A 131916-nucleotide genomic window follows, 5' to 3' on the forward strand; every position below is an offset into this window, starting at 1 on the left:
CTCCACCTCCGTGGGGATCCTTCCGTGCAGGTCACTGTTACTAGCCCATTGTACACGGTAGGATATTGAGGCTCCGGCAACTTTCGTGACTTCCGAGGTCACATAGCCATGAAATGGCTAAGCTGGGCTTCAAACTCAGGCAGAAGATTCCAGAACCAGCACACAGCCACCAGGCAGCCAGCCTCCACCTGACAGTTGGAGAGGCTGGACCTGGGCCTCCAAGTGCCCTCAGACCTCTGACCCCCCGCTGTGCTCTCTTCCCTTCCTTCCTCTTCCTATCACTTCTTCCTGAAGTCTCTGCTTCCCTCTGTCTCTGTCTCCCTGTCTCTGTCTCTCCCTGTCTCTGTCTCTCCCTGTCTCTGTCTCCCTGTTTCCCTGTTTCTGTCTCCCTGTGCCTCTGTCCCTGTCTTTCTGTCTCTGTCCATCTCTGTCTCCCTCTCCCTCTGTCTCCCTCTGTCTCTGTCTCCCTCTGTCTCTGTCTTCCTCTGTCTCTGTCTCTCTGTCTCTATCTCTGTCTCCCTCTCCCTCTGTCTCCCTCTGTCTCTGTCTCCCTCTCCCTCTGTCTCTGTCTCTCTCTGTCTCTGTCTCCCTCTGTCTCTGTCTCTCTGTCTCCCTCTGTCTCTGTCTCTCTCTGTCTCCCTCTCCCTCTGTCTCTGTCTCCCTCTGTCTCTGTCTCCCTCTGTCTCTGTCTCCCTCTGTCTCTGTCTCCCTCTGTCTCTGTCTCCCTCTGTCTGGGTGTTTATTGGGAGGCCCCTGAGCACATGGCCTCGGTCCCTTTCCGGGACATCTGCAGGGTCCCGTCCCCCATGCACACACGCTGGGACACCCTCGGAGCCCCCTGCTTACTGCATACCCTCATGTCCTCAACCTTCAGGGGCTCCCCTGGGTGGTGTGATTTGGCCTCGAGCTGAGTTGGAGAAGAAAAGTCTTTGGAGCTGCTTTTATTCCATTTTGGCAGCTTCCATGAACTGGGCCTCTTGCCTCTGAGCGCGTCTCCCAGGCATCTCGACAAGACCCCGCGGTGGTGTGGGCCCTGCCAACCTTTGTCTCATGACTGAGGTTTGCGGGGGGAAGAAGGGACCGTGGAGGACTTGGGCTCATTTAGAGAGGAGAGGCTTCTCCTGTCTCTGTCTATCTCTTTTAACCTCACTTTTATCCACAGCCCTTGGCAGAGATTTCCACGAAATGAAGCCTCAGGCTAATGCCATCAACATGGGGAGGGGGCTGCTTCTGCCAAGCCCATCCTCACGGGGGGCTTCCGCACAGAGCCAGGTTCACGCCAGTCCTGCCACAGGGGGAGGGCCCTTGGGGCAGCGTCAGCTCATCCCAGTGCCAGCGGAGCCCCTGCCTGGCAACCTTGTGGCTCACTCAGGCTGTGTGGGCACCGTGGGGTGGTGTGCGGCATGGCTCTGTGTCCCTGAGGCAGCACCTGTCCTCGAGGTTCCACACCTTGTGGGGGTGGGAACGTGACAGGCAGGTTTGCTGTGGAGCAGGGAGGTGGGGGGGCTCAGGGAGAAGAGAGCCATCTGGGGACCCCAATGACGGTGGGATCTGGGAGTGGGGAAGCTCTCCAGGAATGGGATAGTAGCAGGGGTGAGAGCCGAGGTGGTACTACCAGGGTTGAGGACGGCGCCCCTGCAGCCTGGGTCTGGCTGGGCCCTGGCACCCCTGCTGAGCAGGTGACCTCTAGAGCATGGCGGGAAAGGCGTCCTCGCCGGCTGTCCACAGGGGAGGGACGATGGCGCTCAGCTCCCTGCAGCAGGGAGAGATGGGCCGGTCAACCTCGGGAGCTCTGCATGGGGCTGGTGGGGAAGCCTAGTCCCTCCTCAACCCCGACCCTGAGGCCTGTGGATGCCCAGGCCCAGCCGCCTCTTCCTCCCGGGCAAGCCCTCCCTGCCTGGACGCACCCCTAGGAGGGAGCTCCTGGGCTGAAGAGGCTCCCCCGGCTGGTGTCTGCAATGACAGTGGGGACTCGGCGAGTAAATCTCGGCACAGCCACACCAGAGACAGCAGCAGCTGCAGCACTTGCAGAGGGTCTGCGTGCACCCCCTAACCCAGCCTGTGTGCACCCCCTGGGCATGCGTGTCCCCCATGCCATGCTGGGCCTTCATGCACCACCCGCCACCCAGCCTGCGTGCACGCCCTGGGCTAGCATGCTCTCTCACCCCACGCCAGGTCCCCCCACCCCACACCGGGCCTTCATGCATTCATGCACCCCCCCACCCAGCCTGCGTGTACCCCTGGGCTTGCATGCCCTCTCACCCCACGCCAGGTACCCCCACCCCACACCAAGCCTGCGTGCACCCCCCCACCACCGTCCACCACCCAGCCTGCGTTCACCCCCCCCGGGCTTGCATGCCCCCCACCCCACACCAGGCCTGCATGCGTCCCCTGGGCCTGCGCGCAACCCCCCCACCACCCAGCCTGCGTTCACCCCCCGGGCTTGCATGCCCCCCACCCCACACCAGGCCTGCGAGCGTCCCCTGGGCCTGAGTGCACCCAGAGGCTGTGTGGTATGTGCTGTGGGCAATTCCCTTTAAAGCATCAACAATTACATGCGAGTTTGAATGAAAACTGCTCTGAAGGCTTCGGAGAAACCTGCTGAGTGAGGCTGTTTGGGAGCGGGGGCAGGAGGAGTCAGTAGGTTTGGTTTTATTCCGCACTTTTCTTGATGGTGGGAATGTTAAACTAGCTGTGAGGGCTGCTCTTATTTAGAAATTTTGGAAAGCAAATCTCAGGAGAGGAGGTACAGATCCCAGGTCGGGAGAAATCCAGCTGCCCCTCCACGCCCCCTTCCAAGTCACCCTGGGTTTGCCAGAGCCTCCCCCAGGCTGGCCAGCAGGTGGGCAGGCGTGGCCAGGAACCCAGCCCACGCGGGTGGTAAATGCCCCTTCTCCGGGAGGACGTCACAAGGGCACTGCGGATCCCTCACTCAACTCTTATTTGCTGCACATGTCAAAGCTGTTTAAAAAGAAAGCGCTCGGGACTTTCCCCCGAGTCTGCAGTCAGGGTTGGCCTCCAGCCTAGGTGTGATCTGAAGTTCTGTGACGCAGACCCACAAACCCAGGCTGCCCAGAACGCATTCACCCAGGAACTTGGGCGTGGAGTGAGAGGCGAGCCCCCGTCCCCGCACTCCGGGGCGCACGCCAGTCACTGCCCAGCCCCCAGGCCTCTTAGAGGAACTCAGCACACACAGTCACATGGAGCCCCCCACGCGGGCCTGGGCCCCGCCCCCACCTGTGCCTTTTGCAGCTGCCAGGCTGGGAGGATCCATCCCATCTCCCGCTGAGGGAGGGACAGAGAGGAAGGAGCCCGACGGGAGAGACTGTGGGGTGAAAGGCGGTGGAAAGGTGGAGAAATCCAGCACTCTGAAGGGCAGCTGGGGAGCCTGGAGAAGGACATGTGTGAATTTTAGAACTGCTCATTGTTCCAAGCCGTGACCTTGAAGAAGGCAGGGGCCTCTCTGACCTCTGTGTCCCCGTTGCTGAGGACAGGGTGGGACACGAGAGGCTGGGGGGGTGGCCTCTGCCTCTGAGCCAGTTCTCAGCTCTTTTCTTCCCTCTGAATTCATGTGTTTTCTCAGCCATGAGGGACCCACGGAAACCAGGGCTCGGGAAGCCAGGGATGGCTTTGAGTTTGAGAGAAGCAACTTGCCCGGGTCACATACTGGAGACGGTCAGGCCCAGCCCCACGCCCTGTGCATGTCTGGCTGAGCTTCCTAAGGAGCAGTGGCCACATCCACACTGCACCAGACCCTGCCACAGCCAATCCTGACTGAACAGCCAGTCTGCTTGTCAGTGTAGGTGACCAGCTAGGTCAGTCTGGGTTCCCCAGAGAAACAGAACCAGTAGGATCCATGTCCACCTCTCTCTGTCTTTATGAATCAATCTATTGATTCTATCTATTCATCCATCCATCTATGTATATCCATCTATCTATCTATCTATCTATCTATCTATCTATCTATCTATCTATCTATCCATCCATCCATCTATCCAGCTAGCTAGCTATCCATCCATTTTCTTCCTTTCTTTCTTTTTCTTCCTTTCTTTTCCTTCCTTCCTTCCTTCCTTCCTTCCTTCCTTCTTTCCTCCCTCCCTCCCCCTCTCTTTCTATTCTTTCTTTCTCTCTCTCTTTCTTTTTCTTTCTTTCTTTCTTTCTTCCTTTCTTTCTTCTTTCTTTTTCTTTCTTTCCTCTCTCTCTCTCTCTCTCTCTCTCTCTCTCTCTTCCTTTCTGTCTATCTATCAAGAATAAGAGAGACTGGTTATAATGAATTGGCTCACATGATTGTGGAGACTGGCAATTGCAGGGCAGGCCACCTGGCTGGAAGTCCAGGGAAGCTGATGCCGCCATCTGAGTCCGAATTCCACAGGGCAGCAGGCTGGAAATTCAGCACGGCTTCCACGTTGCCATCTTGAGGAGGAGAATCCCCTTTTCTTCCAGAAACCTCAGTCTTTGCTCTCAACGCCTCAGTTGCTGGAACGAGGCTCACCCCCATGGTGGAGGGTCACTTGCCTAACTCAAAATCTGCTAAGTGTTCATCCTGCCAGAAACCACCTGCACGGCAGCATTGAGGCAGGTGTGTGGCCAATAGCTGGCCACCGTGGTGCAGCCGAGTGGACACATAAGTGACCATCACCCTCGTGGCAATGGGGGAGGGGGTCTCTCAAGTTCCACAGCAAAGAGATTCCAAGGGCCTTATTATTCCCAAGAATTAGGACAGATTTTCTGTCCAATTTGGCAAGGAGGCCCAAGATCCAGCATCGTTAGCTTCAGACAGGGTGGGAACCCAAAGCAGACGCAGCACCTGCCCTGGTGCACACAGTTCAGCAGAGGTCAGCTCACCCCCGGACTGTCCGCACGAGTGTTGGGGCACGATGGGGGCACATCTCATGTTGTGCTTCTTGGCCATGAGGGACCCAAGGAAACTGGGGCTTAGAAAGCCAAAGATGGCTTTGAGTTTGAGGGGAGAAGCAACTCGCTGCTTACCTGGTTTGGTGGGTGGTCAGGGAGGACTTCCTGGAGGAAGGAACACATAAAATGAGGCCCAAATGATGGAAAGGAGCTTTGAGCAGGGGAATTCCTACCAGGCTGTCCCCAGACCTGCTGGCTGCCTGGGACTCAGGTGCCGTCTGGGGTACAGTGTGTTCAGGGCAAGCCAGCGGTGGAGCTGATTCTGGGGGTGACCATGGCTTTGCCCTGGGCTAACCCAACAGGGGTGTGAACTGGAGCCCCACACTCAAAACCCAACTCACAAGGTGGACATTTACATTTCACTCATTCAGAGACCCGGGTCAGTCCATTCTTACCAAGCCCCCACTGCGTGCTGGGTCCAGCGTGAGACAGCTGTGGGGTGCGTGGACAGAGAGGCCTTGCCCTCGAGGGGCTCCCCTTCTCGTGAGAGGAAGTCACTGTCTCCAGGTGACAAATGCCGCCAGCGAAGATGTGTGCTCAGGGCGGTCAGAGGGAAGTGGTCCCTGGGGATTGGGGACGGCCCTGGGAGAGGCAGCTCCTCAGCTGGACCTGGACAGATGGAGGCGCTTAAACCCCAAGGTGGGAGGGGACAGAGGAGTGCCAGCTGGGGCCACGGGACCGGACCCACCTTCCTGGAGCACAGGGCTGAGTGAGGTGAGGCATGTCTGGGCCACGGAACAGGGATGACATCCTTCATGCACACACACCCACACACATCCCTCATGTGACACACCCACACCCACAAATGTCCCTCATAAGACACACACACATCCCTCATAAGACACACATACACACACACATCCCTCACATCACACACACACACACATGCCTCACGTGATACACACACACCCACACATGTCCCTCACGTGACACACACACACGTCCCTCACATGACACACACATCCCTCCCGTGACACACACACACACATCCACACACGTCCCCCATGTGACACACACCCCTCACCTGACACACACATCCACACACGTCCCTCATGTGACACACACACACCCCTCACCTGACACACACATCCCTCACGTGACACACACACACATATCCACACACGTCCCTCACGTGACACACACACACTCTGCGGGTGGCTGCTCACCCGCCCTGACATGGTGACTGTCTGTCCAGTGAGAACCGGCTGCAGGAGGGTTTGGTGCAGTGTGGATGTGGTCACTGCTCCTCAGGAAGCTCAGCCGGACACGTTCAGGGCCGGGGCTGGGCCCGGCTTTGTTTCCAGCATGTGACCTGGGCAAGCTGCCGCTCCTCTCGGGGCCTCGTTTTTCTCCTCTGTGGAACAGGGACGTCAGAGCCAGCGTGGCGCACTGAGCCCCAGAGCACTGCTCCACAAAGGCACACTCCAGTGATACCCGCTTGGTCAAGCTCAGACCCAGGCAGAGAGGTGGCTGAGCCTGGCAGGGCCGCAGGTCCCACCCGCCCCTGGGTCTGGCAGCTCTGCAGAAGGGCCTCTTTCAGGAAAGCAATCCACACACAATTCACGGTTGCAGCCTGCACGTCCTGGGCTGCTGTGGGCTCCGGAACGATGAATGAGGACACCTTGAATTCCCCCTGCTTCCAGGATGTCACGTCTGTGTTCCTGAGATGAAGTGTGGAAACTGACTTCGGTAACTTCATGCTTAGATTCATGGCGGAATCAGCTGCTGAGAGCGAGTTTGCCTCTTAGGTGAGCTCAGGGCTGCTAGGAAGCTTTTCGCACCATGGGCCTCAGGGGCACAGGTTCCAGGCCACGAGCTCACAGGCGTTAGCAGAAATAAGGGTTCCTGGCTGGGCGCAGTGGCTCGCGCCTGTGATCCTAGCACTTTGAGAGGCCAACACAGGAGGATTGCGTGAACCCAGGAGTTAGAGACCAGCCTGGGGAACATAGCAAGACCCAGTATCTAATTTTTTTTTGAGATGAGATCTCACTCTGTTGCCCAAGCTAGAGTGCAGTGGTGCGATCTCGGTTCACCCCAACCTCCACCTCTTGGGCTCAAGCGATCCTCCCACCTCAGCCTCCCAAGTAGCTGGTACTACAGGCACACCACCATACCTGGCCAATTTTTGTATATTTTGTAGAGACTGGGTTTTGCCATGTTGCCTAAGCTGGTCTTGAACTCCTGGGCTCAGGAGATCTGCCCGCCTCAGCCTCCCAAAGTGTTGGGATTACAGGCGTGCGCCACTGCATCTAGCTCCAGTATCTAATTATAAAAAAAGAAAAAGAAAGAAAATAAACAAGGGTTTCTGGTAAATTCTTCCTGGAGACATCTGGTGCCAGTCACACAGCCTCCGTGCTGGTCACTCAGGCTGTGCACAGCCCAGCCCTCAGGGCGGCCAGGGAGGCAGTACATACCCCAGCCCTCAGGGCGGCCAGGGAGGCAGTACATACCCCAGCCCTCAGGGCGGCCAGGGAGGCAGTACATACCCCAGCCCTCAGGGCGGCCAGGGAGGCAGTACATACCCCAGCCCTCAGGGCGGCCAGGGAGGCAGTACATACCCCAGCCTGCAGGGGAGCCAGAGAGGCAGCGTGCACGGCTCTGCCCAGACAGCTCTTGGAGCATCTGGTGGGGCCAAGTGTTCTGGGGACATATGCTCCGGAAAGATCTGCTTCAGTCAGACTTTCACACAGGACAGCTGGGGTTGACCCCGGCCGGCACAGCCAGCAACGCCTGAGGACTGTGAGGCCAGAGGGCAGAGGCAGGGATTCTCCCAACAGAAAATCAGGCGTGACATCAATCTCCAAAGCTGTTCCTGAGTCTGGGCCCCAAGCCTGCTGTAAGTGGGGAACGCTGGTGTCTTCCTTCAAGGTCCTCAGAGCAGACCCTGGGACGGGGTTTGGGGCACAGGGTTTATGCGGGAGGTGATTCCAGCAAGCAGGGTGCACGGTGGGGAGGTGAGACCGGAGGGAGGAGAGGGGTAGCATGAGTGAGTGGCAGGTGGCCGGTCCTTGGAGGCCCGGCTGTTCCCTCCTTTCTTGCTTGTGGTTCTCAAGAATAACTGGAATATGCTGGATGTGCAAGCCCCTGAGATAAAAAGGAGCATGTGGAGCAGCTGGGGCTCTGCTCCAGCCCCTCCTAGAGCAGAGTGTCCTAGAACACTGCAGCCCAGTAAGTCACGTTTCCTGGGTGTAAGATCAGAGTGGGCCGCTTTGGGGCTTCTCAGCTGTGGTGCAGCGTGGGCACAGGCAGACAAGGCCCGGGGAAGGGAAGGTGACAGAGAGCGAGTTAGGGAGCCAGTGACCACTTGGGGAACCAGAGCTCAGATCCAGAGGGACCCCCTGGGTGTTGAGAACCCTGGGAATCAGTGTGCCAACTCCTGCCTCTCTTGGTGGGAGTCTCTCCGGGGCGAGTGAACTCCTAATACTTAGCCAGCCCCGCACACCACAAACTCACAACCAGAGATGTCCTTGGGTGGGGGGCGCGGGCACCGAGAAGGCCTGTGGGGTGCTTGGGTGGGGACCCCGTCTCTGCTGCAGGTGTCTGCAGTTCTGCTGCCAGGCTCTCTTTCAGCACCAAGGAGAGCAGCTGAGGGGCTGCTGTGGCCCTGGGGGCCCATGTGCTCTCTGGACCTGCAGCCGGCCCTATTCTGGGGTCTGTGCCTATTCCCCGAAGCACGGATCCCAGGCAGGCAGTGGGCTGGCCTGGCCTGGGTCTGTAAATCACTCTGAAGGCAGTGTTTTACGCCACTTGCCTGCCAAGGCAGAGAGTGCTGCGGCCACGGAGGCGACAGCTTCCCGGGCGGTGACTGACGTGGGGAGGCTTTACTGATTCATTCTGGGCGCGAATAACCAATTTCCTACAAAGCTACCAGGGTTTGTGAATCAGGGTTCCCAATAAGAATGAACACATCAAATCCATCTTCTGGGGCCTTTCATGGGACTCTCTCAGATCCGTGGTGTGTCATGGGGTTTATCGCGTGGCAGGCACTGGAGTGAGCTTGCTTAGAGACCGGTGCCCGGCTCTCTGGAGCTGGGAAGCAGAACCTGCTGCAGTGCTCACACCTGTGAGGCCACCACGCAGCCACCAGGCTGTCTCCAGACCCCAGCCCAGGCAGCTCCAACACTCGCCAAACCCTTCAAACTCCAGCCCTCTCCTGGCATATCTTGGTGGGTGCTGGACAAGCCCCATTTTGGGTGGCGTATCTTGGTGGGTGCTGGACAAGCTGAATCCCTGTGACTCTGAGTCCGTGTGACCACTAATAGGAGAGAAACATGTGGATGGCCACTGCCAGCCATAAAATCCCCGTGAGAATTACTCAGCCTGTGGGAAAATGGCCAGTAGTGGGGGACATCTGAGGGCAGGACAAGGCTCCAAGTCGGGAATATTTGCCACATAATTGAGTGCTGGTGAGGTGCGAACAGGGCTAGGAGCTGAGCCCCCACCACAGTACCTGCCCACCCCTGGCCTGTGCAGGAGCTATGGCTGGTGGTCCCAGATCTCTGTCTAGGCATCAGGCACAGGACCCACCCTGGCCCTAAGCTCCTCCCCCTGCAGCCCCTGGAGCTGCCTCCCAGGAGAGGCCCAGTGCCAGGGCAGCCTGGAGGCTGCAGCGTCCCCTGTCCACCTGGCTTCCCTCTTAACCGCTCTGTTTCAGGAAACCCTCGCTCATAGGAAGACCTCCCTGCAGAGCTCTCAGCTCCCCAGGGCTTCCAAATGAGGTTTCTTTTAATAAAACCTTGGTGACCAGACAGGAGGCCGAGAGGTATCCGTGTGAGGTGGAGAGGGTCAGAGTCTATGGTGGAAGTGAGGGCTCAGGCGGCCAGCCCTGAAGCTGCAGCTCTGCCTCTGGGAGTGCAGTGGTCCCGACCTCACAGGCTCAGCCTTAGCCTCAGGGGGGTGTTCCAAGTCGGCCTGGAGTCCCCTCCCCAGCACTTCACCAGTGAGCTCCTGCCACCCGGGGTGCACTGGGGAGAGGCCAGCTCCTCCCACAAGCTGCCCAGCACCCACAGCCAATGTCTGCCCAGCGGGGCAAGGGCACGAGGGGGCAGGCACACCATCTGCCCCGAGGCCTGGAACCGGGAGCCCAGAGGTGAGCCCTGGGTGGGCAGCCCTTCCCCTTTGCTCGCTTTCTTTTCCAGCCAGCCTGAACTGAACGGGGCGTGCGCTGCCGGCTGAAATTTGAGGGCCTGGCCTGGGGGGGTCTGGGGAGACATCCTCTGCTTTGCCAGGAGGAACTGGGTCAGGACAGGGCTGGCACAGACCCTGGAGATGCGTGGACCCTTCTCTCGACAGGAACTGGCACCAAAGATTTAGGGGGGACCCTAATACAGGGGAGAGGGTCCCTGGCTGAACAAGCCAGGAAGCGGCAAGTGAAGACAAGCCAAAAACCGTGTTTCGGAACAAGGCGGACCCAGGCCTGCGGCACTGCGAGTCCCGATGTTTTGGGCCTGCACCCACATTTGGGTATGTGGGAGTGTGGCCATGCACAAGAGAGTCAGAAGGCAGTGGAAGCTGTGTTGGGTGTAAAATACTGCACATGTGACACACATGTACACAGATGCACACAGACACGTGCACACAAGCACATGCATACACAAACAGAAACGTGTGTATACACATTCTCACACCCATATGCATATGCCTGTGAACACATGCACAGACAGGCGTGCACGCTTGCAGGTCCAGTGCAAACCCCCTTGCACAAACACACACACGTACACACAAACCCCAAAGCAAAGCTGGCCCCTGGGAAGCACTTTTTGGGAAAACAAAGCAAAGGTATCAGCAGCTGCAGCCTGGTGAGTCTTGGAGCACACCGCACCTCCCCCAGTTTCATGCCACTGACGATGGGGTTTGGGTATCAGCACGGTGACTGGTTGGGGTCTGTGTTTGCAAACACTGTGCCAAGCACTGCTGGACACAGCGCATGTGCCACAGAACTCTGGCCCCAGAGCCAGCAGGCAGCGGGCGTGAGGACTCCAATCAGAGAGAGGGGCTGCGGGAGAGGGAGGATCCGGGCTGGCTGTGGCAGCCGTGGGAGAGGCGGCCACATGGCTCCATTAGCAGCCATCTCCGAGCTGGAGCCAGAGATGACTAAGGGAGTGTGGAGGGATGGGATGCGGCCCAGGAGAGCCTCACCCAGCCTCCTCTGGCAGGGCCTGCCCTAGTAATGCCCGGTGAATAATTTAGCAGAGGCCAACCCAGACAGGAAGTGAGTAGGGTGGGCTTCAGGCCAGGCAAAGGGCAGGCAGGACATAGGTAGGTGGAGGGGCTGCCTCTGTTTGATGGATCTCGGGAGACCCATGGAAACCGGGACCTGGGGGCCCAGGGACTTGCTGAGGGTCCCCCATTGAAAGGAGGGGCCTGCTGGCCCCCGCGCCCTCACGTTTCCCTGCATGCACTGACCCTGCCTCCTGACCCTGTGGGTGCCCTGCCTGGCACTCCCAGGCCCCCGTGGGGCTGAATGTGGTGGCCGCACGTGCAGGGGTGACATCTCCCCACCCAGAAGCTCAGGGCAGGACCCTCATTCTGCTTCCCTGAGCAGCAGCCCGGGGTGTCAGCAAAGTGTGGGGCATGGACCCCGTCCCCTCTTCCCCTGCATGCTGGGGTTCCCATGTCCCCAAGTGCATTGCACACTGGCAGCCAGACCCACGTGGCTGTCTTTCCTGCACTGCGTGCATCAGAGCTCTGGGCTGTGACCACTCTGAAGGTGGCTGTCCTTCGATACTGAAGACTCCTGAAGAGGCTGCCCTACCCACTTCTGACCTGCTGTCCCATCCTTTACCCCCCAAGGGCATTTCTCAAACTCAAGTGCACACAGAACCCCGAGGCACGCGTGTTCGAGGCCCCCGCTGGGATCTAGGTTCTTCTGCAGGACTGGCGGCATTCAGCATCTGAAGCAAGGTCCGGTGCAGGAGGGCAGCCCACAGCCCTGCCGCTCAGAAAAGCTGGGGAAGCTCCCTGTGGGTGTTGGGAAGCTGGGCAGAGAGGCCATACGGGGGCTGGGGGGAAGCGCTGGGGGAGGTGAGCGGGAACTACAGGGAAAGCCCAACCCCGCTTTGGCCCCCACTGTCACTGTTGGAAGGGGCTCGGGCAGACACGAGGAGGGCTCTGTGTTATGACCTTGGTGCATCCTGGGGCCCTCAGAGGAAGCCCACGGAGGCACCTGCACCAGCCCCAGGCCCCCACCAGAGCTGAGCCCCAGTGAAAGTGGCTCCATCACAGGGGCCATGCACATGGCGGAGTGAGACACACCCCAGGAGGAACAGCACCCAGCATGGGCACAATGTGTGTGCGTGTGTCCACATGTGTGCGTGTGTGCTTGTGTGTCTGCCTGCATGTGCATGCATGTGCGTGTATGTGCTTTTGCATACACGTCTGTGTATGTGTGCATGTCTGCATGTGCGTGTGTGGTGTGTGTGTCGTGTTGCAGGAGTGGTGTGCATGTGTGTGTGCGTTCGTGGTTGTGTGTGTGTGTTGTGTTGGAGGAGTGGTGTGCATGCGTGTGTGTTCACAGTTGTGTGCCTGTGTGTTTGTGGTTGTGTGTGTTGTTGGAGGAGTGGTGTGCATGTGTGCGTGTGTGTTTGCATGTGTGTGCGTGTTGTGTTGGAGGAGTGGTGTGCATGTGTGTGTATGTGAGCGTGTGTGTTCCCACGTGTGTGTGCATGTGTTGTGTGTGTGCGCTGTGTTGGAGGAGTGGTGTGCATGTGTGCGTGTGTGTTCGCATGTGTGTGCGTGTGTGTGTGTGTTGGAGGAGTGGTGTGCATGTGTGTGTGTGTGTGTTCACACGTGTGTTGTGTGTGTGCACGCTGTGTTGGAGGAGTGGTGTGCATTTGTGTGTGTGCTCGTGGTTGTGTGCATGTGTGTGCGTGTGAGTGCTGTGTTGCAGGAGTGGTGTGCATGTGTACATGTGTTTTCATGGTTGTGTGCATGTGTGTGTGTCATATTGGAGGACTGGTGTGCATGTATGTGTTCGCGGTTGTGTGTGCGTGTGTATGTGTCGTGTTGGAGGGGTGATGTGGGTGTATGTGTGTGTTGGAGGACTGGTGTGCATATGTGCGTGTGTGTTCATGGTTGTGTGCGTGTGTGTTCGCGGTTGTGTGTGTGTGTTGGAGAACTGGTGTGCGTGTGTGTGTTCGCGGTTGTGTGTGTGTGTGTGTGTGTGTGTGTGTGTGCTGTGTTGGAGAAATGGTGTTTGTTTCTAAACAGAGCTCTGCCGTGGCAGTAAAGACTGGGAATGCCTGGGGGGTTACTTCATTCTTCCCTGGCCACAGCTTCTCTATCTGCCTCCCAGGTCTGGCCCCGGCTTATTGAGGAGATGCGCTCAGGGCTCCTACAAGATCAGCAACACCCCCACCTCTGGAGCCAGGGACCACCATGTCCCCAGGCACTCTTCAGATGCGGGCCTCCAACTCTGCCCACTGTGGCCCTGCAGAGAGAGAGCTGGGAGGGCTGACTTCAGGGCTGGGTGGCAGCGAGGCACGTTCCGGTGCAGTCCTCAGGCCAGTTGGCAGCTGGGCAGCCCAGCTGCTGCAGACAGCCCCCATGCCTGCCCAGGGCCGGGCATGGACCCCATGGCAGTGGCCTCCCCCATGTGAGCAGTCCACAGGCAGCCTGGAGCACAGCCCCTCTCTCTGCTGAGGCTGGGTTCGGACACCCCCAATCGCTCTCAGCTGTGTGCTTGGGGCTCACCTTGGCCTCCTGGTGTCCCAGTTTCCTCACTAGGATACGGGAGCCCTGGCCTCCAGGAGGACTCAGAGAATAGACAGATGGGGCCACTGCCCCCCGGTGGCCCACATTCTAGCGGGAGGCGCCCAGGAGGAGCAGGTGGAAGTGATGTCTGGGTTTCATCAGAGAGGATGGGAATGATGGAAGAGGGCCACTGGGCACCTGCACAGTGAGGAGCAGCTATGGACACACAGGGCTCGAGGCAGATGGGACGGTGGTGCTCCCCAGGGGGAAGGGACACTGGTCCTCGCCACGAGGAAGGGGCATGGATCCTCCTCAGGGGGCAGGGGATGTGGTCACCCATTGGGGCTGGGAAGAGTGAGCCTTCAGGGTGCACATGGCGGTGAGTGTGTGCATGAGTGTGTGAGTGTGTGCCCGCCCTTCAGCCGTGTTCTCAAAACTGTGGATTTGCTCAACCCCGAGAGAAGGCTGGGCCACACCCTAAAATCGAGCTTCCCTCTTGAGGTGCCCCTGTGATCCACTCAGCCTCCTGGGCTCAGGGTGCCTTCTCCACCCTTAACCAGAACCAGGCCTATCCAATGCACTCCCTTTCAGGTCACGGGGCCCACACAGCCTAGAATCCATCCTTCAGATGCCTGTGGTCCTCTGGACTAAGCGGCAGCCTTGCTCTCCAACCCCTTCCATGGTGGCGTTATCTGGGACAGCTGTGTTAATCGCCCTCCGGTCCCACAGGTCCTAGTAGGAGTTTCATGGGCAGAAAATGGCCCCGTTCCTGGTGGGATTGGCTATCAGAGCCCCAGGGTACCCAAAACCCCCCAACAGCAGTGGAGACGGGATGGGGGGATCCAGAAAGAAGCAAGACCTCCGCTTCCTAAGCTCCCTCCCCTCCCCTCCCCTCAGCTGGTCCAGGCTGGACATCTGTGAGACAGGCAGTGGCCGCCATATTACTCTCACCCCATGGGTGGCATGTAGGGGCACCTTTGGGGTTGGGGTAAGGCATGACTTCACCTCCAAGATCAGGGGTCCTGCAGGATCCAGGGTCAGAATGATTCTGCCCTGTCCCCCGACCTGGGGATTCCTTCCGGTGGGAGCCGTCCACCTGGTCTCCTGCCCAGCCTCCCCGTAGTTGCACCAGCTGGGAGCCAGAGGTCCTGGGGGTCCCTACAGTTCCGTATCCAGGTACAAACTGGGAGGGGGCTTTGGGGTGGAAGACATCAGCGTAGGGGTCAAAAGGAGAACAGTCACAACTTGGACTTCTGATGCGTTGCCAAACTGCTCTGCAGGTGAGCCATGCTCACCCCCCCCGTCCCCAGCGATGTGAGTGCACCCTTACAGTGCAAACCCCAGTTTGCAGTCTAATGTTTTCAAACGCCGTCACTGAGCGCCTTGGCATTTCTCTCATCACTGATGCCAGCGAGCTGTTTCTCTCGTGCTCTGTGCCGTTCTTTCCCAGCACCTCGCGGCCCATGTGCTCTCCACAGGACATTCATCTTCTCGTTGATTTTAAAGAGTCCTTTATATACTGCAAGTATTAACTCTTTTTTAAAAGATCATTTTTAACTTTTCATTTTGAAGTAATTACAGGATTTTAACAAGTTGCAAGAACAGTAGAAAAGTTCCTGTGTACTCTTCATCCAACATCCCCAAAAGTTAGGTTTGAGGCCGAGTGCGGTGGCTCACGCACACTCATCCCAGCACTTTGGGAGGCCGAGGTGGGTGGATCACCTGAGGTCAGGAGTTCGAGACCAGCCTGGTCAACATGGCGAAACCCCGTTTCTATGAAAAACACAAAAATTTCCCCAAATGTGGTGGCAGGCGCCTGTAGTCCCAGCTACTTGGGAGGCTGAGGCAGGAGAATCACTTGAACCTAAAAGGCGGAGGCTGCAGTGAGCCGAGATGGCGCCACTGCACTCCAGCCTGGGTGGCAGAGCGAAACTCCGTCTCAAAAAAAAAAAAAAGTTAGCTTTGAGGATAGTGATCAATTGTAGAATGATCAGAATCAGGGAATGGCACTGATACAACAGGATCACCCAGCAGACCCCTCATGCACACCCTGCTGACCGTCCCACTCACACCTGCTGACCATCACATTCACCCCTGCTGACCGTCCCACTCACCCCTGCTGACCGTCACACTCACCCCTGCTGACCGTCCCACTCACCCCTGCTGACCGTCCCACTCACCACTGCTGACCGTCACACTCACCCCTGCTGACTGTCACACTCACCCCTGCTGACCATCCCACTCACCCCTGCTGACTGTCACACTCACCCCTGCTGACCATCCCACTCACCACCCTTTCCTAGTCCAGGGTCCCATGTTGTGTTTAGTCCTTGTGGCTGGCCCCTTAGTCTCTCAATCTGGGACAAATTCTCAGTCTTTGTTTTTTCATGACATTGACAGTTTTAAAGAATATTGTCAGTTATTTTGTGGACTATCCCTTAATTTGGATTCACTCTAGATTTCCTCGTAATTAAATTCCACTTATACAGCGGGGCACAGTGGCTCACATCTGTAATCCCAACACTCTGGGAGGCCAAGGTGGGAGAATCACTTGAGGCCAGAAGTTAAGACTGGGCAATATAGCTAGACCCCATCTCTACAAAATAAACAGTAAAACAACAAGAACAACAACAACAAAAAAACAAGCCAGATGTAGTGGTGCATGCCTGTAGTCCCAGCCACGGAAGCTGTAGTGAGCTGTGATCGCACCACTGTACTCTAGCCTGGGCAACACAGTGAGACCCTATCTCTTAAAAAAAAGAAAGAAAAAGAAAAGAAAAAGAAAAAAAATCAGCCGGGCACGGTGGCTCAAGCCTGTAATCCCAGCACTTTGGGAGGCTGAGACGGGCGGATCACAAGGTCAGGAGATTGAGAACATCCTGGCTAACACGGTGAAACCCCGTCTCTACTAAAAAAATACAAAAAACTAGCCGGGCGAGGTGGCGGGCGCCTGTGGTCCCAGCTACTCCGGAGGCTGAGGCAGGAGAATGGTGTAAACCCGGGAGGCGGAGCTTGCAGTGAGCTGAGATCCGGCCACTGCACTCCAGCCTGGGCGACAGAGCCAGACTCAGTCTCAAAAAAAAAAAAAAAAAAAAAAGAAAAAGAAAAAAAAATCAAGCTGTACAATTTTGGCAAGAATATCCCAAAAGCAATGCTGATGGAGTTTCCTGGTGTCCATCTGCCTGTTGCTGGTGATGCTGACTTTAGCCCGGGGTTTGGTGGTGTCTCCTCCCTGTTGACTTTGATGACGGTTCCCACCAGGACTCTGTGGCTGAGTTGGAATTCTATGGTAAGGAAAAGCTGTCTCTCCCCAAAGCCTATTTTATATTTACGTCAGTACGGACTTGTGGATTATTCTCTGGGTTATATTTAACACCTCATCAATATCTTCCCTTACATTGTTCAGATTTGCCCACTGGACTCCTCACCATGGAATCCGATGTCATGCGGGTGTGTCCGGCCGGTGTTGGCTGCAAGTGTTTTCTCCTGACTCACACCCAGGAGAGCTGCAGCCTCCACCGGGTGAGGCAGCCTTGGAAAAGGAGGTGGGTGCTGTCCTGCTGTGGAGGGGCTGGTGGGAGGTGGGTTCTGCAGGATTAGTCCAGGGAGATGCAGCTTTGGAGGAGCTGCTCACCCGGGGATCCCTGAGGCCGCCCGCACCTGAGAGGCTGCCCCACACACCAGCCTCAGCGTCGGGAGGGGCCACCCCACACGCCAGCCTCAGCGTCGGGAGAGGCCGCCCCACACGCCAGCCTCAGCGTCCCCCACGCCAGCTTCAGCGTCGGGAGAGGCCGCCCCACACACCAGCCTCAGTGTCAGGCTATGAGCCCCACACTCCAGCCTCAGTGTCGGAAGAGGCCGCCCCAGATGCGGGTCTCAGCCTCAGGCTATGAGCCCCGTTTCTGCCACTGGGCTCCTCCTACGTGTGTGTCAGCATCAGATGCAAAGAAAGGAGACGTATCCTGGTGGGGGGACCCAGAGTCTCCGTTGCCCCCACAGGTCAGTCTCTGGGTGCCTCCCTTGGTGCTGAGAGCAGGGAGGCCTGGGAGCCATCCCAAGCCTGTCTCAGTTCACGCATCCCTGCCTGGCAGGACCCAGAGAGAGCTGGGTGGGTGGGGCAGCCACTCCCAGCAGTTCCAAGAGGATCTGGAGGAAACATGACTTACTGCAAGGAGACGGCCGGCTAGCGGTGGAGCCTCGGGCGCCCTCAGGGGAGAGGCTTCCGGGGGCAGCTGCCACCCTTCTGTGATGCCGGCCTCCTTCCCGCCATGCAGCATGCCCACGGCTCCCAGACGGTGGAGCCGCCGCTGGTTCACACTCTAGGGAGTTTTCCCGGCAAGGGATCCCTCCAGCCAGGGCACGCAGCAGAGTGCCCTTATGACGTGCTCGGGGATAGAGCCACCGCTCCCAAGCGTCCCTGCCCAGAAAGGCAGGTGGGATGTTGGCCGTAGACACAACAACCAACGCTTGCTGTCGTGGGGCCTGTTGGACAGAGGGACAATGGAGGCCAGAGAGGCAAAGGCGACTTGTCCAAAATCACCCAGCCAGGGCCACTGGCCACCTGCTCAGCACTGCAGCTCGTAGTGCCAGGGACCTGCAGACACTCACTCACACTCATGGAGCCAGGAGGGCCAGTCCATGAGCACAGGGCACCTCAGAGTCCCGGGTGGGCATTCTCCGGCGTCCTTCTTCTGAAGCCCCTGAAAAGTCGCTGAGAAAGACAGAGGGTGACAAGAAGAGGACAGGTGTGAAACGCTGCACAGCTGGATTCCAGGTGCCAGCAGGACCCAGAGACCACGGCGCTCCCTTCTCCCTACTAACTGGACACTCCGAGAGGAGTTCTAGACGTGGCAAGAAAAAACAAGTCCGGGTCACTTCTTTCCCAGAATTGAGAAAAATGACCGCATTTGTCAGCAAAGCATGCACCAGGCGAGCCCTGCCTTGCTGTTTAATTCATCCCAATGCTCCTTCCGGCAGGGCCCTTAGAGGATGCTGCTCAGGAGGCAAAGCTCAGGACCCTGTACCAGGAGGCCCCGCCCCGGACCCGACAGAGGCAGAGCTCAGAACCCCGCACCAGGAGGCCCCGCCCCGGACCCGACAGAGGCAGAGCTCAGGACCCTGCACCAGGAGGCCCCGCCCCGGACCCGACAGAGGCAGAGCTCAGGACCCCGCACCAGGAGACCCCGCCCCGGAGCCCGGATCACTCCAGGAATCACAGCTTTCCGGAGGAGCACCTTGCTACTGAGCCTTTGGGGTCCTGCGTGGGCCAGTTCTTCTGCTCAGGGACCTGCAGTGACCTTGTGCTGGGTCATGTTCTTCTTGGCACAATGGGCACTTCCTGGGCAGGTGGTCCTGGCCCCTGGGAGCTCGGGGATAGAAACACAGAAGAGATGTGGTCGGTGTATCTCTTGGATGACTCCACTTAGCGTAGTGTCCCCTGCGTCCAGCTTCCACCAGAGCGTGCCTTGGTGAGATAGTTGCCAGCATGGAGGCGGCAAGATCAGCCTGGGCCACTGCCAGCCTTGGCTCAGCTGACAGCTGCTGCATGACTTTTGGCATGGCCTGTGGTTCCCCTCGGCCTCCCCATCTGTTGAGCAAGAAGTGGATCTGGGCCAGAGACAAGCTGGCAGCCGTGGCTGGGCAGCACCCACAGGCGTGTGCATCTTAGGGCCGTGTGGTGCTGTTGCAAGTTCGCCGTACGCTGCTGAGGGGGATGGAAGATGGTTCGGCCGCTCTGGAAAACCGTCCTGCAGGTTGTTAAGCTAGACACGCTCCTACCAGAGACTCAGCCATTCCACTCCCAGGAATTCTTTCCAGAGGGATGAAAACGTGTTCACACAAGGACTTACGCATGAATGTCCACAGCAGTTTTATTTGTGATAGCAAAAACCTGGGGGAGAAAACCAAAATGTCTACCAACAAGTGATTGGATGAAGAAATTGTGGTGCATCCATACAACTCAGAAATAAAAAGGAGTGGAATTTTGAAACACATGACAACATGGAACGTGAAAATAATTATGCTGCATGCAAGAAGGAGTATATACATGTGACTTCATTCATACAAAATTCTGCAAAAGGCAGTTGCCTATAGTGACGTCGGCGGTTCCTGGGGACGGGGTGGGAGGACGCAGGGCAGGAGGACATGCTCTGGGTGACGAGGTTCACCCTGGACCATGGGGAGGGTTTCGAGGGTGTGCACATAGGTCGAAGCTTTCCAGATTGCCACTTTCACACGTGTAGTTGATTGTGTCAAATAACCCTGAGTAGAGCTGGTCAAGATGTTTGAAAGTATATTCAAAACTGGGAAATTGAACATGATGACCCCAATTGCACATTTCTGTTGGAAAATGAGAAGCTCTGGTAACACTAGGCCTGTATTCAGGTGTGGTTTGGGAGTGGGGTGTGGCTTTTGTGGGCTGGGCGTGGCAGAGTTGGGCTGGGCATGGATGGGCGTGGCGTGGCTGGGCTGGGTTGGGTGTGGTTGGTCGTGGCTGTGTTGGGCTGGGTGTGGCTTTTGTGGGCTGGGCATGGCTAGGCTGGGCTGGGTTGGGTGTTGTTGGTCGTGGCTGTGTTGGGCTCGGTGTGGCTGGGCTGGGCTGGGTTGGGTGTGGTTGGTCGTGGCTGTGTTGGGCTGGGCGTGGCTGGGCTGGGCTGGGTTGGGTGTGGTTGGTCGTGGCTGTGTTGGGCTGGGCGTGGCTGGGCTGGGCTGGGCATGGCTAGGCTGGGTTGGGTTGGGTGTGGTTGGTCGTGGCTGTGTTGGGCTGGGCGTGGCTGGGCTGGGCTGGGCATGGCTAGGCTGGGTTGGGTTGGGTGTGGTTGGTCGTGGCTGTGTTAGGCTGGGCGTGGCTGGGCTGGGCTGGGCATGGCTAGGCTGGGTTGGGTTGGGTGTGGTTGGCCATGGCTGTGCTGGGCTGGGTGTGGCTGGGCTGGACATGGCTGCACTCAGCTGTGCTGGGCTCGGCTCCTGCTCTCTGCACAGGCCTCAGCACTCCTCACCGTCCACTCACTCTGCCGTCCAGCATCATTGCTGGTTTCGTCACCTCTGCAGATTGTGTCCCTTACGCCTGGCCAGCTGCTGCCATCGGGGGTGGCTGCCTGGTGCCTGCACAAGTTTGAGTTTGATGGACTTAAATTAATTTCACACTTTTAGTAACGGAAACTTTGGCCAATCTCTGTTTTCCTACAGAAGCTTCAGGCATGAAAAGCATATGGTGTCTACGGCGCTATCAGCCCTCCCAGCCCTGCACACTCCCTCCCTCCTCCCTGGGTGGCCAAGAGGCAGCTCAAGGGTTTGCACATCAGGGTGGCGCTGGGTGTCCTTCCCCTCCCTCGCCCTGGCAGTTCCAGGCCCTATGCCAGGACCACACGCCTCCCCCACAGGTCCTCTCACGGCACTGGTGCCCCCAAGCACACAATCCCTTCTCCCCAATCCCAGGCTCCTCTGTCATGGGATGGGCGTGAATTCTTGGAGGCCGAGGGTGTGGCCTGCCCAGGGCCACTGGGAAAATGCAGGGTGAACTGTGGCCCTGGGTGACTCTCGTGAGCCCCTCCTCCACCCCCACAGCCCCTGAAGAGTGGGACAGGCTCAGGATCGCGTCCTGGAGTGAATCGTGCTCCTGAAATGGGGACTGTGGTGCAGTCACATCATCCCTTCGCACGGCGGCCAGCAGGACACCTTCAGGGCACTTCTGGGAAACATCCTCAGGCCTGACCACGCCTGGACAGTGATGCTGTGCACCAGGAGCGCTTCCCAGAGCGGGAGCAGGCGCTTGCTGGCTGGAGCTCCCCCTCTGTGTCTGACGCCTCGTGCCCCGAATGTTCAGGGTTCCGGTGCTCAGCAAGAACCTGTCCAGACGCGCTGGGGAGAGGCACTCCCACAGATCATCGGGGGCCAGCTGGACCATGGCATGTGCCAGACACTGCAGCCCAGCAGTGGTGCACGCTCCTCCAGGGCACACAGAGCAGTGACCAAGGCCGACCACACTGGGTCCCAGCACAGGTCTCAGTAGATCTTGAAAGACTCAAGTCGTGCAGAGAACAAAGTGAAAATAAATCTCAAGATTTGTTGAGACTTGTGTTCCTTGACTATCCTAGAATTAGAGTGAAAGGAGAACCCAATACAGAAAGATAATAGAACATCCTGATACATTAAGCAACTCACTTCTAAATAACTCGTGAGTGGCTGGGCATGGTGGCTCATGCCTGTAATCCCAGCACTTTGGGAGGCCGAGGCAGGTAGATCACTTGAGGCCAGGAGCCTGAGACCAGCCTGGCCAACATGGTGAAATCCTGTCTCTACTGAAAATACAAAAATTCGCTGGTCATGGTGGCCCACACCTATAATCCCAGCTACTCAGGAGGCTGAGGCACAAGAATCATTTGAACCCAGGAGGTGGAGGTTACAGTGAGCCAAGATCACAACACTGCACTCCAGCTGGGGTGACAGAGCGAGACTCCATCTCAAAAAAACGAAAAGAGCTCATGAGTTATTTAGAAGTTGTTAATTAAACAACATATCAACAGAGGAGGTGACCTGGTGTTTTTAAAATGTAACTTTCGTTGTCATTCAGGTAGGGTGAGGCCCACAGATCAGGAGACAACCACCATCGAAAAGACGATTTGTCACCTGTTCCAAGAGGACAGAGCTGGCAGCACTGCCATGGTGAAGGGGCACAGGGAAGCACCAGGGTGGGCCAGGAGGCAGAGGGAGCGAGGAACGTGGTGTGGGAAGGACCAGGCCAGGGGGTGGACAGGTGGAGAACTGGCCGGTTGCATTAATGCCAGCTGGTCTGGGTGTAGCTCCTGGCCCTGGGGTGATTAGGGTAGAGGGACATTGGCCCAGAGTGTGGCCCAGTTAGGGAGCAGTTGGAGGGTGGGCTCTGGATTCCTTGATTTGCTTATGCAAGGAGCTCTTGCTGGGGAGCCCTAGGAAGGGGAGCCCCTCCTGGGTCACCCAAATGTCAAAGCATGGAAACATAGGGTTAATGCAGAGGTAATTAGACAGTATTTTGAATTCAATGGAAATTAAAACAACATATCAACGTTTGTGAGATGCAAATTGAGTAGTGTTTAGGATACATTTTACAGCAGTAATTGCTGAAATGATAAAAAAGGAAGAGATCACAAAGCACTCTAAGCCAAGAGCCAGCAAGCTGCAGCCCACCGGCCACGTCTGGCCCCTTCCTGCAGCCCACCGGTCACGTCTGGCCCCTTCCTGCGGCCCACCGGCCACGTCTGGCCCCTTCCTGCGGCCCACCGGCCACGTCTGGCCCCTTCCTGCGGCCCACCGGCCACGTCTGGCCCCTTCCTGCGGCCCACCGGCCACGTCTGGCCCCTGCCCACTGTTGAAAATAAAGTTATGCTGGAGAACGACTTGGTACTTACGTGTTTTCTGTCGCTGCTTTCATGCTACAACAGCAGTTGAGTGGTTGTGACACACACCACATGACTCACAAAACCAAACATATTTACTCTCCAGCCCTTTACAGAAAACGCATGCCAACTATGATGGGAGCTTTCACCTGGAGAAACGAGTAAGGGAAAAATACATACACAACGCAGGCAGAAAGCAGAAGGTGATAAAGATCAGGGTGGAAATCAACTGAACAAAAAACAAAAACAGAAAATAGAGGAAATAAATGAAACCAAAGCTGATTCTTTGAAAAGATCAATACAATTGATAAGTTTCTGGATGGACTGACCCCAAAACAAAGAGGAGACACTCATTACAAACTTGGAAGCTAAAAAGGACATCACCACAGACCCTACACCCTCTGCCTTCCCTGGCTCTCCCCATTCCGGGGCTCTGCCCCCTCTCTTCCCCCACTCTCCCCCTTCCGAGGTTCCGCCCCCTCTCTTCCCCCACTCTCCCCCTTCCGAGGTTCCGCCCCCTCTCTTCCCCCACTCTCCCCCTTCCGAGGTTCCGCCCCCTCTCTTCCCCCACTCTCCCCCTTCCAGGGTTCCGCCCCCTCTCTTCCCCCACTCTCCCCCTTCCAGGGTTCCGCCCCCTCTCTTCCCCCACTCTCCCCCTTCCGAGGTTCCGCCCCCTCTCTTCCCCCACTCTCCCCCTTCCAGGGTTCCGCCCCTCTCTTCCCCCACTCTCCCCCTTCCAGGGTTCCGCCCCTCTCTTCCCCCACTCTCCCCCTTCTGAGGTTCCGCCCCCTCTCTTCCCCCACTCTCCCCCTTCCAGGGTTCCGCCCCCTCTCTTCCCCCACTCTCCCCCTTCCGAGGTTCCGCCCCCTCTCTTCCCCCACTCTCCCCCTTCCAGGGTTCCGCCCCTCTCTTCCCCCACTCTCCCCCTTCCAGGGTTCCGCCCCCTCTCTTCCCCCACTCTCCCCCTTCCAGGGTTCCGCCCCCTCTCTTCCCCCACTCTCCCCCTTCCAGGGTTCCGCCCCTCTCTTCCCCCACTCTCCCCCTTCTGAGGTTCTGCCCCCTCTCTTCCCCCACTCTCCCCCTTCCAGGGTTCCGCCCCCTCTCTTCCCCCACTCTCCCCCTTCCAGGGTTCCGCCCCCTCTCTTCCCCCACTCTCCCCCTTCCAGGGTTCCGCCCCTCTCTTCCCCCACTCTCCCCCTTCTGAGGTTCTGCCCCCTCTCTTCCCCCACTCTCCCCCTTCCGTGGTTCCACCCCTCTCTTCCCCCACTCTCCCCCTTCCGGGGTTCCACCCCTCTCTTCCCCGGCTCTCCCCTTTCCGGGGTCCCCCCTCCTCCCTTCCCCGGCTCTCCCCTTTCTGGGGCTCCCCCTCCTCTCTTCCCTTTCCGGGGTCCCCCCTCCCTTCCCCGGCTCTCCCCCTTCTGGGGCTCTGCCCCCTTCTTACCTGTAGGACTCCTTTTCCCAGGTTGGGGTTTCTATCTGCGTTTTAGCTGCTTGTGTTGCCATGTGGATGTGAGAGTGGGGCTTGCCTTCCAGAAAAAGCCACGAGGAGGAAACCAGAAACCCCACGGCAGGTCACTCCTCCAAGTTCCGCCTCCGCCCTGCAGTCTCCTTACTTTGCAGGTCCTCCGTAGTTTGCGTCTCGTCCGGAGCTTGGTCACAGTTAGTGGAGGGCTAGGCTAAGCCATAGCAGGCTCGTGGATAAAACGCCACCTCCCTGGCTCTTTCCCAGGATTTCCTGGCAGAGACCACATTTATAAGCCATGCAGTGTAGTCACCTGCTGTGTGCCAGGCAGCAAGCGCCATTAGCCTGGGAGATGGTGAACAGCTCCTGGGGGCACCAGCCAGCACCATCACCATTTGGCAGGGGAGGCTGCAGCCATCTCCTTGTCAGGTGAATGAGCCCATGTTGATGCAACACCTTCCTCTTCTGTGCCAATCCTGGGCTGATGTCCTCAGACACAGGCAGCAGTGGAAGTGGCCACCAGCCCACCACGGCCTAGGGAGAAGGGGGAAGGGTCTGACCGGGGGAGCCTCAAGACTGTGTCACTTGCCCTCATCCCACAAGAGGCACCTGCTATGGCACCTCCAGCTGGGGCAGAAGGCCTGGAGCCCATGCCTGGACCCCGCCCAGGACTCTCGAGCTAGTCCAGTGGCCTTGGCCACAAGTCCTGCTCAGGCCCACGTTTCCCCAGTGCCTTGCCCAGCTCCGGAGGGAAGTGATTGATGGCAGAGCCGATGAGCTCAGAGCCGGTGGTGGGCAGTCTGGCTGGATGGCGGTGACTCAGGGGGGTGGAGGGGCTCACCACACCCCGCAGCTGCTGGCCCCCCGCCCCCCGCTCCCCACCCCGGCCTGCAGTAACTGGCAGGAAGGGGCAGGAGGTGGATGGGCCGTGACAGCTTAATGGCTTTGGTTAAAGCATCCTCTGATCGTGCCGGTGCTGGGAGAGGTTCTGAGCTCGGGCCGCACTGCAGGCCCTCTGGATGCTGCCTCCAGGCTGCCACCGAGCTGGGAGGGAGGTGCGTGGGCTCCTTTCCAGCAGGCCATGCGGTCAGGGGCACCTCCTGCCGCAGCACCTGCCCAGCCCTCTGGGGACCAGAGTGAGCAAATGCTGGTGCTGGACCCCCAACCACCACCAGAGGCAACAACAGTTGGCCAGACCCAGGCCCCACCTTGCCTGTTCATGAGACGCCCCATCCCTTGGAGCCTCCAGGATCCAGGGCAAGTGTGGAGGCAGGTGAGACCCAACGCCAGCATTTGCTTCAACCAAAAAACTGCGGCAGAGCCACTGGGGAGAGCTTTTTCAGGTGGTGCACAGTCAGCACTCAGGACTGTGGCTGGTGCCCCTGGCGGACTCAGCCCTGTGGGGATTGGCCCCCAGATGTGCCAGAGCTTGGTCACCCTGCCCTGAGGAGTTGTTTGGGCCCAGCACGCGTTCCAGCTTCTGGGATGCACAGTAAGTGCCCAGGCCTAGGCTGTGGGACGACCATGCTCGCTGCTCACAGCACCTGTGGGTCAGAGACTCCGACAGGCCACTTGGGATGGCCCAGGCCTCCTCCCCAAGGTCTGCGGCCTCCTCGGGAAAGCCTCGGGGCTGGAACCCGGATCCTCTGGAGTCTCCTACAGACGATGCCGCCGTCCGCGGGACTTGCAGCTGGGACCTGGGGCTGGGCCTCTCCTTCAGCCCCACATGTGACATGGGTGGGCTTCCTGAGGCCAGCATTCGAGAGAGAGGGTGGAAGTCAAGGCACGGAGCCACCTGGCATCCCTTCCGACAGTCACAAGGCCCTCAGATTCCAGAAGAGGGGACACAGACCTCTTCATGGGAGCACCTCGGTCATGTTGGAGAAGAGCCTGGGGCTGGCAGACCCATGGGACATCTCCAGTCACTCGTGTGGCCACCCAGCAAGGCCCAGAGTCATGCACAGCCCACCCATGCATCCCCCCTGCCAGGACCTGCCCCATAGCGTTGGAGCCCTCTCTGCTGCAGGGGAGGGAGCCAAGCCCCAGAACAGCCCGTGTTCTGCTGCAGTCCGGTCAGTCGGGGCGTCCCCGTCCCATTCAGTGTCCCAGGTCTGCATTCAGCAAGGGTTGGATGTTCCACCAACCCTGACCCCCAGGAGCAGACACCTGTGGGAGCAGGTGCACCCCGCCTCCACGCACACACAGACAACTGCAAGGTTTGCCTGAGAGACAAGATTTGGCTCAGGAATCACTGCTCAGAACCTGAAGGCGCAGAAAGTACACGCACTCCTAGCAGAGCCGACCTACTGCTACGCCCTCCCAGCCAGTGCCCCAGGTCAGAGCCTGCCCCTTCCCCCAACCCTTCTGCCTCACCCACACCCCTGTAGCTTTGGGGGCCCACAGAAACCACTCCAGTGACCTCTCTGTGCAGGCAGGCCTGTGGTGTGCTGCTGAGCTCAACCCTCTATGAACTTGGCTGGCCCTTGCCAGGTGCAGCTCAGCCCTGCATCTGCTGGCCCTGCCTACCACCTGCCCACCGGGACCGGGAATCTTCCAGTAGCCTCTCTAGGGAAGGTGCACTTTCCTCTAGCATCCTCTCTCTGACTGATGGAGAGGGAGCTGGGTGAAAGGCAGGGCCTTGGCCAGAGCGGGCCTGATGGGTGGGATGGGGCTGGGGGTGGAGGAAGTTGGGGGAGGAAGTGTCTCTGGAGGTCCAAGGCCTCAGCTGGCCCTGCCCCCTGTAAACAGCCCTGTTTTTTAAAAGGCCTCCTTACCCAGCTTCAGGGATTTAAAGGGCACCCCCTTCCCCTGGCCATTCCTGGGGACTCCCTGACCATCCACAATATTGTACTAGTATCTAAAGCAGCCAGCAAGTCCTATCTGTCTGGGGAAGGTGAGAGTTTTAGGGGGCTCAGGACCTGCTGAGCCGGGGGTGGGGGGGCAGGGGGCGTGGTATGAGACCTCACAGCGGCTTCCTGAAGCTCAGTGGTGCACGGGGCAGAGCCCACAGGGGAGCCCTCGTTACTCAAGGCCTCCAGGCCATACCAAATGCCCAGGAGCTGCTGGTGGAGACCACAGGGGCATGTGAGCAACGCATTTGTCACGACCAGCTGCTCCCCGTGTCACTCTAAGACCACAGAAACAACGGGGCCGGGCAACCCAGAGAAATGCAAACTCTTCCTCATTCAGAAATTGCAAAGAAAGTTCTCCTTCCGGAAGGGCCCTCCCCACACCTGTATCTGCAATTTAAAAAACACAAACAGAGGCTCCTGCCTCATGCCAAGGTTCATTAGTAACGAAGAGAGCACTTTCAGGCAACGCCTTTATTTAAATATGATGATTAACCTGTTTGGTTTTAATGCAAATGGAAGACATCATCTGAAATTCCGGAAGGAGGAAAAGATGCTGCTGGAGGTGGGAGGAAGGGAGAGGGAGGCAGGAAGGGAGGGAGGAAGAACCGAAGCTGGTGAAATTCCTGCCATCGAGAAACCCGCTGGATGGAGAAAAAGCATGAAAATAGCAAATGGCCGTGAGGCCAAATGGACCACATTCCAGGCGAGGCGGGGGCAGTGTTTAGCTCTGTCTGCTCTCCGGGGACCCACACCCTGACCCCGGGCTGGGGAGCGCTGGGCTGGGGGCCAGCGAAGCACTCTGGCTGGACGGCGGGCCCAGTTTTAACGATGCTATTTCATTAGCAGTTTTACTCAGCTGCTGGCAGGGCCCCAGCACGGCTGCCTCTGTGGCTAGAGGGGTGCAGGGGGTGCTGGGCTGCAGGCTAGGCAGTGCCCATTTCCACAGAGCCAGTGCCCCCGCACAGCCACATGCAGCAGCTTCCTTGCTACCCCACAGGACCTCCCTGGGGACTCCGCACCCGCAGGGCACACACTGTCCCCCTCCTGGCCCTGCCCACGGGGCTGCTGCAGAGGCTGGCTGCCCGCTCTGCTCCCTGAGGAACTCGGAATCCCAAACTGGGAGATGGGGCCGGGAGCGGGGGTATAACATCTGCACCAGCTGCGAAGATGGAAGCTCCTGTGCACGAATGGCTGACCCAGAGCGTGGCCCTCACACACGTGAGCCACGCCCCGTGAAGGCTGCCCGGAAACCTCTTTGCCACGTCGCTGTCCTGGGCGAGTCTGGAGCTGCACCCCAGCCAGAATCCTGTGTGTTTGCACACTGAGGACAGCGAGGGTCGGCTGTGTGTCCACCACTGTCTGCGCCAATTTTAGATAATTTGGTTTCCTCTTTAAATAGCGTTTAAGGGAACAAGCAAACTGTCACCTCCTGAAACAAGTTTCCAATAATTTCAAGTGGGTCTTGTCTGTCTAGTGTGCTCCGGAATGATCCTTGCCCATATCGCAGATTAAATGCTCATGTGCTGTCTGTCACTTGGCCCCCAAATACAGGGCCTACCTTCCAACCTTCAAACCAAGGCGGCAGTGCCTTCGTGTGAGCCCACTTCGTTTTATTGCCTCTTGCCTAGAAAATTATCGCAGGGGTGCACACACTGCATCTCACATGAACAGCCATCTGAGGCTGGGCTAATAGAATGTCTCATAAACCTTGAAAAGATGTTTCAAGAACATCTCCTCCTCTTGTGGCCATTCACAGCCGAGTTCCAGAATTCTCAGGCCAGCAGGGAGACGGTGTCTGTTGGGACACTGCAGAGGGACCCCTTGTTGAGGTGGTGGTTCCAGTCCTGCCTTGGGGACCCAGCCCTGCCCTGTTCCGTCCCTCTGTGTTTCGGATGAAGCTGGCCAGCTGCAGTGAACGGTCCAGGGTCGGGCATGTGACCCGTGAGGCAGGTGAGTCCGTTCCTGGAAGTGGGGAGCAGGCTCCGTTCTTTCTGGGGGGCTTGGAGTCTTGCTGCTACTGTCCTGGCACTGGGAGAGGCTGGCCTGCGAGGACAAGGCAACCTGGGTGGGACCCAGGGGAGAAATCAGGCCATGGCAACACCTTTCTAATCTTAAGTCCTTGACCAGCTACTGTGCCCTGGAGACCTGTCGGTCTTGGGGTTCCATGTGGGGCAGCATGGCCATGCAGGGAACCCTCCGGAGGCTCCCACCAGACAGCTGAAAAGGCATAACACTGGGACCCAGGGCCATTCCACCACGGTCCTGACCAGTCCTCAAAACCCTCAAGGTCATGAAAAACGAGGCGAGTCTGAGAAAGCCACAGCCTCGAGGAGCCCACAGAGACGTGAGGTGTAAATGGTACCTGGGGTCCTGGACAGGGTCCTGGGACAGGAGGGCGTCAGGGAAGCACAGTGTCCGGCTCCTCGCCGTGGACAACGCTGGCACTCTGGCCGTGACAGATATCCCTGAGATGTGAAATGTTCTCATCCCGGGGGGCTGGGCGTGGGCGTGTGGTGCTTTCTGAACTATCTGTGCAACTGTCTTGTAAATCTAAAACAATTCTTTTATTTATTTATTTTTTTCAGACAGAGTTTTGCTCTTGTAACCCAGGCTGGAGTGTGGTGGCGCCATCTCGGCTCACTGCAACCTCTGCCTCCCGGGTTCAAGAGATTCTCCAGCTTCAACCTCCCGAGTAGCTGGAATTACAGGTGCCCGCCACCACACCTGGCTAATTTTTGTATTTTTAGTAGAGACAGGGTTTCACCGTGTTGGCCAGGATTGTCTCAAACTCCTGACCTCAAGTGATCTGCCTGCCTCGGCCTCCCAAAGTGCTGGGATTACAGACGTGAGCCACCATGCCCCACCTAAAACAATTCTTTTAAAAAAGCATTTTAAAAAGAGGAAAATAAAACACAATTTGAACATTCATTGAGGAAAATAATGTTTTTTCAGAAACGAACAGGACTTTGATTTACTTGTTCACACTCTGGTCAGAACCCTGGAAGGAGATGAGGAAGCAGGTTTGACAGGCACGCGGCCGCCACACCTGGGTTCCACGGTTTTATTAGAGAGGCACAGAGCAGCTGGTGTCAAGAATGAAGTTTCAGAGTGGAAAACGCCCTGCCCAGCCCCGGGGTTTCCCTGGCCTGCTGGCTGAGTGGACGCTGGTGTTTTTGCGCGGGCAGCAAGGGTTCAGAATCCCCATGTAAGACCCCACAGCCATGATGAAGTTGAGCTTTTTAAAAGTCAGAGGCTCCTGGCAGCTGCTGGGTGGGAGTGGCCCGAGGGAGGATGTGTGTGACGTCAGGGACACCCCCAACCCTGGCTTTCAGCAGTAATGCTGACGAGGCTGGGTGCAGAGATGGGATTGGGAGAAACCAAAGCCTTGAACCGCGGACGGACTTGGTGGGGGAGATGCTGAGCAACAAGGATCTGCCCACAGTGGGGGCAATGTTCCCATCCCGTAGGGGACGGCTGTCCCTCTTCTGCCCCACCGGGTGCAGAAGAGCCACAGGGGACAGGCAGAGAGGAAATGCAGAGACTGGGGACTTGGGGGGTGACATCCCCCACCCCAAGGCATTAAGAGGTCTCTCCAGGTAAACAGAAGCTGGAAGGAGCATGAACCCCCAGGGGGGACAGGCCTGCTGGCGTGAGGGGCCACAGGCCAGCGAGGGGCCCGGGATGCCGGTGCAGCCCCAGTGCCAGGAGCTCCTGTCGTAGGTCCCAGGCCAGCTCCTTTCTCTGTGTGAAGGGAGCCTGGAAATTCCAGAAAGATCTAACAGGATCAGCAGAAACCCAGGATGGAAATGCTTTGGGGACTGCCCTCTGTCCACCCTGCTGGAAGAATGTCCTGGGCCGTGGCTGGCAAGCAACACTGCCCACAGGCCCTGGCAGAGGAGGGAGGTGCAGAGCACTCTGCACCCTCCAAGGCTAAATTCAGAGGCGGCTGCTGAGATTTCTCGAGTTCATCTCCCAAGCACAGCCCTCAGAGTCAGATGGCGGGGGCTCAGGGTCAGCATCCTACAGACCACCAGAATCATCAGGACCCCAGCTGGGGCAAATAGAATAGATTTGGGCAGAAGGGGCACCAGTCTGAGCCGCCCCCGGCTTCCAGCAGTGTCCCTCTATTGTGCTGAATGTGCCTCCGCCAGGCTTCTAGCAGGACCTAAAGGGAGAGGCTGCTGGCTGAGCTCCATCCAGGACTCCTTGCCATGGCCCCTGCACGTAGGGAGCCACAGGGCTGCCCCGCTGTCACTCACTGGCCATCTGGACTGTCTGTCCATTCGTCAGGTCTCCATGGGGTGCCGGTGCTAGGCCAGGTCCTGTCTGGGTGTGGGGACATGATGATGAGCAAGAAGGCAGGGTCCCCACTCATGGGCCACTGTCCAGCGGGAGAGGCCAGCTTGAATCAGACAATCAGCCACTAACAGAACGTGCAACATGATAAGTTCTTAGAATATGACAGAGAGGCTGAGCTTAACCAGAGGGCTTCCTGGAAGAGGTGACATTTTAGCTGAGACTGGAGGATGACTGGAGATTGTCTGGGAGGGAAGAGCATGGCATGGATGTTGCTGTGATTAAAACGTACATGGTACGGGGATGGGAGAGGCAGGAGGCTGGAGATCTGGAGATGAGTCTGGTCGGTTTCTAAGAGCGGGAGAGAGCTATCAAGGGGCTCCATGCTAGAGGGGACTGGATTGGAGGGGCTGGCTGGGAAGGAAGTAGGGATGCTGCAGGACATAGGGACTATCGTGCTGTTACTGTCATATAAGGTGATGGCTTGAACCTGGGAAGGGTGACAGAGATGGGGAAGGAAGAACACCAAAGATAATTGGGAGATCAACGAATAAGATCAGTACCAGACACTTCTCACCTGAGTTCCCTATTGTATCAGTCAGCTACAGCTGTGTAACAAACAGCCACAGTCAGCTGCAGACAGTAGACAACATTTCTTTCTGAGTCCCATGTCACCAGACACTTCTCACCTGAGTTCCCTATTGTATCAGTCAGCTACAGCTGTGTAACAAACAGCCACAGTCAGCTGCAGACAGTAGACAACATTTCTTTCTGAGTCCCATGTCACCAGACACTTCTCACCTGAGTTCCCTATTGTATCAGTCAGCTACAGCTATGTAACAAACAGCCACAGTCAGCTGCAGACAGTAGACAACATTTCTTTCTGAGTCCCATATCCACGGGCTGATCCAGCTGGTTCTGGCTGTGGGCAAGGGTCCGCTCTGCTCGCTGTTTCTTGTCCTCCCGGGACCAGCAGGCCACCCAGGGCCAGTTCCTGTCATGGCAAGGACAGAAGTGTGAGAACACAGCCTGACTGCCCATGAGCAATTCAAGCCTTCACTTGTGCCACGTTCACCAAGATCCCATTGGCCAATGGAAGTTACAGGATGAAGCTCAAGCCCAGGAGGTGGAAGAAGGCTCTTCCTGCCTTGCGGTCCCCTGCGAGGCTGTGGGAACACGCTGCTGCCGTGAGGAGGGGAGAACCGTGGCTGAGAGTCCACCCGGGAGTGTGCTCTCATTTCCCAGGTGATTCAGTGACTCTGTGGAGAGGAAAATGCAACAAAACTTATACTGCAGGTAAAAGGAAGACTTTCACAAAGGTGGAGCCCTTGACAGGGAATCATTCTGGGGGAAATGTCCATTAAGGTGAAAGTATCCTTTTCAAAGCCCCCCTTTCCCTGGGCGTGTCAAATGCCAGTGCAAACCTAGACCAAACGCACCGAGAAATGCTGGCGAGATCAATAGTTCACGTGAGAAAATGGGCAGGTTGAGTGGCCGTCCAACTAAGAGGCCCCGGAAGGACCACCGCCTCCCTGAAGGAGCGCAGGAAGGAGAACCAGCTCCCGAATTCCCGGCCTGAGGAGCAGAGCACAGGCAGAGCAGCCCGCAGACGCCCTCCTTCCAGCTCCTGCCCTGGCAGGCCGGCAGCCGTCCGCAGACCAGCCAGCCAGCGTCATTACAGTAATCTGCCACGGCGATGCTGCACATAAAAAGATTGCTTTCCCGGAAAACTGCTGACACGCGGGTCTGGGAGGGAGCGCGCCTGAGAGAGACGAGAGATGGGCCTCCTGGATCCATACGATGCATGATGGCTCCAGCTTTAATCAATTTTCAACCCTTGAAACTAAAATAGTTGTGATTTATGAAATTCTGCAAGTCAGATCTCTCTGTTGCCCGTGTGCTGTGAGCAGTGAAGAAGCACGCTCCCCTCAACAGCACCTCCAGGCACAAAGGGCCTCAGGCAGCCTTGTTGGAGATCCTCCCAGGAACACCCACCTTACCCCAGGCCCGTCGCGTGCTGACCTCCAAACGCAACATGAGCAAACACAGGCACACGGCGTCTCCCGAAGGAATCATCACACCTGCACCCCCCATATCGAGGGGACACTGTCTCTGTGCTTTTTAAATTTTTTAATTAAAATCTTTGATACATAATCGATGTACACATTTTCAGGGTGCGTGTGATAATTTAATACAGTCATGTAATTTGTAAAGGTTCAATCCGTGTAACTGGGATATCCATCACCTTAAGTATTTGTCCTATTTAGAATGATTTTCTCCTAGTTGTTTTGAAACAGCTGATGTAATTATAGTCGCCCTAGTGATCTGTCAAACATTGGGTCCTCTCTCTTCTATCAAACGGGGTGTTTGCCCTCAGGAATCAGCCTCTCTTCATCTCCCCTCCCCCTCCCCGTCCCAGCCTCTGGTAAGCATCTCTCTACTCTCTGCTGCAGCAAGACCCACTTTTTTTCACTCTCGTGTGTGAGTTAAGAGTGTCTGATATTTGTCCTTGTGTGCCTGGCTTATTTCACTTAACATAATGGCCTCCAGTTCCATCCGTGTTGCTGCAAATAACAGGATTTTATTCTCTTTTTTTGTGGCTGAGTAATACTCTCTGGGTATCACTTTTGTTTGTCCAGCAGGTCCTCAGCAAGACCTGGAGTCTGTACTCTGGGGTCAGCAGTGGTTGAAGCTGGCCCCTGGCCTCAGGAAGTCATGTTCCAGTGGACGAAGAGGTGACTGATGGAGGAAAAACAGTCCTCCCCACTGACAGGAGACTCACAAGTTTGTATTAGGGGAGTTCCTTGGAAATATACAGGAAATATGCACTTCTATCCATTTTCTTTTTTTTTTTTTTGAAATGGAGTCTGGCTCTGTTGCCCAGGCTGGAGGGCAGTGGTGCCATCTCCGCTCACTGCAAGCTCCGCCACCTCCTGGGTTCACACCATTCTCCTGCCTCAGCCTCCCTAGAAGCTGGGACTACAGGCGCCTGCCACCAGGCCCAGCTAATTTTTTTGTATTTTCAGTAGAGACGGGGTTTCACGGTGTTCACCAGGATGGTCTTGATCTCCTGACCTCGTGATCCGCCCACCTTGGCCTCCCAAAGTGCTGGGATTGCAGGTGTGAGCCACCACGCCCGGCCTCTATCCATTTTCAAATCACATAATTATATTCCATCTGTGATCTCTACTCACTCAACCAAGGATTGAAATGAGCTATTTGAAGTGCAGATGAGAAGCCTTATGTCACCACATACCTAAATCTACTGACAGCTTAATAACTGGAATGGATATAGATCATTTTATGGCCCTGAAATGAGTGAGGCCTTTCCAAGCATCACAAAGGAAAAGATTGATAAATTTGACTACATGAAAATTAAAACCGTCTGTATGGGTAGAGATACCATAAACCAAAATTAAAAGCAAATGGCACACTAAGAGAACGTATTTTCAATAGACATTACAGTCAAAGAGTTAATTGTGTTCTCATAAAGCAATACAGTTTTTAAAGGACAAGCCCACCCCTAGAAAAATGGGCAAAAGATGTGAACAGGCATATCTGCCAATTACACTCTAACCAATAAACTTATGATAAATGCCTGACCTCTCTTGAATCAAATAAATGCAATGAAAGCATCCATGATATTCAGTTTATCTTCTGTCAAACAGGCAAATACCGTTTTAAATTGTAAAACCAATTCTGGCCTAAGAACTGGGAAAATACCTGCTAGCAGAAATAAATGGGCACGTCTTCTTGGGGATGGGGATGGGGGCAATGGTGCATTCTGGAACAACGTACCCAAATCCCAATAAAACTCATTAAAATGTGTCCTGGCCGGGCGCGGTGGCTCAAGCCTGTAATCCCAGCACTTTGGGAGGCCGAGACGGGCGGAACACGAGGTCAGGAGATCGAGACCATCCTGGCTAACAAGGTGAAACCCCGTCTCTACTAAAAAATACAAAAAATTAGCCGGGTGAGGTGGCAGGCGCCTGTAGTCCCAGCTACTCGGGATGCTGAGGCAGGAGAATGGCATAAACCCGGGAGATGGAGCTTGCAGTGAGCCAAGATCTGACCACTGCACTCCAGCCTGGGTGACAGAGAGAGACTCCGTCTCAAAAAAAAAAAAAAAAAAAAAAAAAAAAAGTGTCCTAAGAGGATGAGTCTGTGCAAAGATTTGCATAAATGGAAGAACAGTCATTATAATACCAAAAGCCGGAAACGATCTTAGAAGGTAAATAAATCATGGTAGAAAGGCACGCAGTCACTGAAAGTGTTGTCGAATATTCATTGGCATGTTATTCATCGACATGGAACAGTATCTAGGTTAGGCCAACACGTAGAATAAAAGAGAGTTGCAGAAATGGTGAACATCACGTGTGTGCTGTTCCATAAGAAAGAAGGTGAAGAATTAAACAAGTAGGTGACGAAGGGCATGCGAGTCCTCGTTCTCCCCAAAACCACTCTCAGGGGAACTGAGGGACCATGTGAACTTTCTTGCTGCCAATCAGAAGAGATTACTAGAGAAGCGGGTCGGCTTCTTATCTAACAAGCCCACTCGCCACCTTCCATCCCCACTCATTTTGTCCCACGGACCGCTCTCCATTGAGTGATTTCGAAGCATCCTGCGGGAGGGGTGTCCCGGGACTCACAGGCAGGCGCAGAACCCCGGGAAGGCTGCACACACTCCCAGTGGCCACCAGACCCAGCGAGCCCTGGGTGCAGTGGAGGCAGAGGCAGCATGGTGGCAGGGGCAGCTGCCATCGCCATTTTGGTTTTTTTTTTTGCAGCTAAAACTGATTTGTTAAAAAGGTCATGTGAGTGACAGAGAGGTGCAGGAGCATGGTCGGCCTTGCTCAGCCACCTTTTTTTTTTTTTTTTTGAGACGGAGTCTCGCTCTGTCGCCCAGGTTGGAGTGCAGTGGCCGGATCTCAGCTCACTGCAAGTTCTGCCCCCCGGTTCACGCCATTCTCCTGCCTCAGCCTCCCTAGAAGCTGGGACTACAGGCGCCCGCCACCTCGCCTGCCTAATTTTTTGTATTTTTAGTAGAGACGGGGTTTCACCGTGTTAGCCGGGATGGTCTCGATCTCCTGACCTCATGATCCGCCCGCCTTGGCCTCCCAAAGTGCTGGGATTACAGGCGTGAGCCACCGCGCCCAGCCGTCAGCCAGCTTTTAGACGTGGATGAAGACTGTGTGTGCGGCAGCTGCTGGCGTCTGCCTGCGTTTGAGTGCGAGCTCTACACTCACTGGCAATGGGGCCCAGGCAGCCACGGCTCCTCATTGTTTTATCCTAATCTTGAATGTGGGAAATGGTAGTGTCTGGTGTGAGATTCATACAAGTTATCATAGGGTCACCACTCACAAAGGAAGTGTCCGATAAACGTGCGTGGCCATTGTTAACTTTGTTATTGTTACTGCGTACGTCCAAGCAGACACGGCTTCTTTCCAAGAGCATTTGGCCTGGAGGGAGATTATGAACATCCAGCTGAGGCATGTGCACGCCCTGGACCACCGAGTCCATCAGAAGCACACGTCGTTCCCAAAATGTGTGTGCTAGAAAGTTGACAGCGCCGGCCGGGCGCGGTGGCTCAAGCCTGTAATCCCAGCACTTTGGGAGGCTGAGACGGGCGGATCACGAGGTCAGGAGATCGAGACCATCCTGGCTAACACGGTGAAACCCCGTCTCTACTAAGAAATACAAAAACTAGCCGGGCGAGGTGGCGGGCGCCTGTAGTCCCAGCTACTCGGGAGGCTGAGGCAGGAGAATGGCGTAAACCCGGGAGGCGGAGCTTGCAGTGAGCTGAGATCCGGCCACTGCACTCCAGCCTGGGCTACAGAGCGAGACTCTGTCTCAAAAAAAAAAAAAAAAAGAAAGTTGACAGCACCCTGGTCATAATTATCTCAAGCTGAAAGCAACCCAGATGCCTGCCAACCATTTTGTGTGGGTAAATACACTGTGGGATCTGCCACGCGTATGGCCCTGTGGGAGAGCAGCCTCAGCCGAGCTCAACAACCTGGACGCATCTCGCAACCTGACGTCTCATGAGAGAGCCCAGCACGCATGACGCGAACTGAGTGACTCTGCCCAGCAGCAGCACAGAACAGGCCAAACTGGCAAATGGCGTGGCGGGTCCTCAAAAATCCAAAGTAGAATCACCTTGGGATCCAGCAGTGCCGCTTCCGGAAACCGGGTATGTGCCCCCAAAGAACCGAAAGCTGGGTCTGCACTTGTACACCTGTGTTCCTAGTAACCTTGGTCACAGTCGCCCAAAGGTAGAAGCCACCCAAGTGCCCCTCAGTGGATGAATGACTAAACAAAATGTGGTCTATTCATACAACGGAATATTACTCAGCCTTAAAAAAGAAGGGACTGCTAACACTGGCTACGACATGCACGGTCCTGGAGGACACTGTGCTGAGTGAAATAAGCAGACACAGAAAGACAGGTCCTGCATGCCTCCACTCGTACGAGGTTCCTAGAGTGGCCACACATAGAGACAGAACGTAGAGTGGGGGTACGAGTGGCAGGGAGTTGTTGTTTCGTGGGGACAGAGCTTTCGTTTGGGACGATGAAAGTTCAGGTGTTGGGCGGTGGTGCCAGTCACATGTACCTGTTTCTGTGTGTTGTCTGTGTATGTTTCTGCGTGTTGTTCGTGTACATGTTTCTGCATGTTGTTGTCTGTGTACATGTTGTTTTTGCGTGCTGTCTGTGTACATGTTGTTTCTGTGTGTTGTTGTCTGTGTACATGTTTCTGTGTATTGTTTGTGTACCTGTTTCTGTGTGTTGTCTGTGTACGTTTCTGCATGTTGTTCATGTACGTGTTTCTGCGTGTTGTTGTCTGTGTACATGTTGTTTTTGCGTGCTGTCTGTGTACATGTTGTTTCTGTGTGTTGCTGTCTGTGCACCTGTTTCTGCGTGTTGTTGTCTGTGTACATGTTGTTTCTGTGTGTTGTTGTCTGTGTACGTGTTTCTGTGTGTTGTTTGTGTACATGTTTCTGTGTGTTGTCTGTGTATGTTTCTGCGTGTTATTTGTGTACACGTTTCCGTGTGTTGCTGTCTGTGTACATGTTGTTTCTGTGTGTTGCTGTCTGTGTACATATTTCTGTGTGTTGTTGTCTGTGTACATGTTTCTGCGTGTTGTTTGTGTAGGCCATGAATCCACATCACGCCAGTGTGTTTGTAATGTTCATGCTGCACGTGATTGTCAAATAAGCCAGCGTGGTGCGTGTTTATGATCTTTCACTCGACCACATGTTGAGCGGTGTGCCGGCTCAGGTCACTGTCACATCATGGGAGCTGCAGAGTAGAAACTGACCAGCCGACCTGGCACGTTGCCCGGGGCTGGGCTTGGATCTCTTGGGGATCGTGGTGGGCAAGAGTGAGGAGGGGTCCCCATTCTGAAAGGCATGAACAATGCTTTCATTTGTCCCTTACCCCCAAGATTCCAGTTGTTCAGGGAGTCCCCCTTCTCCTGCCCTCCTGGGTTAGGGGGTCCTGGCCTTTGAGGGGTAAGGGGCAAAGTGATGAGTAGAATCTAAAAATGCTGGTCATGGTTTCAAGTGGTGTAAGGCTCTTCATTCACTTCGGGTAACCAGTGCCCCCATCCTTCAGGGGCTGTGGGATTAGAAGCAACTTTTATTCCAGCCTCTTGACTTATTCTTATTTTCTAAGCCTCTATAATGAACTTGTGTTGGTTTTTTAAAAAGAAAGAAAATATTTCCGGCCAGGCGCAGTGGCTCAAGCCTGTAATCCCAGCACTTTGGGAGGCTGAGGCAGGCGGATCACCTGAGGTCAGGAGTTCGAGACCAGCTTGGCCAACATGGCGAAACCCCGTCTCTACTAAAAATACAAAAGTTAGCCGGGTGCGGTGGCACACGTCTGTACTCCCCATGCATTTGGTGGTGATGTGAGGCCCAGCTGGACTTCCTGCATGCAGGACTGATTAGAGGCACCTGGGCCTCCCCCACCAGTGTGCTGGAGGCCTCCTCCTACCTGTGCACCTGGAGCTTGTGGGTAGACACTGAAGTTGAGCTTCCCTGCACCTTAGTGTTCTGGGATCCAAATCTATCTACCCAGCTGCTCCACCTGCTCAGGGTGCCCATCAAGGGCCGTGGCTCATCAGAGACCTCCCTGTTCCTCCTGAGATGCCGGTTTCTCAGGACTCCCGGCAGGCGCCCGCGGACATCCACAGAGCTGCAGATGCCAGCTCTGTGTCCCGGGGTCGCTGGGTGCCTGGGCTCAGCAGGGGCGAGGCTGCCCTCTCATGGCCAGGAGAGGCACTGCCTGGGAGGCCAGTGGGAAGGACCCGGGGACTTCACAGGTCCACAGCCGCAGGGAGGAGTGGACCCCACGCAGGGATTAGGCTGTTGGGGCCTCTGTGCCTCCCGGAACCCCACGCATTTGGTGGTGATGTGAGGCCCAGTTGGACTTTCTGCACGCGGAACTGATCAGAGTTACGAGAAAGACTTTTTAAAAATAGACCCTGAGATGTCAGCTTCGGCAGCTGCACCTTCCAGTGGAAGAACAGGCTCCTTCCCTCAAGCGTGACTGGAAACTGCTTAAAAAGAAGTGCCCTGATTCAACGGTTCCCGGTTACACCAAGTTACAGAGACACGGTCCCTGGAGCGGGGTCCGCTGGAGTCTTTCCCTCCCATGGGCCAACGCGGTGGCTGCAGACCCCAGCTAGCCCCGAGGGACCCAAGTGTGGCCGTGGTCAGCTGCAGCTTTGCTGGAGGCCCTCCCTGCTCTCATGAGACCCCGAGGGTGTTGGCTCTCTGGCCCCGAGACTGACAAATGGCCAGGTGGGCCTGCAGGAGACCCCCTCCTTCCCTCATGGGCAGCAGGAACCAGGTGGGCCCCATAGTGCCTGGGGCGGCTTACGCAGCAGTTACAGAGACCTGGATCCGGATGAGCGCTTCCTTTTATTCCTTCCTATGTTGTCCAAAATATAATATGCCTATGCACAGAAAAATGCCCCCAGCATATGCGGAAGTCACCAGCACATACCGGGATGACCCCAGGACACAGCGGGCGGTGAGGTCAGTGGGGTCCCCTGTCCCAAGGCCAACTAGGGGCCAGCCTTGCCTGGGGCCAAGACATCACTGAGCAATGAAGGTGTGAGCCGGGGGCACCTGTGACTCTGCGTGTCGCTCCAGAGCCCCGCTCAGGCACTGGAAGGGGCTCCAGGAAAGGTCAATGTGGGCACCTGGTGGGGTAACACCCACAGTGGCCCAGACCTGCTTCCTTGAAATCCACGTGGTTGTGATGAAATAAAAGCCACTGGCACCTCCTTGGGGTCTCACAGTCTCACGTGACAACCAGGAAAGAAGCCAGAAGGGAGTGGGTCAGGCCATTCCGGGCACACAGCCGGACAGCAGACCCTGAGGACACTTGTCCCCGCCTGGGAGTCCTCCTCCCTCCTGCTCTCGGATGTGACTCAGCAACTTCAGGGCTCTGCAGCTCTGGGAAGGCCCCAAATCAGCCTGCCAGGCTCATTGTGAGACAGGAGGAGGAAGGGGCGGCGGCTCCTAGCCGACACTACCCCAGGCGGCTTCCTGTTCGCGCCCCACTGGGCCCTCTCTCCTGCACGGCCAGCCCCGAGGGCCTCCCAGGGTTCGTCTGTTCCTCCCCCAGAGACCAGAACACTGGAGGGACCCATGGGCCCATTTTACAGATGGTACAGGGCAGAGACTCAAGGCCAGGCCTAGGCCCGGCCTCACGCCTGACCCCCACCTGCTCCCAGCCCGAGGTCACAACCCCAACCCCCTCCACACCCGTAGGTCATGCCTTGGAGAACTGCTCCACCCACACAGAAGACGGGAGATTTTGTCTAAGAGAAGAATTATGGCTTTTCAAATATTTCCACTCTGGTTCCCCATAACAGTTCACTGTAAAACCCCGGTGGCCCCACATGACCTGCCGTTTCCTGAGCAAGGAGGTCCCGGGTCTGAGTAATTTTGAGATCACAAGGTCCCAGGATGTGGCATTTGACACGGACAGGAGCAGCCAGCAACCCCAGAGCCCAGCCCCTCCCCGGGGCTCTGAGGGGAGGAATTCCCTCCCCCAGGTAGATGCACCCAGGTGGAGGTGTCAGGTCAGCCACACAGACTGACCTTTCTGCCCAAGGCCCCTGACTCACCGGGGCTGGAGGACCACCAGGGACCTCCCTGCAGGCTCCACCCTGTGTAGGCTGACTATGGGGCCAGAGACAGAGGAAGCTTCCGAGCTGGGCCCCACTACCCAACAGCCCAAAGCAGCCCCCAGTTCTGCACGGGGAGCAGCGCCCCCTCCTTTTCCCTGGCTGGTGAGCAGAGCTTCCTTCCACAAAGAAGGGGGTCAGTGGAGACAGCCCACTCTATCCCCAAAATACTGGGCCAGTCGGGGGATGGTCCACTCTGTCTCTGAAATGCCAGACCAGGCTGTTTATCTGGAGGGTTTCTTCAGTGCGAGATGAGAGGCCTCCAGGCCCCATCCTAGGAACCACGGCTAGACTGTCCCTGCCTCAGAAGAGTGACATGGACACCCACACACATAGCCACCCCCACAGAGACACACACACCAACAGACCTGTGCACGCTCATGCCCACTCACACGCCACACCCCCTCCCCTGCTGGGCAGCAGATAATGGAGCTGCGGAGTGGTATGGCTGCAAGCCGCCCTTTCTGAGCTTCTGCTAGGAATATACATATATATATATATATATTTTTTTTTTTTTTTTTTTTTTTTTTTGAGACGGAGTTTCGCTCTTGTTGCCTGAGCTGGAGGGTACTGGCATGATCTCGGTTCACCGAAACCTTTGCCTCCCGGGTTCAAGTGATTCTCCCACTTCAGCCTCTGAGTAGCTGGGATTACAGGCATGCATCAGCATGCCTGGCTAATTTTGTATTTTTAGTGGAGATGTGGTTTCTCCATGTTGGTCAGGCTGGTCTCAAATTCCCAACCTCAGGTGATCCGCCCACCTCGGCCTCCCAACATGCTGGGATTATAGGCATGAGGCATGGCGCCCAGCCAATACTATTTTTATTTAAATCCAATAGAGCCAAAATATTATCACTTGGATAATCAATATAAAGACTTATTATTTTGGGGGATGGAGTCTCACTCTGTCACCCAGGCGGGGGTACAGTGGCACAATCTCGGCTCACTGCAACCTCCACCTCCCAGGTTCAAGCGATTCTCCTGCCTCAACTTCCCAAGTAGCTGGAATTGCAGGCACGCGCCACCCCATGCCCAGCTAATTTTTGTATTTTTAGTAGAGATGGGGTTTCGCCATGTTGGCCAGGCTGGTTTCGAACTCCTGACCTCAGGTGCTCCACCCACCACCTCGGCCTCCCAGAGTGCTGGGATTACAGGCGAGACCCACCATGCCCAGCCTAAAGAATTATTAAAGAGCGATTTTACTCTCCTTTTTTTCTACTAAGTCTTTAAAATCTGGTGTTTGTTTTATTTTTAGAGCCCATCTCGATCAGACATTAAATTTTTATCAGAAATCCTTGATTGTATTTAGATTTAATAAAGTGTAGAGTAAAAAAGCATATTGTCACCCAAACTGTTTCAAACAAGCTTAAAAGGTTTTAAAAATGGAGATGGGTGTTGGCTTTAAAATTTTAACTTTAAGACAATAGAATAAAACCCTCTGTGCCAAATTCCCCACAGAGTCATGGCATTGGGGTTTCAAAGGCCTCATCGCCGGCCCCCACCTGCAGGCAGCCCTCCTGGGTTGATAGCCAGGAGATGAGTGTTATCAGTGTCTGTGGGAGAAGCAGGGGCTCTGAGGTTGGGCTAGTGAAGGATCAGGTGGGCACCACACACCGAGGGCACAGAGCCTGGGAAGCCCCACCGTGCGAGGGGCGGACCTGACTGAGCCCAGGCGCCCAGGCCCTTGTGGGCACAGAGTCTGCTCCCCAGGAGGCTGTTGGCACTCGGGGGGTGGGGGCTCTGCTCGACCTAGACCTCTCTTCTGGACAGACAGCAGTGCCACGCCCCTCCCGAGCCCCACACCCCTGCGCAAGCCCTGCCTGCTGCGTGGAGGACGCATGTGAAAGCCGGCATCGCCTGGGGCTGGGGGGAGAACACTCAAGTGCGAGAGGCAGACCCTGTGCCCCCACCCCTCCCACGGCTCCCCCGCCCCACCCACGCCTCCCCCGCCCCTCCCACGCCTGCCCCGCCCCGCCCCCGCCCCTCCCCCACCCTCCCACGCCTCCCCCCTCCCCCACCCTCCCACGCCTCCCCCCTCCCCCGCCCCTCCCCCGCCTCCCCCACACCTCCCCCGCCTCCCCCACACCTCCCCCGCCCCTCCCCCGCCTCCGCTACCCTGGGGTTGTGGCCTAGCAGGTCCTGTGCACCCCGATCCCCACCGGCCAGCCTGCCATCACCCACACGGTCCGCTTCCCCCACCCAATGCCCTCTACTGTCCTCTGGCATTTCTCTGTGTGTGTCCAGCTCCTTCCTGCCACGGTGCCCTTGCCCGGCCGCTCGCCATGTCCCGCCCTCCCTCGACTGGACAGGGCCTGCTCACCCTCAGATCTCAGCTCAGAGTCGTGTTCCCAGGAAGCCCCTGGCCCTGCCGAGGTTAGGGCCTGTGACAGCCAAATGCTCCCGAACACACACCATGATGGCTGTGACCACACCTGTGTGGCTGTGCCTCTGTGGCTGTCTTACTCGCGGTATCTGTGGCATCGGGAAGGACCCTATCTGGCTCCACCGCGTCCCAGGGCTACGATGAAGTCAAAGCTCCAGAAACCAGAAGAAAGAATGAATCCACAGACAGGAAACTGCGACAAAAGCTTTGAGTGCCCTGCTCCCGAGCACGGCCGAGACGTGGAGCTCACTCCAGCCTGGACAACTCAGGGCAGCCGTGACCCAGGGGCTGGAGGCAGGAAGAGGCGCCGGTCTGGCTCTGGGCAGGTCTGGGGTCCGCGGCACACATGTCCCAACTCCGGGACTCCTTGGGGATGAGGGGGGCTGTCTTGCTGGGTGCCACCTCGGTCTATGGGGAAAGCATGGATTGTAGGCCAGCAGACACTACAGTGACCAGGAGCTCAGGGGAGCAGTCCCGGCAGCCAGGCTGGCCTCTGGGGAGGGACCTGGAGCCAGGACCCTGAGAGTGGGGAGGACAGCGGGGCTGAGGTGAAGGGAAAGCTGGGGGCAGCAGACACCGCGGGGGCAAAGGCCAGCATTGGGGGAGACCACGCATGGGAGGAGGTCCTCAGAGCGGGAACGCCCTCCAGGCAGGTTGGATGGTGGCCCCCATGACAACCATGTCCTAATTCCCCAAGTCTGTGACTGTCACCTTACTTGGCAAAGGAGTTCAGAACCTTGGAATGGGAGGGGAGCCTGGATTATCCAGGTGAGCCCAGTGTAATCACCAGGGCCACCTAGGAAGGAGGCAGGAGGGTCGGAGGCAGAGGAGGGGAGTAGAGGTCCGAGGCTGCGAGGAAGGGCTTGAGCCAAGGAAATGCAGGTGGGAAAGACAGGGACATGGATTTTCCCTTAAATCCTCCAGTAGGAGCTCATTCCTGTTGACTCCTGGTGCCCCAGTTCAGTCCTCTGCCTCCAGAACTGGAAGGTGACCTGTGAGCTGTCGGCCCTTCACTGGGGCTATTACTGCAGTCCCTGAAACTCACCCGGCCTTCGACAAAAGGAGTGCAGGTCTCACTCTGAGGCCCCAGGAGCCGCGGGAGGCTCCCAGCAGGAAAGGACATGGTCTCCTGCACGTTTCTAACTTAGGAGCCACGGTGGGAGTCCGGCCTGGAGCCAGCCCTGGCCCACTGCTCGCGCTGCTCTGGGCTCTCTATAGCTTAGTCTCCCTGCTCCTCACAGCCCTGGCGTCCCCTGCTTTACAGGTGAACAAGCTGAGGCCCAGTGCTGCCTGGGTGCTGGCGCTTGCAATGGCCCAACTGGTCAGACTGGGGCCACATGGGTGCCAGGCAGGCCGGTGCTGCCTCCTGTGCAGTCACCTCCCACGGACGCCACTCGGTCACCAGGGAGGCAGCCTCAGTGGTGCCTGCCGTGTGATGCTCACAAGCCTTGGAGGTGACTGTGGCTCCAGGGCCTATGGCAGGCCCGTCAGCCCCAGCAGGCGGGCAGAGCAGCCTGACCTGATTGAGCTGGGACCTCCAAGGCCGCAGATGCACACACCGTCCTCCACAGCCATCAGGCTGGCTGCCCGGGGTGCTTTTGGTTCCATCAGTGAAGTTTTCTGTGGTTCACTCAGAGAGGAGCTGGGCATGGCTTCCAAATTGTGTCTCCTTTGGAGCACTTCGGAGACTTCCCGGGGCCTGTGGAGCCTGAGGTGTGTGCTGGCATGCGTGGCACAGGCCTGGGACTCCCAGCAGCGGCAGAGGAACCTGGAGGGGTCAGGTGCCCTCCACCCACAGACAGGAGGTGTGCGTGAAGAGGAGGGTGGGACAAAGGAGGAGATGCATTTTCTGCTTTAATGATTTAATGGGTATTTAAACTTCCCTTGGTATTTGCCTGGCTTCTGGGTGCTCTGAAAAGTTTCCCTAAAGGGGCTGGGGGAGGGGAGCTGGCGCCATGAAGGCATGAGTCAGGTGGGTGAGGCTGTGCTTGCTGGAAGGAGTCCACATGCCTTCTGAACACACAGCTTACAGCCTGCACCTGTCCCAAAGGCCATGCTTCCCTGTGACAATGACTGGTTCCTGCCCACGTTGGGAAAGCCTTGGACAGCTTTCATGGCCCCCAGAGAACCAGGAGAATCGTGCCTGTCAGAGTTCCCAGGAGTCAGCGCTTCTCCTGCAGGCTGAGACCAGCCCAGGAAACTTCACTCTCAAACCACCGCCCCGGGGCAGAAACTTCCCTGGCTGCCTGCCCTGGTAATTTTCCAGGGTTGAAATTTTCCTCTCCAGGGGCAGGAAGGACCTTCAGCCACTGACAGCTCAACCAGAAACGTCTCTACCCGACCAGAAGTCACAACCGCTCAGAGCATGACTTCACTCAGCCTCAGGGGAGGGGCCGTGGCAGCCGTGGTCGGGGCCCCTCCCACCGGCCGATCGGGGGTGTGTCTGGCCACACCCCGCCAGCAGCCGTGAGGGACAGGACGTTCTGGGGAGGCCGAGGACTCAGGACCCTGGCCAGAGGGGTAGGGGCTGCAGGAGGCCACCCGCTCCCCGCTGACCTTGGCAGGAGCACCTGGGAAGCTGTGATGAGCCTGCCCGGGTCTCGTCTCGGCCCTGAGGTCGCAGGACTCCAGCCACTGTGGAGATGCGTGGGAGTGTGGCTTCCCCTGAAATGAAACCAGACCCAAACCAAGACAAAAACTGCCCACGCTGATCCTATATTCCTGCTCTTCCTTGAGGGCAAGGGGCAGGATTTGACTTCCCCCGGGGCAGTGGGGCACACGTGGCCGCTTGGGCGCGTGGAAAGTGGCTGGAAGGGCTGTGTGCCACCTCTGGTAGAGACCCCTGGGACCCAGTGTGCAGTGCACCCTGGCCCTGGGAGCAACACCTGCAGCCTCCAGGTGGTGCCCGCGGAGCCCGTGCACCGACGAGGGACCGGGGCCCTGGCTGCAGTGGGGCCTGATCTGTCTGTGTTGACGGACACACCTCAGAGCCAGGATGAGGCCCAGAACCAGGAACCCAGCCTGTCTCCTAAGCAGCTTCCAGGTACTTCCGTATTTAGATATTTTTAGGGGAAGCTCTTTATTATCCAAAGATGTCATCATCAAAAAAGGGAAACGACCATCCGACCGCACTTCTGCCAGTTTTACCGAAAGAGCAGACTGTGCCGGAACTCGGTGCTTAAAAGGACAGAGCAAACCCCTAATCTAGTCAGAGAGGAAGGGCACGCCCGTCCCACCCGAGGGAGGAACAAGGACTGTCCACTCAGTGAGTCTTTGCAAGGAGCGCCGGGGTCCGGGGAACAACAGCAGCCTGTGCGCCCGAGAGTCACCCGAGTCCCCGCAGTGACCAGACCAGGCAGGTGAGCGCGTGCCGAGGCACAGGCTCCGGGTTCAGGCACACAGAGGCCCCAGCCTTTGCTTTCCTCCCCACAAAGGACGGCAAAAAACAGGTGAATCCAAGGCCCAGGGATGAACCCGGTTTTTCCACTCACAGTGACGCCCCGGGATGTGGAGGAGGAAGCAGCACGAGGCTGTAGCCAGGCGGCCTGGGCCTCCGCACGCTGAGTCAAGCAGGGCCACTGCACGAGGATGGGCAAGTGGGCGTAGGCCAGAGGCAGCTCTCCCCTGTCCTCCGTGCGGCCAAGGAGTGTGTCCCTTCATCATCACAGTCACATCACACCAAGCCCCACGAAATTCCAACCCTGGCATTCCTTAGCTTGTAAGATAATGCTGCATAAACCAAGACAAAACAGCACACAGCCAAGGGGGCCAGGAGGGTGGCGGGCACCGTGCTGCAGGCTGAGTGAGCTGCCGTGCCAGGCGACCACTGGGCCCAGCCCTGCTGAGGGTGTGTTCAGCCTGGGAGAGCCATGCCAAGCAGCGGAGAGGGGAGTGGCCCCCAGCCTCAGCAGGGCGTGTGCCCGCACTGCCAGGGGCACCTGGGCCCGGACATGGGTTGTGGCGCGGGACGTCGGAAGAGACAAGAAAGACAGGGCTCCATGAAGTGGAGCAGCCTCGGGCTCCCCAGGAAGTCTCACCCACCAGAGGCAGGTGGAGATTGATTTGGCCGGACCCCATGTCCTACAGACCCGGCAGCCCCTTGTGGGCATCTCAGCTGGAACGGGGCATGAGTAAGGGCACGGTGGAGCTATGCTAGGGTCCCACAGGGGCTGCTTGGTTCAGAGTGAGAAGCCGACGGAAGATAGAGTGAGTGGCACTGTGAACGACAGGGCAGCCCATTCTTTCCCTGGAGCCCCCTCTGGGTGCCTTTCCCTTCACAGCACCTTCCCTCCAGTTCCAGACACCTCAGGGCCCACCAAGGCCTCACACTGGACGTGCAAGTCCTTGGGGATCCCAAACTGGCCCTGCAGTGCCTGGGGTGGGTCTGTGGGCCTAGGGAAGGGGGCGGAGGGGTGTGCACCACAGTGGTTCTGCTCATATGTGTCTTACTTACTGGGGTTCTGGGTCACGGTTCAGTCCCACTGCCTTCAGAGCTAGGAAGCTGAGGCTCTGAGGAGAAAAACCAGAGGAAGGGCAGGGACAGGTGCCCTCGAGGTGCTACCTGGCAAGGGTCTTCCTGAGCAGTCCTGCCCTGTGGTGCCACTGGTCCCACCTGCTGTGCCTGCTCCCAGACCCAGCTGGCCTTCCCCACCTCAGTCCCAACACAGGGCAGGAGGCGCCCCCGCACTCTTGTCTCACCCACTGGACCACCCGGGGTGCAGCCTCCCAGGCTGCCTGTGGGGTTGGCAGGACCCGGGGCTCCCTCCTGACATTGAGCATGTGTTGGCCCCTGGACTGACCTCCCACACAGAGGGGCACCAGGGAGAGGTCAGTAGCCTCTCCTCAAGCTCCCTGGGCATTCCTGGAAGCCCCAGGGCACAAGCAATGTGCCAACATCCCGTCCCCCTCCTGCTCTTCCAGCTCACTCTCACTTTCACCAGCAGTCTCACCCAGAGGGCACCAGCCTTGGTCTAGATAAATGCCACTTCATCTCCACAGATGACCCTGGATTTCTCACCTCTAAGCCTAACTGTCCCCCAAACCCAGAGCTCCATGTCCAGCTGCTGACCCACTATTGCCTCTGGCACCCAGCAGGTGTCTGAGAGTTTCCCTGCCTAACTCAGGAATTCTTCAGCTTTTCCCCAGTTGGCTCTCCCTGCGCCACCTGTCCTCCTCACCTCGAGAATGGCCTCTTTCCCTCATTTGCCACCTCTGGCCTAAGAGTGAGTCCTGAGCCCTATCTCCAAAACTTTTCTCAAGCCTGTGGCCTCCTTGCCACCCCTCCTGCCCAACACCTCTTACCTGGTCTCCTGTCTCCATCAGTCCTACTCCATGCCCAAGACCTAAGAACACACATCAAATTATGTCACATGCAGTTAAAATCTCTGCGATTCTCTGTTGCTCTTTAGATAAAGTTCAAGCTCTTTACCATGTGTTGGGAGGAGGACTGGCACGAGGAAGACCTTTATACATCATTGTCATTGTCACCATCACCATAACTCTTATCACCGTCACTACCACCATCATCACTACCACCACCAATCTCATCATTTCAACTATTACTGTCACCATGATCATCATCACCACCACCATCCTCATGACAACCATCACCACTACCACAACCATCTCATCTTGACCATCATCACCATCACCAACCCCATCATCATCCTCATCACAACCATCATCACCACCATCATCTCAACCATCACCACCATCACAACCATCATCATCTCAACCATCATCACCAACCCCATCCTCCTCCTCATCATCATCGTCATCCTCATCATGACCATCATCACCACCACCATCATCTCAATCATCACCACCATCACAACCATCATCATCTCAACCATCATCACCAACCCATCATCATCATCATTATCATCATCATCCTCATCACAACCATCATTACCACCACTATCATCTCAACCATCACCACCACCACAATCACCATCATCTCAACCATCATCACCAACCCTATCATCATCATCATCATCCTCATCGCAACCATCATCACCTCAACCATCACCACCACCATCATTACCACCACCACCACCCTCATTACAACCATCACCATCACCACCATCATTACCACCACCATCCTCAATACAATCAACACCACCACCACCACCACCACCATCACCGTTGTTGCCAGCATCAACACTATCATCATCATAGTTTGCCTACAAAGCAAGAGAGGGTCTTGGCTCAGTGTAAACAGGCTTTGATACTCCAAGCTCACTCCCTAGCAGTGGCAAGCCAAGACCCAGGAGGCAGGCACACCCCCAGATAGTGCCTCTATCACTGGGAATGAGGCCTGTTCAGAGAGAATTGTCCACATTTGTTTTGTGCTACTATAACAGAATACCACAGACTGTATAATTTATAAAGAACAGAAGTGCATTGACTCACACTTCTGGAGGCTGGAAAATCTAGGATTGAGGTTTGGCGTCTGGTGAGGGCCCTCTTGCTGCATCCCCCCATGGGGGAAGTCGGAAGAGAGGGCAGGAGAGAGAAAGCAGGAGGAGGCTGAACTCGTCCTTTTATAAGGAACCCACTCCCAAGATAATGGCATTAATCCATTCACTCCAGCCTCACGGCCTAAGTTTCCAGCACAAGCATTTGGGGGGACATATCCAAACAACTGCAGGAGTTAACACCTCTCAGGTCGTTTAGAGATATAAACAATGAGGGTTACGATGACAATGTTTATTAGCACTCTTGGGGTTTTTCCATTTCCCTGATCTGAGGCAACCGTGAATAATTTGCCACTAGGAGCTGGGTCAGCCAGGCCCAGGAAGTGGCCCCTGCCTCACTCAGCCAAGCGTAAAACCTGCCATCCGGCCAGGGCCAAGATCCAGGCACAGACAACCTCTCGGCTACTTGACCCCCCTAGCGAGATCCGCAGTAGCGGAATCAGCGGTAGCCCCGGAGATCAGGAACTCCCCCAGGGCCCCCCAGCCCTTCCTTGCTCCGTTCCGGCCACTCCAGTGGCCTCCGTGCCTGCCTCCAGGGCTTGTGCTTTTGCTGCCCCCTCCTAGAGCATACTTTGGCCAGTTGTCCACTGATGACTGGGGTCTTTGCCTACATGCCATCCCCTGGGAGAGGCCTGTGCTACCCACCCCACCCTGGCCAGGTAGGTCTGTGAGATTTCCCTGTATGTCTCGTCACTACTTAAAGTTGGCTTGTTTATTTGCGTGTTTATCTTTCTGATCCATCTTCCCGGAGTGCCCTGGGAGAGCCACATTCCTGGAGGCCAGAACCCAGTCCCCTGCAGGGGTCAATGCACTTTGTGGAGTGAATGGATCACTATGGTTACCCGGCCCGGAGCCTGCCAGGCAGAGCCCTTTCTATGTGTGGTGGCATCGGTGCTCCCAACAGCCCTATGAGCTTGAGGTTCTTATTAACTTCATTTTAGAGATTAAAATCCCGAGGCTCAGAGAAATTAATACGATTGCCCAAGGTCACACAGCAGGTATCTCTCAAAGTCAATAATCCCATCCAAGTCTGCTAATCCCAAGCCTGTGCTCTTAGCAGCTGCACACACTGCCTCAGCCTGTGCCACACAAAGCAAGAGCCCATTGCCGGCGGTTTTTATGAATTATTTTTAAAGTAAGGTATATATATGCACACACACACAAATATACTTACGTGTGTGTGTGTGTGTATATATAAATAGGGTATTATTTATATATATAAAAACAGGGTATTATATAAAGTAATGTATATGTATATACAGGGTATTTAAATTAAGGTGTAAGGCCAGGCACAGTGACTCATGCCTGTAATCCCAGCACTTTGGGAGGCTGAGGCAGGTGGATCACCTGAGGTCAGGAGTTTGAGACCAGCCTGACCAATACGGTGAAACCCCATCTCTACTAAAAATACAAAAATTAGCCAGGCGTGGTGGCACGTGCCTGTAGTCCCAGATACTTGGGAGGCTGAGACAGGAGAATCACTTGAACCCGGGAGGCAGAGGTTGCAGAGAGGAGAGATCACACCGCTGTACTCCAGCCCGGGCGACAGAGTGAGACTCCATCTCTAAATAAATAAATAAATGTGTAAGCAAAGTGAGTGACAGAGCACCAGGGTCTTGCTGTGTTGTGCGGGTGCTCCTGCTTCTCCACCCATCCCCGGGGAAAGGGCGTGTGGTTGCTTCCAGTTTGGGGCTGTTCCGAATAAACCCTCTGGACACATTTGTGTTCGGGCTTTGTGTGGACGTAAAGTCTTGCTTTTCTTGGAGCAGGTTTGCTGGATCCTACAGCAGCTGCGTGTTCCACTTGGGAGGAAGCTGCCACACTTCCACACACAGCACCTTCTGCCTCCCACCAGCAGTGTGGAGGGGCCCTGTCTTTAGGCACCTTTTTTAAAACTATAAAATGTTTTTTAAAAAATACATCACATCAAAGTTCCTGCTGTTACTGGATCCTGGGGCGTCGCTTTGCCAGCTAGGAGCCTCTGTGGCTGCTGGCGACTTTGCCTGAGTTTTGCTGGCGCCTGCTGGGCTTGTTCCACTCACTCGGCCTGGCAGGCTGCCCTCGGCTCATGCTACCAGCCTGGATCCCACGCCTGCTGAGGGCAAGCCAGGCATGGAGCGGCAAAGGGTGTGTGAGTGACCGTGGGATCCGACCACTGCTCACAGCCAGCCATGCCAGCTGCGGCAGGGTGGGCAGCTCCAGACACTAGCATGGGCACTGGCTCCCTGTGAGGCTGCAACTGGTCTAGGCAGACCATAAGCAGCTTCCATGGCTGACACTGGGGAACGCAGTGGTGCCCGGAAGCTTGGAGCTACCAGGAACTGCAGAGGCCTAAAGAGGCTGTCTCAGCCCTAGCTCCGGGAGCTCCTAGGTCTGGGCTCCCCGAAAGGCCACAGCTTGTCTCTCCTTCTCTCTTCTCTCCTTCTTGTCACCCTCAACGTGGTGAGCAGGGGCGTTCTGTGTTACGGCTCTTTCAGCCCTGCCATTTGGTGGGTCTCAAGTTCCTGTCCTGTGACCAGGAAGAATGAGGTATGCAGACAAGTGGAGGGTGAGCAAGATGAGAAGAAGCTTTGCTGAGTGTTAGAACAGCTCATAGGAGACCTGTCGTGGGCAGCTCCTCTCTGCAGCTGGTGGTCCCATCATCTCTTCTGGTCTGGCTGAGTCCGGGACTTTTTATGGGCCTCACAGGGGAGGAAGTGCGTGCCGATTGGTCCGTAGGTGGCCACGGATGGGCCCCTACCACAAGTTCCCACTCTGGTCCATGGGACCAGCAGCCCAGCCCCCAGGTTTCAGGCCCTCCCTGGCTTGAAGGTGTGTCTTCACCGGGGACTCACCCCTTTCCACCAAGGAGCCTGTTTGCTGCCGTTCATGGCACCCAGGCTGTTTGTGCCAAGGGGCACCTGCAGGTCAGCACCAAGCTGCCCTCAGCGCCCCCCTCGACCGCCCTCACATGCTCATTGGTGCCCAAAGTCTGGAGGGGGCTGAGGTGGCAGGGGGCTGGCATGTGAGCGCTGCCCCAAATGTGCGCACAACTGGCCGGGTTGGAAAAGTGCCCAGCCTCAGCGTTCCTCCCTGATCAGGCAGGTGCTGACGGGGAAGTCAGGCAGTGGGAAGCACTTCCGGGCCTGTGGGGACAGGGGGGCCTTCCTGGGCTCCGGAGAGTGCAGAGATGCCTGGGTCCACAGCCATGGCTTGGGCGGCTGTAGCTGTGGCTGGGAGGGTGGGGCTCTTGCCTGCTCCCCGCTCCCAGAGCATGGGGGTGCCCGGGTTGCAGCTGTGGTTTGGGCAGCTGCAGTTGTGCCTGGGGAGCTCCTGCCACCTCTGTGGAGTGTGGCATCACCCTGGGGGCCAGCTCTGCCTCAGGACCCCTCTCTGCCCACCCCGCCATGTCCAACCATGCTGCTTTCCTGCCAGCCTGTGACTTGGCTCAGCCCCATTGCGGTGGCTCCCGGGGGCAGCCGGCTTGGGGGTGGGGAGGCTCCTAGGGGTGCGGACTGCCTGCCTCCTCTCCGTGTCTTCCCTGCAGTGGCGGTGGGTGAAGTGCAGGTGGTGAGGTGGCCTCAACCACCTTTGCACAAATGAACCCAACACACTCGGGTGCGGCCCCACAGTCCCGCTGTGCCTTCTGCCAAGTGCTCAGGGGCTCCCAAGACACAGTGGGGAGTGAGGTTGAGGCCGTGGTGGAGGCCCTGGGCCTGGGAGTGGGTCCTGCCCGGCCGTGTAAGGGTGGGAGTGGTGCAGTCAGCTGCCTCTGGGATGTGGGGCACGGGGTCCCATCACCGCCATTGCTGCTCCTGCAGCCACTCCTGCCACCACTGCTGGCACCTTCCTGCTGCAGCTGGCATGATGGCAGCGGCTGCTCTAGACGCTCCACACGCTGCAGCCATCACTGCCTTTGCCATGTTGAAGGGTATAATTCAGCGGCACCGAGCACATTCACAATGTGAATTCATCACCACCATCCATTTCCAGATCACTTTCCAGCTTGCACACCCAAAACTCCATACTCAGTAAACAATAACTCCCCCTTTTCCTCTCCCCAGCGTCTGACAACCCCCATCCTATTGTCTGGCTCAGTGAACTTGACTAGGGGCCTCCTATACGTAGAATTATGCGGTACTTGTCCCTTTGTGACTGGCTTACTTCACCGAGCAGTATGTCCCCAGGGTCTATCCATGTTGTAGCAGGTGTCAGAGCTTCCTTCTGTTTTCAGATTGAGTGATATCCCCTTGTGTGAATGGACCATGCGTCCGTCAGGAGACACCGCGTTGTGTCCACCTTTGGTGATTGTGAACATGGCTGCTACAAACAGGGACGGACGAATATCTCTTCACGTCCCTGCTTTCAATTTTGGGAGGTATATACCCAGAAGTAGAATTTTATTTTTAATTTTTTGAGAAACAGCCCTACTGGTTTCCACAGTGGCCGCACCATCACGCGTTCCCACCAATAGTGAGTGCAGGTGCACTTTTAAGAAATCCCTGGAAATATGACATCAAAACAAAGGCAGCACAAACACAGACACCCACGAGTACATCAGATTAAACAGCTTCAGCACAGCAAGGGAAACCAGCAGAGGAAAACAAATATTTCCTCCAGGCGGGAGGAAATGTTTCCAGTCTCACATCTGATAAGGAATGGACATCCAGGTACATGTGGGACTCACACGACTCACCAGCAAGAAAACAAGGAACTCAATTTTAAAACAGGTCAATGACCTCCACAGAGATTTCTCCAAAGAAGACAGGATAATGGGCAACAGGCATACGACAAAAGTGTCCCATCAGCACTCATCAGGGAAATGCAAATCAAAACCAAATGGGCTATTGCCTCACACCTGTTAGGAGGGCAATTGCGAAAACACAGAAGCCAGCCAGCGTTGGGGAGGATGCGGAGAAAGGGACCCTTGTGCACTGCTGCTGGAAATGCAAATCAGTACAGTCATTATGGAAAACACTGTGGAAGTTCATCAAAAATTAAAAATACAACTGTTCTAGGATCTAGCAATCTCTCTGCTGGGGATACACCCAAGGGAAGTGGACTCTGCACCTCGGGGAGACACCAGCACCCCCATGTTCATTGCCACACTGCCCACAACAGCCAAGATATGGAAGTATCCAACGGCAGAGGAGTGGATTTTACACGCGTGGTGTAGATACACAGTGGAGTACTACTCAGCCCTAAAAATGAATGAGATTCAGGCAGGGCACGGTGGCTCACGCCTGTAACCCCAGCACTTTGGGAGGCCAAGGTGGGCGGATCACCTGAGGTCAGGAGTTCGAGACCAGCCAACAGGAGTTCGAGGCCAGCCAGCATGGTGAAACCCCGTCTCTACTAAAGATACAAAAATTAGCCAGGCGTGGTGGCGCATGCCTGTAATCCCAGCTACTCAGAGGTTGAGTCAGGAGAATTGCTTGAACCCGGGAGCCGGAGGTTGCAGTGAGCTGTGATGGTGCCTGGGCAACAGAGCAAGACTCCATCTCAAAAAGCAAAAAAGAATGAGATTCAGTCCTTGGCAACAACCTAGATGACCCTGGAGGACATTATGCCAAGTGAAATGAGCCAGGCACAGACAGACACTACATGTTCTCACACGTGGACTCTAAAATTCAGGTCGAACTCACAAAACAGAGAGCCGAAGGGTGTTTTCCAGGGGCTGGAGGGGGCAGCAGAGACTCTGGCCGGAGCACAAAGTTTCAGTTCTAAGATGAGAAAGTTCTGGAGGTCTGATGTACAACGTGGTGATTACAGCTATTAATGTACACTTAAAAACTGGAAAGAGTGGATTTTACATGTTCTCACCACAAAAAAATGTAAGTATGTGAGGGATGACTGTGCTAATTGCTTCATCGGGCCATTTCACAGAGCATACGTACGCCGGAAACCGTGTTGAACACTTTATGGAGCATTTTTATTTGTTGATTTAAAAAAAATGAATTAATTAAAATTTGAAACCTGAAGTTCCCAGAAGGCAAGAGTCGGGGACTGTGCCGGGGGGCGGCTGTCCTTACTGGCCGCAGTCTTCCCAAATTCAGGCCTGAGAGAGGCTGAAAGGGGCTCTCTTTCAGAGAACGTGCGTTCTTCCCAGCACCGAGCCACCCTCGCAGCTCTGTGCATGCAGCAGCCAGAGGATGTGCCATCAGTACAGGAGGGCGAGAATAAACCAAGATCCTTGCAGCTCCTCAGATGCCGGAGGGGCTTCCAGGCCTGGGGAATGAGGTCCTCTAAGGGAGGGGGGCAGAGGCAAGGCTGGAGCACCACCAAATGCCAAGTGCCCCAGTCTGACACTCGGAACCAGCCCAGGAGAAAGGGAAGTTGGCTGAGAATAGCCAGGCCCAGCCAAGGCCCCCAGCCCCCGGCACCATGACCATCTCCCTGAAGCTCCCAGCATACCCCCTTATTCTCTCCTGGAGATTGTCCCGTGTCACCTGGCCTAGCCTGCCCTGCCTGCCGGGAGCCTCCCTCTCCTGGGACCCTAGCCCCATCCAGAGGCCCTGCCCAGGGCCACGGGATTGGGTGGGGTGGGGCAGCTTCTCTGGGGGCTCCAGGTCCTGGGGTTCAGTGGCGTCCTCCTGCTGGTGGTAGCAGGGGTGCTGGGGGCATGAGCCTCCTGGACTGAGAAGGGGACCCCAGGGGCATGCTGGCCAAGGGGAATCCTGGACGGGGATCGGGAGTGTCGTGTCTAGGGGGTGGCAGAGAGGAAGGGTCTGAGCTGTGTGTTGTATGGTGACACCTCTGGTCATGTGGAGGAGGGGCAGGGGACAGAGACAGAGACGGAGAGCAGGGTGGAAGGCACCGGCGGGTTGGAGGCGCCGTCTTCCCAGCCCCTGACGGACCACCCTGGGAGATGCCTGGCGTGGTGGGGCCTGGCTCGGGGCAGGTGTGCCCTGGGCTGTGATTGTGGTGATTCCTGCTGGGTGTGAGGGGCCACCCAGGGAGCTGGCACCCACTCGGGAGGAACGCACCCTGCCTTAGGACAGGCCCATCCAAAGAAATACCGCTGTCTCCCAGTGGATTTCTTAAGACCAAGAAATAGGTGCTCAGTGGACCAAGTGAGGAGCGTTCAGAAGGTGGCACCTTGTCCCGCTGCCCTGTGTCCCGCCCTCCCCACTGGGCAGTCTGCTGGTGCCCCCCTCCCTGAAAGAGCGCCACGGTTTCAGGGCCCCAAGCTGCTGTGCAGCCCGCTCTCTGGGATGGCAGCGAGGCTGAGATGTTTCTCCCTCGATAATGCCCACCACTCCCACCCTGTCACTCACTCGACAGCTCCCCACAGGCAGACTGCAGGCTGTCTGCAGTTTGCTGAGGTAGGGTTGCGTGCATTCTATCTGGTGACAGGCAATGTCAGGTTATTCTCCCAAAAGGCCCTGGCAGCTTACCCCACACCCCATCCTTGCTGATTTCACCTTTGCCAGCTCCCTCCGGGGACCTCTGAGACAGTTCTCCAGGACAAGGAACGGCATGAACATGTCAGCCTGTGTGGATGAAACAGGGAAGATGGCTGCAAGGCGTGTGCCCACACAGAGGTGTGGCCGTGGCCCTCAGTGTGAGGCTGGTGGGGAGGCTGCAGCACTGTGGAAAATGCAGATCGCACAGAGCAGAGGCGAGTCCGTCCCTGGAGCTGGCATCATAAATGTGGCTATCGTTGGGCAAGGCCAGAAGAAAATATGGAAAATAGGAAAGTCGCTGCTGGACTCATGTCCTTGGGCCTTCGGCAAATTTTTCCCTTTAAACATTTCCTTTAATATTGTTGTAATGTGGTTTTTACAATAAATAAAATTCCTGGGACAAATAGAGGAGGCAGACAGAAAGAGAGAGGCAGAAGGAGAGAGAGCCCACAGCCCACCCGCAGCCCACAGCCCAAAGCCCGCAGCCCGAAGCCCGCAGCCCGTGGGGGAAGAGGAAGGCGCCTCCAGGCAGTACGGGGGAGGCTGCAGATGGGGCTGGACCTGAGGAGGGGCTGGGCCGTGGGATTCTCTGAGCCCAGAACTTGGATGCCTTGCTGCAGACATGTCCTGGGGCTGTGCAGGACACAGATGGCCACAGAAGCCAGGGTGTGGTCGGGGCTAGGACTACCCTGAAGGCTGCTGAGGAGGAGCAGGTGATGGTGGGGTGAGGACTTGAGGAGCAGGGGACACTCGTGTTCCCAGAGGAAGCTGCTCTCCCAGGGGTGCCTCGGTGGAGCAGAGCAAATGGGGCGAACGGACTGAGTTCACGGCATTTTAGGATGTGGGACCTGGGGTAGGGGCTTGGATAGAAAGGCAGGGAACAGGATTAGCCTGGGAAGGAAAGGGGGATGTGGCTGCCTCTTCAGGGACCGGAGTGGGAGTCTGCCCAGGAGGGCGGCGGCGGAGGAGAGGGTGGTTCGGGCAGGGAGAGGTGGCCACAGACACTGGTAGTGCCCAGGTTTTCTGACAACCTCAGCCACTTGGCCAGAGCATCTGGAAGGATTTGTGGGAAGCAAGCCTCTGTGACGGCACAAAGGAGCCCAGCAGGCCTGGCTCCAGTGCCAGCCAGAGGAGGGGCTGGGGGATGAGACAGGCCAGGAAGGCACCCCAGGGAGGTGCAGCGCGCACCGGCCGACTCAGCCCTGGGCCCTGTAAGCAGGAGCCACCCCCTTCCTGCAGATGGAACAAACCATCTGGGTCAGGAAATTGAGCTGGCTCGTCTAATCTCCTCTGGAGCTCCACGTTCCTGGGGTTTAAGTAGAACATCCAGGCCTCTCAGTGAGCCAGAAAATCCCATTTCTACCCTGTGACGGGGAAAATGAAAAATCTGTGAGTCCCCTACATGGGAAAGGGCCCGGCTTGCCTGCAGGATGCAGACTGCATGTCACCTAATCACAGAAAGTTCTGGAAGATTCCTTGCCCCTGTGTAGGCTTAAATATTGCTCACTAGCTTTGACAGTTCACCCAGCCCCTGGGCAGCATGTTCCAGGGCAGAGCAGGTCGGCACAAGATGGACAGGGTCATGGTAATTCCAGGGTCACAGGACCCCAGGGACAGCAGACACCACTCAGGAAGGAATCTCAGAGACCTGTGGACATCCCTATTTTTGTGCCTCTGGGTTCTATCACCTGACTTCCCCCAATAATGAGCTCTGCACATGGCCACGGATCTCTGCACACGGCCACGGATCTCTGCACACGTCCAGGGAGCTCTGCACACGGCCAGGGAGCTCTGCACACGGCCACGGATCTCTGCACACGTCCAGGGAGCTCTGCACACGGCCAGGGAGCTCTGCACATGGCCAGGGAGCTCTGCACACATCCAGGGAGCTCTGCACACGGCCAGGGAGCTCTGCACACGGCCAGGGAGCCCTGCACACGGCCAGGGAGCTCTGCACACGGCCAGGGAGCTCTGCACACATCCAGGGAGCTCTGCACACGGCCAGGGAGCTCTGCACACATCCAGGGAGCTCTGCACACGGCCAGGGAGCTCTGCACACATCCAGGGAGCTCTGCACACGGCCAGGGAGCTCTGCACACGGCCAGGGAGCTCTGCACATGGTCAGGGAACTCTGCACACATCCAGCAAGCTCTGCACACGGCCAACGAGCTCTGCACATGGCCAGGGAGCCCTGCACACGGCCAGGGAGCTCTGCACACGGCCAGGGAGCCCTGCACACACAGCCAGGGAGCCCTGCACACGGCCATGGAGCTCTGCACACGGCCAGGGAGCCCTGCACACACAGCCAGGGAGCTCTGCACACGGCCAGGGAGCTCTGCACACATCCAGGGAGCTCTGCACACGGCCAGGGAGCTCTGCACACATCCAGGGAGCTCTGCACACGGCCAGGGAGCTCTGCACACATCCAGGGAGCTCTGCACACGGCCAGGGAGCCCTGCACATGGCCAGGGAGCTCTGCACACACAGCCAGGGAGCTCTGCACACTGTCAGGGAGCTCTGCACACAGCCACGGAACCCTGCACATGGTCAGGGAGCTCTGCACACACAGCCAGGGAGCTCTGCACATTGTCAGCAAACTTTGAAAGGGCCCGGCAGGTCACCTTCCTTTCACCCCCAAGTGAGTGAGGCTGCAGTGGGGTGTCCATGTCCTTGGACAAAGCTCCAAAGCTCCTAGCTTCTCTGAGGCTCACAGAGGTGTCAGCTTGGTGGGGAAGGTGCCAAGGCAGGGCCCTGGAGGCGGGGACAGGGACTGCCCACTTCCATTTGCCAAAGTCCCAGCAAATGAAACATGAGGGAATGAATGCTCAAAGAAGGCTGCAAACAATTGCCGACAACGCAAATGACTGCATTTAATGCTTTTACCGTAAACACCCTCAATGCAATATAATCTTGCTAGTCATGCTGGGTGGGCCAGGATGAGAGTGGAAGACCTGACGGGTCTGTGCCTCGGCGGGTCCGGGACTGCATGTACGGTTGTACTGGAAGCTAAGGTTATCACTTACCTAATGCGAGGCCCTTCCAGAATGTGAGGTCCCAGCCAAGTGAGCCCTGTGAACAGCTCCACCCCCAGACCTGTGGGCAGGCACAGGAGCCAGGCAGACCGAGGCAGTTCCAGATGCCCTCGGGCTGGCAGACGTTTACCTCTTTGTAAGAGTGTATGTAGAAGACCTCACAAGTAGATCACCAGTGAAATTCAGATGACCCTTCTAGAGAGGCTGTGGGCAGCCAAGGCCCCAGGTGTGGACGGGGCTGGTGCTCTTCGGTGCTGGGGGCAGCACGTCTCTTCCTGCAGCTCCATGTGCCTTTGCCATGGAGCCACCGGCATTCAGTGGCCTTTTCCCCACTTGGCTGATATGTGTCCCCTGGAACTCAGGGCACTCCAGGTGTCCTCAAATCATGTGTCAGAGCTCAGGGCCGTCTGGCCAAGCAGGGAAGTCCAGATTCCAATTTTTTCTACCCCAAACCTAATCTCTAACAGCAGGCTCTGAACACACAGGAATTAGTTGGTGGCTTCTAAAGAGAACATGATACCATAATGTAGCTGCCTGTCCAGATGCTGAAGGCTGTGCTTTCGCCGGACCCTAGTGCTTGTGAATGACGGTCTCTGTTCTCCTGGGTCAAAACTTCCTTCACCACCATCAAGAAGGCCACCCTTTGTCGGCAGGTTAAATGCAGTGTTATTCACATATGGTTGATTTGGGCATCTATAATCCCAGGGCGAGAGGCCAGCATCCACCAGCATTTTGGAAGAACGCCTGAGACCTGAGACCTGGTGCAATGGAATCAGATTCCCTGGTGGCCACTGTTAACGGTGACAGATTCTCTGAAACAGACAAAGATTGAATTGAGTCTGTCTCCCTGGAGTCGTCCTGCTCTGGGAGATGCAGAGGGAGGACGGCAGGAGGGAGGACAGTGGGAGACCTCTGTTGCTCAATTGCTAGGCTGCTGTCACCAGATGGTGGATGGTGTTTGTACAGCACTGGCCAAGGGCCCAGCTCAGCGGGGCCAGTGCCTCAGGTCACGTCGCAGGCGAGAAAAGCAGCATGGAGAGAAGACGAAGATCTTCGTCCCACGGAGGGCTTGCCGTGTGCCCCGCAGGACACAGATCACCGGGAAGAGCAGGAAGCGGAAGCCCAGGAAAAGCAATGCCACGCCCGAGGCATGGCCAGCAAGCTAGGCCCTCCAGCCACACCCTGCTCCAAAGGGGCTCCCGACAGGGAGGGACATGGACTGACGATTTCCAAGAGAGAACATGCTGTCTATCATCCATGGAATTTTGCTACCTAAGAGACTCCCAGCCACCTGTGCCCTTCTCTAACCTGACAATCTTAATTCCCCCATGTAATTCCTCCATCGCAGACATTTGGACAACCCTGGGCTGAGTTTTTCCTAAGGCCACTCCGGCCTTGTGCTTCTCTTGTTCGCTAAGCTGTGTGCCAGCCGCCAGCCCACATCTGGGTCGCACCATGATCCTAACTCCTCACCTGAACTTAGCATGTAACAGATTGAAACGTGCCACTCTGTAGCTGAGAACTTCAAGCCACGTTTTGCCTGCAGCCTGATCGCCTTCAGGCTTCAGCAAAATCCTCTTTCTCATGCAAAGCAGTGTAGTCATAACTTAAATCATTGTTAGAAACTTTCTCGAGAGCCTCCCCTGCATCGTCACAGTCTAAGACTTTGAAATAATGAAACAATTAAACGATGTTTTCATCATTTCTGAGACTTGTCCATTATCATGAGGCTGAAATGGCCATTTTTTTTGGTAAGTCAAGGAAGGACAGGCAGTTTCAAATGCGTCAGCTAAGACACATACCAAATTGATAGAAAATAGAAATGAAATATGACCACGAATGGAAGCAACCACAAAAATATTATCAGGATTTTAAGTATCCTCCTAATCAAGTAGTAATAGCTAAGTGAGGTCATTTTTTGGATACCATTCCTGGTCAGAGCCGGGAATGATGTGTGTTCCAGGCTGGACCCCCCAGGCGGAGGCATCAGGATCCCACGCTGTTTCTGGGTTGGCCGTCAACCTGTCCCTCGACCTGACGTATCTCTCTCTTCTCTCTCTACACTTCTCTTCTGATCTTCAGATCGGTTTTCCTCCAAGTGACAATGTCCATAGAGAGGGAGGCGGAAATACAGGCTGTCACCTTTCAGCTCTTTGGGGTGCCTCTAAAGATGATGTCAGAGAACAGTAAGTGGCCAATAAACATGCAGCATCTGTTCCGAGCCTCCTGAAGCCGCTCTGACAGGCAGCAGCGCAGCCCTGCAAGGCCACAGGGGAGCCAGGGGTTCTTGCTTTCTTTTTCTTTTAATTATTTCCTCTCAAAAAAGAAAAAAAAAAAGAAAAAAAAGAAAAAAAGCCCTGCCAGGATAGAAGTTATTGAGTTCAGTATGTTCCAGGGCACATAATCAGGCTGCCCTTGTTCCAAGACACTGCTGTGCTCTGTAGCTGACCCCCTGAGTCCTCTAGGGCAAGACTAACGACAGAGTCGGCTCCCAAAAACTGGCGCAGATGGACCCCACCATGTGGGGCCTGGAGTTGGGCCAGTCCTGCAGACCACCTTGATGGCCTGCGGCAGGACCCTTCCAGCAGCTCGCACAGGTGTGGCCTGGGTGAAGGCCTCCTGGCGTTCCTAGGAGCCTCTTGGGGAGCTTGGGCACCAGGGTTTGCCTTTGAGGACAGGACTGAGGGCCTGTGTTTGCATGAATGTACCTGAAATGTTTGCTCTGGATTTACATTTCCAATGGTGCCTATGCAGGAATCCCAAAGAATGCCTGGTGCGGTCTAAGGCAGGTCTGAGGCCGGGAACACTCCACAGGCAGCAATATTTGGCTAGAGTTTAATACCATTTTGTTTCTTTTTATCGATTTTTATGGTAACCTCTTTGTGGTAATTGACACTGACCTTTTTAAAAATAAACTTACCCTTTTAACCAAATATGTGAATGGTTTAAAGGAAAAACACTGTGTAAATAATGTTTTGAGGGGATAGAATCCAGAAGAGAGTTTTGGAAACAGAGTCCAATCATGCTTCTGACATTTGAAGTGCTTCTCCAGCATCATCACCAGATGATGGGCTATCTCTGCTCACACGCCTCCTGTAACAGGAAGCTCACTACCTCTCAAAGGCACCTTCTGTCGGGTCTGCCTGGAAACGCTGCTTCCGCAGACTCCGCACCTGAGGCCAGGTCTGCAGGGATGCTCAGCCCCCTTCCTTCGCAGGGGAAATACTTCTGGATGTGCACCTTCCACTCCTGGCAGGGCCGCGAGCCCCTGTGGCAGTGCTTCACCCTCTGGAAGGGACCCTCTCCATCTGGGAACAATGCGGGTAGCGTTTTCTCTTAAAGGGCGGTGTCAGGAATGGAAGCGGATATACCCAGCAGCAGTGGGCCTCGCATCTGCTTCCAGAAGTGGAGGCCGGCCTGGGACAGCGGGAGCCCTGAGGACACCACCAGGGGGTCCCAGGACCAGAGATGCGAGTGGGCACAAGCCCCCAGCCCCGGAGGAAGGAAAACCATTTCATAAATAACCGCATGGGGTTGTCGGCCTTTTCTCACAAGCCTCAGCACCTCCTTGGCCTCTCCATGGTGAACCCACCCCCCACGCTATGCCACCAGGCCAGGCCCTGCAGCATCACCTCCGTGGCTGGGACCTCCTCACCAGCCTGCGGTCGTGGGGTGGTCATTTCCCCCTTACCTGACTTATCTCAGGATTCACACACACACACTTGACTTTCGGAAACTTCTTTTAAATTAATTTCACTGACACTAAAAGGGAAGCTTTGTGGAGTGTGATTGTGGTTACCTGTTAATACTCGGCAACAATTATGAACCCTGATATGAGCCAACTTCTTCCGTCTTATCCCCTTTGAGGACGCTCTGTCATCGCCCCCATTTTACAAACGAGGAAACTGAGGCTCGGAGGCCTGGGGCAATGTGTTCCAGAACAGACGGCAGGAAGCCGGGGTAGGAATTCCAACAGGGAATTCCCTCTGTGGAAGGGAACGTGGCTGGCACCTCCCTGCCTTCCACCCTCAGTGCTAACGTGAAAAAGAGGATGGTGTTATGGAAAAGGCAAAGGGCTGGAGATCCCCCGGATTCCCAGGTTAGGGCGCCGGTCTCACCGTGCCAGGCGGGTCGCGTGCCAGAACAGAACCCGGGGGTCAGGCCGGGGGCGGCAGGCACCTTCACCAGGACCGCCCGTGGCGTTTCCCCAGCCCCTCCGCCGCGGGTCCCACGTGGCCCAGACCCTGCGGCGGCCTTTCCGAAGGGCGGAGCCGAAAAACGGCGGCTTCGTTCCACTCGGCCCCACAGCGCCCAGGAGCGAATCCCGAGTCCGCTCGGAACCGCCTCGCCGCGTGGCCCGGGGCGGCGTCGCCACCGCGCGTTCTCGGCTTCCCGGCTGCGGCAGCGATGCCGGTCCTTGGAGCTGGAGCGGGGATTCCGGGAAGCGGCGGGGCTCGGGAGAGAGACGCCCGGGTACCCCGCCGCGCGTTCCCGCCTCTGTGCCCTCGCGGGGTGGGGCCCCGGGCGCCGCTGCCATTGGCCGTGGGGGGTGAGGCGGACCCCGCGCAGGAAACCCCGCCCCTCCCTCTGCGGCGGGGGCGGCCCCAGCCGATGAATGAAGAGACGCGGGCGGCCCGGGAGGCCAGAGCGTGGAGCGCAGCGCTGCGCGGCGGCCAGGCCCTGGAGAAGAGGACGGTGAGTGCGCAGGGAGCGGGGAGCGGGCGCGGGTGCGCAGGGCCCGACCCGGTGGCGTAGGAGCGCGGCAGGTGCCGCCATCGTGGGCGGGGGCTGGAGCGCCGGGGGTGATGCGCGCCGGGGCGGGAGGCCTGGGCACCGGTTCAGCGCCCCGAGCCTCTACGCGGGGGCGGGCAGGACCGAGCGGAATCGGAGGCCAAATTGGCCGCTTCCCGCAGCCGGCTTCGCAGGTAGGAGCTCCCGAGTCGCCCGCAGGAGGACCGCTGCAGCGGGTGCGGGGAGGAAGAGGGTGAGTAGGGGCTGGGGCCCTGGCGGGGACTGTTGGAGTGGCCGGGACGGGTGACCTGGGCAGGTGGCCCGGAGCGCGCGCAGGTGCAGGCCCCACAGGTCCAGCTGGGGACGGACGCGCCTCCGCGGAGCTCCAGGGTTGCGGAGTCAACCACTTGCGGCGGCCGCTGCTGCTGAGTCAAGGAGGAAACCTTCATGCACGGAAGTTTCTCGGGGGCGGCTGGGCTTTGTTCGCGCCAGAGGCGCTCGAGACACCTCCAGATGGGTAGCGCGGGCGGAGCGCACGGGGCTAGTTTCCAGCAGCGGTAGTGCCCCTTTCCCTGCCCCACCACGCGACGTCTTGGCCTTGGCTTGGGGGAACTCGGGCGCCCCCCACGTGCAGGCAGAAGGTCGGGTGCCCTCGCGTTGCTGTTGGGCGCCCCTGGCCAGGGAGGATGGAAAGGAAGGAGCAGGCAGGCTTAGCTGCCCTAGACCGGCCCTAGACCGGGAACCCGGGAGCAGATCCGACTTCCACTTCCAAGGGAGAAACCGCCTCCCTCATTGGCGCCCCGAGGGGAGAGAGAAGCTCAGCGAGGTTTCCATGTGGTCTGCGTGGTTGGTGAACCCTCAGGCTGGGGGGTACCCCGCTTGGCGTGCAAGGCCCTCCTTGGAGCTGCCGCGGGACCAGGCTGTGCGTCCTGTTTCTGTCTGGAGGCGGCTGGAACGCGGTAGTTTTCCACATCCATGCAACCGGCTTGTCAGCTGCTGCTCCTCAGCTGTGGTTTCTGGAACTTGGGTTACCTCCATCTAATCAGAAACTGGCTCTGTGGAGCTCGATATCAGCGAGGTTTTCATTCCCAGCACCGCAGAGCAGATGGATCTCAGAGGACAGCTCCTTGGTCTTAGCCGGTTCCACTTGTGAATCTGGTAATAATGACCAAGACAGTGACAGCCGGGGCTAGGTGTTGACTGCTGGAATGTGCCGGACATGGTAATGTGCCGGTCAGGCTGCCCTGACTGCACTTGGCAGGCTATGTCCTGCCTTCCTGCTGGGCAAGGTCAGCAGGTGGTGCCTGGAAAATTCTTCATGAGGGAGCTTCCCTCCCGAGTGGCCATGACCTAATCTGTGGGTGTGGCCCCTAAAGCAGGTGCTGGGCAAGTCCCTACCATGGTGGAGAGCTGGCTGGGCACGTGGCAGGCAGGGCAGGCTGGGCTGGGTGAAGGGTGGCCAGGTGGATGGACGTGCTCTCCTTGCTAGAGCAAGTGACTCCAGTGACTAAGCCCAGAGAGACTGGCTCTCCGCAGGGCTCTGATGGGCCCCTTGGCTTGACCAAACCCCATTGCAGCTTTGGTTCCAGGTTGGTCTGACTTCCAAATGGCAAAGTTTTTCTCAGCCCATTGTAGAATGAAAAGTTAACTTATCGAATTTAGTATTGTGCCTACAAGGTCCTTGATCTGGATGTCTCCATGAGTGTTAATCCATTTCTGGGGCGGGTACTGCTGAGCCAAAATACATTCCTGGCTTCCTGGACTGGTCGACCAGAACATGTTGGGTCCTGGTGCTCTCCCCAGCGGTTGGTTGTAGGTGGTCAGAGATGAGCCACAGAAAAGTCAGCGTGCAGCCTGGTGCTGGGGGCAGGAGGGAGCGGGGCCCTCGGAGCGCCTGGCCGGGAGGGAGCCACGCCAGGCCAGCCCTCCTGCTTCCTCCAGCGGGGTGTGGACAGAGGCCACAAAACGTTCCCTCACTTGCCACGTGACTGCCTCTTTCACAAGTGGCAAGGTGCACATTGTTGGCTTTTGGACAAGGACATGGGACAGTCCTCGGACCTTGCTGTCGCTTTTGTTCTGGGACAGGGACCACTGGCCCCCAGCAAGCTTGCTGAGTGTCAGCTGACTTCAGGCAGGATCTGGGTCTTGCCCACTTGTTGGAACCACAGGTGCATGGGGATTGCACCCTTGAACAGGGAGGGAGGCGCCAGCAACTCCCATGCTAGGTTAACAAGTTCTGGGTGACTCGGAGCCTTGGCCCTGCTGGGGGTGTGGGGAGGAAACTGGCCCTGCTTCTGGGACAACAGACTCTGGGCTTGTCCTCCTGTGGGTCTCTGCAGAGGAAGCAGACTGGGGCCACAAAGAACAAACTGGTCCTGGGGACCCTGCTTCCTTCTGTGGCCCATGCCAGCCCTTCAGGCTACCTGCTGTCCTCAGATGCTGGGGTCTCCAGCTGTCTCCCACCCTTCAATTCTTTTCCGTAGGCTCCTTCCCACCAGCATCACACAGAATTAGACTCTGGGACTACATTTCTGGGGGAAAGTGTCTGCTTTTTAAAACCACATGCCTTCTGCAGAAGCCGCTCCCCGTGTAGCCCAAGCGTAGCATGAGACTTGCCACCACTGGCTGGGGTCGCTTATGGATGCCAGAGAACCCAGATTCCTCTCCCTGCCGTGTGCACCCAGGCCCCTCCTGCCCACAGACCTCACCTTTTCTTGGTGTTTGTTTTTAAATCTAGCAAGACTTGGGGGGGGAGACCTGAGGCATTGCCCCTCTGGTCCAAGCCACAGGGAGAGCTTGGGATGCTTTGGGTGGCATGTGGCGTCCAGTCTGCCCCAGGCTCACTTGGGTCCGAGCCACAGGGAGAGCTTGGGGTGCTTGGGTGCATGTGGTGTCCAGTCTGCTGGGTGGCGTGCGGTGTCCGGTCTGCTGGGCGGTGTGCGGTGTCCAGTCTGCTGGGCGGCGTGTGGTGTCCAGTCTGCCGCAGGCTCACTTGGGGCCTTGCATTTGCCACTGGGCTCTGCCCTTCGGGAGACACTGCGGACCTGACACTTGGACCCATGGGCCTAGGAGGCCACCTGGAAGGAGAGTGGCCCAGCTGTGCTAGGCAGGTCCCTCATCCGGACAGAACCTGCATCCCATAGCCTCTCAAGCCCCCCGAGGGCCCTTCTGGGTCTTGTCTCTCCCACAGGTTGAGCCCCTTTGCTGGCGGGCCCACTGAGCTGCCCGCTTTTCCCTCCCACCACCTGCCCTGCCTCCTGTGGTGCATGGGGTTCTCCTGGAGGAGGGAGGTCATGGGCATCCCCCACCTCCTCACCTTCACCCTCAGGAGTCCCAGGGCCCTGGCTGCTCTGCACAGCAGGCTGGGAAGCAGGCTTTGTGCCCAAGGACTAGCCTGAGAACCGGGAGGTCCTTTCCCCTTCCCCAGAGAACAAGGAGAGCTGTGAATACCATGGGTCTGTAAAGGGGACCCCCACATGCAGGAAAACCTGAGTTGTGGCATCACTTACACCTTTGCTCACCAGTAGCCGAGGCACGGTGGGGGTCCTGAGCATGGGCAAGGCAAGCCACTTCCACTGCAGCCATGGAAGGAGGCTGAGGAGGCCAGGGCAGCTGTGCACATCTGTGGCAGGCAGGGCCTGCGGGGCTCCGGGGCCGGACAGGATGGATCTCCATCTGAGTCTGTTTCCCATGAACTCCAGTGCTGACTGGGCCCACTTTGAGTAGGACGCTCAGTGGCTCATTCCCGTTCTCATAATGTCTCTGTTATGGGGGAAACTGAGGCAGAGAGCGCCGCCTCCCCCATGCCCCCGCCCATGACCTGCGTGGCTTGGAGCCAGCCTCTCTCTTCTTCTCAAACATGCCCTCACATGGCAGGAAGCTTTTAGTTCCATGGATGGGATGATGAGTCGGAAGGAAGAGTAAACCTGCACACCCAGGTTCAGTGGGCGGAGACTGGGTGCAAGCAGGGACCTTCAGGTTGAGGGACGGGTCTGTCTGGGCCCGCCCTGCTGCTGCGCCCCGGCTCCCTCTCACTCAGACAGTCCTTCATTGTCGGCCCCATGCAAAGCAATGGCTTCCTGCCTGCTCGCCTATGCGAGGTCACCAGGTATGCAAATTGGGGTGCACCAGGCACAGCTGAGGCCCCCAGATGCTGCTGCCAGAGTCTGTGCCTCAACCTAAAGAAGTGAAAGCTCCCTTCATTCATTCACCCAGCTTGAGGAGGAGACCCCAGTGTGAGTTTGGAGACAGAGGAGAGAGTCCCAGGTGTCACAGGGGGCTGGTGTGGCAGGGGAGGTGGCTGAGGACGGTGTGGGGAGCAGGCAGGCGCTCAGGGCAGCCTCAGAGCCGTCAGGTGCCAGGAGGAGGGACTCGGCTTTGTCAGGTAGTGCCTGGGCTGGAATCTGAAGAGAAAGGAGAACTGAGACCCTGTGGCCCTGCCTGGCCTCCAAATTCTGAGTGGGTCCTGGAAGCCGGGCCTGAGACATCCCCTAATGTGGAGGGGGTGCTACCCACCCAGCCTAGCTCCAGGCCTCCCTGGGAATATTTGCTGGGCCACAGTAAGTCAGGCAGGTCAGGCCCAGGGTCTGGCAGGCTTAAAATACGTCTCTCAGAGATGCTGTGTCCTTTCCACATGCTGCACTGAGAGCGCTTTGCAGAGAGCCAGACTGGGAAGTAAGTGGATGGGGCCTGGGGAAGTAGGTAGGCTTTTAGAAGTGGCACAGGCTGGGCTGTGTCAGCTGCCCGCACATGGGGATACACTGGCACCCCAGTTCCCACAAGCCAGGCCGTGTCAAGTACCCACACGTGGCCACTGGCTCCTCACAGGACTTCCTCCCGAAGTCCTGGCTTGAGAGGAGGGGAGGCAGAGGTCAGCTGGATTCACCTCTAAAAGACCCTAGCAGAGAAGTCGACCTCTTATCCCGGGGATGCAGCTGACTGACCAGGCCAGCATGAGGAAATTGGAAGAGAACTCTGGCCCCCATGGCCTCCTCCTAAAAGCGCGGGCACAGACACATACACAGGTGCACACGCATGCGTACACCCTCCCCAGGCCTGCCCTCGGCCGGAGGCTCCAGGGACACATTATCCCCCAGCTGATCGCCTTGGCCTAATTCACGCCCTGGCTGCCAAGGCCTCTGGCAGCAACTTTCCCCTTCCTCCCCTGCGGGGTTGTTGTGGGTTAGAGCAGGGACAGGGCCTGAGGGGGCTAAACTCCCAGGGAAAGGGCAGCTGGCTCTCTCGATGCACAGGGAGGGGTGGTTTGTGTTTCTCTCGGGCTGAGAGCCACCTAAGGCTCCACTCGGCTTCCTCCGGCCTCAGATGTTCTCCCATGGATGGAGGCATCAGGGTGGCAGGGAAAGGACAGGCCCAGAGGTGAGTGGGTGTCCCAGGGTGGGGCAGCCACAGGGGGCCTGGAGTGGCTTGCAGGCAGGGCCACCAGTCAGGGTTCCGGGCCTGGGCACACGGGCAGGCTCTGCTTCCAGGGGCTCCTTCCCACCTGCCGGCTGCGTAGAAGCCGTGTGGCTAGAGCCCCGGGGGAGACCTTGTCCCTCATTCTGGAGCAGCCGTCAGGAGTACAAGGCCATGGGAGAGGGCCCTACTCCGTGGAGGTGATGGACCCTCCTCCCTTGATGGGGCAGATTTCAGTGACTGTGTGTGCACAGGAGAGCTCAGCTGGTTCAGGCCTCCAGAAGGTTCTGGGACGGCAACGGCGGTGGTGTTCTGTCAGAACTTCCTCCTGAAGCCCGGCTCCCAGGGCCTTGGATGGTGCCTGGAGTTGACTCCAGGTTCCATGCCTCTTGTCCCCGCCAGTCTCTGCAGCCCAGGTGGTTCTGATTCGCAGCCACGGGCAGCTTTCGCGCCCTGCTCTCGAGTGACTGCCGCTGGGCTCCTCACGGGTGCGACGGTGTCCTGGGAGTCCCTGAAGCCCAGGTTTCCCGCACAGCAGGCGTTAGGAAGCGGGTGCCAAAGCATGGAAGGACTGGCTTGTATTCATCTGAGTTATCCACAGAAACACAACCAACAGGATAGGTGGAAAGAGATTTATCCTGAAGACCTGCCTCACGCACTTATGGAATGGGGAGTCCCGAGACCTGTCATTGGCAAACTGAAGGCCCAGGAGAGCTGATGGTTTCGGTCCAGTCTGAGTCTGAAGGCCCAAGAACTGGAGAAACACTGCTGCAGGTTCCAGCCTGAAGGCTGGAGATCCAAGAAGAGCTGGCATTTCAGTCCAAGCCCAAAGGCAGGAAAAGACCAAGGTCCCAGCTGCAGCAGTCACCGGAGGAGGCCTTCTCACTCAGCCTTTGGCTCTTTGTAGGCCCCCACCTGATTGGATGAGGCCCACCACCCTGCGGAGGACCATCCCTTCACATGCTAATCTCACCTGGAAACACTCACAGCACACCCAGAATGATGCCGGGCCAAATGTCTGGGCACCCAGGGCCCACTCAGGTTGACACACGAAATTCACCATTACAGTGCTCTTGGCCCTGACCCTGAGACCATCGCACATGGCATCAGAGGCTGTAGAGTGGGCCCCGCAGAAGACAGGAAGCAGATGCCCTGGTGTTAGATGCAGTCAGGGTGTTCAGATGAGGATGACAGTGGACTGGAGCTGGGAGGCTGACAGGAGCCAGAGCGGCCTGGGGGCTGGCCGCTGGCCTGTCCTTCCCACAGGTGCAGTCTCCTGCACTCCATGGCTGACCCATCCCTGCCCTGGGTCTCCCACTCCCTCCTCTGCCACCTGGCTGCCACTGCCCGGCCTTCCACAACTGCCTGTCACCATCACCCCACCTGCAAACTCCTCATCTGCAGCACTGGGGTTCACCTGTGCCTGGCCCCATCAGTGGTGCAGTCTCATCTGCCTATACACCAGCCCACCCATGCAGCCAGCTTGGGATGAGAGGACAGTCATGAGGTCCCCGTGGCCCTTGGAAGGAGGCCTTTGGAAGAGGCAGGTCCTTTGAATTTGGTCTGGGGTCAAGGCTGCCTGCAGCTCCCTCCCCAGCCCCGTAGTGGGGGCTGTGTCCATGCATCAGAAGAAGCCGCTGAAGCTGAGGGTGTGGCTCCGGGATGAGGATGAGGCTCCATCCCTCACTGGTGCAGGGACCAGCTTGGGAAGCTAACGCACCTTTTTCTCAAAACCAATTCCAAGTGGAAAGAAACTGTAGGCACATGTGCCTGTGTACACGCACCTACGCAGCCGTGCACACGCAGGCACACACAGGCACACGCAGGCACACACAGGCACACACAGGCACACGCAGGCATACACAGGCACACGCAGGCACACACAGGCACACGCAGGCACACACAGGCACACACAGGCACACGCAGGCACACACAGGCACACGCAGGCACACGCAGGCACACACAGGCACACACAGGCACACGCAGGCACACACAGGCACACACAGGCACACGCAGGCACACGCAGGGTGCCAGAAAGAAGAATCAAAAGGACAGGCCTCCCTGCTTCCCTGAGCCCAGCTGCAATGTCCTGTTCCCCTTGGCGGGGCCGGTCCAGGGGCCAGGCCAGGGGCCAGGCGGCCTCTACATGGGGCTGCCATGAGGCCCTTCCAGCTCCTGAAACTCCCTTGCCCCACCCCACACCAGCTTATCCACAATGGGCCTGAGACCAAGAAACCAAAGGTGTGGGCCGCCGAGCTGCCCGCCTTAACGCGGACCAGACAGCATTACTCCAGGCACCATTAGCAGCGAACACAGAGGTGACGTTCACCTTCTCACTGAGCCATGAGCTTATCTGCCTTGGCCATCTCAGAAGCTAGCAGATCCTAGAAGGAAAGCCACATGTGAGTGGCCTGGATGGTCCTCATGGGCCCCAGCAGCACTGTCCTTGAGGGAACTGATGACTGAGACCAGGACGGGGCCGCGGGCTGCCTCCACCAAGCATGCGTCTGGCTGGCTGTCCACATCGCTGGACTCGGCTGCTGCGGCTAAGATGCTTTCATGTCCCACGTTGGGCTGGTTTTCGTGCCAAACGCTAGCCCTGAACTGTGAGTCCTGCACAGCATATTCAGCAAGGACTCCTTCAGGTCCAGGCCAAGCATTGACACACATGTTGGGCACCCACTTCTCCAGGCAGAGTTCTCATCCCTCTGGCTCACCAGCTCAGAACGGCACGCTAAGTAAATTCCAGTGCTTAAGACATATCCACGTGAGGTCTTGGTACAATCCCAGAAACTTCCTTTGGAAAATGCATGAACGTGGGACTGTCCTCATCACCCTGAGAGTTCAGGAGTGTCGCCTGCCCTGCGTCACTCAGCAACCCACCCGTCTCCTGGTGACGGCCCGAGCCAGGCAGATGCCCCATCAGAGCCAGCTTTTATATTTGCTTCTGTTGTCCTTTAGCCCCTGAGTCATGGAACGCCCACCCTCCCCTTTCCAATCTAGACGCCACTGTTGAAGGGGGAAACGGCCTCCCAGAGATTTTCAGCTTCAGAAGAGAACCCAGAGCTGAAACTCTTGGGCATGACGAAGATGGAATGGGTCCTGTCACACGCGTGCCGCTTGCGTGAGGGCAAGTACAGGGCATGACGAAGATGGAATGGGTCCTGTCACACGCGTGCCGCTTGCGTGAGGGCAAGTACAGGGCATGACGAAGATGGAATGGGTACTGTCACACGCGTGCCACTTGTGTGAGGGCAAGTACAGATTCAGATAAGGGGAAGCTGGCCCGAAGCCAGGTTGCTGCTGGATCTCAGAAAGACGTCAGAACCAGGCCCCAACGGAAGCCCCTGGAGGTGCACAGCTGGTGAGCTGAGTGCTGCCGCGTAATTCTCATCGTGTGCAGCTGTCTGATGGGCATCTGCTAGAAGCCATATGGCTAATATTTAAAATAGGATTTTAAATTTGCTGATTTAAATTTAATTTAATAGGTGACTTTCGACTGAGCTTTACATATTTATGTCAGAGCTTTTAATTCAGGTAAAACAGCCTTCAGCTTGGAGCTGTTTGGACCCCTGCAACTACCTGTTCTTTCTCAGTTGCGGCTTTCATTTTCAAGAAGGAAGTCCTTCTGTTTCTCTGTGGCCATTGCTGATCACGAAGCTTAGCAATCTGGCTTCCTCTCAAAGCTGTGCAGACGGGAACCTCCCCCTTACCTGCTTTGACCCCAGCGTCTGGTCCTGAGGCCAGGGCTGAACACAATGAGTGTACAAGGCAAACCCAGTATCCGGGCGTTGAGTGGGTGTTTCACGACAGTCAGTGTCTTGGTCCGCAATGGTTTACATGGGTTTGCCCACCACTGAGCATCCCAGGACCTCATCAGATCCTTTGCAGAAGTGCTGGTAAATCCGACCCGCCCCAGCCCGCCACCCCTGTCCCAGCATTTGCAGCCAGGTGGCACCTCTGTCTGAGCTCTCCCTTGCCCACATCAGGCTGTTCCTTCCTTGGCCCCGTTGAGGCTCCTTCCCTTGATGTTCTGGCCCAGCCCGGAAATGAGGTCAAGTTTCTGCTATTTATGTGTCTGCATGTGCATGTGTGTGCGTGTGTGTGGACCTTGACCTCCAGGCAGCCCTCAGGGTACTTCTTGGCTCTGTGTGCGTGCAGTAAGAGAAACGACGCGAGGGAAACACGCCCAGATGCTGCCTGGGGAGTCTGGGTAGCTCTGAGCCTGGCCTGTACTACTCCGGGTCTCTGAGGTTGCTTTCTGTTTCAGCGGCCGGTGGAGATACTCCGGGCTGCTGAGCGGTGGAGCCGTGGCCCCTCCTCACCAGTCCCACCCCGGGGCTGTTGCTCCTCGTCTTTTCCACTCGACTCCTGGCATTCGAGTTCTTGTGTTAAAAATGCTCCTGGGACGTCATCCTTGTGACAGCTCGCTTCAGTGGCAAGCCTGTGGCTTGTGGGTGGCAGTGGGTGGCTCTCTGCCCCTCGGGGAGGTGTGGAGCATTGCTCTTACAGTACAAAAGTCTCTGCTTCCTTCCACGCACACTCCCTTTCTGACACAGCAGGCCCCAAACCAGCCTGGCCTGCCAGCTCGTGCATAGGTATTGGCACTGTAAATAAAACCCCGGGTGTGGCCTCAGGCACCCAGGGAGCAGGCCTCAGGAATGACTGCTGTGGAATCTCTGCTGTCCGAGGCCTCCAAATTCGGCCTCAAACAGTCTCACAGCAGCATCCAAGATCAACAGCGGACGCACATGAGTGCCACACGAGTGTGCACGGCTCTTTCAATAGGTGTCAGAAGGCAGCTGTGAAGCAGACTGTCAGCTCTGGAGCCAGACTGCGGGGGCTGCATCCTCATTGCCACCGGCGGGCTGTGTGGCCTTGAGCAAACGACTGACCCCCCCGCGCCTTCTTCCCCTACTCTGAGGCCTGGGACAGTGCCTGGTACACAGCTGGCGCTCAGTGTGCACAGCGGGTGTCAGCACCCCACCACCCAGCGGGATTCTTTACAGCAGCTGCCTGCATTTGTCCAAGGAGCCTGGGGCTGGGGCATCCATTCACTGAGAGGTGAGACCGCCGATTCCACATAGGAGCTGTGTGGGGACCGTGCTTTGGTGGAGGACGTGGGGAGAGGAGCCAGAGCCCAGCTTTGGGGGCTCAATTCTGAGATCCGTGTGGCCTTGGGGAAGGGGTGCTGGTGCTGCCAGATCTCTCCAGATGTAAAACAAGCCTTGCCTCCACCTGGGGGAGATCCCACGGCCTGCTCGCAGCCTGACCATGCTGGGCCCGTTTATCTGCCCTCACAGATGAAGTCACCCCTTTATTTAAAAAACAAAACAAAAAACAAAAAAAGTCAGCAATTTGTCATCCCCAAATGCTGCAGTGTCTGTCAGCGTAGGCCTGTCCCAGGGCTGGTTCTCACTGATACCCCTGTGTCCCCTTCCACCCCCACGGTGGATCAGCGGCTGTGCCTCCGCTCCCACCCACCACGCTCACCTTACAGTTTGTGTGTCTGTTAAGCTCTAACTCTGCCTCAACCCCAGGGTCATCTCTCTGGGCCCTCCCCAGGTCTCTGTCATCTCCCAAATTGGGGGCACATGTGGCACCTGTTTGCCTCCGTGGGGGCTGCTGCAAGAAATGACCACACACCAAGAGGCTGAAAACATAGAATTTTATTCCCCCAGCTCCAGAGGCCAGGAACCCGAAATCCACACGGGCTGTGCTCCCCCCGGGGCTCTGAGGAGGGTCCTTCCTGCCCTGATGGCTCCCGGGGCTCCAGGTGGTCCTGGGAGCGCCATGCCTGTCTGTCTCTTCTGCAGGTGGCCTTCTCTGTGTCATCTTCTCCTCTAAATGCACCTGCCGCCAGGTTTAGGGCCCACCCTGTTCCCAGGATGATCTCTTCTCAGGTCACTCATCACATCTGCAAAGACGCTTTTTCCACATAAGGTCACGCGCTCAGTCAGGTTCCAGGTGAACGTGACTGCCTGGGGAACGTGGGGGGCACTGGTCCACCCACCCCAGTCCCAGCGCAGGCCCAGCAAACAGACTCTGTAAGGAGCTGCCAGGAGGATCCTGGGACAGCACCTAGCCCAGGTCCCCATGGGACTGCTCACTGTCCCTGCATCTCCATGCATCTCTGCACATCGCCAGCTGTGGCTGGAAGGAGACCCCATGGCTGAATACTTGGGGCTTTGAACTCTGCAGAGCCCCGAGCACGGCTGAGGTGGCCCCAGCCTCAGCCTGACGTCAGTGGGCAGCATTTCTCATGCTTTGTGTTTTGGAGCCTCCCGGGGTGCGATGTTTCATGGACTGAAGAAGCTTCCGGAAGCACCAGGTCCCTGTTGAATGTGATACAATGTGGCCCAATATGGACACGCCACTGCCCACCCCACCCCAGCTCCGCAGTGAAGACAAAAGACCCAGACTGTGGACTTAGACGACAGAAACAGGCCCTGTCTTACTGCTGAGGACCGGAAATCAGGGATCATGGTGTCCGCAAGGCCGGCCCTCAGAGCCTGCGGGGAAAGGAGCTGCTCCCGGCCTCCCTCCCGGGCAGGGGAGTGGTCTTCACATCCACGTGGCGTTCTCCCTCCCTGCGTGGGCGTTCACATCCCCTTTCTAATATGGACACCGGTCACATTGGATCAGGGCCCACCCAATGTCTCTGTTTAACCTTAGTCGCCTCTTTAAAGGCCTGAGTTTCAAAAACTGTCCCATTCGGAGGTACTGGGGGTTAGGGCTCCAAGACAGCTTCTTTTGGGGGTCACAATTCAGCCATAACAGGAGGTACCCCAGATGGCAAGCACTTTGAGGTCTGCAGGAAAGACTCTCCCAGGGCGGGGGCAGCACAGGTGTTCCGTATCACAGCATCCCCGGGAAGGACCCTCCCAGGGCGGGGGGCAGCACAGGTGTTCCGTATCACAGCATCCCCGGGAAGGACCCTCCCAGGGCGGGGGCAGCACAGGTGTTCCGTATCACAGCATTCCCGGGAAGGACCCTCCCAGGGCGGGGGGCAGCACAGGTGTTCCGTATCACAGCATCCCCGGGAAGGACCCTCCCAGGGCGGGGGGCAGCACAGGTGTTCCGTATCACAGCATCCCCGGGAAGGACCCTCCCAGGGCGGGGGGCAGCACAGGTGTTCCATATCACAGCATCCCCGGGAAGGACCCTCCCAGGGCGGGGGCAGCACAGGTGTTCCGTATCACAGCATCCCCGGGAAGGACCCTCCCAGGGCGGGGGGCAGCACAGGTGTTCCGTATCACAGCATCCCCGGGAAGGACCCTCCCAGGGCGGGGGGCAGCACAGGTGTTCCGTATCACAGCATTCCCGGGAAGGACCCTCCCAGGGCTGGGGACAGCACAGGTGTTCCGTATCACAGCATCCCCGGGAAGGACCCTCCCAGGGCTGGGGACAGCACAGGTGTTCCGTATCACAGCATCCCCGGGAAGGACCCTCCCCGGGCGGGGGCAGCACAGGTGTTCCGTATCACAGCATCCCCGGGAAGAACCCGCCCAGGCCGGGGGAGCACAGGTGTTCCGTATCACAGCATCCCCTGGAAGGACCCTCCCAGGGTGGGGGCAGCACAGGTGTTCCGTATCACAGCATCCCGGGAAGGACCCTCTGAGGGTGGGGGCAGCACCGGTGTTCCACATCACAGCAGCCCTGTTTATTTGCCGGTTTATTTCTGGTGGGGAAACCCCTTAAGATGCAGAGAGGATGCAGCCACCTGGGTTTCCCAGAAGGCCTTGGGCAGTGGTGGGGACCTGTTTATCCGGGAATTGTTGTGGGGAGTGAGGAGGCGCCCTGCGGAGCCTCGGGATGATGGGAAACGGGGCTGGTGAGGGCAACGGGGCAGGGGCAGTGCAGGGTTCAGAAGGAAGGTGGCGCGTGGGCACATTTTCCTGGTAACTGGTTCACATGGCTGCCGATTGCAGCTCCTGTTAGCCACAGGCAGCGATACCAGCTGCCGCAGACCAAGGCCAACCCAGCACCGGCCAGAACTTGGCGGCCAGGGGCGTCTCCAGTGCTGGGGGCACACGTGGCCCGGGAGGCCGTTTCCAGCTCATTCCTGCACCTCCCAAACTGCATCAAGAGGAGCTCCTTTCTCACGCCAAAGGGTGCAGAAAGCTGCCAGGGCATGAATTTAAGGATGAACAAGGTCAGGCTCCAGGACCAACGTGGAGACCCCCTGTGGAATCCATCGGGGCCACTCGGCTGCAAATGGCAGGGGACATGGCTGACACGAGAGGGGGCAGGGCGGGGTGACCTGGGACCCCAGTGTCTGACTCGGCCTCCGCGTCTCAGCTCCACTCTCCACTGTGTGGCCCCATCTCGGTGGGCCCTGCCTTCTTCACAGCCCCGACGCCACACTGCTGAAGCGGCAGCTTTTCCTTCCAACGGTTCTAGAAAGGGCAGGAACCGAGTCCCTGTGAGTAGGCCGGGCACAGCCCCCACTTCCCGCAGCGGAACTGCGGCTGGGAGACAGTGCCTGAGTGTGGGTTTGGCCAGACGCCACCCTGGATTTGGGAGACTCTTGAGACAAGGCAGGCAGAGCTTTGAGCCACCCCCATGATGGGTGTGCTGGAATGTTCCCGCCTGGTCGTGCTGTATCCGTGGAGAGACGTGAGCTCGCTAACCAGACATTCTTCTCACAGGACACACCAGCCCCTTGGATACCACTTGGCCACTCCCACGGAGGCCACTCACACTGTGTGGCTGAAGCCTCGAGGTCACCAGGCGGAGGCGCGGAGATGCCCCTGCACCCGCTGGGGGACAAGCCGCTCACCTTTCCCGGCCCCAATTCAGCCATGGAAAACGGGCTTGACCACAGCACGCCCCTGAGCCCCGGCTCCCTGCGCTCCGCTGCCCATAGTCCCCTGGACACCAGCAAACAGCCCCTCTGCCAGCCCTGGGCCGAGAAGCGTGGCGCCCGGGGGACCCACGAGGTGCGGTACGTCTCGGCCGGGCAGAGCGTGGCGTGCGGCTGGTGGGCCTTCGCACCCCCGTGCCTGCAGGTCCTCAATACGCCCAAGGGCATCCTGTTCTTCCTGTGCGCGGCCGCATTCCTGCAGGGGATGACCGTGAACGGCTTCATCAACACGGTCATCACCTCCCTGGAGCGTCGCTATGACCTGCACAGCTACCAGAGCGGGCTCATCGCCAGCTCCTACGACATCGCCGCCTGCCTCTGCCTCACCTTCGTGAGCTACTTCGGGGGCTCAGGGCACAAGCCACGCTGGCTGGGCTGGGGCGTGCTGGTCATGGGCACGGGGTCGCTGGTGTTCGCCCTGCCCCACTTCACAGCTGGCCGCTACGAGGTGGAGGCGGACACGGGCGTCAGGACGTGCCCTGCCAACCCCAGCGTGGCGTGTGCGGACCGTACCTCGGGCCTGTACCGCTACCAGCTGGTCTTCATGCTGGGCCAGTTCCTGCATGGCATGGGCGCCACCCCCCTCTACACGCTGGGCGTCACCTACCTGGATGAGAATGTCAAGTCCAGTTACTCGCCCGTCTACATTGGTGAGTGGGGCCGGGGGGGTTGGCACGGGGCAGGGAAGGCCGAGGGTAGTGTTGCAGGAGTGAGGGCGACCGGCGGAGCCAGCCCCACCCCCTGCCTTCGTGTTCCCCTTGTCTGCATGGCCCCGGGGCTGCTTCGAGAAGGCGGTAGGGGAGGGGAGTCAGGCCTGAGGCCCAAAGCTGACATAAGGGACTCCGGCTTTCTCATTCGGACCCTGCTCAGGGCTCCAGGCCGCTGTGCCCAGGAGTCTCAGTGCAACCCCTGTGTGGTGTCCAGCCCACCTTGCCAGGAGACTCTTGAGACAAGGCAGGCAGGGCTTTGAGCCACCCCCATGACGGGTGTGCTGGAATGGGGCACAGTCACCAGGCGCTGGGTGGCACCAGGTCCAAAGGTGGCAGACCTCATGCTTCAGCTGGGAACCTGGCACTTGCCTGGGAAGGAGTTTCATGTGGGATAAGTGACGAGGGACAGAGCCCTGAGACCACACCCATGTCTCCCTGAAAGCACCATATTGGCGCCATCAGCCACACACTGGAGGGACAGAGCCCAGAGGCCACACCCATGCCTCCCCGTAAGCGCCATGTCTGCTCTGGCAGCCACACAGGGGTGCGGAAGAGACCGAGCAACTCCGGAGAGTCAGAACTTTGAGGGGAAAAGTAACACGAAGCAGCTCATGGCTGCTTCACAGCCGCCTGAGAGTAAAGATCTGTGTCACAACCCTATGCCAGGCAGCTGAGCTCACTGCCCTGGGGCAGCCCTGGGCCCCTCACTGGCTTCTGGCTCCTATTTGTTGAGACATAGGGAAGCCCCATGGCCTGTCCAACAGGGACAATTTGACCCTGTGCATGGCCCGCCCGACCCCACTTCTCGGTGTCCCCTGCGCCTGGCTTTCCTCTCCTGGGTAGGGCATCGTAGGGAAGGTCAAGGGGAGCAGCTGGCCCCAGCCAGACTCTGCAGTGACCTCAGCCTCCTCATGTCCTCTTTGAGCTCTGCTCATCCCAAGAACCAAGGCAGGCGTTGATCACCTCACTCCAGTGAGGGTCATCCCACCACCCTGACCCTTCCAAATCCCAGCCTACGGGGGCATGAGCGTGGCTGGGCGGAGGGGCTCAGGCGTCTCTGGTCCCTTTCCCCACCCTGGGTCCCTAATTCCTGCCAGGGTTGGTCTGTGCGGCTACTTAGACGTCCTGCCAAACCGGGCTTCGAGGACCTTTGCCCTATTGTAAGGGAAAGACGGCAGTGCGCTTGGCTTTGAGGAGGTTTTTTAAAGCTGACGCTGACCCACGTCAGGCCCGGTGGTGGCTGCACGGACTTGCCTAACTTGAGGCCCACGAGGGGAGTGGGCCGGAGATGCACAACGGCGGGTGCAGGGCTTCTCTCAGGCACGGAGCCCCACACAGCGCTCTGCAGCCCCGGGGTGGTGCGCAGCGGCCCTGACGACTCTGCCTCTCTTGCAGCCATCTTCTACACCGCAGCCATCCTGGGCCCCGCTGCTGGCTACCTGATCGGAGGTGCCCTGCTGAACATCTACACGGAAGTGGGCCGACGGTGAGTGGCCACGCACCCTGCTGCCTGCCGCGGGGCCACACCCACGGGAGCCCACCAAACTGCCTGTGCTGGAGAGACCCGCGTGTCTCTGGAAGGGGGTTCAGAGCCAGCAGGGCCCCCCTGAGTCAGGCCAGGTGTGGTGCCGGTGCTGGGCCCCCGGGCTGGAGGGAGTCAAGGCTGGCCTTGGCTCTGTTGGACTCAGGGGATCTTGGGGGCCTTGGGAGTCCGCCCCAGGGCAGGGGGCGAGGCAGACGGACGGTGCCCGAGGCCCAAGCGCTTGCAAAGTCCAGCGAGCCCTGGCCACTAGTTCCCTAATGGAACTGAGATTCTTTTGTTTTCCTTTCTTTGTATCTTGTGTGTGTGTGACGCTAGTTTCTGTAAATGTAAGCGGGAGAAAGCAAGGTGGGGGTGGAGGGAGAAGCAGAGAGACAGGGGGAAAGACCAAGAGACAGACACAGAGATGGAGATGCAGAGAGAAAGAGAGATACAGAGAAGACAGACAGTGACAGAGACAGAGGGAGAAGGGGAGGGAGAGGAGAAAGCATGTCCTTGCTGACCTGTCAGGGCTCTATGGGTGCAGGGTCCCCCATTCGTCCTGTGCCCAGCCTGCACTTGTGAAGTTTCCAAGGTCGACTGTGACGTGGTGTGGGCACCGCTGCACCTTGGGACTTTCTGCAGATGGTGCCTCTCCTGGAGGTCTCTAGCACTCTGGCCTCTTACAAAAGCCCCACTGGCCTCGGGTTGATAATGTGGGGTCAATCGTGCGTGTTCTAGGCAGAGCCTGGAGGTAGGTTTGGGGCTCGTGTGCTGGGTCTGGATGCTTCTCAGTCTCTCTGCCCCATCTGGCTCTGGGATCTGGGCCCACTTTGCACAAAGTGGGGAGGCAGAGCGGGGTCTGGCCCTGTGTGCGGTGTCAGCGTTTCCCTGCTAGAACAAGCAGGTACCGCCTGGCTGCAGCCTTGCAAGGTGTTGGCGCTCCCTGTGTCCTCTGTCTCTGCGGCTCTGCTCCCGGCCTTTGCTGGCCTTTTGCCCTCCCACCTCCTCCTCACTGTGAAGACGCATCCCCTGGAAGCCCAGAGCTTGGGTGGGCTTCTCCTGCTCGTCACGGCCGCCTCAGCCCATGATTCTTTTCCACTCACCTTTTCATTTGAAAGCGCACTTACATGCAAATTGCCGCGTGCACAGCAGCCCCTTTGTGGGGAGCTCTCGTTGAGCTCCAGCTGAGCCCCCAGGCATCCCTGGGAACCCCATCCGTCACCCTCTGCTGTGAGGAGGGATGCCTCGGCCCGCAGTTGCCTGGAGAGCCTGCCCCTCCTAGCGCCCAACCCCACTGTGGTCTCAGGACCAGGCCACAGGTGGCATCTCCAGACCTGGAGCGTGGGCCGAGGCACGGAGCCATCCGTTTTAGACAGCGAAGCCAAGGTGGTGTTTGCTTTAGTCTGCAAGGAAGGGACAGGACCTGCGGCCAGCAGCGCCAGGGGCCTGTGTTGACCAGTGTGCAGACAGACCCTGGAGGTCTGCCCGGAGGAGGGGCCGGGCCCCCCCCCCAGTATGTGTGCCATGGAGGGCACAGGTGGGTTCCACGCTGACCCAGGTGCCACTGCCTCTTCCACAGGACGGAGCTGACTACCGAGAGCCCGCTGTGGGTCGGTGCCTGGTGGGTCGGCTTCCTGGGCTCCGGGGCTGCTGCCTTCTTCACCGCCGTTCCCATCCTTGGTTACCCTCGGCAGCTGCCAGGTGGGTTCCCCATCCCCAGCCCGGCCTTCACATCGGGGGGATTGTCCCTTAGTCTTCACGAAGGGGGCACCCCATTTCCTCTGTTTTTCCCCGCCATGGTCAAGTCTGCGGCACACCCTCATTCTGTCTTTGATCTGCATCTTCCCATCTGGGTGGAGAGATGCCTCCTGGCTGTGGCACGAGGCAGGTTGTGTGTCCAGCCTGTCCTGTGGCCTCCCCTCTGCCCCAGCGGCTTCTCCCCTTCAAGCCACAGAACCGGCTTGTGTCCCAATCGGGGCAGGGCCTCCGTCCCTTCCTTCCCCCAGCCGCACTTGGGGCCCCAGCTCTCCCACACCTCCAGCCCGGCTTGTGGAGCATTTTCATGCGGCTTCTGTTCCAGCGCCACCTCCCTGGGGCTGCAGGGATGTCAGACGATGACGTTCCCAGACCGGGGAGGGGCAAAGGAGTGGGGGCAGAGCCTCCCTCAGAAGTCCACCTCCAGGAGCTTCCAGCCCCAGCTGACTCTGCCCTTCCAGGCTCCCAGCGCTACGCGGTCATGAGAGCGGCGGAAATGCACCAGTTGAAGGACGGCAGCCACGGGAAGGCGAGCAACCCAGACTTCGGGAAAACCATCAGAGACCTGCCTCTGTAAGGACCGAGGGCAGGAGGGTTCCTAGTGTCCTCAAACCCTTTAAGGGCCCCCATCTCGGGGAGTCGGTGAGACCCTTCCAGGATCATGATGGGGATGAAGCCCCAAACCTCCCTTGTGGCCCACCAACCCCTGAGACCTGGGCCAAGAGATTAAGGAGCAACAGCTAGAGCCTCCAGGGCCAGAGGCCGCAGACCCCGTCTCAGGGCTGCAGAGCCGTGGGTGAGTCCCCAAGCCGGGCCAGAGCCTCGGCCTGCACCCGGGGACCCGTCACTCACAGTAGGGAGGCTCCTACAGGCTGCGCCTGGCTTCCAATGGCCACAGCAAATCCCTTCCATACCAGCAAGTCTCCCCATGGCCTGTGTGTCCCGGGGTCCCCACAGAGGCTGCATTCGACTTGAGACCCTTCCCTCACCGTGACCCCCACGCTCCAGTTCCCTTTCGTCAGGTGTCACCTGGGCCATCCCCTCCTCCCCGGGCTCTAGGATGCTGCCCTCTGTCTCCCTCCCTCAGTTTCTGAGGACCTCCCCTCTCCACCCTGCGTGTCCTGCTCACCCTCTGGGAAGGCTGCTTGCTTTATCGTCTGCCTTGGCTGCCTTCCCTTCTTTCTGCTGAGTGTGGTCCGGCCTTGCTTTGCTGTCTTGCTGCACTGCTAGGGTGAACACGGAGTCCTGGCCTGGTGGGGTCCTATAGGGACAACGTAGGGGCCCAGGCCCTCCAGGTCTCTCCTGGGGATCATGCCTTCCCCGGGGGGCTCTCCCCAGCGGGGCTCTCCCCAGCGGGGCTCTCCCCAGCGCTGGGCACAGGTAGCCCTCAGTGTGGTCACCACCCAAGTCCTCAGCCTCTGAGGCCGTAGAACAGGGAGACTCTTGTGCCCCTTTAGCAGCAGGTCCCTGAGCTTACGAATGGCTGCGTCTCACTGGCCATAGTGGGTGGAGGATGTGGGCAGTGGGTGTGTCCCTGCTGCCTGTCCTCAACCAGGACAGGAGGAAGGCATCAGGGCCAACGGTGGCCCCTCTGAAAGCCCCGAGCTGTCCACAGCAGAGAGGAGCAGGGCTGGATGAAGATGGGAAGGGGGGGCCTCATTAGGGCCCTGATAGACTCCCGAAGGAGCTGGGAGCTGCCTGCTAGGGAGGGTGACCCCATGGGCCGAACTGACCTGGGGCCACGTTCACCAGGAGTTGGGAACATCGTGCAGGCGCCGGCTCACCCTCTCTCCCCCACCTGGCAGCAGAACGGCTTAGAGCTGAGGGCCAGGCGCCCTGTTCCCAGCGTGGCTGTGAGCCCCAGTGCGGACCTGGGAACCCTGGGGCACTTTTAGTTCATCGGGTGACAAAGAGGCTTATGTCCAGGGTTAGTTCCCTAAACCAGTTGCTGGTAAGAAATTGTGGGACATGTTTCCTTTATTTAAAGTCATGACTAATTCTCTGGGCAAATTCAACATGAGAATATCAGCCGAGCAATCCATGATTAAGAAATGGTTTGCATAGCACTTCGGAGAGTCATGGCCTCCTAATGCAGCCACGCACCCCGGAGCCTGGGCAGGTCTGGGAAAAGCCCCAGGAAGGGACTCCTCCAGGGTGTCTACCCCAGCTCTGTCCCCCCACATGCAAGGATCCCCCCCAGGTGTCTACCCCAGCTCTCACTTCCATATGCCAGGACCCACCCCAGCTCTGCCCCCCCACACGCCAGGACCAGGACCCCCCCCCAGGGTGTCTACCCCAGACTTGCCCCACACACCAGGACCCCCAGGGTGCCCACCCCAGCTCTCACTTCCATATGCCAGGACCGCCCCTCGGTGCCCACCTCAGCTCTCCCCACACACACCAGGACTCCCCCCACACACACCAGGACTCCCCCCACACACCAGGACTCCCCCCGCAGGGTGTCTACCCCAGCCCTGGACTGGCTGGAGGGGAGGTATGGGCTGGGGTCTCCTTTGCCCTCAGTCATCTTTGCCTTTTTCAAGACGTGGGACCCAAGTTGCCCAGGAGGAAAGGCTTTGGAATCCTCAGGTCGGGAAATAATTTTGAAAGAATTGGGCTGTCCCATTTTAATCAGGGAAGGGAACAAAAAACCGTGTTCATGGCTGCCGAGGTCAGTCCAAGCCAGTGAACACCTCCAAGCAGGCAGAGTGTGAGGCTGGAGTGGGGTTTCTGTCGCTAACATCAGCTCTGCAAGGCACCTGTGGGCCTGTCGGGGCTCAGGCTAACGAGGGCTGCATCGCCCGTTCCTAATTCTTCAGAATCCATTTACATTTGGGTACATCCTCGAACGAGAGCATTTGAATGTTCCAGGCGTTCAGAGTTGCGTTCATGGGAACCAGGCTCTGGGTGTGGCTGGGAGGAAAGAGCCGGTGGGGTGACGTGAGGCCGGCGCTCCGCTCTGGCGGGAGGCTGGAAAGCACAGGTTTACAGGACGTCGCTAAGCTGCAGACGCAGGGGTTCAAGTCAGCGACACTGTGGTGTGAGCAGAGCGACGTGCCTGGTGCCCCTCCTGTGTGGCAGACGCATCATTTATTGCGAAAATTTGCATTATCGTGGGCTGATGTGAGAGGCTGTTGTGCCATGACCTAGGGCTTCAGGAAAAGTCTCTGCCCCCGGTCCGTGTTACGAGTTCTGGGGATAGGACAATAGCTGCATCTCAAACACCCTGAGGCCAAGAGCACCCCCCCCCACTCTGGGGGAGAAGGGTCACGCACAGGAGCGTGCTGTGAACAGGGTGTAGCTGTGAGCTGGGATGATGATGTGAGCGTTGCCCAGTCTGGTGACCTGTGTACCCCAGAGAGAGCCGAGCCTCTCTTTGCAGAGGCAGCTCCGCTTCTCTTGTCTGCCTCGCTCACTGCACTGGCCAGGAGGGCTTCGCTTGGTTTACGCCACGCAACACGTTTTCCATCTCAGCATCTTGCGTGCTTAAGCAGCAGTTGGGAGTTAGCCCTGCTCGGCCCTCCAATGCTAACAAAAACGGGGAGGACCCCCATCCACCCACCAGGGCCCCGTGTGCAGGGATGGGGAGCCCTGACGCACTGCTGTCAGCCACCACCTGGGTTAGAAACTGCAAGGCCTGACTTGAGGCCTTCCCAGCTTCCAGAGGGGCGTGTCCTCGTCCTGAGACCCCACAGCCAGGACTGCAACAGGCAGATATAAAGGCTGAGTCCTCAGGGCCAGACAGGGCTCAGAGTTCCCACAGTTCCCCCCAGGGCCCCAGGTGCATGCACCAAGGAATCGCCCTGGTTGAGGACTCGGTGGCCCCCAAGTGCAAACCAAGCCAGCTGGGTCCACCCAGGGGCTCCTTGGATGGAGGATTCCAATCCCACTTCTCCCGGGGGCTGGTGGTTAAGGACTGGCTGCACCTCTTGGTGACTCCGTTCCCTATTCCGGGGCCTATCCAGTCCTGGACTTGGCTTCTGCCTCCCCCAGGCAGTTCCCTTTTTCAGGCCCTGCTGCTGGCCCGTGATAGAACAGGGTCCTGGGTTACTTGGGGGGTCTGCCCACCTGAGCTGAAGCTCTGGCCAAGGCACTGATAAGGTTTTTCCCTAATCAGGGGCTGCAGCTTTCTAGACAAGTGGGCCACAGGCTCAGCCTGACACCCTCTGGGTTTCTCTGGAATAAATATGGGTATCCCCCACCTGCCTGTACCCCACTCTACTGCCTGTCAAAATTGGGGCCCTTTGTGCTCAGAGCGGGGAGGTGACAGCCTCAGGAACAGCAGGCTCCTCGCACCCTGGGTCTGGCCCACTCTGACCCTCGGTCTCTTCTCCACACCCTCACCTCTGCCCAGCTCCATCTGGCTCCTCCTGAAGAACCCCACGTTCATCCTGCTGTGCCTGGCTGGAGCCACTGAGGCCACACTCATCACCGGCATGTCCACGTTTAGCCCCAAGTTCTTGGAGTCCCAGTTCAGCCTGAGTGCCTCGGAAGCTGCCACCTTGTTTGGTGAGAAAACTCTGGATCTTGGGGGTCCTCTGCTTTTGTGTCAGTTCTCAGAGAAGCAAAGAATCCTTGAGGACATCTTCTAGGAAGACCCGGACAGGGTACCTGGCAGCGAGTGCCGCCCTCCCCCTACCAGCCAGAGCAGGTGTGGAGAGCACCACGGGGGCTGAGCGACCCTGTCCACAGGCCTGGGGGATGGAGGTCCCACCCTCTTTGTGGGACATGCTTTCTAGGGTCCGGGGTAGGCTCCATCCACTCGCCAACCGGCCTTGGCCTCTGTGAGTTGGTGCAGGAAGGGTTTGGACCTGGTGGTTCTGTGAGCGGGTGCTGGTGCCTCAGGACCTCCTGGGACAGTGCAGCTGGGGGTTTCTCGGTACCAGGGGCAGGCTGGCCTTCTTAGGCTGGGCTGGTCTGCAGAAAGTGGGGACCCCTCCTCAGCTGCTCCTCCTGCCAGCATTCACAGGTACCCTGGGCCATGGCACGTGGGCCACCGCGGCCAATCTACCATGCTCTGCACTTCCAGGGCCTATCATCTAGATAAGAAGAGGGTGTCAGATGAGGGCTCCCCTCCCTTCCCCACAGGCCCCTCCAGGCCTGGCCCCTCCAGGCTGACCTCACAAGCCCACACTCCCACACTCAGCAGACCCCCAGAGGTCAGCTGTACTGCCCCTTGGAGAACCTCCCCACCAGTCCCCCCAAACCTGTCCCCTCCTGTCCTTTCCCCTCCCCACTTGGCCCGGAAGAGGGGTGTCAGCTAATCCTAATTTTGTACTGATGGTGGCCACTCAGGCTTCGACAAATGTCCGTGTCACAGCCTGTGGGGACTCGGCAGAGGCCCCTGCGGCAGGAGGGGGTGTAGCTGCCCTGGGCGGGCACTGGAGGAGTCATTGGCTTTCCGCTGGGATATGGGCTGCTGACCTTGGAGCATTCTGGACTCTCCTCTTCCCGCAGCCCTGCCCATGCCCTGCGTCTTTCGGCCTCTGAGGCGTCCTCGCTGCGGACCCTGGACAGAGGTCCCTCCTGGGACTCCAGCAGCAGCTGAGCGCTCAGGTGTGGGGTCAAGTGCTGCCATGCAGGCAGGAATTGATACCTCTGTGCCTCAGTTTCTCCACCTGTAAAGTGGACCCGGCTGATGTGCCACCCTCTCCCACCACCATCTCCTGCCTGAGTCCCTGGCTGAGTCCCTCCCTCTCCCCAGGGTACCTGGTGGTGCCAGCAGGCGGTGGCGGCACCTTCCTGGGTGGCTTCTTTGTGAACAAGCTCAGGCTCCGGGGCTCCGCGGTCATCAAGTTCTGCCTGTTCTGCACCGTCATCAGCCTGCTGGGCATCCTCGTCTTCTCCCTCCACTGCCCTGGTGTGCCCATGGCGGGCGTCACAGCCAGCTACAGCAGGAGGTGAGGGCCAGGTGGCACCTGGATTTGAGTCGGGGCCCTGAGCACCTGTGGTCCCTGGTTGGAGGAGGAAGGGTGCAGCACTTGGGGGAGGTGGTTTTTGGAAAGGGCTACGTCGCAGGACAGCAGCAAGGGCAGCATCCACGTGAAAGTGTGCCATGCCAGCCGTCAGAAGCATCTGCGCTCAGGTCCCGGCTGTGCCCCTGGGCAGTCATATGTGTCTCTGGGCCTCAGCCCTCTGCTCTGTCAAATGGAACAGCAGCCCCAGTGTTCGGGGTCCTCAAGGCTGGTCTCTGTCAGTGATGTAGTGTCCCAGGATGCGCTCCCAGCGTTGCCGTGTGCTGGAAGTGGGAGGGGGACCTGCTGGTCAGGTGGCAATTAGGGAATATCCAAAATACATGCAGGTAGCCTGCACCTCGGCGCTGCCCTGCGGGCCCCGGGAGTGCACCTACAGACGCCGTGCAAGACCGAGAAGCACAAAGTGGTCGTTGTGGCATTATCGGAAACAACCTAAGAGTCATCAGGGTGGACGGAGTTACTATGCTGTCCTCACGATAGAGGCCCTGCCCGCAAAGGAATGGAGGAAGCTCATCCTGGGCCACTGCCAAGACACACCGTGAAGGGGGAAAAGGAAGGAGTTGGACAATGGGCATGGTGTGCTCTGATTCAAGGGAGAAGTGCAGACGTTTGTGACCGGCGGGGAGCGTGTACGTGCAGATGACTCCTGCAAACACACGGCCAGCCTGTGGCTGGAGAACCGAGGACTGGGGTGGGGCTGGGGCTGCGAGGCCGCCTTTGTGTACCTGGCGCTCGCTTGCTCTTAATGTTTGCATTTGATCCGCGTGAATGTGTTGCCTGTCCAGAAACAAATGAACTAGGGAAAGGGGCTGTGTGTCAGGCAGACGGTGCTGGGGGGCACAGAGGTACCTTCCTTGCGTGAGAAGGAAAAACCATTTTATCACCAGAAGGCAGTGCCTAGCGTGAGTGCCCAGCGTGCTGGGGGTGGTGCAAGCTTGGCAAGTTTGTAGACCCAAAATGCAGGCTGCATGGGGATGAGCCTCAAGGCTGACCCTGTGCCTGCCGGGCTCCAGCATGGCTCTGGCCTGGGCCCCACCACCCGCTTGTCCGCCTTCTGCAGCTTCCTGCCCGAAGGCCACCTGAACCTAACGGCACCCTGCAACACTGCCTGCGGCTGCCAGCCGGAGCACTACAGCCCTGTGTGTGGCTCAGACGGCCTCATGTACTTCTCGCTGTGCCATGCGGGGTGCCCTGCAGCCACTGAGATGAATGTGGATGGCCAGAAGGTGAGTGAGGCCGCTGCCTACTGCCCCGTCCTCCCCTGGACCCTGGGAAGGGGCCCCCGTGCCTTCCCCTTGTAATCGGCGCTATTGTTGGGCTTCCCAGGTGTACCGAGACTGTAGCTGTATCCCTCAGAATGTTTCCTCTGGTTTTGGCCATGCCACTGCAGGGAAATGCACTTCAACTTGTCAGAGAAAGCCCCTCCTTCTGGTTTTCATATTCGTTGTAATTTTCTTTACATTCCTCAGCAGCATTCCTGCACTAACGGCAACTCTACGGTAAGCGGGGCCGGGTGTGCGCTTGTCCAACGCTTTCCTTGCAGCACCCCGAGCAGAGCTCTGCGGATCCTGAGACGGGAGCGCTCCGGGAAACACCCAGGCCCCTGCTAAGCGGGCCTGTCACTGGTGGCGGGACAGACCCCACTGTCTCTGACCTCTGATGAGGGGCTTCTCGCTTGGGGAGGTGACGATGTGGCTGGGGGCGGGGCCAGGAGGCCGCTGGCCTGGGGGGTGACTTGGCATGCAACCCCACTTCTGTGGTGCTGACGCTGCGGTTTTCTATTGCAGATGTGTCTGTGACCCTCAGAGATCCTTTGCCCTGGGAATCCAGTGGATTGTAGTTAGAATACTAGGTACTGTGCAGTGTGAGGAAGCCATGGTCAGTTGTGCAGTGTGCTCACTGCACAAGGGCATGGGCAAGTGTCTAACCACCAAGTGGATGTGCTTCCCAGCAGGAGGCTGTGCCTGCCTGGGAAGGGTTCCATTCCCTAACTGTCCACTAGAGGGGCCCATCGTCATTTATTTGCCCAAAGGCTTTCCCTGGGAGACCATGGGAAACTCCCAGCCCCAATGCTGAATCTCCAAAGAAAGGAACATTTAAGCCCCTTTGCACCCGCTGAGAACTCCAACGGCCAGTATTCCAGGCCTCTGGGCTGCCCGCCCCCTGCCTTGCCCCCTGCCCACCGGGAATGTGGGTGCTGAGTGGGCTTCTCTCCACAGGGGGCATCCCGGGGCCCATCGCCTTCGGCTGGGTGATCGACAAGGCCTGTCTGCTGTGGCAGGACCAGTGTGGCCAGCAGGGCTCCTGCTTGGTGTACCAGAACTCGGCCATGAGCCACTACATCCTCATCATGGGGCTCCTGTACAAGGTGAGCAGGCCCAGGGGAGGGACGGAGGGTCTGCTCTGAGGGTGGCTGGGGGCTCCAGATACTCCGTCATCTTTCCGCAGCTTGGACCACAGCCCAGTACATCACAGATGTCCTCACAGCCAGTTTCTAGAAGGGGCCCTTCCCCGACTCCTCATGAGCTGGTTGTGGAGGGAGGCAGGCCGACCGCAGGGCCTCCCCCTGGGGTTCACTGTCCAGGTCCCCAGCAGCTCCTGCAAAGCCCAGGCGCAGGTGCTGCTCCCTCTCCCGCCTCCCGGGGCTGCCCCTCCGCAGTGTGGTCTTGCGTGTGCCTGGGGTGCCTGTTAACCAAAAGCTTTGCAGAAATAAGCAGCTCCTTTCATTAGAGCGGCTGGATTAGCTGGTCCGCTCCGGGCCTTGGTCTGGGGGACCAGCGGGTAGGTTGTAGCCTCTCCATGCTCAGTGCACCTTGAATTCCATTGGATCTCTTAGCCTGGCCCTCATTTTTCAAGCTAACAAACTTTCTGTTGTGACTTCTGGCATATGCTACCTGGGAGGAAGCGCAGTATTTGTGTTTGGAATTTGCCCCCGTTAGAGGATAAAGCACAAAACCTTCTAAATAGAATGCGGTCCCAGGGCCAGCTGTTCAGAGGATCTTCACGCTCTTCCTTGGGTGACAGACCCAAGAAAGTTGATCCTGCAGGAACCCCTGGCCTCAGGCTTTCCGGGAGGGAGGTTAGAGAAAGGGAAGGAGCCCAGCTGGTTCACCTCCCCTGGGATTAACAGAAAATAGGTGAGTCTGAGCAGGGCCTTGCGTGGCCCTGGAGAGAAGCAGAGTGGGTTAATTTAAAGAGAAATATACCTTGGTTTCCCCCTCATCTGAGGTTTCACTTTCCACGGTTTCAGTTACCCGAGGTCAACCACAGTCTGAATATATTAAATAGGAAATTCCAGAAGCAAACAGTTCATAACTTTTAAAGCATGTGCCATTCTGCACAGTCTGGTGAAATCTTGATCTGTCCTGCCCAGGACTCGCATTCTCCCTTTGTCCAACTTTGGAAGAAGGCAAGGTCAGCAATTATTCTGCAGGGAGCTTTGGGGATACTGGATCCTAAGGCCCAAGCCCTGTGTGATACGCCTTTCACTTTGGCATCAAATAACGGATGACTGTCTGTCAGGCGTGTCTCTGCTCAGGGAGTGGCGATGTTTGGGGAGGCCCAAAGGCATGTGTGCATCAGGAAATTGACCAAATGACTTCATAAGACATAACCTTTGTCCATCGCGTCCAGGCTGTCCACACCACCACCTGATAATCACTTAGCCGGTGTGGTTACCACATCCCCCATCACCGTATCGCAGTGCCGTGTTCCAGCCACCCTTATTTACCTAGCCGTGGCCCCAAAGCACCGGACCACTGACGCTGCCGTTCGGCTCTGCCAGCGGGAAGCCGGAGGCGCTTCCTTCATGAGAATGTGTGGTTCCTTGGCTGGGCTGAGGACCACCCTCGACTCACGCGTCCACAGGGGTCTCAGTGTCTGCGATGACGGGGCTGCTGTACGTTCCCAGGGTGTGTCTGTTGGATGCATCCCTTGTCCGGGAGCAGCAGGCTGAGAGCCCTCCACACGTAACCATCCCCCGGGCTCAGCACAGCCAGGGGGAGCCGTGTCCAGGGGGTCAGAGTTGGCCTCAGCAGCGCCTGCGTCCGTGTTAATTTTAGCGGGGGGAGCACAGTGTCTCCTTATGAACACCCTCACGTTCCACTTTGTCCCGCACCGAGTCAGAACAGCCGCACTCCCTGAATGCAGGCTCGGGGCCATCAGCCAGGCTGACGCTCCAGGAGGCACAGTGGGTGTTCCTGGCCCACGCCCAGCGTGGAAACCGTAGTGGGCACATGTACTGTGCGTGGGCACTGCGGCAGCATCTGCGCTTGGACCGTACCGCCTTTGGGGCCCACGCGGGATTCCTGCCACATCGTCCTCTCGCCCTGCAAAGTCGGTGCGGCCCCTCGTTGACAAACCAAGACCCTGAAGGTTAAGAACTGCCCATGATGGCGGCACCCGGGCTTGAATCCGGGCTGTGGTGGCGACCGGCAACCAGCAACTGGCTCTGTGTGAGGTTTCTGTGGCCGCGACGACAAACGACCGCAAATGGGGTGGCCTAGCATAGCAGAGCCAGACTCACTCACAGGTCTGACGCCAGAAGTCTGAATCAAGGTGGGGGCAGGGCTGGCTCCTTCCGCGCTCTGGCTCTGTCTGCAGCTGCGTTGGTCTTTCTCTCTGTCCCTGCCTCGTCTTCCTCTCCTTTCTCTCGTGAGGACACCAGTCATTGGATTTAGGACCCACCTTAGATCCAGGATGACATCTCAAATCCTTAATTACATTTGCAAAGGCCCTGTTTCCAAGAAAGTTCCCATTCACAGGTGTCTGGCAACATCCAACCCATGACAAGCCCCCCCAGTCCTGTGCCCCTGTTTTCAAAGGGTGTGCTTCATTCCCTCTTTAACAGTGTTGGTGTCTACGCTACAAACCGGTTATACCGGGGAGACGCTGTCAGAGCAGGATGGGTTTCTGTGGCCTGGCGAGGGCGCTGCAGGCTAGGGCAGGGGCAGGCCACCAGCGTCCAGAGGTCTGGCAGGGCTTCCAGCAAGGTCCAGTGGGCTCCTCTCTCCCCAGGTGCTGGGCGTCCTCTTCTTTGCCACAGCCTGCTGTTTATACAAGCCCCTGTCGGAGTCTTCAGATGGCCTGGAAGCTTGTCTGCCCAGCCAGTCCTCGGCCCCTGGCAGTGCCACAGATAGCCAGCTCCAGAGCAGCATCTGACCACCGCCCACGCCCACCCGGCCACAGCAAGCACTCAGCATTTCCTGATGACAGAACGGTGCCCTTGGGTGATGCAATCACATGGAAACTTCTAGTTAACCTGTGGTTTAAAGTCAGCTGTGAACTCCTGTCCCGAGCTGTACAGCCCTTCAGTGGGTGGGAGGAACTTGCACAAATATATATTTATGGACACATATTTTGCATCAGAAGATATTTATAGAATGTATTTTATACCTGATCGTGTGTGGTATGCGTGAGGGCAAGCTCTGAGGGGCTGAATCCCACTGGGAGGGTGCGGGCCTGCAACCCAAGGAAGGCTTGTGTGTCCTCAGTGAAAGCTGTGCATATCTAAATATATTTTGTATTTAAGCCTGTGTCCCCATACCGTGTGCTTTATTTCTATGAGTTTGCAGAGTTTGGTGGTCTTGCCATCCTTGGTATGGTCTTTGGGACTGTGTGCTCCAACGGAGACCGGCTCCCGCCTCCAGTTCAGCCTCAGGCTTCAAGCCTGGGTCCCCGCCCCTGACACTTCCGTGAATGACCTGAGCTCTGTCTTTGCACATTGGGACTGAGGACAGAAGTGGCCGGCAGCTGCTGTTAACACTGAAATGTGTGTGTGTGTGTGTATGTGTATGTGTATGCACGCGTGCATGGGTGCACGGGAGCCAGCACAGGCCCTCTCGTTTGCAAGGCCCTCGGACAGCCATGCCTCATCCCAGGAGGGTGGTGGGTCACGGGTGGCAGCTGCGTGGTTCCAAGGCCTGTGGAGCGGCTCTGGGGGCTGCTGGTGGCACAGACCCCAGTGGGAGAGCCCCATGGGAATGAGGGGAGATACAGGCCCTCATCCTGGTCAGTGTCCCCGGGTGATGCTCTGAGGTCAGGAGAAGGCTGGGAGGTTTGGGCACCAAGGAAAAGGCAGTTTGAGCTGCCCCATGGGATGGAGGGGCCCTGGGATGGTGGCGGTGAAAACAGCGAGCACGAGGCCAGGGTACTGGGAAGGCCATTGACCCCTCGCATCCTGTAAGATTGGGGGAGTCTGTTACCCTTCTCTGAACGTCCAGATCTGACCATGCGGTGACCAGGCCGGGCAGGACTGACGTCAGAAGTGTCGGATGTGAGGGCGGGTTTCTGCTCTGGTGGGAAGCTCCTCTCTACCCTCTGCTGATCCAGGCTTTGGCCCTTCAGCAAGGGCTGGGCCTCGAGTGACCCAGGTCAGGTCTCCAGAGGTGCTGGGAACAACAGGAGGGGTGTCGGACAGGTGACCGGGGCTGGGCACTCAGGGTGTGCACAGGACAAAGAGGCAGCCCTAGGAGGCCTGTGCGGGGCATTCCCGGGGCACCCAGCCACACACCCCTCCCCAGTGGCTGCATCTTGTGTGACCACAATGAGGGTCGCACCGTGAGCCGCGTGGGCAGGTGTGTCTAGTGCTTTGCCGTTTACTACGCGTGCAGGTGATCAGGCTGCAGAGCTGCTCCCTGGAACCTGGAACCCCTCATGCCATGCCCACCACCCTCCCAGGCATCCCTGCCCCTGTGCGCACTGAGCCAGTCCCCATCTGCAACGTGGCTGCCTCGAGAATGCTACCTGCAGGAGTCGTCCAGTGTGGGACCTTTGGGATTGGAGTGTTCACTCAGCACTGTGCCAAGACCCACCCCAGAGGCTGCAGTGTGGTTGGAGATTCCCACGCGTCTGCTCTTGGATTCCTTCTGTAGTGAGGACCCCACCCCACTCCAGGGCCTCCCCTTCCCTCGGTCACCTGGTTGACCTCACAGAAAGGAAGTGGAGCCCCAGAGGCATGAGGGTGCTGGCCCACCGACTCTTGTCTTCACAGTCTTCAGATCAGGCAGGGGCAACCCTGGCCACGTGCTGAGTGGCAGCGTGGGCTCCTGGAACCCCAAGGGGGACTCAGCCCAAGTGACAGGTAGGGTCACGGGGCAGGCCCAGGAGCCACAGAGGCACCATCCAGGCACCTTGCACATCTTCGTGCAGTGTTTGCCGACAGGAGGGGTTTGCCGAGCACCTCTGCCAGGCTCCATTCCAGGTGCTGGAGAGACAGTGGCACCAGGCCAACACGAGGTCCTCTTCTCCAGAACTGATGGAAAGGGGTGGATACAGGGTTCCCTACAGGGAGGCCGGGGGCGCCATTAGGGCAGTCAGGGAAGGCTTCTCAGAGGTGATGTGCTGAGACCTCAGGAGGGGATGAACATTTTAGGTAAAAAACAAACAAAAACAAGTGCCAGGGTCCTGAGGCAGGAACAAGCCAAAAGGCCCAGGGAGAAAATGGAAACAGTCCCGGCCCTGGTAATGGGCAGGGCGTCGGCTGTGTTTTAGAAAGCCTTTATCCACTTTATGCCTAAGCGGGTCATGCCCACGGGTCCCTGCTGTCATTCACTTTCCTCCTCCATGCATCAAGAGCTGACTCCTTCTGTATCGTATGGCGGTTGTGATGGACGCTCCCAAACTTAGCCACACCCCCTGCAAGAGCTGTCGGGAAAGTGCCCTTTAGGCAGAGTTGGGGAACTAGAGTCACGCACACGCACGTGTGTGGGGCCAGATCATCCTCTGATTGTGCCACTGCACTCTAGCCTGGGTGGCAGCATAAGACTTTCGCAAAATAATCAGAAGAATTGAATCCAGAATGTAAGAAGAATTCCTACAACCCAGCAATTAAAGGATGATCCAATTTAAAAATGGGCAAAGGATTTGAATTTTATTTCATCACAAAAGACAACGAGCCCAGGAGAAGATGCTCAAGATTTTCCCAGACACCCAGGAAAGTGCAAACCAAAGCCACAGTGCTGACTGCATCAAAAACAAAAAGCAAACAAACAAATGAAACCAGAAAACGACAAGTCGTGGAGAACTTGGAATCCTCACACACTGTGGGTGGGAATGGAAAATGGAAAAATGGCACAGCTACTTTGGAAAACAGTTTGGCGGTTCATCAAAAAGTTAACCATGGAATTAGCAGAAGACCCAGCAATTCCATTACCTAGGTATCTACCCAAGAGAAATGAAAGCATGTGTCCACATAAAGACAAGCATACAAGGGTTCACGGCAACATTGCTCCTAATAGTCCAAAAGTGAACCAGCCTGAATGTCACCTGGCTGATGAGTAGGTAAATCAACATGGGCTGACCACACGGTGGGTCTCGCTTGGCCGTCAATCAGACGTGTTTTGTGATTCTTTTATAAGAAATGCCTGGAATGGACCCATCTGTAGAGACAGAAAATGGACTAGTGATTCCAGGGGCTGGGGGAAGGCGAGGTGGGAGCGACTGTCATGGGTGCAGGGCATCTTGGTGCAGTGATGAAATGTTCCGGAGTTAGATAATGTTGATGGTTGCACAACTCTGTGAACAGCTTAAAACACCAAATTGTACGCTTTAAAAGGTGAATATTTGGGGATGTGACTTATATCTCCGTAAAGCTATTATTAAATCCATCCATCCATGCATTCGTCGCTGACTGCCTGCCCTGTGCTTTCACTCCTGTAGACCCTGGAGATATGTTGGTGTATCTGTGTCTATTCCATAACCTTCTGGTGTCTGTTCCATAACCGCAGCTCTGCCAGGAGAGCATGTGTGGGCCCCATGTTCAGAGGCACCCCAACTCCCTCCCCGCTCACTTCCTTAGGATGACGGGAAGCAAGAAGGGGGCGTAGAGACCTACACTCCAACCCCACTGAGGCAGATGATATTTTCCAACAACAGCCACAATACGTCCCATTCCCTCTGCTGGAGGTGGGGTCTGTGCACCCTCTCTTTGACCCTGGCAGGCGACTGGGACTGCCTCGTGGCAGAGGTGACACAGCTTCTACTGTCAGTGCCTTCTGGGCACGCTCGCCGTGGGAACCCAGTGCCACGCTGTGAGGAAGCCCAGACCATGGGAGCCCTGGCTCTGTGCACCAGCTCTCAGGCCGAGTTCGCCGTGATGGGGGTGCCGTCTTGGGTGCTCCAGTCCCCAGCTGGGCTCTCTGTGCCCACTCCCCTTGTAGGGGAGGGAATCAGCCCTTCCCACTAGCCACACCTGCAGATTTGGAAAGGAAAGAAGTAATGATGCTGTGTTAAGCCTGAGGGCCTCTGCTGTCAGTAAAGGCTTGAAGGAAAGTGAGGCAAGGGTTGACGGAAGCTGGAGGAAGGGAAAGCCTCAGAGGACAGGAACAGTAGGTTATGCAGCGCTAGGCCTGCGGGGACACAGAGGCAGAGAATGTGCAGATGCCCCGGCGAGTAGCGACTCCAGGCGGGAACACCAGCAGGCTGTGCATAAGGAGGAGAAGAGAGGGTTTTGTTTCTTTTCTTTTTTTTTTTTTTTTTTTTTTGAGACGGAGTCTCGCTGTGTCGCCCAGGCTAGAGCGCAGTGGCCGGATCTCAGCTCACTGCAAGCTCCGCCTCCCGGGTTCACGCCATTCTCCTGCCTCAGCCTCCCGAGTAGCTGGGACTACAGGCGCCCGCCACCTCGCCCGGCTAGTTTTTTGTATTTTTTAGTAGAGACGGGGTTTCACCGTGTTAGCCAGGATGGTCTCGAACTCCCGACCTCGTGATCCGCCCGTCTCGGCCTCCCAAAGTGCTGGGATTACAGGCTTGAGCCACCGCGCCCGGCCTCGTTTCTTAACCTTAGTTTTCAAGCAAAATTTAGATAAAATTAAAGAAGCCAGGACTTAACAGAATTTAAAAGAAAGCTGTTGACAGTGCCAAGTGCTGATGAAGGCTCGGGTAGCTGGAACGCTCACCCGTCGCTGGTGGATGTGGAGAACAATACGGCTGCTCAAGAACCCAGCTCTACGGTTTACTATAAAGTTAGACCCGCACCTTCTTATAACACAGAAATTCCACTCCTAGAGAAATTATGTTCACACAACATCTTATACACAATGTTTTTTATAGCGCAATTCTTTTTTTTTTTTTTTTTTTTTTTGAGACTGGGTCTTGCTCTGTCGCCCAGGCTGGAGTGCAGTGGTGCAATCTCAGCTCGCTGCAGCCTCTTACTCCCGGGTTCAAGCAAATTTTCACAATCATCAACAAAATTGGAAACCACCCAAATGTCCTCTGGGGCTTGAAAGGATCGTCACACAGCCACGCACTGGACTCAGCCGTGAAGGGAGGCACTGTTAATATGCGACAGGGACGAACCTGGGAGGCACCATGCTGAGCAAAAGAACCAGACCCAAGAGGCTAGTAGTGTATGGTTTCATTTACACGACAGCTTCCAAAAGGCAAAGCTGCAGGGATGGAGAGGAGACCAGCTGCTGCCAGGGGCTGGGGTGGAAAGGAAAGTGTGGCTTTTGAAAGTAGCCTGGGGCTGGGCAGGGAGGCTCACACCCATAATGCCAGCACTTTGGGAGGCCGAGGCAGGCAGATCACTTGAGATCAGGAGTTCGAGACCAGCCTGGCCAACATGATGAAATCCCATCTCTACTAAAAATGCAAAAATTAGCAGGGCTTGGTGGTGCCTGCCTATAATCCCAGCTACTCCAGAGGCTGAGGCAGGAGAATCACTTGAACCTGGGAAGCAGAGGCTGCAGCGAGCCGAGATCACACCACTGCACTCCAGCCTGGGCAACAGAGCAAGACTCCATCTCAGGCAAACAAGAAAGTAGCATGGCGGAGGTGCTCTGGGTCATGAAGCGATCTGTGTCCTGACGGTGGGCATGGGTCCAAAATTTGACACATACATGTGTCAAATTCCTTTTTTTTTCCTTTTTTTTTTTTTTTTTTTTTTTGATACAGGTTCTCACTCAGCCACTCAGGTTGGAGTGCAGTGGTACAATCATGGCTCACTGAAGCCTTGATCTCCTGGTCTCAAGTGATCTTCCCACCTCAGCCTCCCAGGTAGCTGGGACTACAGGCATTCACCACCACACCCAGGTAATTTTTATATTTTTTGTAGATATGGTGTCTTGCTATGTTGCCCGGGCTGGTTTTGAACTCCTGAGTTCAAGCAGTCCTCCTGCCTCGGCCTCCCAAAGTGCTGGGATTACAGGTGTGAGCCACCAGGCCTGGTTTATAGAATCACTTCTTACAATCCAGTTTTACTGCACAGTGGCTTAAAAAATAAAATCAAAAACACTGTTTTTCATTCCAAGATTCTCCAGGTGGCAAAGGATCCTTAAATTAATGAAAGGATGTCAGGCTCAGACGACAGCAGCAGCAGAGGGTCTAAGGAGGGAGTGAAGGGTGTGGCCCTAAACTCCTCTGTTAAAACAGCAGAAAAATTTCAGGCAATTATTCATAGACTCTCTCAAATAAAGGAAAGGTCTGCCGTGGATCTTGAGGGTATACCTTAAAGACGCTCTACACGAAACACGGAGTTTCTAAGAATCTTCAGGGAAGTGTTCCAGGGCAACCCCCAGGAAGCCCCCAGGAGAGGAGGACTTGTCTTGACAAGATTTGTAGATCGAGATTTGGGCTGATGGGGTGAACCCGAGGAACATCCATAGGAACCACCATGTTTTCATAATGACTGAGTTGAACGTTCATAGAAACTGCTGCTGTATTTGCAATTTCATTTCCCAGCACCCTCTGCTGGCGTAGAGAGATTGCAGTTGAGTCCCGCGTGCTGACTCTGTGTCATGAAACCTGCTAGGCCCACTTTTGGGCAGATGCCGTGGGATTTCTACATAAACAGCCATGTCATCTGTGAAGAGGGAGAGTTTTTATTTCTTCCTCTCCAATCTATATTCCTTTCATTTCTTTTTCTTGCCTTATTGCACTGGCTGGAACCTCCAGTACAATGTCAAATAGGAGTGGTGAGAGAAGGCATCCTTTACGTGTTCCTCGCCTTAGGAGAAAACAGTCCACCACTCAGTGTGAAGTGTGATGTTAGCTGCATGTATTTTTTTTAATAGAAGCCCTTTATCAGTTAAAGAGGTTCCCCTTCTATTTCTAGTTTGCTGACAGTTTTTTTTTTTAAACCGTAAATGGGTGTTGAGCTTCGATGGCCGTTTCTGAGTCTGTTGACACAACCCTGCAGTAGATCTTCTTCAGTGCTGATGTGGCAGATTGCGCTGGTCACTTTCGGAATGTTAGGCCTGCCCCCACTCCGGGGTAAACCACACTTAATCATGGGCTATGCTTTTAAATATTGCTGGATTCAATTTCTGGTGTTGTGTTAAGGATTTTTGTGTCTATATTCATGAAAGATATTGGTGTCTAGTTTTATTTTCTTGTACTGTCTTTATCTGGTTCTGGTATATGGGTAATGCTGGCTTCATAAAATCACTTGGGAAATGTTTCATCCTCTTTGTGTTTTTCCAGACAGGGTCTCACTCTGTCACCTGGGCTGGAGTACAGTGGCATGAACACGCCTCACTGTAGGCTCACCCTCCCCGGGCTCAAGGCTCAGCTGATCCTCCCACTTCAGCATCCTGAGTAGCTGGGACTATAGGCACAAACCACCACACCCAGATGATTTGTGTAAATTTTGTTGCCCAGGCTGGTCTGTAACTCCTGGGCTCATCTGATCCACCTTCCTTGGCCTCCCAAAGTGCAGGGATTATAGGCATGAGCCACCCTTCCTGGCTTTCTTTTCTTTAAGTTGAAGTAATGTTAGACTTCTATGCAGCTGTAAGAAATAAACAATACAAAGAGATCCCTTTTACACTTTGCCCAGTCTCCCCCATGGTAAGATTCTACAAAACTGTACTTTGATATCACAAACAGCCAGCCTATCAACCTTATTCCAATTCTGTGGTTCTGCTTCTACTCACTCGTGTACGTGTATATTAAGCCATGTGTGCCACTTGTGTGTGTGTTTATTAAGCCATGTGTACACAACCGTGTGTGTGTGTGTATTAAGCCATTTGTACACACTCGTGTGTGTGTATTAAGCCGTGTGTACACACTCATGTGTATGTATTAAGCCATGTGTACACACTTGCGTGCGTGTGTATTAATCTGTATGCTGTTTTTATCTCCTGTGCAGTTTCCTGTATTGGCTGTGCTCGAATATCCACGTGCAGGCTTTGTGTGAACATGAGCTTATCTCTCTGGGTAAAATCACCAGGCTGTGTGGTAGTTGCAGCCCCTCATCCATTTGTATATTTGTTAGAAGAGATTGAATAAATTGATGTTACTTAGAATTCACTAATGAAGACATCTAGACCTGGAGATTTCTTTTTCAGAAGATTTCATTGAAAAAAAAATCCATTTTTTAAATAAATACAGGACTATTCACTTTATCTGTTTCTTCTTGGGTGAGTTTTGGCAGTTTGCAAAAACTTTTCAGCTACAAGGATGAACTAATTTTATGGAAAAGGAAGGTTGACCCAGAGGATGGAACTGAGGGCTCAGATGGCAGGGCGGCCCTGGAGAGCCATCCCCTGAGCTAGGACTGAGCCCTCAGCCCGGCCCAGTAATTTCACTCACCCAAATTTCAGGACCACATGCCCAGGAGACTGCTGTGTGCCTCTCCCCTCCCTGCTCTCTGAAAGGAGAGCCGACAGTGTGGTCTGTGTCTGTCCCACTACTGGTGTTAGCTTGTCAGGGGCAGATAACTCTTCAGTTCACAGCTCTTCAGATGGAGAGGGGGGTGCACCTGGGAGCCGCACGCCTGCAGCACCGTGTCCATACCTGGACTTGGATTGCGGGACAAGACCCCGGGCTTGAGTCCGAGTTTGATGTAACCGTGGAAAGAGACCATAGGGCAGCCAGGGCAGAAGGTGAGTTTATTTCGCATGAGGGAGAATTATGAGTTTCCAGGGCCACAGAGCAGATGATGGCAGATGGCACTTTCCCCAAATGCCCATGCTGTATTTCCCATTCCGAGCGCCCTCCCAGCACCTTGCCCCTCCCTCATCAAGACGGGGAGGTCCGTGTCCCCTCCCCTCAGATCAGCAGGCGTGACACTGTCTTTCCCGACTTGCTTGTCTGAAGTGACACAGCTTCCCCCTGGCTCTCAACAGCAAGTTAGAAATGAACCCTCTGCCCTCAGCAGAGGCCCTGGCGACACTGCAGAGCAGAACAAGCCCTCCTCGCCAAGCTCTGGCCAAACTGCAGATCCAGGAGCACGGTCAGTGCTGACCATCGCTCCAGGTGTGGGCTGGTTTCTTACACAGCAATAGATTCCAGAATGCCACTGTCTCGGCTGCATCCCCCAGAAGCAGGCTCTGCAACAAGGATTTGGCTGCAAATGGATTATCTGGGGGCTGATCCTGGTGAGCACAGGTGGGGGTGGGGAAGGCAGGCAGGGAAGGGAAAGAGCCAATGAGGTGCTCCATCCAGGCAGTGACCACTGAGGGCACGTGGGCTGTGTCCTGAGGGGGACCCCTGGGGCCAGGGTACAGCAGCATTGTCCCCTGTGAGGACCCCTCCAAAGGGGAGACCACTGCTGGGACAGGCGAGCGTGGTGACCACAGAGGGGACAGATGAGCATGGAGACCACGGAGGGGACAGATGAGCGTGGTGACCATGGAGGGGACAGGTGAGAGTGGAGACCACAGAGGTGGAGACCACGGAGGGGACAGGCAAGCGTGGAGACCACAGAGGGGACAGAGGAGCATGGAGACCACGGAGGTGGAGACCACGGAGGGGACAGGCGAGCGTGGTGACCACGGAGGGGACAGAGGAGCGTGGAGACCATGGAGGGGACAGGCGAGCGTGGTGACCACGGAGGGGACAGGCGAGCGTGGAGACCACGGAGGGGACAGGCGAGCGTGGAGACCACGGAGGTGGAGACCACAGAGGGGACAGGTGAGTGTGGAGACCACGGAGGGGACAGGTGAGTGTGGTGACCACGGAGGGGACAGAGGAGCGTGGTGACCACGAGGGGACAGATGAGTGTGGAAACCACGGAGGGGTGCAGCTGAGGACCCCTTGGTGGACCACGGCATGCAGGAGGGACTAAGAGTGGCTGCGGGAGGAGGAGCCGGTGGATTTCGGAGGGGAATGAGGATCCATATTCCCACCACCCTGACTCTGGACAGAAAACCCACAGCCAGAGAGACCCTTCAAACTCAGGCAGGTCCCATCTGTCCCCTGGTTTTGGTGGCCACTGGCCGCCCTGCCCGGCGTGATCCACCTGCCTCCTCCTGCCTGTTCCCTCTAGCCTCGTGGCTCCCCCAACAGGCCTGGCCACCCCTGCCCTGGGCCTTGGCATGCAGCCCCCTCTTCCCCGACATCCCCAGGGCTCCTTCCTCTGCCTCCTCCTGGTCTGTGACAAGGAGGCCCTGATCATCCTATAGAACTGCATCTTGCAGCCCACTCCCCCTCTCTGGTGCTCTTGACCCCCCGCTAGCACCCTTCTTTTCTGTTTTCCGAAATCTCCGTTTCCTTCTAGCTGGCGATGTAATTCAGTGTCTGTAGCGTTGCTAGGACACAGTTCCCCACAGGCTGATATCTTTGTTTTATTCAACTGGCATACAGTTGGTGCTCAATAAGTGTTTGTTGTGGGCGGGACCCAGGAGGCAGGGCTAACACCATCCAATGACCAGCTGACAGAGAGGGGTTGGCTGCCCTGCCCACTGTCCCTCCCTCCCTGCACCCTCAGGGAGCACGGAGAAGGAGTAATCTGTGAATCATGCTTCCATTGGAGGCCAGCCGCACTTGCCCCTTCTCACACTGCCACAAAGACATACCTGAGACTGGGTAGTTTGTAAAGAAAAGAGGTTTAATCGGCTCACAGTTCTGCGGGCTGTACAGGGCCCTGCTTCTGGGGAGGTCTCAGGAAACTTACAATCTTGGCGGAAGGGGAAGGGGATGCAGGCCCATCTTTACATGGCAGCAGGAGAGAGAGAGAGAACAAAGAGGGAGGCACTACACACTTTCCAACTACCAGATCTCGTGAGAACTCTCACAAGACAGCACTCGGGGATGGTGCTAAACCATTAGAAACCCCCATGACCCAGTCACCTCCCACCAGGCCCCACCTCCAGCACTGGGGATCACAATTCAACATGCGATTTGGGTGGGGAAACAGAGCCAAGTCATGTCGCCAGCCAAAGAGGCAGACATCTCTCCAGCAATCAAAACTTACAAGGGAATCTGTGTGGACTGGCAAGATACGTGGCGAGTGGAAACAGCTGGCCATGGTGGGCCTCACGTCCGGCCCTCCCCCAATGGCACTCTCCACAGTGACAACCCTGGCTGGCCACAGGTGTTGCTTGTATGCTGGGAGGGCTGTGTTCCTCGAGGGCTCCCTAGGGATGCCACCATGTTGGCCACATAGGTGGGAGCCCAGAGCAGAAGGGTCACGCATGGACATGGATGGAATGTAGGTGGGCCTGTGGCCCTGGATCCAAAGACTTTACAGGACTGAGATGGGGGTCCCTGGGTTCCGTGAGCATGGTGACCTCTGCCGGGACAGATGAGCATGGTGACCACTGAGGGGACAGATGAGTGTGGTGACCTCTGCTGGGACAGGCCCACCCTTCCCACAATTTCTCACTTCCAATTTGGTGAGAGTCTCTCCACTCAGGGGGATGGTGGGACATTACATGAGTCTTCAGAAATCTGGGGCACCTGCCAAAGTCCAGGCATCATCCCATCAGATAGCAGCATGTGTGTGCATGTGACCTCACAGACACACATGCATACCCCCAAGCACACACATACGTGCACACATGCACACACACATGCACGCACATGCACGCACGTGCATGCACACACAGGCACACACGTGCACACTCACAAGCGCACACACGCACACACAGGTGCATACACACACACAGGCGTGCACACACACACGCACACACAGTTGTCATGCTGTGTCCCGGTGAATGGTGGCTCCTAGCCCATCCTGAAGTTGGGGTCAAATCCTGGCTCTGCCACTTACAAGTCATCTGAACTTGTGTGGATCATGTCACCCCCCAACTTAGTGTCCCCATCTGTAAATGGGGCCCATACAGGGACCCCCATCATAGGGCATGGCGAGGGTTAACCGCTGCACCTGTGCAGAGCTCTGGGGACACAGCTGGCCACAGCATGAGGATGGCCAGCATCTTCACCAGTCCAGGGCCACACGGTGGTCTCTTTCTGTGCGAGCTGCAGGCTTGAGGCTGTGGACCCTGAAGCTGTGCAGGCTGTGAGGGCGCCCCGGTGCTTCCTCTCAGTGTCAGCTCCTTGGGGAACACGAAGGATGAACCATAGGGAGCGATTACTCAGAACCATAATTTGTGCTTAGATTGATTTTAATTAGCAGCACATTAGAAAGGCCCTCATGTGATCACCGTTTAATGACTGTGATATGCGTAATCCATTTTATTCTCAGCTGGCTCCTGTGGTAATTACATTTCTCTTGTGTTTAATTCATAACTTGATCATTTATACCAAGTCGTGTTGGGCTTGGACCTCGGGCTCCGAGGAACGGCCGCTGACGGAGCTCAGACCCAGCACTTCTCCTGGAGAGCCAGCCGCTCGCTGCTGGCCATGCCTGGAGGTGGCGAGGACAGGCTTTTCCATCGATCTTGGTGGGGGCACCTGCTCCAGGGGCATCTCCATGGGCGCTTGGTGGGACAAAGCTGCAGGAATAGTTGATGTTGAGGTTGATGGTGACAGTGAGGACTGAGAGAATACAGTCACGTACCATGGGATAATGTTCAGGCTAGCGATGAACCTGTAATGCCACAGGGTCCCGTACGATATGAGACCTAGTTTTGCTGTACCTTTTCTAGGTTCAGGTGTGTTTAGAGACACAAATGCTTACCGTTGCGTTACAGTTGCCTCTCATATTCAGCACAGCAACACACTGTGCGGGTTTGCAGCCTTGGAGCAACGGGCAGCACCACGTGGCCTCGGGGTGTCATGGGTGGCACTGTCTGGGTTTGTGTGAGTGCACTCTGCAGTGTTCACAACCAAACACCGACTTTCTCAAAACTCTCTCCATCAGTAAGTGATGCACTGCTGCACCAGATGCAAGATCACGTGACCACGCACTTCCCACACGCTCACGCAAAGACCTCAGGTGACCACGCGCTTCCCGCACACACTCACGCAAAGACCTCAGGTGACCACGCACTTCCCGCACACGATCACGCAAAGATCTCACGTGACCACACGCTTCCCACAGACGCTCACGCAAAGACCTCCTGTGACCATGTGCTTCCCACACATGCTCACGCAAAGACCTCAGGTGACCACGCACTTCCCACACACGCTCACGCAAAGACCTCATGTGACCACACGCTTCCCGCACATGCTCATGCAAAGATCTCACGTGACCACGTGCTTCCCACATACACTCATCCCCCCACAGCAGTGGGAGGTCCAGGGACATGCAGCAGCCCCAGGGGTCCCGGGTGTTCTACTTAACCTTTCTGTGCCTCAATTTCTCCCTCTGAAATGGGGCTGATACCAGTCTTAGTTTCACTGGGGTGATGAGCTGGGGGCCTAGATTACAGGAAGTGCAGTACAGGTGTTTGTTAAATCACTAAAACCATCAGCACCTTTGCCTGACAGGCGAGGAAACGGAGGCACAAGGAGCTGATTAGCCCGTGAAGATGTTCTGATGGCCTCAGAACTCGTCAGCCGATCCCCACCAGATCCCCACCAGATCCCCACCAGATCCCCACCAGATCCCCACCAGGCTACGCTGCCTCTTCTGGGAGCCTCTGGTCTCCCCAGAACGTCTATCCACTGGGGTTAGATTTGTCCGGTGCTCCCACCACAATCACAGGGGAGCCTGCTTGTCAGCACAGGGCTGGCCACCCTGGCACCAGAGTTTAGTCCCTAGGGAGGGTCTTTCCCTGGCATCCTGGGGACTGGGCTGTCGTTTCAGTTTAGGCCACCGTCACCTGCTCATTCATCCCCCCACGCCCTCCCTCAAATTTCCTGAGTGTGCAAGGAAACCCCCGCCCCACTGCCCTGGACGAGCTCATTCCCACCAGGGTGATCAGCGTCCCCATAACTCATCAGGGCGGCCCCCGCCCCAGCAATCCCCACATCTGGAAGTCGCTCATTAGGACCTCATTAGCCTGTGCTCCGCTTCTCAGCATGGCTGTGGTGAGTTCAGTCTGCAGCAACAACCCGACTGACCGCACCAGCAGGGCAACGAGAGCCGCAAGAACGACAGCACTGTTTACCCTCTACTTTCCCCAGAAAGGCCTGGCCAAAGCATGCACAGGCAGCTTTAAGAGACCAGGAAGGGGGCGGATTAGCAGGGGTCAAGGATCTGGGGTGAGGCCACAGTGCATGGAGTGCATGGAGGTTGGGGCACGTGTGACCAACCAGGGTCATAAAATACACATGGTCAGAGCAGGGGACTCAGAGGCCAAGGAGGGGCACGGTGGGGAGGCATGGGCAGGCCTTGGGTGCAGTGAAGTGGGTGGGCAGGGGAGGGTGGCAGCAGGGTGTGGAGGCAGGGAGGAGGGAGGCGGTGGGGAGGCACGAGCAGGCCTTGGGTGCAGTGAAGCGGGTGGGCAGGGGAGGGTGGCAGCAGGGTGTGCAGGCTGGGAGGAGGGAGGCGGTGCGGATGGAGGGCTGCTTCCTGGCTGCCCTGGCTGCCCCCCCACACCTTCCCCAGCTGGCCAGTGCCCAAGGCTGGGCTCATGGGGCAACTATCTGCTCCCTTCCATTCTGTCTGCCGTGGCCTGACCAAATGGGCTGTCTTCTTGCTTTGTTTGTTTTTTTCTTAAGGAAGAAGAGAATGAATTTAGAAGGCTGTAAACCCCATCTGAGCCTTACACGTAGTTTCCTCTAATTGGATTTTCACCAAGGCCGTGATGGATGTGGAGTCTCAGCTTTCTGACAATGTCTTCCAGAGCAGGCTTTCTCTAGAGGGTGAACCGGCTTTGTTCTCCTGGGAGAGAACGCATTTGCTTCCGATGCCCAGGGCACGAAAGAGCTGGACGAAACAGCGGAAGTAGAGGAGGTAGATTCTCTACCTGGGAAACCCAGCAGGGCACGCTCACGTTGGAATTCAGATCTTGTAATAAGTGTGCGGATGTGCCTGTTCTAAGGAAATAAAGGGTTCTGCCCTCCTAAAAATTCTGCCCTTGCAAGGGGTGTGGGGACTGCAGAGCTGCTTCCCGGCTTCTTCCTCCAGGAAGCCTTCTGTCCTCCTCCGAACTGTAGACACAGGGCTGGTAAACGGGTAGCCGGGCGCCCCCACCGCCTCCGTGTGGTTCCACGGCTGAGCAGGTCCTCCCTGGCCACTCCCATCTCTGATGACAGAAGGTACCATGGTGAGAGCCACTGAATTAGGAAGATGGTGAGGGGCAGGTGCCCTCCGGGGGCTGGGGGCTGGGGGCTTCTGGACTCCGAGAGCCCCTGCCTCCATTCCAGGTTATCGCGGCCACTGCCCGTCTGGGCAGGGCAATCTCTGTACCTGGGGAATGCAGCCGCCCATGGAGACGACTCAGAGTAATGGGCAGTGTCTCTATAGCTCCCGCCCCGGTGCGGAGCTCCTGCTACCAGATGGCAGGTGGTGTCTAAACAGCTGTTCACGGGGACATTATCTCCAAGCACCGGTGGAAACGAGCTTTCCTCCCCCCAGCTGAGAAGTGACAGGCACTTCCCTGTTTACCGAGGACAACAGTCGACTGCAGAGAGGCCTGGAGCTCGCAGCTCTTCTGATGTCACAGTTGTGACTTGAGCGTCATGTCCTAAAGCTTCAGGATGAAGGCAGCTCCGCTCCACCGAGGGCCGGGGCCTGAGTGAGAAGATCCCGGTGCCAGGAGGGGGGAAGAGGGGCGGGGCCGGCAGCTGCCTAAAGAGCAGACCCTGCTGCTGTTTCTGAGTCCCCGAGGGCCCTCTGACCCCAGACACCTTCCCTGCCAGCTGAATACCATTCCAGAGTCAGATCTTGGTTTTGTTTTCTTTGTTTTAAAAATATTTTATTATAAGGTGAAAAGAAAAGGAGAGTACACTAAGCCTTAGCCGTCGTTGGCCCTTTAGTCTGAATTAGTGTATCAGCTATTTTACCAAGGGCAAGTTTGGACAGTGCAGAAAGAGGAAGAGAGTATCAGAGCGCCCAGCGCCACAGAGAAGGGGTGGCTGGACAGGATGCCCATTGCAGGCAGATGGGAAGGGTGCCCCCAAACAGGAGCAATGGGAAGGCACCCACAAACAGGGGCTGGGGCCTCTGAAGGCAAGTGGCAGCAGCTTCCTAATCCAGGCCTCACATTGTTTCAAAGGTCCATGAAGTTGACCAAAGGCCACACAGCCACGGGAGACACAGTGGCCACCCTGGGGCATCTACACTGAAGGCCAAGGGCGTGTGGAGGAAGAGCCAACTGAGCTGAGGCCTAGGGAGGAGGCAGCAGGCAAAGGAGGCAGAAGAAACTGCACGGTGGCGTCCAGGGCAGGGCAGGTGTGTCATCTGGGCCGGTTGCAGAGACATGCCCTTCCACCAACCATCTGAGGAGCACTTAGCACCCACACTATGAGCCCGGGAGGGGCCAAGCCAGGAGGCAGCGCGTGGGGCGCAGAGCCTCTGAGCCAGAGAGGGGGAGGTCCCTTAGGAGGCCCCTGCCATCCCCCGCTCTGGGCGGGCCTCTCCAGCCAGACTCTGCACCCCAAGGGCAGGGCTGGGCCTAAGCCACACCTCGGGGTGCACGGGCTGTGGGGGGCTGCTCCTGGACACGGAAGGATGACGCCGGCTTCCCTGTGCCTCTGCTGGGGCCGCGGGACCCATGTTGTCCGCCTGGCCGCTCTGCTGCCAGCATAGCACAGCCTCCAGGGCAGCCACGGCCCAACCTGCCTTCCTAGCCTCAGGGGTATCCCAGAGCATGTGGGAGTGCAGGAAAAGGTACTCCCAGGGGATCCCCGCTCACCTCCCGGCCATGCCCTACCAGGCACTAGTGCAGCGCTGCAGCCACCCCCAGGCTTTACCTACTCCCACCCACTCGGTCCCAGCACCACCAGCTTCACTACCTTCCAGGCACTCAGCAGCATAAGAGACCTACACACACATACACACACATACACACACACATACACACACATACGCACACATACGCACACATACACACACATACACACACACACACACATACACACACATACACACACATGTGCACACACATACGCACACATACACACACATGTGCACACATACACACACGTGCACACATACACACACATACACACACATGTGCACACATACACACATACACACACATACACACACATACACACACATACACACACATGTGCACACATACACAGAAGGGGCTGAGTCACACGCGACCACATTTGCAAGCCCCAGAAGCTGGACGTCCACTGAGCAGCAGAGATAGCCCATCCCAGAGGGCAAAGAGGATCCCTGGGGTCCCTACGAGGACACCTCACCCAGGTTCTGCCTGCGGCTCCCCACTAGGCCCCTTTGGGAGGGTGGCTGCCCCCTACACCACTCAGTGCTAGGGCTTACCCATGCGCCCCCAGCCTGTACGCCCCCAGCCCATGTACCCTCAGCCCTGTGCAACCCCCACCTGTTCACCAATGACCCTGCTCATCCCTGACCCTGCTCACCCCTGACCCCGCTCGCTCCTGACCCCACTCGCCCCCTCGCTCGCCCCGACCCCACTCGCCCCGACCCCACTCACCCCTAGCCCCACCAAGTTCTTAAGCAAAAGCTCAGTCTGTGAGCACACAGCAAATACAACTCTGCCTATATTTTCTGGGGGTTTTGGGCTCTTGTTGGACACTGGAGGCTCTCTTGGGTGAGTAAGAGCAGCAGCTCAGGCTTTTGAAGGCAAAATGGAATGGACGCAGGGCCCAGGAGACACCCACTGGGTGAGAGCAGGGCTCCAGAGCCAGCAGATGGCCGGGGTGGGGGATGCACGACCCTGCCACCCACTCCAGCAAACCCAGTCCCCTGACTTGGGTTGTGTCCAGCAACGGCTTTCGGGGCTGGAAGGCAGAGCTGCCAGGAGGAAGGACTCCCTCTGCAATGTCAGAAGCACCAAACACAGGGAGACGTAACTTCCAGGGCCTGGGGGAAGCTGGGGTGGCCAGGCTGGTGGGAAGGAGATATTAACATTTTCCAAGAAGCCCTTTAATTCTTCCAAATAAACCAAATGAGTACACACTTCAGCATGGAAGCACATCTTTCTAGAAGCTGGAAAATCAGACTCATCACGAAAGCTCGAGCAAAGTTAATTTCCTCTGACATTTCCTCTTGTGGTTAGTCTTGGAGCCAGCAGGTGGCCGGAGGCGCCCCACTCTTTCCCATAATGAACGGTCTCTAAGGAATCAAGCCAGGCCCTCATCTCCAAACCCTCAGCCCATTTTCCCCCGGCCTGCATGTGGCTGACTGTGCCCTGTGCCTCGCAGGCCTGTCCCTGGGCAGAGTGGCTCCCTGTCTCCCTCAGTCCTTCCTCCATCACACTGGCGCTCGTGCAGAAGCCAGGGCTCGCAGACGTCACCCTAGACACTGAGGATACCCCCTGCCTGAACGGACAGACAGATGCTCAGCCTCCTCAGGCACTGGCCCATGGCCTCCCAGGCTGGATGAGCAGCAGGTCCCTATGGGGGATGTGGCAGAGTGGACCCCAGCCCCAGCAGGGCCCAGCGAGGCGGGTGCCCAGCACAGCACTCACCTGAGCAGCCATCTCCACTCCGCATTGGGCCCCTCCTGGGGACCGCCCCTTTCCAAAGACTCCCTGGTCATCTCAGACCCCCCAAACACTCTGGAAGGTGACCCCCATGCCTTGAGAACTCACGGAGGCTGAGGCAGAGCCCTGGGGATCCTGCCGAGCTGCCTAATTCCTTGTGTTCCTGGCAGGGGGATCCACCCCTTCCTCACCCCACTCCACTTATGGGAAGGGGCACCCAGGAGTGTTTGGGGCCAAGGAAGGGGGTGGGCCTGAGGGAACCCCGACCTGCAGGAATAATCAGGGAAGGGGTGGAGCAGATGCGGGAAACCCGCGTCCCCACCCTCACCACCGGGGCTGAGCCCACACCTGCAGCCAGCGCCTGCATTCCTGTTCACATGAGCTTCCCTGGCCTCTGCCCCCGCTTTGCACCTGCGAGGCAGGCGAACCCTGCTTTGCACCTTGCCTGGTGGGTGGGCCTGTCTGCTGTGGCTTCCCCAGCTGCACGGTGCCTCAGGTGCCCGCAGAGGTCCTGGCCCGCCCCTCACGTCGGCCGCCTCCTGCTCTAGCGGGGATTCCTGTGTGTCCTCCCAGTAAACCTCCTGCACCTGACCCCGGTCTCCCCTCTGTCTCAGGGGGCCCACAGAGAGACAGACAACCTTTGGGTGCCCGTCATCTCATCAAGTCCTTTGATACCCCAGGGGAGTGAGGTTGACAGTTTTCCAGAGGAGGATGGGGTCAACAGAGGGTGTCACCTGCATGAGGTCACCACAGGCTCCGACCCCGTAGCCAAGGAAGGCTCTGCGGGAACCCCAAGAATCCCAACCACAGAACAAGAGGGAGCTGCCTGCTCTCACTCCACGCCTGCCCACCACTGAGCCGCAGGCCAGAGCCCTGGTTCCTTTGTTACTCACTGTTATCTCAGAGTTACCATTCATTTTGCTGGGAGAGAAACTGCAAAAGGAAATTAACATTTCCATACTCTGCAGCGAGACAGTTTCATGGATGCATTCTGAGATTTATTCTTTAATAACAGAAAGGAAACACCCTACCGGTTTCCAGTTCGGGGCCTGACAGTTCATCCTCTTCCAGGCGGAGAACCACAATTCAATAAACACGCTTTCATTTGTTTTGTTTTATTGACTTTGTTGTGTTAACTTTGTTGTGGGAAATGTCAAACATGGTAAACAGAATGAGGTTGGATCATGAACCCCGCCCTCCCGGGCCTGCCGTCACAGCTTCATCTCACTGTCAGGCCCCTCATCTCACCCACTCACCCGCGTGCAGTCTTCCCCAAATGAGAGTTCTAATATTACCTGGCAAAGTCAAGAATTCCCCAACGATCCATTGGCAGATGGAGGGTGGAGAGGAGCGGTCTCAGGGGAGCTGCCCTCGGCTTCTGTTAAAGGAGAAGCTCCCCGGCCCCGGGGTGGCCCCCGGGGGTCTCCAGCACACCCCCGCCGGGAATGACAGAGCCCCCAGGACTTCAGCGCAGCCTCTGCAGCCCCCAGGCGGAGGAAGGAACCAAACACAGGGCTGTTCGGAGCGTTCAGAGTAGAAACCAGCTGGACCACGGCCCGGGAATGTTTTGAAAGAAGGCCCTAGGATTACAGATTATGTTTCCTCAAACATGTTTTCTTTTTCCTTTCTTTTCTTTTTCTTTTCTTTTCTTTTCTTTTTTTTTTTTGAGACAGAGTCTCACTCTGTTGCCCAGGCTGGAGTTCAGTGACGTGATCTCTGATGACTGCAACCACCGCCTCCTGGGTTCCTGCCATTCTCCTACCTCAGCCTCCTGAGTAGCTGGGACTACAGGTGACGCCACCACGCTCGGCTAATTTTTTGTATTTTTAGTAGAGACGGGGTTTCACCGTATTAGCCAGGATGGTCTCCATCTCCTGACCTCGTGATCTGCCCTCCTGGGCCTCCCAGAGTGCTGGGATTACAGGCGTGAGCCACCGCGCCCGGCCCAAATGTGTTTTCTGAAGTGACTGGGCTGTGTAGACAAACCCATCTGTGGCAGCGACGTGCTGTGATGAAGCTAATCATTAGCTGTCACAGGAAGCGGCAAATTATCTCCAGTCGGCTCTTCTCAGACCGAAGCCTCTCAGGAACAAATGTCTTTATTATCAAGCCTTTGCAATTTCCAGAGAAGACAAGAATCTATTCATGCACGACGCCGTCAGAATTTTCCAACTGGTTACAGAAAATGGAACCGTGGGCTGGACCCTGCCGCTGCCCACCATTTCCTGCTTCATTTGCAGAGTAAGGGGCTCAGAAACCACTGGCGAGAGGCTCCCGGGGGGCATCTGGAGGGCCCCTCTGGCCACCTGGGTTCCAGTGCCCACGCTCACCATGTCTAGGTGCAGGTGAAAAATCCAAGTCAAACCAGCTTGAGGAAAAGCAGGGGGCAGGGAAGGACTCAAGGGGTTACAGCAGCACCCCCAGAGCTCTGTGCCTCTTCCATCCCCAGCTCTGCCCACGGCCACCAGGAACCCACTCGGCAACCAGTGAGGGGGGCTGCCTTTCCCAGCAAGCCCAGCGAAAGGGCTCTGGGTTCCACACTGGCTGGTGTCCCCATCCCAAGACCCACCCTTGGAGCCTCGGGAATGGGGCCTCTGGTTGCTGGGGGAGGGCCAGCCCATCCCCCACACCATATGGGACGGGCTCTCTGTGACCCCGCAGAAGGTGCAGGGCTGGGGCGGGGCCCCCGTGAGTCTGGGAAGCTAAACCAGCACATGACCCCTCCTATGCCTGGGTGCCAGCTGCCCACTGCAGAGCGGGGCTGCCCAGCCGGCTGTGACGGCCAACAAAGAAGCACCAGATTCCCCTCCAGAGGACACGCTTGTTAAACAGAAGTGGCATTTGAAAAGGATGACAGAGCCAGACTCTGGGATGCGAGGGCCGCTCAGGATGTGGACAGCAAGATTCTTCATTTGGTGACATCCGGCAGCCTCAGCCCTTTTTTAAAGAAAAATAAAATAACAGGTCTTCTCGCTTAGCCATCAAACCTATTACCTATGGGCATATATTTAATATATCATGTACAACTTGTGTGTGTGTGTGTGTGTGTGTGTGTGTGTGTGTGTGTGTAGAGGGAGAGGGAGGGAGAGAAGCCGGGTGGGCAGGAGCAGGGTGCGTATCAACAGGGGCCATGCGTGTAACAGGATTCAGAGCAACGCAGGCACGCGGCATGCACCAGACTCCAGTCCCATGCCCATGTGTGCGTGCACAGGCCAAGCATGTGTCATTGATGAACACGAGAGAGAGCATGAGAGAGAGCATGAGTGAGAACACGAGAGAGAACATGAGTGATTTCGGCAGGTCCTGTGGGTTCACAGGGAGTGTCTGTATTCTAACTGCTCATTTCTACTAGAACACATTTTCCTTCAGTTAATGCTCCTTTTTTCCCTCCAACGATATTTTTAAAAACCAGATTGCAGAGCTGTGCTGGTTGCTAAAAGAGATTCCAACCAGCCGGTGCCCTCCTGTGCCAACGTTTTTGAGTCCCTGCAGAAGCACATGGCCGGAGGCACAGGAATCCCGCAGACCCCGCCCCAGGCTTCCCAGGACTGTAACCGAAAGGGGGTCCACACTGTCCCTAGGCCTGGCAGAGTCACCCCCCAGGTACCCTCAGGGATGCCCGTGAGCAGGGGCGAGAGCCACTCAGGTTGACACCACTGTATGTGGAGCCCCTGGAGAAGGTGGTGGCTTCCTCCACACCCTGTGGTTGGTGACAATGAGAATAAGTTCCTGTTGTCTTAAACCACACAGCCCACCAGCAGCAGTCACAGGGAAGCTGCTGCTATGCCCACTCTGGCTGAATGCCGGCCTGCGCCGCCCGAGACACGCCTCCTATGGGCCTGAATATCTGGAACGTGTCTGCATCTGGCCCCCGCTTGGCCAAGGGTCCCTTAAAATCTGTGGGCTCTTCTATCTCCTCATCTCATTGTTCCCTGAAGGACCAGGGGTGTCCCCGCCAGTGAATGCCTCCTGGCAGGCTCCCCAGGAGCCACCGTCACAGCTCCGGTTCCCCAGAAGCAGCCCCTGGTGTAAGTGTCCCCAAGGCCGAGATGAAGTCCCAGGGTTAAGTCCTGGATGCAGCCGCGTCTCAGCCAGGCCCCCAGGGAGCAAACTGCAGCTGAGATGCTATCCCACCTCCAGGGACCGGGTGGTCCTGCCGCACGCTCTGCCCTGGGGGTGCAGCACCCGGCTGATCTCCACTGTTCTCTAGGTTGGGCGAGGCAGCTCTCAGGATGGTCCTCGAAGTTCCCAGCTGCGGCTAGGCTGAAGATGTCCCCGCCCCAGTCCCTGATCCTATAAAGTGCAGGTTTGATCAAGGGTACAGACCTCAAGGCAGGAAGGTCTGAGAAGATATGGGAAAAAACCAAATTGTTCTTCCTACCCTCACAGCACCGGACACAGCACTCCTGACCCAGGGGGTGGTGACTTGTCCCAGCACCAAGCAGTTCTCCAGCACATGCCAGCTGGTGTCCTTCAATTCAATTCTGACACTGTCCACCCAGAGATGGCGTCAGACCCCGCAGAGTGAGGGCTGAGTCCCACAGGGCTGCCCTCACTTTCGAAGTCAACTGCAAGCTCCAGGGGCTTCTGTCCACATAGCTATAAACCGGGTCCCGTGAGCCCCTCCCCAGGCTGAGTGATTTGCTGCAGCAGCTCCCAGGACTCAGGAACACAGACTCACCGGTTTATTATGAAGGACGTTGCAGGGGACACAGATGACCAGCAGGCGTATACCTGGGGGAGGTCCGGGGGGTCCCTGGGTGCAGCAGCTTCTGTCCCTGTGCAGTTGGGGCCACCCTCTTGGCAGGCAGATGCATCCTCCAACCCCAAAGCTCATTTGCACTGAGTCCTTCTGGGGTCTCATGAGGCTTCATCACACAGGCATGATTGGCTACGTCACTGACCATCGGTGATCAACTCAACCTCCAGCCCCTTTTCCTTTTTCCTGAAGATCAGAGGTTGGGGCAGAAAATTCTAATCTTGTGGTTGGTTCCCGTGGCCACCAGCCCCCATCCTGAAGCCCCCAGAGCCACCCCATCAGCTCGAAAGACGCTCCTATCACCCCAGAAATTCCAAGGGCTTGAGAAGCTCTGGGTGGACGCAACTACCCCTCAGGAAATTGCAAAGGCTGTAGGAGTTCATTGTTAGGATCTGGGGCCGAAGACCGAGTATCAGAACAAAAGATTCTCCTAGCACCCTGATGGTCAAGACACTACAAGGGCTATCGTCGCTCTATGTCAGAGACCATTGAAATGCGTATTTATTCTCATATCACAACATGGCAGGAGCTGATCCTGGATGATCCGAGTGGGCCAATTCGATCACAAGTCCTCCACAGCAGAGACCCTCCTCCGCCTGGCGTCAGATGCAGCCGGAGCGCCAGGGCTGGGAGGGGCGGGGCGGCTGGGAGGGGCGGGGCATTCCCTCGGAAATCAACAGTAGGGTCCAGTCTTGAGCTTCTCACGCCGGGCGTTACTCCCACGACGGCCCTGATGCGTCCTTCTGCCGTCTGCACCTGCACCCGCTCTACGGCGCGGACGAGCTCCAGGCTGAGGCACCTTGGGTGGGCTTTCTGGCTGTTCTGCAGGCTCACTCTGGATTTGAGCGGGAACCTGCGGGCAATGTGGACAGTGCTCTCTTCCTGCTGTGAAGCTAAGGGCATTCCAGGGCCTCCTTGAGCAACAGCAAAATCAGAGAAATAAGGATGTGGCCTCTCAAGGCGTTTCCTTTGATAGAAAATATCCATTTTCTATGTTGAAGTTCTGGAAGCTTGTTTAAGCTGCAGATTCACTTTCCCAGAGCCACACATATACCTATCACCTTGTAAGTCCATCCCACACACGTTTACCGACCACCCTTGTTGCCTGGTTAATCTTCCCTCGTCCACCTGGCAAGGCAGCCGGCAGTTTTCACCATATCATATTCCGGGCACTGAGACTTGGCGGGGCCACATTCCCTGCCCAAGGGTCTGGTCAGAAAGGCCTTGACTCCCTGGGTCAAACCCCCAACCCTCTGCACCAGCTGTGATTCAGGGACAGCGTCCTCCAGGGCCCCCAGAAGGCTCCGGACAGGCAGCATTTGCTCCCGTCAAGGCTTGTCCAGAGCGGGAAGGCCACCGTCTGTCCTGTGGCTGTGCAAGGAAAGGGTGGCTTGGGAGGTCCACGTTTGGAAAGCGATTCTGAGGGAGGTGGCCCCTCTCAGTTCTCATTTTATTCTCTAGACACACACACACAGCAACGCACAGACACACAAACGGGCCACTTGCAGAAGCAGCAACGTGTACATGGGGCAACACAAACAGGACAACAGGAATACTCGGGAACACACAAGTACACAAATGAGGCAATGTGCAAACACAGTAACATGCACACTTATAAATACGGTAACCCCAACATTTGGCAACATGTCGTTGCGGCAATGCACACTTCCCTGTGCTTACGGCAGGCATCCACCCGCCCATCCATCCGCCCATCCATCTGCCCATCCATCCCCCTGTCTGTCAAAAGACCAATAGTGGAACATATCATCTAACAACGCCACAACATCTCACCCAGCAATCGTTTGAGGGGAAAGCTCTGGGTTCCAGTGCCTCTTACACAGGTAGTGCGGGTGAGGCTGTGCGGTGGGGCTGTGGAGTGCGCCTGCGCAGCGGGGTGGGCAGTGGGGCTGTGGAGTGCGCCTGCGCAGCGCGGGTGGGCGGTGGGGCTGTGGAGTGCGCCTGCGCGGCGGGGCGTGCAGTGGAACTGTGGAGTGCGCCTGCGCGGCGGAGCGTGCAGTGGGGCTGTGCAGTGAGGCTGTGCAGTGATATGGTTAGGTTTTGTGTCCCCACCCAAATCTCATCTTGAATTACAATCCCCATAATCCGCATGCGCCAAGCGAGAGACCAGGTGGAGGTGACTGGATCCTGGGGGCGGTCACTCCCATGCTGTTCTCATGATTTTCTCATGAGATGACTGGATCCTGGGGGCGGTCACTCCCATGCTGTTCTCATGATTTTCTCATGAAAGCTGCTGGTTTGATAAGGAACTCTTCCCCCTTCACTCAGTACGTCTCCTTCCTGCCGCCTTGTGAGGCGCGTTCTCGCTTCCCGTTCGCCTTCCGCCATGATTGTAAATTACCTGAGGCCCCCCACCCATGTGGAACCGTGAGTCTGTTAAACCACTTTCCCTTACACATTATCCAGCCGCAGGCAGGTTTTTATAGCAGTGCGAAAATAGACTAATACATGCAGTGAGGCTGTGCAGCACAGCCGTGCAGTGAGGACGTGGAGTGAGTGTGGGGTGTGGTGTGGAGTGGGGTGAGGGGTGGGGTGGGGTGTGGGGTGGGGGGTGGAGTGGGGTGGGGGTGGGGTGGGTGTGGGGTGTGGAGTGGGGTGTGGGGTGTGGGTGGGGTTTGGAGTGGGTGTGGGGTGGGGTGTGGAGTGGGGTGGGGTATGGAGTGGGGTGTCAGGTGGGTGTGGAGTGGGGTGTGGGGTGGGGTGTCGGGTGGGTGTGGAGTGGGGTGAGGGGTGGGGTGTGGGGTGGGGGGTGGACTGGGGTGGGGGGTGGGGTGGGTGTGGGGTGGGGTGTGGGGTGTGGGTGGGGTTTGGAGTGGGTGTGGGGTGGGGTGTGGAGTGGGGTGGGGTATGGAATGGGGTGTCGGGTGGGTGTGGAGTGGGGTGAGGGGTGGGGTGGGGTGTGGGGTGGAGTGGGGTGGGGGGTGGGGTGGGTGTGGGGTGGGGTGTGGGTGGGGTTTGGAGTGGGTGTGGGGTGGGGCGGGGTATGGAGTGGGGTGTCGGGTGGGTGTGGAGTGGGGTGTGGGATAGGGTGTGGAGTGTGTGGGGGGGATGTGGAGTGGGGTGTGGGGTTGTGTGTGGGGTGGGGGTGGGGTTTGGAGTGGGTGTGGGGTAGGGTGTGGAGTGGGGTGGGGGTAGGGTGGGGGTGGGTTGTGGGTGGAGTGGGTGTGGGGTGGGGTGGCAGTGGGGTGGGGGGTGGAGCAAGTGTGGGATGTGGGTGGGGTTTGGACTGGGGCTGTGGACTGCAGCTGTGCATTAAGGCTCTGCAGTGAGGCTTTTGGAATCGGTTGTCATACTCAAGTTTTTAATTGGCCTGGGGGGACTTTAATGTCCAAACATGACCTACCCTTTCTGGAGTTTGCCTTGAGCGTCACTGAGGGGAAGAGAAAGTGACTGATTGTGCAGTGAACGGTTCTCCTTTCCCTGAGAAAGTCCTGGCCACTTCTCTCCTCACAGGGAGCTGGCCTCTGAGCCCCGGCCTGTCCTGCCTGCTAAGAGAGTCCTGGTTATCTGTGGACCTTGGGCCAGGCTGGATGGTCTGTGCTATTAATCGGATCTGTGGTGGGCGTTTTGGGCCACATGGTGTCAGCTGTGCCTCTGGAGGGATCGGAGACCGAGCCACCACACATGGTCGCCTGGCAGAGCCTGTGGGACTGAGCCCCAGCAGAGCCCTGAACCCCAAGACAGGCCATCAGCTTGGGGAGAAGCAAGTGCTGTCAGGCTGCCCAGTGGGGAAACCAGCAGCCTGTGCCTGGGCCCTCCTGGACTCTGCCAGTTCCCTTCGCCGATTCTAGCCGGCACCCTTTGCTCTAATGAACAGCAAATGTGAGCACAGCAGGTTTGCAATGCTGTGTGAGCCTTCTAGAGAATCGCAGAGCCTTCTGGAGAATCGCGGAGCCTAAGGGTGGTTTGGGGACACCAGAGCTGCAGGGGGTGAGGCAGTGATTGAAGAAAAATAGACCTCGTCTGATTTGTTCCCCTAGGGATTCAGGCTATTTAATGAGCCAAATAGTCATAAACCGTGTTTGGGGACTGTACGGATAATAGTCTTCCAGTGACTGGCAAACCTGCTGCCTGCAGTGCCGGGTGTGAAGCCTTGGTCCCTGGTCCCACCACAGTGGACTCCAAGAGCTTCCTCTCCTGCCCGGCAAAGGGGCTGGGCTGCTGGGGGCTGAATGCCTGGCCAGTGGTAGGGACGGGTCTTACAGGCAGCACAGAACACACCTGAGAGGATCAAACCACGTGCGGTCTCAGCACCTGCCGATGGAGTCGGGGGTGAGAGAGAATAAGAACAACCGAAAAAATCAGGGAGCTGGGGACAGGGACCGGTGCCTACACCAAGGACAAGCAGCCTCTCATTCCCCATCTAGAAAGCACAGAGGAGGCAGGGCTCGGGGCCCAGCGTCTGTGTATGTTACTTTTAGAAAAGTTGTACACTCAATTATCCATGTCAAGCTCAACATCATTCATTCTCTGAAAAGAAAACGAGCAACAGTTAGGCACCCCAGCCCATGGTCTGGACTTCCTCTCCCAGAGCAGTCCTCTGAGACCAGCCTAAGCTGGTGGGGGTTGGAAAAGCAGGTCCTGAAGACTTAGAAGTGTGGGGGTTGAGGGTGATTGAGTGGGGAGGGAGAGCTGGGCCCCATCTTCAGGGAGCACGTGGTCCAACCGGCAAGGCACTGGGTACAACACTGGGTACAGCAAAGGGCTCCTTCCTCGTCCCACAGCCTGAGGAGAGGCACCTGGTGACTTTAAATGGGGAAGGGGTGCAGCTGGGGAGGGGCCCCGAGGGGAGACCCCACACTCTGTCCTTCAGGAGCCTGCCCGAGAGGCTGACCTCTCTCCTGGGCTTAGCTGCTCTGCTCTGTCGGGCCCTGGACCAGATGCCCATGCCCTGGTCTTCTGCCCACGACGCAGTTTCCCCTGACAGGAAAGCAGGGTATCAGGGCCTGCCCTCCAGGTATCCTCATCCCCTAGGAGGTGAATAAATGATGGAGGTGTCTCCTAAATTCACAGATGACTGTCCCAAGACATCGGGGCATATGGCAAAAACCCAAGTCAAACAGTTCGAGTGAATAAAGGTTCCATGGGACTGAAAGTCCAGGGGGCAGCTGGGGCTGGCCAGGGCCTCAAATGGTGTCCTCAGGAAGCTTCAGGCTCCATTTGACTCCAGGAATGGTCCCAGGAGGGCAGGAGTCCTGGGAAGGCATGGGGTTCAGACCCAGAGAGGGGCTTTATAATCAGATGCATGCCTGTGGCTCCTCCAAGTTCCTGGGTTGGAATCCCAGCCCCCGCTCCTCCAAGCTCTTGTCTTGGGATCCCAACCCCCCGGGCAAAGGTGTGAGAAGTGGGGCCTTTGGGAGGGGATTTGGTGGTGAAGGTGGGGCTTCTTGCAAGAAGGCACCCTCCGTGAACTGGGAAACAGGCCCTCGGCAGACCTTGAATCTTCCCTTGATCTTGGCCTTGCGGCTCCCAGACCGTGAGAAGGGATTTCTGTTGTTTAGGAACTCCAGCCAGCCTCTGGTGTTGTGTGTCAGCACCTCGAGTGGATGGAGACAGGCTCCCTCTCTCTTGCTGCTGGGATGTCTCCCCAGGAGCTTCCGTCTCTCACCACCCTCACCTCCCAGCCAGAGGGAGGCCAGGAAGCCAGGGAGATGCTGCCTGAGCGGCAAGGGTGCCCTCTCTCCACACCCCCTGCCAGAACTTACTCTGTGGCGTGTCTAGCTTCAGGGCAAGTGGGAGATGGAGCCCTTGGCTGAGACTTGGGGTGAAAGGGAGGGGAATTCAGAGGCGGCCGATGGACCAGCCCTGGCTGTGTCCGTGGCTCGTGGGAGCCCAGACTTGCTGTGTGGACTGGGCTTGGTATCCTCATGCTGTCCCCCTTGGTGTCCCACATAGGCCCATGCTGGCACCCTGTGAACCCTCTGCTCTCTCTGAGGGTCATAGAGGGAGTGTGCCACCCTCAGTGAGCCGGGCAGCTGCCCTCAGACCCTCTTGCCCCTGGGGTTCCTTTCCCCATGGCATGGCCTCACGTTGTTAAAGAAAGCGTCTCGAATGGGCCTTTGCAGCTCCAAGGCGAGAACGACAAAGGAGGAACCATTTCAAGGTTTTGCTTTTGGAAACTCCTAGGAAGCGACTACAAAATGGAAGACATTTTTCCTATTTCAATATTTCTAAGCGTGGAGGACTCCCGACTGCGGGTCAAGTCAGACACTGGATCTCTGGAGACGCAGAAGTCATGTTTGTGCAAACTCCGTCCTTAGACCGAGGAGGAAGCAAGCCTGAAAGTCAGAGGGAAGAGATGCCCGTGCCACGGCACCCAGTCCTGCCTTCCCCAGAGGGCAGCCTGGCACAGCCACGTGGCAGGAAGGACGGGCATGACAAGACCCTCAGCGTCCTGCTCCAACTCCAACCCCGCCTCGCGCATCTCCTCACCTCCTCCTGGCGGGGGGCCGGACTGCTGAGCCTTCAAGAGAATGCAAGAGCTGCCCGTCCTTTCTCTCCTGACAATAAATGGAAGACTCACATTAGCCGAATGCAGCCCTTTTAGCTTTACATCGCCTAGTGTGCTCACAAGGACGCCTGGAAAGTTAACCACAAATCGGTGCATTTATAAGAGCCATAAGCCCGCAGCTTCTGGGTGAGAGCAGACAAAATGCTACTTCTGTTTTGCAGATGGAACAGACGGGCTGGCTTGGCCCTCTGCATCGCCTGTGTTGCCTGTGTGTTGTCTTTTTCCCAAAAGCAAATTGCAAAAAGAAAATGGCTTTCTGCTGGGGGCCCAGCAATTGGGAACCCTCCTTCTAGCAGGAGGCAGAGAGGAGAGTATAGGTAGGCCAGGGAGGGCATGAGGAGAAAAGGGAACGGGCTTAGGGGGCTGGGGCCTGCTATTCATCAGTTTTAAACCTGGTCCAGAGAAATTGGTGGGAACATCACAGGAAATTCTAAGGGACACTCTCTGTGTCCATCGGCCTGAGGTGCATTCATAGCAAGCCCTTCCCAGGAATAATTTTTAGGAAACTGGGCTGCATTGAAATATGTCTTGGAAATGGATCTTCTTTCCTCAGAAGATAATCTACCTAATTCCCTGTTTCCTCCAAAACATCAGCTTTCTTTGTGTGTCTCTTGGCTGATTTCTTTAAACTTGCTGACAGGTTTCACAATCCAAGGTGACTCCAGGCCATCTCTGCTTCACCCTTCCACGCGGTTCTGCTCAGCAGGCCTGGAAGGGCGCACGGTGAGATTGCTGGGTGGACAGGAGTCAAGGCTGTGCGTCTGCGAGGAGTCAAGTTAGAGCCGTGGCAACAAGTCCCCCCTCCTTCCTCTCCTCCCACCACCCCACTGCCTGCTGCCTCGGGCGGGATCCCAGAGCCACCAGCCCCGACCTGGGGCCCAGGCTGAATATGCAGTGTCTTCCACCAGCTCCAGGAATAAAACCATGTCACAGGCACAGAGGTCCAGGAGCCGCGTCCCTAACCCCTCTGTCTTCTGACCTCGGGCTGCACACTGGCCCAACCCCGTCCTGCCCGCCACCATTCCTGCTCACACACCACATTCCAGGACTCGGTGAACGTGTTCTCCTTGGACAAGTCTTCCCAAACTGCCCCACCTCAGCCAGTTCCCCCAGACATCTGGTGCTCTCCCCGTGAACGTGCTTGCTGTAGCAGCCCCGCCGGTCAGCCAGCGCGGAGGCACTCAGTGGGCTGGGCAGGCAGGAGTCCCAAGAGCCCACAAGGCCCCAGCAGGGACATCAGGGTGCAGGACGCTGCGGTGCAGGATGCTGGGGTGCAGGGCGCCGGGATGCAGGGCGCCAGTCCTTGCTCCTGTTCACAGTCCAGCAAGCTGGGGAGGGACGTGGAACTTTATGGGCAAGGTTCCTCCCTAACTGTGCCTTCCCTGCTCCACACAGAGCCGCTCTCTGGGCCCCATCTCCTGGACACCCACCTCCAGGTGCGGAGCAGCTGCAGCCACCTGGACTGTGGCCTCTGCCTGCTCTGTCCTCATACCGGGTTGGCCTGTCCTGAGAGGCCCCCTCTGTCCTCACTCTCCACAGCACAGCTTGAGACACCAGAGCTGGACAGGAGGGGAGTGGTCTCTGAGCCGTGTGGAGCTGGGCTCTCGTCCTGAGCATCTTCTGCTTGGAGGTGAAGGCCAGGACGGGTGCAGCCAGGGTGGGCAAAGAGAGCCTGGGGGACCCTGGGCCCTCGTGCTGTCTTGGAGGGGAGAGGTCTGGTGTACAGCAGGGACTGGGCCCCAGCGGCCTCTTCCCACCTCCCCAGCCCACTTTAGCCATCCTTCATTCACTCATCATTCAGCCAGGCTCTCTGGACACGGCCAGTGTGGGATGCTCACGGCTGGCCCGCTGTGCTGTGAGGACAGCGCCGTGGCTCCCTGTGCATCCGATGTGCCAGACCCTCTCAGGCTGCCGTCACTCTGGTTCTCCTGTCTCTCTATTCCGCATTTAAGGGCCTTGGTGACTCCTCTGGGCCCAAGACAGCCCAGCACAGCCTCCCCATTTCGTGGTTGATGAGCTGCCTTAATCCGCCTGCCCCCAATCCCCTTTGGCAGGTGCCCCAACATATTCACAGGTTCTGGAGAGTCTGGCATGAACATCCTTGGGATCCTTACTCTGCCCACCATATGGGCAGCGCCATCTCATCCACACCCATGAACGTGAGGCACAGTTAACATCCCCATATTCCAGAGGAGGAAGCCGAAGCTCAGGGCCACCTAAGGTCGCTCACTCTGGAGGTGGCAGAGCCAAGACTTGAAGCCCCTGGGTCGGACTGCAGATCCCAAGCCCTCTGCCTGGTTGGGTGGAGCAGAGTCTCATTCACACTGAGAAACCAACCGCAAGCAGGAGGAGACGGTCCCTGGAGCTGCAGCCAGCAGAGAGGGTCCCCGGAACTCCAGCCAGGGGAGAGGGTCCCTGGAGCTGCAGTCAGGAGATGGGGCTCTGTGCATCTGAGCAGAGAGAACACAAAGCATGGCAGGGCAGGCAGAGGATGCCCTCCTCCCTCCCTGCTGGGCACAGCCTTCTTTGCCAGGTGGATGCCAGCCCTGGGGAGAGGAGACAGAGCCTCCTGCGGGGTCTCAGAGAAAGGACAGGAGATGAGCGTGGGAAGACCTGCTCCTGCCAGCAGGGACCCTCTGAGCCCCTGTGCCTGGTAGCCCAACACGCATGCAGGCATACACACATGCTCGCACACACAGACCATGTGGACAGCAGGCGATTCACAGGAAGACTTGCAGGTGCTGGCACCCAGGCAAGGGGAGAGGCTGAGCAGGTGAAGTGCTAGCTGTTCCCTCCAGGTGCTCACGATTCGCTCAACACACATCTCCCTGTCCTCTGGGTACCAGGCCTGCACCAGATTCCCGCAGAGCCAGGTGGAGGGCAGATGGCTCTTGGGGGCATGAAAATTAAGGGAACTTGACCGCTTTTGCCCACTAGGTGTGAGCCCTTGAACCAAGGGCTCACCAGGAGGCTCTGGCCTCCAGGCAGACGGCAGAGACACACTTGTTGATATACGTCTGACGACTGTGTGAGTCAGACCATCCGGCTGAATCAGAGCCCGGAGGAAATACATGATTGAAAACTGGGCCCGTTGCAGAGCAGCCAGCTCTCCATGGAGCCATGTCAGGTTTGAATTAGAAGATTCTTGGCTTCTTAGCTGTGGCAGGTGAAGGAACCCTGGTGATTTGGGATTTGGAGGGAGTGGTGAGACCTGGTCCCAGTGGGGGAGACCTGGGGTGGGGAGTCAACGGAGCAGGAGAGAGCATGGGAAGGGAGGGAGGCTGTAAGAACAAACTCCCACAGTACACAGCCAGGGCGACCCTCAGCCCCAACTGCTTGAGACTGAGAGGGCTCCAGCTCCCAGGTCTCTGGACTTGGCTGCTTTAAAACCTTGAAAGTCCCAGGAAAACCAGAGTGAATGGTTTGTCCTACCCCGAGCCTCCCAGCCTGCTGGTGCCATCTTCCTCAGGCGACCTGCGGGCACTGTGGAACAGCCATCCCAGCTCACCTGAGGCCCAAAACAGGAATGCTGAGTGTCTATGATGCTGATGGGGACCTCACATAACTCTGGTGGCCAATCACTCTCCATCCTCAGCCAAGCGCACAAAACAGCCACGGCAACGCCCCGAGCATGTCCCCACGCGGGCAAAGACGGAGTGTGTGACCCCACTCTGGGCCATCCTCCTCCCACCCAGCCTCTCCAGCTGCCCTGCAGCCACCGGGGTGGGCCCTGGCCTCTGTGTGGAATGAAGTGTGTGCACATCACAGGATGCTCACAGCAGCCTGGCGACCTAGAGGCCGCGTCGTGCATTTCACACACAGGAAACTGGGGGTCCAGGCCCGGTGAAGCTGGGATTTGAAACCACCTCCTCTCCAGCCTGTCACCCCGACCTGCCCTCTGTATCCCTGGCCTTCCTGGGGCCCATCCCACGCAGCAGCCGCTGCACTTGTGGGCAGCCACGCCCGCTTCCTCTTCTGGTTCTTCCCTGAGAACACGGCTCACGTTTCCAGAGAGCTGGCCGAGGTCCAAGGGGCGGCCTGGGAATGTGAGGGACAAGGATGCCGATGACTGAGGATTGATCGGCCTGTAGCACAACCCCCAGAATCTGCCAACAGCCCCAGAGATGCCTGGAGCGCAGCCAGTGTGAGCCTGGAAGGAGGCTCCGCCCTCCTTGCGGGCCTGCGAACACTCGCTGTGCGTGCACATGTGCAGGTGCCGCTCCGTTTTTAAAGATCCTCCTTGGAACACTGTACGTCCTGGAACACGTGCAATTCCCGTGCTGTGGGTGGGAAAATCTATAGCCAAGCTCTACCAATTATGTTTATTACTTATCTTCTGTGCCTCTAACACATTCACGTTTCTCCCCCACCCACCTTCATCCTCATAGGAAACCAACTACTGCTGCCACTGAAACAATAAATGCCTGTTGTTTTAAGCCACTGAGTGTGGGGGCATTTTGTTATGCTGCAATAGATAACTGATGTAGATGTTATTGTAAACTTAATTTTTTCAATTTAGTAAGAGGGCTTCCTGCTAGCAAGAGTCGCCCAACAGTGGTTGGGGGCCTGAGGGAAGAGAAGGACGGAGGCTGGAGAGATGGTGACTCTCCTACATTCAGAAGCCTGAAGCCTGCTGTGAACCAGTGACGGGTTTTGCACATCCTGCTGGCATGGCCTCATCCTGTTCACCATCGCATCTGCTCCACTCGTGCAACACAGACCCACTGAGTGCCAACTACGTGCCGGGCAGCGTTGGAGGGACTCAGGGTAAGCTAGCCAATGAAACAAGCAGGGACCCCCACCCTTGGGAGCGTCTTCCAAAGACCTCTCATGTGGTGACTCTTTGGATGTGATTGTCACCCCAGGCACAGATGACTACCTTGCTTGGTAATAAGGACATGGCCTTGCTCACACCACTCAGGGAACCACAGAAAGCCAGACTGTCCCCAGCACACGGGCTGCCCCTGTTCAGCACTCGTGCTGCACCCTAGCATCACAGCCGTGCCCGTGGACCTCGGTCCTTGCTGCCCTTGGGACCCGCCGGCTCCTCAACAGGCAGCATTGGGAATGTTGGGATCAGGGCAGCAGGTCTCCAAGGTTCTCCAGCTTGCAGGAGACACTCGCCCCCAGAGCCCTGCCCCCCACGAGGCTGTGCCCGGCTTCATGTGTCAGTGAAGGCATCTGGTGGCCAAGGGTGTGGCTGCATCACCAATGGGCATGACCGGACCCGGCCCGGCCCTTCCCAAGCTTCACCGGCACTTTCTTAGAGTTTCAGCTGTTTAGGAAGGGCTTCTGTCTGCAGAAATCAGAGAGAAAGGGGCAAACAACGTGGAGTTAAAAGCTTCCGGCTGCAGAGCCATCCGGTTGGTGAGTGCACAGGAGAACTCAGAACAGGCGAGCGCCTTGGAGCAGCTGAGCGGCGTAGCTGCCAGGAGTCCCCACCCGGGGCCCGCCATCCGCCGTGTAGAGCAAGGCCTTCCAAGTGACATTTTCCTACGTGGTTTTAAGCAAATGCTCCATCACAATATTTGCACTAAGTTGCCTTTTATGATTTTTTAAGCTCCCAGGCTAACTCAAAGATAAACCTTTGAAAATAAGGGCAGCTTAGCCAAAAGGTCAGGGGTTTGAAAACCAAACAATGAGCTTTGGCAGAGAGAGAGCACAATCTGCTGCATCCTCCTACTTTGGCTGGCAGAGGGACAGACTCCAGTGGCCATTGCTGTGGCCTTCCTCTTTGTGGGGGTCTCGACAGAGGCGCCTGACGGCCCAGCCCGTGGTCAGACCCCAGTGTTACCAAGACAGTGGTGAATGCCTGGACCTGACACTGTCCAGCACATGTACTCCCTGCGTGGCGTGGACACTAAGGTCCCCGCCCAAGCCCCTGTACTTATCTGGTGAATCGTGCCTTCCAGAGGACAAATCCGGCCTATTCCAGCCTACTCTAGTGATGGAACACCTCACCTCACCTCACACCCGACACTTAGCTGAGGGTATCCAGCCCCTCTTCAGCCTGACATCGACCTCGTTCATTCCCCGTGGAGACCCATCAGTAACAGCCCTGCCCTTCATTCAGCCACTATTCCCGTTTTACAGACGACTCAATTGAGGCACAGAGACGCTAAGGACACTCGTCCAAATGTGAAGTAGAGCAGGGCCAACGTTCAAACCCTATCTGCTGGCTTCTGAGTCCACTATCCTGGCTTCCAGCAAAGGGACCGCTGGCATTTCCTTTGATGCCAGGATTTCTAAGCTGTGATGTTTGTGAGCTGCAGCTCCCTGACAACAGTATCAGGCTTCGGTTGAACAGAGAAGCCCAAAGCAGGGCGAGAACAGATGAATAAGCATGGAGTCCCACTGCCAGCCATCAGCTCAGGAGCCTTGAATTCTCCTAGCTGGGTGGGCCCAGGAGGGGGTTCCTCAGCCTCCCACTTCCCTCAACACCCTGCAACGCCTGCCCCAGCCTGCCCAGGTTTCCTGCTCCCAGCACAACAGCTGCAGCCAGCAACGTCCACAAAGGCCAGGCTGGTTCCCCAGCCCTGCACACACGCAGCAGCAGCTCTACCCAACCTCTCCCAGGGGTTCTGGGGAGGAGGGAGCAGGGGAGGGGACGGGGAGGGCCTAGAGAAGGGACAGTAGTGCCCTGGGGGCTCCTGGGCAACCCAGACATGCAGGGGACAAGCTTGTGCCTGGTCACCTATGCCAGTGCTACCAGTGCTATGCCAGTGCTACCAGGCGCTGCGGGGACAGGGAAAGGACAAGAATCTCGCTCTCACGTGGCTCCCGAGCCAGGGGCAGGGGCACCCTGTGAGGCGCTCCGAGGGAGGGAGTGTGCAAAGCCTGCAGGGCCTGTGAGGAGGCCCTGACGCGTGCTGTGGGGCTGCCCCTCCCAAATCCTGCTGGGGTGTGGGCTCTCAGGGTGACTTCTGATGACAAATCCAGGCAGTAA

The 131916-nt window shown here is 57.3% G+C and overlaps 1 protein-coding gene and 1 long non-coding RNA gene across 4 annotated transcripts; one reads left to right on the forward strand and one right to left on the reverse strand.

The window, feature by feature from the left end:
• Positions 1-19453: 19453 nt before the first annotated feature.
• Positions 19454-24541, reverse strand: LOC144332219 (uncharacterized). Its single transcript, XR_013400113.1, has 3 exons — positions 24421-24541; positions 22992-23208; positions 19454-21697 (listed from the first exon to the last, which is right to left on the reverse strand). It is a non-coding gene; the product is annotated as an uncharacterized LOC144332219 (long non-coding RNA).
• A 41166-nt stretch (positions 24542-65707) lies between these two features.
• Positions 65708-95563, forward strand: SLCO4A1 (solute carrier organic anion transporter family member 4A1). Of its 3 annotated transcripts, none has more exons than XM_001087895.5 (12): positions 65708-65758; positions 79858-80722; positions 82178-82268; positions 83884-84005; positions 84521-84632; positions 88414-88568; positions 89764-89959; positions 91095-91260; positions 91361-91533; positions 91822-91886; positions 92254-92402; positions 95051-95563. In XM_001087895.5, exons 2-12 carry the CDS (start codon positions 79954-79956, stop codon positions 95192-95194), a joined length of 2142 nt encoding a protein of 713 aa, XP_001087895.3. In that variant the 5' UTR covers positions 65708-65758; positions 79858-79953; the 3' UTR covers positions 95195-95563. The 3 variants fall into 3 exon arrangements, with proteins under 3 accessions (XP_001087895.3, XP_077808274.1, XP_077808273.1); XM_077952147.1 differs by lacking the exon at positions 65708-65758 and adding an exon at positions 75744-76270; XM_077952148.1 differs by lacking the exons at positions 91822-91886; positions 92254-92402; positions 95051-95563 and having other exon boundaries at positions 91507-91793.
• Positions 95564-131916: the final 36353 nt, after the last annotated feature.

This window comes from Macaca mulatta, chromosome 10, assembly GCF_049350105.2.
Source record: "Macaca mulatta isolate MMU2019108-1 chromosome 10, T2T-MMU8v2.0, whole genome shotgun sequence".
In the NCBI taxonomy this organism is placed as follows: domain Eukaryota; kingdom Metazoa; phylum Chordata; class Mammalia; order Primates; family Cercopithecidae; genus Macaca; species Macaca mulatta.

What these genes read in the sequence shown, in the direction of transcription:
- SLCO4A1 (XM_001087895.5), top strand. Translation starts at nt 79,954, where the DNA reads ATGCCCCTGCACCCGCTGGGGGACAAGCCGCTCACCTTTCCCGGCCCC. An exon ending in TTACCCTCGGCAGCTGCCAG is followed by an intron (nt 84,006 to 84,520) that starts GTGGGTTCCCCA and finishes CTGCCCTTCCAG; the next exon opens with GCTCCCAGCGCTACGCGGTC. An exon ending in GCACTAACGGCAACTCTACG is followed by an intron (nt 91,534 to 91,821) that starts GTAAGCGGGGCC and finishes TTTCTATTGCAG; the next exon opens with ATGTGTCTGTGACCCTCAGA.